Source organism: Oncorhynchus keta, chromosome 34 (genome assembly GCF_023373465.1).
Source record: "Oncorhynchus keta strain PuntledgeMale-10-30-2019 chromosome 34, Oket_V2, whole genome shotgun sequence".
Taxonomy (NCBI): Eukaryota; Metazoa; Chordata; class Actinopteri; order Salmoniformes; family Salmonidae; genus Oncorhynchus; species Oncorhynchus keta.
In genome coordinates this window covers 61,006,868-61,151,046 of record NC_068454.1, presented here as the reverse complement: position 1 = coordinate 61,151,046, position 144,179 = coordinate 61,006,868, and the positions used below count along the sequence as shown (strand labels likewise).

Below are 144,179 nucleotides of genomic sequence, written 5' to 3'. Positions count from 1 at the left end.
AAATAATGTACCCCCACCTTCCCACCAGAGCAGAAATGATCATGAACTATCTCATTCATGATATGCAATGAAGCAACTAATTGTTTAAATAGGGGGGGGCAACAGAATCCAGACCCGGATATGGTGGAGGTCCAGGGCAGGATTTCTGAATGACCTTTAAAAAAGACAAGCAAGAGTGCAAAACACAAGTTAAGTTACATTTAGGACAAACCAACCTGAAACTCAGCACTTCAAAACTCGAAAGCATATAATGCAGTCTTGGTGAACGATGCCTTCTTCAAGTTTTGTCAAGGGAAAGAAAACTTCAATGTCTGATGCTTTCTAGGTTTAAATGATAGGTCCTCTACAGAAATGTGTTCTTCTTTTGAGAGATGAAAGGTTGATATACAAAAGAGCAACCCACATCTATATAAAAGAAGACGTCGAGACAGACTGGGATACGATAACATTGGTAGTGAATTAAGTCTGTACAGTATAGCCTAAATAAATCGAATTATTTGTTCACTGGAAAAATAGTAATTCTTACGTCTTATTAGAAGTAGCGGAGGAAAATAACACCTGATACAATAAACTGGATAACTGTCTCGAGCATAGTCCATCGGTTACAAGTGCAACGAGTTAACACAACGTATCCACCACGATTATCAGTCAGTCGTGAATAGAACATCGGATAGTGTTAAGCTGTGATGAAATCTGTTATTTCTACCAGTCGCGAACAATCCTGATGTATAAACGCATACAAAAATAACGTGTATTCAATCAATTCGGCTTCTCTAGAATTTTTTTTATCGACAATGATCTGCTATCTCATGTAGAGACGATGGCGCAACGATATGCACACCCATGTTAAAAAGTGCGATTTACTTTCCAATGTCGAGTTAAGGCTTGCTATGGATGCATAACAGCTGCTTGCGATATGTGTTCTTTCTGTTGGTTTGATTTGCGTCCGGACGGGAGCTCTTCTTTCTTTCTCGCTTTCCCCTTCTGTGTCCCCATTAAATTATGAGTTGTATTGACTCATCACTCCCCTTGCTGGTGCTGCCTGTGCTTTCCCTTTCTCCTCCTCATTTCAAAAGAAAATACCCCTAAAACAAGACGATTTAACCCGCATGTCGAGTGTTGAAGGCAGCCACTCGCGACAGCCGATGTCCTGGCGGAGTGTAGAACCTAAAATAAAGTAAAAAGTGCAAAGAAAACAGAGGATGGTGCGATTTCCGGCTGTGCGCGCAGGAATTTTTAATCAGCTTGATTAGAGTGAGGCGGTTCTGCATTTATTACTGAATAACACACACACACACACACACACACACACACATGCACATACACACACACAGAGGCGCGCATAGGCTATACATATTCGAGATGCTATGCGAATGGACATTATATAGCCTACAGGAGGACCATGTGGAAATTGTTAAAATAGGCCGATATAAACCGGACATCACTGAAATGCTATCTGAGAGAGCACAATAGAATAACTCCCATGCCGTTTTGGCTATTGATCTACGTCAGTCCTGAGTAGCCTACTCGACCCGTAAACTATTCTTATTGTGCATACAAATAAATAAACAAACAAACAAAATTGGTATCCCGAATAATAATAGGCTGTTTGTTTATTACATGGTTACTATTATTTTCCTGAACTTTTCCCATAATAGAGATGAATAATAGCCTACAATAATAATGCCAGAATCTGATATTAGGATTATTGAAAAGAGATTCAATCTGTTAGGTGTGAACACAAGCCTGTTAACTGTGTTTGCATATCACTTAGAGGTGTCTCACAGGCTGAATATGTCTTATTGCTACAGCACACATCATAGAAGTAGAGAGTGGTGAGCAAAAGATGTTCTGGTGCCTTTCTAAAATAGGTTATGTACACAGTGCATTCATTGCACACATGCTACGGGCAGCCCTACACGGGTGACAACGCAATAGAGAGCATAGCCAAACCTCTACTACTAAAAAGATTGGATTACGGTACTGACTTTCCCTGACCACAAATATGACACTGTCCTAACCTTGCACGGGAGAGAGTGCGACCTTCCCAAGACCCTAGAGGCGCACCTCAAGGACATCACTGTCAAGGTAGGTGCCTTACAACTTCTGTTGAACAAAGTATTGTCTATAACGGAAAGCAATGTTGCTGTCTATTACTATATACATCACAACACAATTATTCTCGCTCAAATGGGAATGTGCACAGCACAGAACTGCTATAAAACATGTGTCTGTACAAACAACGTAGAGATAACATCAATTGTCACACAGAATCAAAGAATGTACATCATTACAGTTATCCTGCATACCCTGAGATAAAATACTATTCTACATGAAAAGATTGTCAGCAGGGGACAATAAACAAAAACAAATGTGGGTGCAAATACTTTCAGAGACAGACCAAGATATTAGGTACAGTATATCAGGCATGTTGTCAACACAACATGAAAACAAGGCATTCAGGACTCAGAAAAAAAAAGCTAAAAAGGAAACCAACCAAAACAGGATGCATTAATACCTTGCAAACCATAAACACAAACTCTAAATATGCAGTGATTGCCTACCTCTTTGGTAAAACACAGAGGAAATGCTGCATATAGAAACAAAATGTTGTGTATATATATTGTAGTATTTAGTCATAAACCATGGTATGGCCTATAGCTCCCAGAAATGTTAAGCCAAATCATAAATCTCCTCCCACACAAAAAAAACCTGTTGTTTTGTCAATAACACACATAGAGGCGAGCAGAAGGAGATATCTGAGGGGAAAAGATTTGTCATAAAAAGTCCAACTCTTCAAAAGAGGGTTTCTCTTAAATTTCTGAGAAATGATTCCTAGAGATGAGACATCTTGAGCTCAGGGAAACTCTTAGTTAATACCTGTTTACGGCATTTTAAGCCAAGAAGGTGTTACTTTATGGTGTTCAAGATTTGTAAGGATTGACCCAGCAGATAACCTCTTTATCGTATACAAATGTGAGTGTTTGATGTTTTTTGATAGAAAGAGCACCCGAGTCATTGTATTCAAAATGAATGTATTGCTGAAAAACTTTGGAGCCGGAAGTAAACAGAGCAAGGTAAGATTCAGCGGTATCAAGTTGAGGTAGAACACTGCCTTGAGTAAACAACAACACCTAACTGAATGTCAGTCACTTTCAAAGCAGTGAGTCTGTGCTGCCGATACGTGATGCTGTCCCATGTCTGTGGCCTGTCACTGGAAACCCATACTGTATACTCCAATGTTAAAACTTTACTGTCTGAGGTTCAAACTAGTCAGGTGTATGTCACAATTCAATAAACTTAGTAGCCTATCTATAAAATGTTGGGTTGTACAGAGATGTAAAAACGGTCTAAACTGCTAAATTCATACTGCATTCATCAACAGAGTACTGCAGTATTACTTTGTTTTAATCAAGTAAGGTGCATGATAATAGAGATGAAAAGGAAAAGGCGATATTCTGGGGCTATTACTATGTTATTACAGTGTTACTGCTGTTGATGTAGTAAAATGTACAAGAACAACTATCAATGTTTTTGGGTCAAATCCGTTGCTCATTTCACATGATATCACCTGTAATAGCAGGGTCAAGGTTTTATTTAACACATTGGGAATATTCAAAGCCAAATACATCAGATGTTTATTATCACAACACATGACACTTTCTGTACATTTGGTTGGGTGTACGTTTTCATATCTGTCAGAGTGGGCATGGAGATAGAAATAACAGCGAATGCGAGCTGTAGTCGGGCAAATTGTTATCTGCCGTGACGCAAGCAGCCGCTGTCATTTCCACTGTGATTGTGGGAGACCATCAGAGAGCATTGATAACCCTGCCAGCCAGGTTCTGGCACTGCCAACAGGTGCTGCCACTGCCAGCGACTTTGGCACAAACATGGCTGTGAAAACCCTCTGACATCCAGAAGGGCACAGATTTGCACTGACTGCACCACTGAATCAACAGTACTGATTATCAATTAACATATAGGTTTTTGTATCAGAGAGAAAAAAATATTTTTCACACTGAAAGGCCTCTATCAATACCAGCTGATTACAAACACACTATTGTGATAGATTTACCAGGGCCAAGGCATATCTGTTATTACATGTTTGTAAGAGATGGGTGATGTTATAGCTGAGCTCCTTATTATGAAGCAGTGGTTTGACATTCACATCTTCAATAAAATATACGATGTCAACTCAATGAATGTCTTTAAAGATATACCTCTGTTAAACAGTGTAATACTTGAGCCATATGATTTAGTTACAATATTTTACAACACCTACTCATGATCCCTTCTAGTGTGCTGTCAGCTTTGCCATCTTTTGCACCACCATATTATATAACCTTACAGTTATTGCCATATTGTAGCCCCTTCTTTGACCCTCACTATACCATCACATCAAATATTCATGAAGTCCCTTGTTAAATAATGGAGAGAAATGAAGTACGAGGTCAGTTTTAACAACCCGTTTATAATCTACTCTTTAACATCCTGCGAAAGAAAGTGGCATGAGCGAACGCTGCAATGTTGGCTTAGCGTCTCGGACGACGCGGCTTCTTTGTTGTCCCAGACGTCGAGCACGTCATCACACACAGTATGTAGGTGTTGTGATGTCTTCATGCTCACCACTTTAATGGGCATTAATATGATTATTTGGATTATCTAATACAATTGAGTCTGTCTGCTTCTTAGCAGTGTGTGAATACTCACAGCATGGGGTAATGCTGTCAGTGCAGACCTCAGTTTACTGTGTAGGATCTGGGAAATATGAAAGCACATACAATAAGAAGGCACTAATAAGCCAATGAGGAATTCAATCATATGTGTATTATTAATATTGGTGTGAATGTGTCAAAACATTATTATAGTACATGCACAAATTCCCTCTCCACTAATGAGGTATTGTTTATACAGTAGTAGGTATTTGCAAGAATGTGTTTGCATTGAGAGTGTGTAGACAGCAAACCAATGTCCGGTGCAAATTGTTTTAATTGAAGGGACATTTCCAGCAGTACTGCATGGCGTGCCACATATACAAATAAACTATTACTAAAAAGACATTAGTGAGAAACAGACAGATCCTTTGAGTACTCAGTCGTTAAGCAGTGAACCTGAATGTGCAAGATATTTCATATCAGCAATTTATTTTTATTTTTTATTTCACCTTTATTTAACCAGGTAGGCAAGTTGAGAACAAGTTCTCATTTACAATTGCGACCTGGATAGTGTTCTTTAAACTGAACGAGTTGTAGGCTCTCTATTAGACCCTCATAGTCAGTATGTTTTTGAATTAAAAGTGAAAGAAGGTTTCTGATTTGGCATTGTTGTGTCATCGTCGGAGAAGGAGAGTGAGATTCAAATGAACACCAATGTCCAAAGTAGAACCGGACGACGCCCCCGCCCACTTACTGGAAGACCTTTTCACTTTCCTCTGAACAGGCCTCACGGTATGCGTCAAGTCGTAGACGCCGGCATCAAAGAGTAACAGAAATGAGATGGTGGCGATTTTGAGAAGCCGCACGCTTTTGCAAAATATACTATTTTGCCTCACAGGAACGGACCTCTGACGCCCACCGCTAGGACGATGTGTGGTGTGCACTGTCCCCCCACACACGGAAACACAGGTTTCTCAGTATCCGAGAGTGAGCTGGTCTCGGCTCTGTGTCTGTCTGGGCCTATATGCATCATAAGGTCAAGAACACTGTCCCGAGCCACAGCAGCCGTAGCGACAGTGGTGCCACGACGACGACCGGGCCATGATTAACACAGGGCCAGAGCTGGCCCACAGGAATCTTTATTAATGATTCAAAACAAATGATTGTGTCCCCAAGGCTGGTGAGAGGACCCTGTATCGGCTTGTTGATCCCCCTTCACTTTTATTGAATTATAAAACAAATTAGTCATAGAACAATCAACTAGCATCAGTTTCAGGGCCTTGGAAATGACTTTTCTGTCACTGGTTGCAGGGCCAGTGCTCATCACATGACTGAATAATTAGAACTCTAATTTCTGCCTCGTGGATTGCAACACATCAACAATTAATAGCTAGAGAGACAGGGTTGTGTGTTTCGGAAAGCAACACTGAAGATGGCTTTGTCCACACTTTGTTGTTAAGCTACACAGTGAGGGGGAGGCTAAAGATGGTGCAAAGGATGCCATATACTCTGCTGTGGAGGATATACGAAAGGACAAAACTATTGTTGGTGCAGGAGAACTCTTAAGAGGGTTAAGTGAATGTGGGCAGGTGATACAAATGTTTACTATGCCCAGTACACAGACAGGCTACTGAGCAAACCATTCCATAGGCCTGGGTGGGAGCATTGGATAAGGAATGCAAACTTGTCAATGCAGTTTTATCTACATATTTTCCTCTGCACATTTAATCTGCAGTCAAAGGATTCATCATCCACCACTGTACAAAACATTTGACAAGGGGATGGTTGAGGTTGTGTTTGTGTGTACAAGAGAATACAGTATCGGTTGAAAATGTTTCATCGGAGTATGTGGGTGGGTATTAACAACCTGATCTTAGCAGGAGGCAAATTCCACCAAAGCACTCGGTTCCTTTTTTGTTGAATTATCTGAACAAAGGATTCAGGAAAACCTACACAGATCGGATAATGACAAGCATAAAAATAAAACACAATCGCATTTTTTTCAAGAAATCAAAACATATGTTGGGCCTGAAATAAGGTGCTTTGAATTATAAAAAGTTCAAGGTATCAGTCAACATGCATTTTAAAATGTGTTTGTTATGGTGCCGTGAAGCATGCAAACAATTCAATATTTTTTACAGAAATGTCATTTTGCCAAACCGTGACAGAAACGACATGACAGACTTTGGTTATTTATCTCTGTGGAAAGACAGGCTCCCCGTTTAACCGAACAGTGCTGATTGTGAGGACCAGAAACAATGCAAGCTTTTATCGTTAAGCCAAGGAATCTGGATCAACAGTATGCAAAGCATATGCCAAAGTAAATTGTTTTCAACATGCTGGGGCAACATATCCCCCTTTTAAAGGAGTCTCAGATCATGGCAAAATGTGCTGTAACTGCAGTTGCATACAAGCACGCATCCAGGGTGGTATGTCTGTAATTGTCAGGCCTTTTTACATTTTTGACACTGAGCCCTGGAATGTGTAAACAATCCCTATTAAGACAAAGACCTTTTACCAAAACTGGTTGCAGCATGTCATCAAAACGTCTCAGATTCATTGTTACCTTTGTTCTCTATTAGCAATCATAACAGACCTATTTCAGAGGAGGTGGAATCCCCAAAGAGCCACACATCAAAAAACGAGACAGGCCTCTTATTTACTGGCGACAGTCTAATAAATGCATTTGCTGGCAGCTAAACAGGTATTTACTCTGCTCCCTACCACAGGTATAATTTCACTGTTTGCTGAGCTGTTATTTCTACAGTGCTAATTATCGAGGGTGGTAAAGACGATTAATGGTTTTACCCTAGATATCAGTCTCAGCACACCGAGACACAACCCAACTCGAAACTCTCCAAGTACTTGGCTGTATGAATTGTAATAATGTAGAGATCTTCGTAGGAGGTATTTTGAACAAGCCCCAGACTCGGTTAGCTACACCCTAACCATTTAGAGTCCACATCTTTTTTTCTTCTTCAAAAACAAGCTACAACTGCAAGAAGCTTGAGTGAATCATTTCAAGTGTCAGTGTTGTTGAGTGTCATTGAGCCTTCATCATGTGTTCTTGAGGAGAAGTTCCACCTCAGTAGCAAAGAGGAAACCTCTATGATGTACTGTACTGCCTAATTGGTCTCTTAGGGTCAGGACATGAACTGAAGAGGTTGTTTCCTCTCGCCCACCTATTATGTACGTTAGTATCTATTACTATGTTCTTCCAACCCTATATCCCTTACCACAACTTCTGTTCAATGGCTGTGAGGACCTCTTCTGAAAGAGCACTATGAGTTGCACACCCTACTCCTGTCTTCTGTACTGTATGTTAAGAGCAGCAGCCAACTATCAGCTGAGCCTGCAAAGCCTCCGCTCCCTCAGAATCTTCTCCCGTATGCTGACAAATGAGGTGGCAATTATTGGCGATGTGAGGCAAAAGTGCCACCAAGATGAGTAGGGTGGAGAGGAGAGGGAGAGATCCCCTAGGTATGTGTCTAACCGTTCTCAAACAGTAGGTTGATTTCCTGCTATTACAGAGCAGTCAATAACAAAGACGTGCGCTACTTTCATTTTGGTGCACTGACAAATGTAACCCGACTTTTGATAACCTCAAAAACATCTATAGGCAAAGACAGGCAGTTAAATGTCTTGGTATTTCTTCTGCTTTTATTCTTGATAATTGATCGCCTTATGGTCATTATTACATGTCATAGGACTTTGCAAAAGGGTATGTGAACATGAAACAGTTACGGCACAATGATAGGCTTCTTCTGAGCATGACTATTGGATCTGTGTCCTGTTAGGTATCTGGACTGTTAGCACTGTGCTCGCCATCTGACTTGTGTCGTTCCTGTCAAATAAGGTTAAGTAACAGATTTGGGTAAAAGATCAAGGAGTGTGTGTGTGTGTGTGTGTGTGTGTGTGTGTGTGTGTGTGTGTGTGTGTGTGTGTGTGTGTGTGTGTGTGTGTGTGTGTGTGTGTGTGTGTGTGTGTGTGTGTGTGTGTGTGTGTGTGTGTGTGTGTGTGTGTGTGTGTGTGTGTGTGTGTGTGTTTGTGCCACTTTCACAACGGCTAGCTAAGTGTTAAGACTGGTTTTAGTAAGCAGAAAGTGAGACTGAGAGGGCTAACAGCAGCGCTCAACGTTCAACGTTCAGTCTTTCATCTTAAACAGGACTTACAAGAAGTGACACGGTCGCTCAAACAGGAAAAGGGCTGTGACATTGTTCTGTGAAATAGTGACCAGATTAACCACAACAGCTCCTCAAACAGTGAGAGATTTGACAAGATACAATCACCTCTATTAAAACCATAACCTGGTTTCCTCCAGCTTGTGCCACTTTGACATCTTAAAAAATGCATGAGCACTACTAATGGCAGGACTATCACACACTCAGCTTACAGGACTATCACACGCTCAGCATACAGGACTATCACACTCTCAGCATACAGGACTATCACACTCTCAGCATACAGGACTATCACACGCTCAGCTTACAGGACTATCACACGCTCAGCATACAGGACTATCACACTCTCAGCATACAGGACTATCACACTCTCAGCATACAGGACTATCACACTCTCAGCATACAGGACTATCACACTCTCAGCATACAGGACTATCACACTCTCAGCATACAGGACTATCACACTCTCAGCATACAGGACTATCACACTCTCAGCATACAGGACTATCACACGCTCAGCATACAGGACTATCACACTCTCAGCATACAGGACTACCACACTCTCAGCATACAGGACTATCACACTCTCAGCATACAGGACTATCACACTCTCAGCATACAGGACTATCACACTCTCAGCATACAGGACTATCACACTCTCAGCATACAGGACTATCACACTCTCAGCATACAGGACTATCACACTCTCAGCATACAGGACTATCACACTCTCAGCATACAGGACTATCACACTCTCTGCATACAGGACTACCACACTCTCAGCATACAGGACTATCACACGCTCAGCATACAGGACTATCACACTCTCAGCATACAGGACTATCACACTCTCAGCATACAGGACTATCACACTCTCTGCATACAGGACTACCACACTCTCAGCATACAGGACTATCACACTCTCAGCATACAGGACTATCACACTCTCAGCATACAGGACTATCACACTCTCAGCATACAGGACTATCACACTCTCAGCATACAGGACTATCACACTCTCAGCATACAGGACTATCACACTCTCAGCATAAAGGACTATCACACTCTCAGCATACAGGACTATCACACTCTCACCATACAGGACTATCACACTCTCAGCATACAGGACTATCACACTCTCAGCATACAGGACTATCACACTATCAGCATACAGGACTATCACACTCTCAGCATACAGGACTATCACACTCTCAGCATACAGGACTATCACACTCTCAGCATACAGGACTATCACACTCTCAGCATACAGGACTATCACACTCTCAGCATACAGGACTATCACACTCTCAGCATACAGGACTACCACACTATCAGCATACAGGACTATCACACTCTCAGCATACAGGACTATCACACTCTCAGCATACAGGACTATCACACTCTCAGCATACAGGACTATCACACTCTCAGCATACAGGACTATCAGACTCTCAGCATACAGGACTATCACACTCTCAGCATAAAGGACTATCACACTCTCAGCATACAGGACTATCACACTCTCAGCATACAGGACTACCACACTCTCAGCATACAGGACTATCACACTCTCAGCATACAGGACTATCACACTCTCAGCATACAGGACTATCACACTCTCAGCATAAAGGACTATCACACTCTCAGCTTACAGGACTATCACACTCTCAGCATAAAGGACTATCACACTCTCAGCATACAGGACTACCACACTCTCAGCATACAGGACTACCACACTATCAGCATACAGGACTATCACACTCTCAGCATACAGGACTATCACACTCTCAGCATAAAGGACTATCACACTCTCAGCATACAGGACTATCACACTCTCAGCATACAGGACTATCACACTCTCAGCATACAGGACTATCAGACTCTCAGCATACAGGACTATCACACTCTCAGCATACAGGACTATCACACTCTCAGCATACAGGACTATCACACTCTCAGCACTCAGCATACAGGACTATCAGACTCTCAGCGTACAGGACTATAACACAGTCAGCAGTGGAAAGCAAAATGTTTACGCTCTAGTTTAGTCTAATCAACTTCTTCTATAACATATTGCATAGGCTTAGTAGGCTAGTTAGAAATATTATATTATATTTGCTCCTTTAAAAGAATACTTACAACCTAACTATAAGATTACTTCAAATGTAACTATGGAATAATTGTTTTAATAAATACATGTTTTCCAATTAGCATTATTTTACTAATATTAGCTGATATAAAGACACGATAACATTTTTCAGGGCTGAGACAATAGACAGTTTGATTACCTATTGGTGATCAGTGAATTAGATCAGATTCATCTTTGTCAGCAGCAATGCTAGTGATTATGGCTTGTCAAGAATCCAAGCCGTACTGAGATATATGAAAGAGACTGTCGAACCTGAACAAAACCACAACACAACTATGCCCACACAATCTCACAATGGCACACTACAACTTCCCATAACTGCCCTTACACACACACTCACCTGGATCTTAATGGAAACACCTGATCAGCAAAATTACAAAAACCTCAATTAGACAAAAACTCAAGGCCATCATTACTACTTTTACCCAATATGCTCACTATCAGCTGCAATACATGTTGTCAACTCAACCATTGCAAAAGGGGATATTCAATATGTTCGCAATCCACTTGATTTCTTAATTTATTATTTGAGTTCCATTAGGCTACAAGGCATTTGATTATGAAGCAATTATAAAGCCATTCTCAATAAAGTGCAGCGTTAGATATATAAGTAGTACGGTATAATAACTATGTTCTCTGACTATTAAAACTCACCTATTGTTTGAATCCTGGAAAATATAAAGTTATCTGGATAACTATCTTAAACTATATGGATTAATTGGAATGTGTGAGTTCTGTCTTAAAATAAGCATAGACTCAAGTTTGAACGATTATCACTTGACTTCATAAAACACCTATTGGCAAAAAAAGGGGGGGGGGGGCAATCATGGCCTGTTGGTACAGGGTAACAGACTACTTAGCCTACTTGTTATTAACACGCGATGCATACTGTCACGTTCAGAATGTATATACTTAATCTAACAGCATGTCAAACAATTGGCGCGACAAAAAAAAAATATTTTGTCAAAGACACTGTTATCTATGCCTATATACAGTTGTATAACAATAAAGGTGACTATAATGTTTTTCTATTGTGGTTATTCCAAGACATCACTCAAAACAAATACTGGTCATGTAATGCATTTTTCTAGCCAAGTCTGCAGGTAGCCTATAGGCTACATCACGGAACTGAAAAGATAAAGAAGCACAGAGTTGGTGCGTTCCCTCAAGATGCGCAATATACATGAATCGGTTTAACCTCATTCATGGGTGGCTATTAAGTCTGGAATATGCCGAGTTATTATTTACAACTCAACTAAACGCGACACAAAAGTATAGACATTTACATATTATAGCCTATTCTAACATTACATCTATAGCCTATCATAAATCATGCACTCAGAACGTAGAGATTGTCTTCTCTAAATAGAAGACATAAATGTGCCTATATTCAGATGCATTTTGGCCTTTAGTCGGTTATCGAGAAGGGCCTGAAAACTGTTGGTCAACTGACGTAAATGCTTACTGTAAAGTCTACTTCCGTTCATTCAAGGATCACACCTAACGTTGCATTTTTAAAATAGGTGGACATTCCAGTCTGTCGGTAGCCTACAAAATAGCAAATAGCAAAAAATAAGCAGGTTCTGTTGAATTGAAAGAGAGAAAAAATGAATTCAGGAGAAAATGTCACAATACCTTCAAAGTTAGCAGTTACGGTGAAGACTCTTGTTTTCCATCAAAAGTTCAGAATTCTAATATAGTCTGCTCCACCTTGACGGATCCAAAACTGCTCAGGAAATTCCTACGGTTGAGAGGGACACACGAGCCGTCAAAACTGCACTCGCAAAGACTGCGCAAAGCTGAACTTCGGAGAGCCAGGATTGAGCGCAAATGCGAGCAACGTGTGCTGCGCGAGTGTGCTAGATTTGAGACTCGGCATGAGAGGAGGGTTTCTTTGAAAGGGTGGCAGGTAAACGAACCGCCCCTCCCCGTTTCTGATGCTCAAATCGATGATTTGCCAGCTGTGGCGCAGCTTGTCTCGTGCCCCACTTTGGTTTTTACAACGCTCTTCTCCTGGTGCGCTCTCCAAGGTCTCCAGGGAGCTCGACGCGGGAGTAGCAGATAGGAGCCGACTGCCAGGAGAGCGTTCACACTCATTCATTTTCATATCTATACGCCACATGTTTGGGTGTCAAGAAAAACGACTGATAATATAAAACATTGCATGTTCATAAGATACATTTGTTTGAGGGTGCGCATAGCCTATTTTTTCTAACAATGGTGCACGGCAAACGGATCATTATATTGTCCAAACTCTCAAATTGGTCCTGCCGGATAATATAAAACTATAGAGGCTTCCTAGGCAGTGGTTTGTAGTGTTGGTATCCAACCTGGTCTCAGAGCACAACATCAAGTATCAAATCAATTACAGCACCGGTTATCATAGCTTAACATTTCATCCATGGTTAACCAAACAAGCGATAAAATAACCACTTCATTGTTTCATTTCCATCAATGTCTGTTGAAAAGATAATAAAAACTGCTATACGAGACAAACTTGTTGAAAGGCTTTTGCATTGCAAAGATAACACACACACACACACACACACACACACACACACACACACACACACACACACACACACACACACACACACACACACACACACACACACACACACACACACACACACACACACACACACATTTAAAAATAACAGTAATTACATTTACAACGAATATAATGTAAAAAATAACAATAATAACATATAAATAATATAGCCTACTTTCTATGTAAGAAAAATGCCTTTGGTATTCTATACCTACCATTTAAATCACTTAAGGTAACAAGCTGTTGCTTCAGCCATACAGTAGCCGAAAATTGCGCATTGATGGCTGCTGTATGGCACAATCGAATTGAAAATCGTCTTGTGGTCGATAGAGTGCCACCTATAAGGCTTTATTAGTCCAAAGCTAATAAAATACTGAATTAGATTTTCTATCTAATTTTACTCTATTAGGTTATTGGATTATGCCTGTTTGAAAATGTGTTAACAATTTAACAAAATGCGGTTGGAGGGATAGGTGTTGAGAAAAAAAGAAAATGTACGTGTATTTAATTTGCTAAAAGTTCATTGCAGTCTATATGAGAGGTTTTCTCAAATTTATAGTAAAACAATTTAGATGAGTTTAGCTAAATCCTATAGTTTCACATGTATAAATATAGTAAGGGGTGGGTTGAAAATATAAATGCAGTGAGTTGAAAACATTTTGCCAATGTGAAAACGGGCGTAATACTTTGTAAAGCATAGGTAAATACATGTAGGTAACTTTGGTATGTTTCATAATGTGACTTAAAAATGAGTGATCGAAAGACTCGTCAATGATGGCCACGCACTGCAAACGGAATGCATTTGTAAACATTCAAAGGAACAGAGTGGTTGTATAACATGACCAAACTATGTAGCCTATGGGCAAGAAGATGTGGTCATTTCATTGTATAATTGCTTTTTCCTCAGAATCTGTTATCTAATACATTTTTGGAATAAGGCTAAAGGTACTTCTAGGATGATGTAATGAGGACTGTTTTTTAATCCTATATGATAGTCCTATATAGTCCTATATGATAGTTACAGAATGTTCTCTCTCTCTCTCGTGTGTGTCTGTGTGTGTGTGTGTGCGTGCGTGCGTGCGTGAGTGTAGAATACATTGTCTGGACTAAGTGATTGACAATTTGATCTTTGATTTATTATTTGAACGTGTACACAGAGCTACCAGTGGCTGCAGCTCAACATAAAGAACTAAACCAAAATCACAGAACGAGTTGTATCATAACAATGACTTTACTGGTAGGCCTACTACTTTGTAACAATTAAGATTGAGTGTAATGTTAACTATTTCAACTGGTTGCAGGATATATATATATATATGGATGCAGGTTTATTGTAAGGCACAGGAAGAAATACTTCTCAGAAAGGTGTTTTTGTTGTGGGTTTGTAAATCCACAAAAGCCATTTTGGTTTCATGATGAGTTATATCTGAAACCTACATTTAAAACATCAGTTTCTCCATATGATTCACGATTGCACGCACATTTACTGCACTCTCATGGGAGAATGAAGTGGGTTCCAAAGTTACAGTTAAAGGGATTCGGAGTTTACGTTTATGACTGTTATTTTATGTTTAAGTTTGTAATTTGCCTCAGTAGAATTTTAAGATATGGATAACAAACAATGTAAGTATTTACTCAAATGTAGGCTATCCTCAACTTGATTAGTTGCTGAAGCACTGATATGTTTTTCCCACTTTGGCCACAAGGGGGACTACTATGACGTTGGCATCAGACAGATGACAGAACTCAGAGGACGGAAGCAGAAAAGTGATGACCTTTTCTCCCCATAATCCTGATTTCTCACTGATCAGTTTGGGGACATTTTATACAATTATTTTGCTTTTCATCTCATTGACCAAAAACCACACATTAACTTTACAAAACTGCTAAATGTAATGGTAATATGTTTGAAACTGTAATAACTGTATAATAACTATCTCTATAGAGACATTACACTTTGATAGTTGTGAGTATTGGAGAAGTATTACGTATATTCCAAATAGCAATGATAATGCATATCATCAACTATTCTGCACTGAGCTATAGTAACATGGAGACCTCTCTTGCTACGAATATGGTTAAAAATAACAGAGATGTGAGAAGGGAAGTTAACACAAATCATGATCAAGCAACACCATGGGCTGGGTCCATGAAACATTTTAATTGTCTGTGTTTTTCTGAAGACGGTAAACAGTACTTTTAAGATTACAAGGGTTCAACACTCCAGAATTAATGTTTCCAACCAACTTAATAGCAAGACATCATTGCATTTCCACCAAGTGGGTCTATTTTAATTACAGACTATTTTCTACTGAATGTAATTTGTCTAAAAAATATGCCTTGAGCCACGAGTCAGACGTCTCGTCTAAATCTGGAATGTGTTTTATTGTTTTGATTTTGCGGTTACTGTTTACTGCTCGCTTGAGTTACTCTCTTTCATAATTAACTTCTCATCACCTTTTATGCTTAACATGAATTCCCGAGGAATCCAAACTAGCACTTGTCATCTACTTGTGTTTTCCAGCATTTCATGTTGTTTACTGATAACTTCACTATTTCAAAGGGCCGAACTCTATTTTCACCCCTTACAAATCAAAGAGGGAATGTGAACTCAATCCCCCAATACCCTCCCTTCTTTGTAGCCTCTACCTTTCCCCAATTCTGTATGTGGCAATGGGACCATAATGTCTAACTGGATGTGTTCTGCTGTGTTAAACATGCTCACAGCCCAGATGATGCTATTCATCCTCATTCATCTGCTCCCTCAAGATGCTGCTGTGCTCAGTCAGGGAGGACTCTGAAGAGGAGAACCAAGCAGAACAGTAAGCTGACCCACAGAGGCCCTATCCAAACTGCACATGCCTAATATGCCTACTGCACTAATGGTGTGTCAGTCAGTCAGGTTCGCAGTCCTAGGTTCTCAGTAAAAGTATTTATCACGTCTGTTTACCCACTGGTTGTTAATGGCTGCTAAATGTCAGTAAAGTGTATCAAATACAATTTATTGTCCATTAGTTACAGCGAACAACAGAAATGTGTCTTCCGCTCTGTTCTCCCCCCCACCCCCTAGATATCACGTATACAGGTGACATGAGCACAGCGTCAAGCTGCAGTGCAGAGCATGTTGTGGGGTTAACGATAGGGGAATGTCTTGAGGATGTGAACTCCTGTAACTCCTATAGTAGCTCAGTTGGTAGAGCATGGTGCTTGTAGCGCCAGGGTAGTGGGTTCGATTCCCGGGACCACCCATACGTAGAATGTATGCACACATGACTGTAAGTCGCTTTGGATAAAAGCGTCTGCTAAATGGCATATATTATTATATTATTATTATTATAACCCAGCAGCCCTTCAGTTGCCAGATCAATTCCGACCGTTTTTTTCCAGCGCCTGGACTGGGTTTCATACCTGCTACCTTTTGGCCACAGGTCCAACTCTGTAGCCGTTGGCTAACTTCCGCCACAAGTGTATGGCTACACACTCAGTCAGAGAGGTGTTGTAATAACAGAACATTCAACAGTGCATTTCATTCCCATGTCATTCAAATTAGTCATGTGAGACCATCCTTCCAAACCTCTTCTAGTTGAAGCCTGGGCTTCCAAGGCTAAATCTATACTTACTGTCACCTTTATGCTTCCTGTAAGTGAAAAACAAGACAAAACAATGATCTTTCAGTTGTTGCAATCCCATTTACATGTCAATACTCACTTGCTCAGTTATTGGTAGGCTACAAGCTGAGTTTACAGTATGCTGAAACATGCCATAGACAATGACAGTAAGTTCCGTTAATTAACTCTCCTAGTCGTTGAACTTTATCTAACCTGCGGCCCTTCACTCCGAGCTGCCTGGTCTGACATGTCTGCCAATACAAAACATTTGGAGTCCCCACAATGCCCCTGTCTGTGTGTTTGACATGCATCTCAGCACGGCGCTCCAGTCACAGCAAGACATCATATCTTCCAGGAGAGTCTATTAGCCGTGCTTAATTAAACTAATGTAATTAGACAGATCCAAACTCACACGACTGAATTGTTGATAAGGAAGCGGCCATGAGAGGAGTAGTGTTGCCACATCCCCTGGCTAGGCATTATTAATGGTAGTCCTACCTATTCCACAGTAATACGCTCCTCGCTGAGCTTGAGAGCTTGTGTGTTGATAATGTGTCTATTTGTGAATTAAATGCTTGGGATGTAGCCTACTGTATCTGAAGTTTTTCAGATTTTGTAAAACTAACGATGGATAAGGATTGATAGAACAAGCCATGTTCATATTGTTAACAAGAAAACTTGCGACTGGCAAATTACATTCATTTTGTCAAACATATGTTGGGTGGGCCCAAAGGATGCTGACAATCAATGACTGATGAACACCAAAGGAGATTTTCTCTCTGTCATGATTTTGATTTGTTTGGAGTCATTGTGTGTGAGTGAGTCATTGAGAGTGTGAGTGAGTCCTTGAGAGTGTGTGAGTCATTGAGTGTGAGTGAGTCATTGAAAGGGTGAGTGAGTCATTGAGAGTGTGAGTGAGTCCTTGAGAGTGTGTGAGTCATTGAGTGTGAGTGAGTCATTGAAAGGGTGAGTGAGTCATTGAGAGTGTGAGTGAGTCCTTGAGAGTGTGTGAGCCATTGAGTGTGAGTGAGTCAATGAGTGTGTGAGTGAGTCACTGAGTGTGTGAGTGAGTCATATTCTGTGAGTGAGTTACTGAGATTGTAAGTGAGTCATTGATATTGTGAGTGAGTCATTGAGAGTGTGTGAGTCATTGAGTGTGAGTGAGTCATTGAAAGGGTGAGTGAGTCATTGAAAGGGTGAGTGAGTCATTGAGAGTGTGAGTGAGTCCTTGAGAGTGTGTGAGCCATTGAGTGTGAGTGAGTCAATGAGTGTGTGAGTGAGTCACTGAGTGTGTGAGTGAGTCATATTCTGTGAGTGAGTTACTGAGATTGTAAGTGAGTCATTGAGAGTGTGAGTGAGTCATTGATATTGTGAGTGAGTCATTGAGAGTGTGTGAGTCATTGAGTGTGAGTGAGTCCTTGAGAGTGTGTGAGTCATTGAGTGTGAGTGAGTCATTGAAAGGGTGAGTGAGTCCTTGAGAGTGTGTGAGCCATTGAGTGTGAGTGAGTCAATGAGTGTGTGAGTGAGTCACTGAGTGTGTGAGTGAGTCATATTCTGTGAGTGAGTTACTGAGATTGTAAGTGAGTCATTGAGAGTGTGAGTGAGTCATTGATATTGTGAGTGAGTCATTGAGAGTGTGTGAGCCATTGAGTGTGAGGGAGTCAATGAGTGTGTGAGTGAGTCACTGAGTGTGTGAGTGAGTCATATTTTGTGAGTGAGTTACTGAGAGTGTGAGTGAGTCATTGAGAGTGTGTGAGCCATTGAGTGTGAGGGAGTCAATGAGTGTGTGAGTGAGTCACTGAGTGTGTGAGTGAGTCATATTTTGTGAGTGAGTTACTGAGAGTGTGAGTGAGTCATTGAGTGTAGGGTACTTTAAGCCTATGGCCAGGAGTTTTGCTTGACCATGTGACCTAATTTCCCTTGCTATTGAGGGGAAATGAGTCATCACTCAATTCAACTGACTCCCAATTACCAACACATACTGGACTGTGTTACTTACTGTAAAGAATAAAGATTTACAGTACAGTAGTAGTAGCAGTACAGTAGCAGTACAGTACAGTGCAATTGCATACAGTGTATTGAGAATGGCAGAAGTATCTCTGCAAATGAACAGAGTTCCAAAAAGTAACAGGGGAGCACATTGAGTTACAATTTGAACTTTCTCTGCTCCTGCATCTCAGGATATGGTTGTTGAAGTCGTTTAACAATGAACTCATTACTAAAGGGCCAGCTAAACTCAAGATATCAAGGGCATTGGATTTTTTCTGAACAATAGTCTTCCTATCCTATCTCAGAACAAAATGAGGACCTTGACTTCTGCCAGGGCATGAAGTAATATGCCCTCGTACGTTATTGGGTGACTCGCTATTCAAAGTAATGAGGTCGCCAATATGTCTTCCAATAGTTTACTCATGCAATTACCAAGAGTTACTTTCATACATGTCATTGTTTTTATTTTGTCAATATGTGAGACAGTAAGAGCGTCAATTAAGTGAAGTCACATCTGACTAAATATAAAGTAGCCTACACTCCAGATGACATGGATTGTATCACATCGCTCAAATTGTTTGAGAGAGAAGAGTAAGACGTCTGTGTGGGTAGAGATGTGAGGAGAGTGGAACGTACTGAGAGATATATTTACACTATTTGGTTATGTTGAGGAGCCACGTCAAGTTATTCCACATAATAATATAGGAGTGGAATGCATGATGTAACCATGGCAATGTCTGTAAGCATCAGGGCACACCTGAAGCCAATCAGAGGTGGGATGGTGTGATGGGGGGGAGGGGGGGGGGTGAACGTGTCGCAAGTGTCAGCTTCATTAAAGTCATCAAAACACTTCAGCCTAGCATTTAAGGCCTGATTCAATTAACATTTGTCCTAGAAGATAAATAATTGAGAGAATAAAAGGTATCCGTGTTAATCAATTCTTACTTTCCATACTTTCTTTGCTTTATCTTTGCTTCCATACTTTGCTCATTGCAATGATGGAACTGTAAAACACCTGTGTAAAACCTTTAAATGTCGCTGCATGTTCACGTAAGGCTTGTGCGATATAAATACTATGTGGCAGGTCATTTCTTCGCTTCCATACTTTGCCTTATTATACGTTATGCCAGACTGTTGTACTCTACAATCATACAGAACATGAAACATGAAATGCCAAAGTAGTATTAAATGATCCATAACATAGTATTTACAGAGCCTTCAGAAAGTATTTACACCCCTTGACTTTTTCCCTCATTTTGTTGTGTTACAGCCTGAATTTAAAATGTATTCAATTTGGATTTTTGGGTCACTGGCCTACACACAAAAGCTGAAATGTCTAGAGTCAATGATTATTCAACCCCTTTGTTATGGCAAGCCTAAATAAGTTCAGGAGTAAAAGATTGCTTTATAAGCCACATAATAAGTTGCATGGACTCACTTGTATGCAATAATAATGTTTACGCTAATTGTTTTGAATGACTACCTCAAAAAAATACAAAAGGCAGACATTGAATATCCATTTGAGCATGGTGAAGTTATTAATTACACTTTGGATGGTCTATCAATACTCCCAGTCACTTCAAAGATACAGGCGTCTGTAACGGTTTTCTAGGTGTGAAGGAGAGTCGGACCAAAATGCAGCGTGTAGATTGCGATCCATGTTTAATGAACAAACGTAACACGAATCTAAATACAAAAACTACAAAACAATAAATGTAATGAAAACCAAAACAGCCTAATACTGGTGCACATACACACAGAACAAGGAACAAAGACAAATGAAGATAAACACAAAATACTTTGACCAGGGCTGCTCCATGCAGACTGACAGCTCCTTGCAGACTGACAGCTCTGGCTGCTCCATGCAGACTGACAGCTCTGGCTGCTCTATGCAGACTGACAGCTCTGGCTGCTCCATGCAGGCTGGCAGCTCTGGCTGCTCCATGCAGGCTGGCAGCTCTGGCTGCGCTGAACAGGCAGGAGACTCCGGCAGCGCAGGAGAGGAGGAAGGCTCTGGCTGCGCTGAACAGGCGGGAGACTCTGGCAGCGCTGTAGAGGAGGAAGGCTCTGGCTGCGCTGAACAGGCAGGAGACTCCGGCAGCGCAGGAGAGGAGGAAGGCTCTGGCTGCGCTGAACAGGCGGAAGACTCTGGCAGCGCTGTAGAGGAGGAAGGCTCTGGCTGCGCTGAACAGGCGGGAGACTCCGGCAGCGCAGGAGAGGAGAAAGGCTCCGACAGCGCTGGAGAGGCGAGGCGCACTGTAGGCCTGATGTGTGGTGCTGGTACTGGACGGAGGACACGCACAGGAAGCCTGGTGCGGGGAGCTGCCACCGGAGGACTGGGGTGTGGAGGTGGTACTGAATAGACCGGACCGTGCAGGCGCACTGGAGCTCTTGAGCACCGAGCCTGCCCAACCTTACCTGGCTCGCCTGCCCGGTCTCTCTAGCCCCCCGGTAAGCACAGGGAGTATGCGCAGGTCTCCTACCTGGCATAGCCCTACTCCCTGTGAGCCCCCCCCAATACATTTTTGGGGCTGACTCTCGGGCTTCCGTCCGTTGGCGTGCTTGCGTCGCCAACCTCATTCTCCTGTAACCTTCCGCGCACTACTCCATCGAATCCCAGGCGGGCTCCGGTACTCTCCCTGGGTCGACCGCCCACCTGTCTATCTCCTCCCAAGAAGTATAGTCCATACTGTACTCCTCTTTGGGCTGCTCCTGTTGCCTCTTCTCCTGCTGCACCTTTGGGCGGCTACACTCCCCTGGTTTAGCCCAGGGTCCTCTCCCGTCGAGGATTTCCTCCCATGTCCAGAAATCCTTCTCACGCATCTCCTCTTTGGGCTGCTCCTGCCTGTTGACACGCTGCTTGGTCCGTTTGTGGTGGGTGATTCTGTCACGGTTTTCTAGGTGTGAAGGAGAGTCGGACCAAAATGCAGCGTGTAGATTGCGATCCATGTTTAATGAACAAACGTAACACGAATCTAAATACAAAAACTACAAAACAATAAACGTAATGAAAACCGAAACAGCCTAATACTGGTGCACATACACACAGAACAAGGAACAAAGACACTAAGGACAATCACCCACGAAACAATCAAAGAATATTGGCTGCCTAAATATGGTTCCCAATCAGAGACAACGATAAACACCTGCCTTTGATTGAGAACCACTTCAGACTGCCATAGACCTAACTAGAACACCCCACTAAGCTACAATCCCAATACATACACACCACATACAAAAACCTATGCCACACCCTGGCCTGACCAAATAAATGAAGATATTATCCCTAAGCGGATAAAACCGCTTAGGGATTTCACCATGAGGTTAATGGTGATTTTAAAACAGTTACAGAGTTGAATGGCTGTGATAAGAGAAAACTGAGGATGGATCAACAATATTGTAGTTACTCCACAATGCTAACTTAATTGAAAGAGCGAAAAGAAGGTAGCCTGTACAAAATACAAATATTCCAAAACATGCATCCTGTTTGCAACAAGGTACTAAAGTAATACTGCAAGAAATGTGGAAAAGCAGTATTACTTTTTGTCCCGAACACAAATCCAATAAAACACATTACTGAATACCACTCTACATATTCCCAAGCATCGTGGTGGCTGCATCATGTTATGGATATGCTTGCAATCATTAAGGACTGTGGATTTTTTCGGGATAAAAAAGAAATTGAATTGTGCTAAGCACAAGCAAAATCATCCACTGGTTCAGAAGAAAGGTCTTTTGTTTCTGGACATTTTGAGCCTGTAATCGAACCCACAAATTCTGATACTCCAGATACTCAAGTAGTCTTAAGAAGGAGTTTTGTTGCTTCTTTAATCAGGACAACAGTTTTCAGCTGTGCTAACATAATTTCAAAAGGGGTTTCTAATGATCAATTAGCCTTTTAAAATGATAAACTTCGATTAGCTATCACAATGTGACATTGGAACACAGGAGTGATGGTTGCTGATAATGGGCCTCTGTACGCCTATGTAGATATTCCATACAAAATCTGCCATTTCCAGCTACAATAGTAATTTACAACATTAACAATGTCTACACTGTATTTCTGATCAATTTGATATTATTTTAATGGATAAAAAATGTGCTTTTCTTTAATTAACAAGTACATTTCTAAGTGACCCCAAACTTTTGAACGGTAGTGCACCAAGAAGATATTTCTGTATTTCATCTTCAATACATTCACAAAAAGTGATTGTGGGGTATTTAGCTGGGTCAGAGAAAAAACAACAATTTTAATCAATTTTCAAAGCACTATATATCACATACGTGTTAAGTCAACATGCAAAGATGAAGGTTTTACACAGCAGTATCAAGCTGATCGTATTGTTACATCATTGCACTGGGTCCTGCTGAGTCCTTCAGTCCCACCATCTCCACATTAACACTATCCTGTTCTGGTTTACCCATACAGTAACCCTACATCCCTCTATGCTCCAAGTTGCTTCTGACAGCAGCTTAGCCTCCCTCCTCCCTCCTATTAAACCCAACCAGGGGGTGTGGAGGGCCTCAGGGCATCAGCACGCACCTCCCCCCGCTCCTGGTTGCCCCCGGTGACGGCGACAGAAGTCTGTAATTGCCACCTCGTCAGACGACTTCATTAAGGCCAGTATTGTCTGTGCAGCTGAACTGCAGAGGATGGAGGGAGACAGTGACAAGAGGAGAGAGCGAGAGGACCCACAATGCAATTACTGCAATGCTGTGACAGGTGGGGCCCACATCCACCATGTCTATTGGGCCATCGCGCATGCTGGGGAGTGCCGGTGTAGACGCGTCATTTTTCACCCCCCTGTCATTAGCTGGTAATGATTGGATTATTTTGCAGATGAATCGCGGTATACGTCTTACTCACAAACACTTCCTAGAGATATTAATCAAAACCATCAAGGCAAAGCAGTCGGAGAGAATTAAAATAACAACATGTCTAAATAAAAAACGACAGTAATCCCTCAATGTGTTTGTAACTCCTTGGATATATTCGTGTTGAAGTGGCGCAGTCTCGGTTGAATTATTTTGTTACTTGTGACAGTTCTTATGAAATGATATATGTCTCCAAGTAATTATCTATAAGAATATTAAGTCTCACAAAGGAGAAAGCCGTTGCTACTGCAATAGGCAGACAACGAAGAAAACTCAATGCTGATAACTACCTTTGATTCAGTGAGTGCATTTAGATTCAGAAATAACAGGTGCTTTTCATTGTACTTGGTAATGTGACTTTAACTGTCAACTAAGCCAGTTGCACTATAATCTGAACCAGGCCTCACTAATGACATGGGTACATTATACACTTCAATACCAAAATGGCAATTATTCTAGAGTTAAGTATGGGTCCATTTTAAGCCATCATTGACTGGAACCCTATGAGAGAGGGATGTGATGTGAAGGCAGGTGAACTCCCTCTCTCCAGCAGGCCAGCTCCACACATTCCCTTCATCCTTTCAAATGACACGTGACTGACATGGCCCTCGGTGAAAGGATAGTATTATAGTCATCCACTGCTCTGGGAAGGATCCGTGGGGTGGTTCAGCCCATGCCAAGCGCTTCAGTTGGCCGAGAGCCCCCTGGGAGGCTGGGGCTTAAGTCTCCATGGGCCAGTAAGCCCACAGGCCCCGTAGCCCAGGGAGATGCAGCAAATCACGAGAGCACCTTGGCAGTGGGTCCCCCCTTGCCTTAGAACTGCTGAAGCTAAAAGATGGCTAATGGTGGCCAAATACAGTGCGAGTGAGTTTGGGATATTGGGGAGCGTGTCTTTAGGTTCATCTGGATTGGCGTCGATAAGGAGCCTCAGTCATCCTCCTCTTGCTATCACTACCCTGCACGGGGTGAAAGCTGAGTGTGACGGTCAGTTTCTGTGTGTGTGTGTGTGTGTGTGTGTGTGTGTGTGTGTGTGTGTGTGTGTGTGTGTGTGTGTGTGTGTGTGTGTGTGTGTGTGTGTGTGTGTGTGTGTGTGTGTGTGTGTGTGTGTGTGTGTGTGTGTGTGTGTGTGTGTGTGTGTGTGTGTGTGAAGGTGGCATTTGATGGGGGAGTGGCAGCCCATTTCCTAGATGCCAGCAGTGAGCTGATGCCACACCAAACACATTCCTTTCACAGAGAACAGAGGCACGGTCAACACCATGCCAGCACTCAGGCCCTGAAGTCATCCCCCTTCTCCTCAACTAGAGACTGTCAGTGAAGGCATGACTGTCCTATGGAATATGTGGGATATGAGAAGATCACATGTTGAATTAAATCAACGGAATTATGCAAGTGGCAGGTTGACAAAAAGAGAGGGGTGTAAAAGGTTTGATAAATACATCAATGTGACTGCATTGAAACTTTTCTGTCCAATGTTTTGCCCAAACGTGTGCTATTAGTCCATAGAGAGGAGAATTCTGAGTACAGAAGTGGCCCTTAAAATCCACAGATTCAATGAGAAAGCCATGAGCATCGCATATTACTTTTTTGGGGGTGATTTTCTTTGTGAGGGTGTGTTGCTGGAAGGAACACTGAAAGAAAAAACAGAAGTCCATAAAAGCTATTCAAACAAACTTGTTAATCAGTCACTCAAACTTAAGTATTCCATATTTCAGATCATTTCAGAGGTTGCGGGGTTTCAGCCCTCAAGAGCCCCAATGCTCTACCAAGGCTTAAATGATGACATGGAATGATTATGGCACAGTTAAATAGCGGTGTAATGAGCTAATTAGCCCTATTGACACCCATGGCTGTCTCAGTGGTAGATCAGGTATCCTTTACACAGTCCTTAATCACAACAGATAATACTATTTAACCCTGACATACTAACGCTGGGCAATGGAGACCCACAGTGATTTCTGTATTCAGATATTGTAATTTTAAACTCTGATACATTTTAATAAAATGTGCTCTTCTTGTATCCTCCAAACATGTGTACATTCATTTTCAAATCAATATTTATTGTCGGGAAGAAAGATAGTACTGAAAACCTTTCACAAGCCCATGTTACTGTTGAGACCTCTATCTCATGTAAAACAAAAAATGCTAAAACAACTTCCCATCTCTTCTCATTTTGTGTTGCTTGATGTGATTTCATGGAATAAACCCATGCTATTTTACACAAAATGGCATGTGAGGAATAAACAGAAACGTTTTGGGCTGTTTCTCAGTTCACTTGTCTTTGTACCTTGAATTCTTTGTGGTCTAGAAAAGTACTGGAAAAATTGTGTTGAGGTACTTCAGGTAAATTGAGGGCGTTCTGAAAAGAATTACTGCCACAACAAAGCATGGGAAAGTTGAAAGTATTTGTTCAATTCATATGTTGAGTCATACCATAGGTACTGTAAGCGGTGGGGTGTCATTTTCAGAGTTCATTTTGACATTTGGATAGTATTAGTATTAATCTATCTACTGTCAAATTTGACATACCAATGGGGTGGCAGGTAGCCTAGTGGTTAAAGCTTTGGACAGGTAACTGAAATGCTGCTAGATCGAATCCCTGAGCTGACAAGGTAAAAATCTGTCATTCTACCCCTGAACAAGGCAGTTAACCCACTTTTCCTAGGCCGTCATTGTAAATAAGAATTTGTTATTAACTGACTTTCCTATTTAAATAAAGGTTCAAGTCAATACTAACCCTAATAAGACACTTTAGTCATCACCTCCGTGCACAAAACATCGATTGAATTGTTCAAATAATAGTCGCTGAGGCCTATTTTTGTTCTTCATAACTCACAGTTGAAGATATTCACATTTTATATTCATCCAAGGTCTGTCAGGTTTTTAGATGATGTGATGCTAGGGCTCATGTGATGTTGGTCAACCCACATATACATGGTCCATGAATCGGCATATGAGAACGTGAGTACATTGCTTTGAAAACAACAATTGGACATCTTGGATGCAGTCTCCAGTTCTTATTATACCTCAGTGATTGCAGCCTGCCTCAGCCTCACCACTGAGCGCCTCACCACTGAGCGCCACATCACTGTCTGTCTCAGTAGCCTACTGTAAAGAAAAGTCATTATTAGAACTTCGTATCCAATTTTTTGCTCCAGCTGAGGAAGGCCCCATTTAACGTTAACTTCTTACTTCATCCTTCTAGTTGGCTCAGTAATACGAGCCAACAGTGTGTTCAGAAAGTATTCACACACCTTTGCTTTTTCCACATTCTGTTGTGTTACAGCTTGAATTTCAAACATATTAAATTGCGATTTTGTGTCACTAATCTACAGACAATACGCAATAATGTCAAAGAGGAATTTTGTTTGTAGAATTTTTTTTATAATGAATAAAAAATGTAAAGCTGAAATGTCTTGAGTCAATAAGTATTCAAACCCTTTGTTTTGGCATGCCTAAATAAGTTCAGGAGTAAATATGTGCTTAACAAATCCCAAAGTATGTTGCATGGATTCATTCTGTGTTCAAGGATAGTAGTTAACATTATTTTAGTTATGTTAGTTAACACCATTAATGTTTCCCTTTGCTGTGACAATGGTGATTGAATCAATGCAATATTATCCACTTTAAATGCAACATACCGAAAACAAAATGAACTATGCAAGACTCCGAATGCAAAACTATGTAATTTTGTTGTAGGCAGAACACATTGGAGTAGGATTCTATTGCACAACTCAGCCCGACTCAGCCTGCACTCTACACAGACCAGTGCGGCATAACCAATCAGAGCTGCAGTAGGCCTATATTATTTTGTTCATATCCTTTTCTAGTTCGTGAGTTATTATCCCACTTATAGATCATTTGTAGTCAGCAATAGGGGAGTGATTGCTTCCTACAAGAGCACAAAACTTTGAAATGTGAGTCAGGTAAAGAGATTTTACATCATCATTTTGAAAAATCCTTGAATAAACTAAGTAGCCAATAGGCAGAGGGGAGCTAACATAATTTGTCTGATTCTCTGTCGTAATGGTATGGGAATAATAATGCATTTTGTTTTGTAAAGTGGTTCCTTGCATCAAACAACACAACAACATTTTGAGTCACCTCCTTGTCTGAAGGACAAGTGGATAAACATGTTAATGTCACGCCCCGCATGTTCTTTTCAAAAGTCTCATGGAATGTAGGGCTACATTGAAGACCACACATTGGCTGCTACTGTAGGCTGAATGATAGAACAGCTGTTTCCATGTTATTATGGGATGCATTTTCCCCATTGTTTTGATGTTAGGCCACTTTGGTTGGCCTACATTGTGATCAAATAGCCACAGTAGCCTACTTGGTCACTGGTGAAACTGTCATTTAAAGCGGGTACAGCCTCGTGCGCTGGAAGTTGCACAGAAGAAATGTACTCAGTGCGAAAACAATTTGAGGGAACATTGGTTGACACGAATCCAGATCTCAAAACAAACAAAAAACACAACAACGTAATATGAGCGCAACACTGGCAGAATCCAATAGTTGCAAGATGAAGTACATTTTGTATCAGCTGCTGTCCCACTGGACACGCGAGTGACTGCTAGACTGACTCTGTCTGTTTCTCCAAGTGGCCACCTGGGAAGACCAATTAGGCGTTCCCATGGAGAGCGATGTGGCCCTAATAACAAATGGAATATGAAGAAGCAGAATCAATTACACTGATGCTGACCCTCAGAAGGAATGTGACTACGGAAAGCAAGGTGGTACACAAAAGCATTTGTCTCAAGAAAACATTTGGGATGGAATATGCAACTTTTCAATGCAAGGCCTCTCTAAAGTCATGATGTGAACCATAAGAACAGGAGGAAATAGTCAGTGAGTTTATGTTGTACACAGGTGGTCCTGTAGCTCAGTTGGTAGAGCATGGCGCTTGTAACGCCAGGGTAGTGGGTTCAATCCCCGGGACCACCCATACGTAGAATGTATGCACACATGACTGTAAGTCGCTTTGGATAAAAGCGTCTGCTAAATGGCATATATTATTATATTACAATGCACAATGCACTGTAATGAGATTTCAATAATGCAGTTTTGGGTCCAAACCACTCTCAAACTTTGGCAGAATGCATTTTGTTATACCCTTGTAATCGTGATGGCTTAATCCTTACTTACCTAAATGGATTGCAAACCTAAATCATCTGGAATTTCAAATAGCCACTGATTCAAACACTTTAGTGACAGTTACCTTCTCTAGACTTAAACCTCCTTTGTAGTGATACAATGCAGGGCTACATTTTTTACAAGGAAATGAGATAAACAAGTTCTCACAACCCATTTCACTTCATGTTTTGGAAAAGGTATGGCAAAAAAACAAATTCATTGAAGAGATATGCAGTGCATTTTGGGTGATTTCCTCTCATTTATGTTTCGGGAGCCGTCAACAAGATGCAGAGAGGCGTCAGCGAAACAACAGATGTGTCACGAATTCCGCTTCCTGAGTCTGTGTTTGCCTGTGTTTCTGTCCTGGAGTGTGTTTCCGGTGTCCTGGAACGCACCCTGTCAGGTTGCCGGGCGAATTAGCTTGTTGGGAGATGATGTTCACCCGCACCTGTATCCCATCAGTAATCTGCACACCTGTCCTGATCATCACCTCTCCCCTTCAAAAGCTCTGACCTGACATCCATTCCCTGCCGGATCGTTAGCCATGAACAGTATGTTGTGCCCACGAACCAGCCTCCAGTTTATAGAGTTTGTTTTGTTTTATTGTTTTGTACGTCTTGCTTGGCTTTAATTTACCGCCGTTTGTTTTGTCTACAGCCATTCACCCGGAACCCATACCCCATCCCTGACATACCCCATCCCTGTCATACCCCATCCCTGTCATACCCCATCCCTGTCTGCTCGTCGCCAGTGTGTTGTTATCCATTGGATCAGCCTATCCACTCCCATCAACCCACCTCCGCTGCCCGCTCCTCCACCCGGAACTATCTACCTCCACGTTCTCATTGATTAATAAATACTCACCATCTTTATACTCACCTTGTCCTGGTCTGCTTCTGGGTCCAATTCTGGTAAATTCTGACAAGATGCACCTCGAGAGATGGGAAGGATAATGAAAAGTTTGATTATCTAAGTTGCACCCAGTTTTTTAGACAATCATTTATACAGAAATGTAATTCTGAATACAGTTCTCTTAATTTGACTTTAATTAAACAATGCTGGTACTTTCAATGACCAAATGTTCCCACACGGCTAAATGGAAGGCCCCAAACCATTAAGAAGAAAATAAAGTTGGTCCCAGGAGGCTGTGCTAGAATCTGATCTGCCGAAATGACAGCTGATGGCTTAAAAAAGATAATTAACTTTTCAATTAGTGCTGCATCTGACATTGCCGTGGTGTCTAGTCAAGCAACTAGACTGCTGTTTAGGGAGACTTGGGTAATAGATTGACACACTTTGCACTATTTAGGCATTTGAAAGATGTTTTTTTTTTAATTGTGAGCATTGTTGTGCTTTGAAACTTTGTCAGATATTGTATTTTTCCAAAATATGTTTGCTATTAGCTCTCATAATGACATAGAGTCTGGAAAATGATAGTTATACATCCAGTGAACACTAATAAAATCCTAAATCCAAGCACTGTTTTTTATTTAAAACACTACTTTTACCCTGTTTATCAAGTGTTGGAAAAACCTGTCAATAATCAACTGACTGGATTTCTTGATGTCTATAGGATTCTCTCAGGTATGCAATCTGGTTTCCGCTCAAGTTATGGATGTGTCACTGCAACCTCCTCAATGATGTCACCATTGTCCTTGATTCTAAGCAATGTTGTGTTGTTATTTTTATTGGCTTGGCCAAAGCTTTTGATACAGAAGACGATTCCATTCTCGTGGACTGGCTAAGGAGTATTGGTGTCTCTGAGGGGTCTTTGGCCTGCTTTGCTAACTACCTCTCTCAAAGAGTGCAGTGTATAAAGTCAGAAAATCTGCTGTCTCAGCCACTGCCTGTCACCAAGGGCAAGGGAGTAACCCAAAGCTCAATCCTAAGCCCCACACTCTTCTCAATTTAGATCAACAAAATAGCTCAGGCAGGAAGCTCTCTCATCCATTTACATGCAGATGATACAGTTTTATACTCAGCTGGCCCCTCCCTGAAATGTGTGTTAAATGCTCTACAACAAAGCTTTATTAATGTCCAAAAAGCTTTCTCTACCATTAACCTTGTTCTGAACACGTTCAAAACAAAAGTAAAGTGGTTTGGTAAAAAGAATGCCCCTCACCCCACAGGTGTGATTACTAACTCTGAGGGTTTAGAGCTTGAGGTAGTCACCTCATACAAGTACTTGGGAGTATGACCAGATGGTGCACTGTCCTTCTCTCAGCACATATAAAAGCTGCAGGCTAAAGTTAAATCTTGACTTGGTTTCCTCTATCGTAATTACTCCTCTTTCACCCCAGCTGCCAAATTAACCCTGATTCTGATGACCATGCTAGATTACGGAGACATTTATAGATCGGCAGGTAAGGGTGCTCTCGTGCAGCAAGATGTTATTTACTATTCAGCCAGATTTGCCACCAATGCTCCTTATAGGACACATCACTGCACTCTCTACTCCTCTGTAAACTGGTCATCTCTGTATACCCGTCGCAAGACTCACTGGTTGATGCTTATTTATTAAACCCTCTTAGGTCTCACTCCCCCCTATCTGAGACATCTACTGCAGCCTCCATCCTTCACATTGAAACACCCATTCTGATGGGCCTTCATTTCTCAGAACAAGAATAAACTGACAAGTTTCAGAAGAAAGTTCTTTGTTTCTAGCCATTTTGAGCCTGTAATTGAACCCACAAATTCTGATGCTCCAGATACTCCACTAGTCTACAGAAGGCCAGTTTTATTGCTTCTTTAATCAGGACAACAGTTTTTAGCTGTGCTAACATAATTGCAAAAGGGGTTTCTAATGATCAATTAGCCTTTTAAAATGATACGCTTCGATTAGCTAACACAAAGTGCCATTGGAACACAGGAGTGATGGTTGCTGATAATGAGCCTCTGTACACCTATGTAGATATTCCATAAAAAATCTGCCGATTCCAGCTACAACAGTCATTTCCAACATTAACAATGTCTACACTGTATTTCTGATCAATTTGATGTTATTTTAATGGACAAAAAATTTGCTTTTCTTTCAAAAACAAGGATATTTCTAAGTGACCCCAAACCTTTGAACGGTAGTGTATATATATATATATATATATTTATTTTTTAATCCCAGCCCCTGTCCCCGCAGGAGGCATTTTGCCTTTTGGTAGGCCGTCATTGTAAATAAGAATTTGTTCTTAAACTGACTTGCCTAGTTAAATAAAGGTTAAATAAAATACATCAATAAAATACATAATACTCATACATCCACTTGTTGTAACTATCACATACAATACATACCATCTTTCCATGTGTTACTGGTAAGGTATTTGAGCAATATTAGATGAAATATCCTACCTAGTCTTTTGTTCCGAAGCTACAGTATCTCTTGAATGTGTTGTTTTCAATTAGTTCATGATTCCTCATTTCCTCTTAATATTAAGGCCCACACTGTGTTTTAATTGAAGTGGCTATGTGGCTGTGTGCAGTGACGTGGGGACAATGTGCTAGCTCCGCACTACTCATTAGCCTGACTGTGGCATACACCTGGGGTTCATCCAAACCAGGGGTCAGAGGGTAGGGGAATTTGTACGATAATTATTGACAAGCAGATGTTATAAAGTCATTTATGGTAATGCAATCATAATAAATGGCTTTTGTTGCTGGGTGGGGAGTGGGGGGGGGGCTTGATGTGGGAAAGGGCGGGGAATGGGGAGGCAGTTTACATTTTTTAAAACAAAGCTGTCTAAGTGAATACTGCATATAGGCGAAAGTATGCGGTGAAAGATGTTACACACACACACACACACACACACACACACACACACACACACACACACACACATGAACACACACAAACACACACACAAACACACACACACACACACACACACACACACACACACACACACACACACACACACACACATGAACACACCACAAAAACACACACACACACACACACACACACACACACACACACACACACACACACACACACACACACATGAACACACCACAAAACACACACACACACACACACACACACACACACACAAAGGTATTTTGTTAATGCACCATACATGCTTAGGAGTACACATTTGTTTATATTCTGAGAACTCAGAGGATTTAAGGTGAACAGAACATGGCCTACATTTATTCTCCATAGAATCCTGCTGGGGTGTTACGCTGCAGGTAGCATTTCCCCTCGTGTGTCGAGACTAAAACGGCATATTTATTCTAACTGACAAGAGCATCTATGGCAACACCGTCACTTGTGTACAAAAATAACCCCTCGTGAGGTGATCTGCACAAATCAGATATAAGGACCTAGACGGGAGAAAGCGGCATGTGTCGTTGCTTTTACATATTGTCAGTAGCCATAAGACAACCCTATCTGTCTCTCGAAATGTGTCAGGAATTACCACCATTTGCGCCTCCTCTTCCAAAAACATGCATTAACCCCCTCCTTAGGTGCAATAGTTCTTTTTAGTGTGAGCAAATATCACAGCGAAGCAGCAACCTGGCAGCTGGCTGAGTATTGCCCTGCACAGGAAGAAAGCATCCATGTTATCATACACACACATGTGGCCTGGGTAAAGATTAAGCCATATTCATCCCTGGCTGCCTCCTTCTCCTGCCTCAGTCCATCACAGATATGGCACCGATTCAGCCGGAGAAGCAGGAGAGGTGCCACGGATTTCACGGCGTTCCCAAATCAGGCCGTCTGGAGACACGGAGTTGTGCGGCACTGCTCGCAACTCGCTTTGGCTTTCCCAGGATCAAAAGCCCCCCTATTCCGGAGTTTGGCATTTTTTAAGATGGAAGCTTCGACAGAGCTCCCCCCTCCCCTACACAGTCCCCTGTTGTGTGCCTGGGATTGGGAATTGTCTGCTGATTCATGCTTTCTGTGGACTATTGTTTGGGAACATGTTAATATTTGCTGTGAGTTTTAGGGGAATGGATTTAGTTAAATGAAAGAAAGAGGGGAAGAAAGAGAGTGATCATTTAGCATGGAGAAGTGCGGGATCATTGCATGTCCCCACTGACATGTACATTATCACTGAATAGGACTGGGGATCAGAGTGTGCATTATCACTGAATAGGACTGGGGATCAGAGTGTGCATGTTGGCCTTGACTTGGCTAAGAGATTTACACCCCTCAAGCTACTTAGAGGCCCTGTCAATGCTACGCCTTTAATAATTCCTGCAGGTCCCTTAAAAAAGAGATACACACAAAGGCGAGACAAAGTCATGAATGCTTGTATATGGTAATAGTAAGGCCATGCTGACAATGAACCCCAGGCCTTCACAAAGATCCCTCAGCTACTGGGAGTGGCTGCTAGGTCACATCAGTTCCCTCATAATATCGAACCTGCACTAAGTACCCTCTAGTTTTTTCCCTCAGAATCACTGGAAATGATTGGAACTAAATGTCACAACTGATTGGCTGTAGTGACAAGGTACAGCTACAAGGTGAGGAGATAAGAGAAAGAATTACTGGACCCTTCTGACGCTATCATATTTCACTGTCATGATCATCATGATGAATAGAAGAACAAACCTTTCAAGTGTGGGATACAAAGTTATACACGTCAGTTAACATTAGAAGAATCTCCCTGAGTAGAACAACAAATGTAGAACATCATTGTCATTTAATCATACAATAGTAATAATTGAAAGTACGTGGCGTTAGACTCGTTGAAACTTGATTTAACTGCTATTAAATGATAAAAAAGACCTTTCTCCTCTGACATTTAAAACACATACTTACTTAGGGGATTTATTTTTTGAAGGATAATAATGAGATCAATCTTAACCACACGTTCAAGACGTGTTTCATCACAATATGATTGAGGGTAAAATGTGATTTACTAGGAGCAACCCAAAACATAGAATTCATACATTCTATTTAATTACGTTTTCCTAGATATCTCAACAAATCAAAGTTACGCCAAACCAGGAGTCACTAATCACACTGGTGTACCCAGGCATAAACGATGCAGTAACCCGTCTGAATGTTCAAGGTGACGCAGTGTCATGTTGTGTTGTGTTTTCTAGGCACTCGCTTCACCAGTCACGGATTAGAAGGGCAGTTTTGCTGCGACGGTGACTCCAAAGTGTTTTCCCTGTGTCAGTAACATTTCATTTTTTCTAAAAACCACTGGTGCAGTATATTAGCCATAATTTATGTTTATCATCTCTTGTACCGTAGTTGACTTCAACAAACCGTTTAATACTTAAGCTGGTGCATATGGCTCCAGTAATATCTATTCTGCTTGGAGGAGCACTTTAAAGAGTTTAAATCATTTCTTTGGGCCAACACTAATGAATTATGTCACCATAACCGCAATCTAAAAGTGCTTGGGAACCAGTGGGGTAATTATCTAAAGACAGGAAAGGAGACATTTGGGGGGCTAGGGAGAGGAGTGAGGACGCCTTTGAAGTGTACAGTTGAAGCCGGAAGTTTACATGCACTTAGGTTGAAGTCATTAAAACTAGTTTTTCAACCACTTCACAAATTTCTTGTTAACAAAAGATCTACTTTGTACATGACACAAGTCATTTTTTCAACAACTGTTTACAGACAGATTATTTAACTTATAGTTCACTGTATCACAATTCCAGTTGGTCAGAAGTTTACATACATTAAGTTGACTATGCCTTTAATCAGCTTGGAAAATTCCAGAAAATTATGTCATGGATTTAGAAGCTTCTGATGGGCTAATTGACATAATTTGAGTCAATTGGAGGTGTACCTGTGGATGACCTACCTTCAAACTCAGTGCATCTTTGCTTGGGAAAATCAAAAGAAATCAGCTAAGACCTCCACAAGTCTGGTTCATCCTTGGGAGCAATTTCCAAACGCCTGAAGGTACCACGTTCATCTGTACAAACAATAGTATGCAAGTATAAACACCATGGGACCACGCAGCCGTCATACCGCTCAGGAAGGAGACGCGTTCTGTCTCCTAGAGATGAACGTACTTTGGTGCGAAAAGTGCAAATCAATCCCAGAACAACAGCAAAGGACCTTGTGAAGATGCTGGAGGAAACAGGTACCATATCTATATCCACAAGTCCTATATCGACATAACCTGAAAGGCCGCTCAGCAAGGAACAAGCCTCTGCCCCAAAACAGCCATAAAAAAGCCTGACTACGGTATGCAATTGCACATGGGGACAAAGATTGTACATTTTGGAGAAATGTCCTCTGGTCTGATGAAACAAAAATAGAACTGTTTGGTCATAATGACCATCATTATGTTTGGAGGAAAAAGGGGGATGCTTGCAAGGCAAAGAATACCATCCCAACCGTGAATCATGGGGGTGGCAGCATCATGGTGTGGGGGTGCTTCGCTGCAGGAGGTACTGGTGCACTTCACAATATAGATGGCATCATGAGGGAGGAAAATCATGTGCATACTGTATATTGAAGCAACATCTCAAGACATCAGTCAGGAAGTTAAAGCTCGGTCGCAAATGTGTCCTCTAAATGGACAATGACCCCAAGCATACTTCCAAAGTTGTGGCAAAATGGCGTAAGGACAACAATGTCAAGGTATTGGAGTGGCCATCACAAAGCCCTGACCTCAATCCTATGGACAATGTGTGGGCAGAGCTGAAAAAGCGTGAGCGAGCAAGGAGGCCTAAAAACCTGACTCACTTACACCAGCTCTGTCAGGAGGAATGGGCCAAAATTCACCCAAGTTATTGTGGGAAGCTTGTGGAAGGCTACCTTAAAAGTATGACCCAAGTAAAACAATTTAAAGGCAATGCTACAAAGTACTAATTGAGTGTATATAACTTCTGACCCACTGGGAATGTGATGAAATAAATAAAAGCTTAAATAAATCGTCCTCTCTACTATTATTCTGACATTTCACATTCTTAAAATCCTAACTGACCAAAAACAGGGAATTTTTACTTGGATTAAATGTCAGGAATTGTAAATAAACGGAATTTAAATGTATTTGGCTAAGGTGTATGTAAACTTCCGACTTCAACTGTACCTAACAAGATTCCTTGGGAATATTATGATGTATAAGGTGTACTTATTGAGTACTATGGCTTGTTGAAGGCCGAGGAGCTAGGATTTTATGAGGTAATTCAAACGGTCAGACAAATGTTCTGCTCTGAAATCAAATATATACTTGATGTTTCCAGGGTCCTACCATTACCTCAATGCCCTCTTTATCCATAAAGAAGTGTTTGTTTCGTCAGAGTGTAACTCTTCTGTATATACTACTGTTATGGTAGGTAGGCATGAATAGTATTCACAGAACACTTCTTATTCATAGCCCTCCTCCCATCTATAACCTACACGTACACAGTCAATTACACATCTACTGTAAACATGGCTTATTAGATTTTTAATTTGGCAAACACGATGACAGTTGGAATATAACCCCTCACCCCTGAACAATTCCAATATAATGGAAGTTACCATCTCTGTGGTTATATGAAAGGTAAATGCTCTAGGTTGTTGAGTAAGTATTCAGAGTAAGATGTATTACTCTGTCCTGGTTAAAAGTATGCTCGTCCTCCACTGGCTGGCTGGAAATGGCTGGAAATAGTCCCTCGTCTGTCACGAGAGTGGAGATTAGCACCAGATAAACATCACAGTTCTACTGGGTCATTACTGTTTTCATTCATATGTATGCTTCAATTATATTTCTGATTTGTTCTTTGTGATCTTCTTTCTGGTCATAACGACTGACTTCTTTGTTTTATATGTTTTAGGACTAAAGCCGTCTTTGAATGATCCTGTTACAGTAAAGCCTATATTTACAGCTTTATACATGTTCACAAATCAGTCAATTCAACCTAGCGGAAATATTATCTGAAATGGCAACATGCTGTAAAGTGTCACCCAAACCAGCAGCAGGTACATTATAGACCCAATATGAAAAATAAGAAATGTGCAAGGTGGCCTTGGCCGTCTTACAGAAGGTGGAGAGGTGGAATGCATTTAATTAAAGCTTCAAATATTCATTTGGCAAATATATCAAGGTTCCAAACACAAGCCCAGAAATGGCAAGCAGGGCTGGCAGGCTCTCACAATGGAGGATGTGAAATGACAGTAATCCATGAAAAAGAGCACAAATGTATAGAATGTATTTTGAACCCTCCATTCCCCATCTCTGATGTCTTTGGGTTTTATTTTTGGTAAGAGGTTCAATAGCCTTGTACATCCTCAAAAAAAATCACTCAAATGCCTTACTATGATTTTTAAACTTGACATTCATTTCGGGTTCATTGCGCTGCTTTTTGGATAAAAATGCAAAGATGAACAAAAATATTTAAAAATACATATATTTCTCATTTTGAGCAGTTATTATAATGTAATAAACATATTTGCACTTTAAAGTGTTATATTAATTTATGAAATATATTTATTTTAATTAATATATATACTATTATTGCATTATACAATATGTTACTTTTGGAATAGACATGTGCACAATACTTTACTTATATATAAGAAAAGTGATTAGATATTAAGTGGAAAATCATCTATACACAACAATATGTATTTTCCGTTAGATGTTGAGGCCTCGTATGACCATTCAAAAGGCAAACAATCCAGGACCCTTTTATGAAAGCTACCACATCCTGCACAAGAGCATCACAGTGAAGTGCGCCTGACTAGTACTGTAGCCTACATCACTGAGCTCAGAGACAGAGACAGAGACAGGCGAAGAAGGTGCACCGGTACACTTCCACTTCCTGTGACAACGAGGTGCTAAGGTGGCCTACTTTCTCTCTGTGTCACGTCTGCCAGTACACTGTTGATGTAATCAGCAGATGGGGGGCAGAGCACTTGTCTTGTCCCGAAACCGGGGGGGGGTTGACGCTCTCAGAAGACCACACCACACAGTGAATGAGAGCCCTGCTCGTGCCAACGGCTCCGACATGAGATTACATCAGACCTCCCCCAGTCTCTCACCCTCCGCACCCACTCACTCGCCCAACCTCTACCGTGTAGCTACGCAGCCAGAGCTCAGAGCTGACAACACACACTAAACAGAGAGACAATAGGCAGGTGTCAGTGCATTGGAGAAGCATGGGTGGTAATATCAAATGGAAGTAAAAACTAGGCAGAAGCAAACCACCACTATCCTACATTACGCGCACAAAAGCCACAGACGTCATTCTTCGGATTTGTATATGTATGCTATGAAGCCTTGTGCATTTATAACAAATGTTGACAGTCTGACAGTCAAATAAGTTGATTTACGTTAAAGAAAAAGGCCACAAATCTCACAGTGTGACTTACTTGAACCCGGGTCACCTGCATGACACAAGGCTGATGTAGCCCTCCGCACTATAGCCTAGATATTCATGTGGAGAGCCAACCTCAGGTAAGGTTATTCATCACATGAGGTGTTACCTCCGTTACACATGACAGCTGTGCTGTAGTTAAATAACCCTCACGGAGAAAAAGAAAATGAGGGCTTGTGCAAGGTGGCACACATTACAAACACATGCAGATTCATTCGACATTACATTTCTCTAATCTGGCTGTCCATCATCAGTATCACCCTGGCAACCTACAGTAAGTGATCCATTATCTTCATGACACATCAGTCTGTCTTTAGGTCACAGAGACCCTTGTTTATGGAGCTGCAGCCTCCATTCTTCAGCTCTAATGATGGGGATGGGTCGTGTGTGTGGAGGTATGGGAGAGACTGGGGAGGGAAGGGGAGATTGTAGTGTGTGTGTCTGGGGGAGTGGGGGTTCTTATCATCCTGCTTGGGGAAAAGAGGGAGTGAGAGAAGGATGGAGATGGAGGAGGAGGGGAAATGGGGTGAGGGGGGCTGATAATGCCTGATCTGTGCCACGGGGCATTTATTGCTGGGAGAGAAGCCGGGATGGAGGGGGGACTGGTGGGAGGGGGCATTGTCTGCTGTGTCCGTGTGTTATAGGATTGAGCTCAAGTTTCTTTTGTGTTGGCATTTTGTTGAGGGATTATGTTCTTTGAGAGAGTTGTGCAAGCAGGCAGGCACACAGCGTGGAGGCGGAGAGAGCGCTGGGAGAGGGGGGAAGGACGTCTTTGTTCAGTGCAATGATCATGAACAAGACAGATAGCAGAGTGTGTGTGTGTGTGTGTGTGTGTGTGTGTGTGTGTGTGTGTGTGTGTGTGTGTGTGTGTGTGTGTGTGTGTGTGTGTGTGTGTGTGTGTGTGTGTGTGTGTGTGTGTGTGTGTGTGTGTGTGTGTGTGTGTGTGTGTGTGTGTGTGTGTGATATATATAGAGAGCGTGATAGATAGAGAAAGAGAGAAAGAGAGAGAGGGGGGAGAGAGAGAGGGAGAGAGAGAGGGAGAGAGAGAGGGAGAAAGAGGGAGAGGGAGAGAGAGAGAGAGAGAGAGAGAGAGAGAGAGAGAGAGAGAGAGAGAGAGAGAGAGAGAGAGAGAGAGAGAGAGAGAGAGAGAGAGAGAGAGAGCAAAGCAAGATGTCAGGACATGTAACCAGCCATGTAACAATTTTAAATCAATTTGGCTCCTGAGAGGGAGTTGCTCTCCGCAAAGGAATTTCCCAAGAAGCAGTAAAGGACTTTTATTCTATCTAAATAGATATCAATTACATAATCACTTTTTTCTCCCCTCAGTGCAGACTGCCACAGGGAAGTTAGTCACCCTGTGCAGAGTAATTGAGCTCATACATTATGTTGCAGGCCTACTATTGGTTGTGACATTTTCTTTAACATTGATCAAATATAGTATAATATTCATGGCCCCTTTATTTTCTCTAGCATGATCTCCCCTGATTGGCAATTAACAGTTTTAATGTTACTCAATGCCCAATTTAGCCCTCGAAAACAGAAAACTGTTTATGCTGCTGCTCCAGTTTCAACTGTTCTGCCTTGTTATTATTCGACCATGCTGGTCATTTATGAACATTTGAACATCTTGGCCATGTTCTGTTATAATCTCCACCCGGCACAGCCAGAAGAGGACTGGCCACCCCACATAGCCTGGTTCCTCTCTAGGTTTCTTCCTAGGTTTTGGCCTTTCTAGGGAGTTTTTCCTAGCCACCGTGCTTCTACACCTGCATTGCTTGCTGTTTGGGGTTTTAGGCTGGGTTTCTGTACAGCACTTTGAGATATCAGCTGATGTACGAAGGGCTATATAAATACATTTGATTTGATTTGATTTGATATATCCAACTGTTACGCGAGTTTGTCCATCTCTGAAAGTGATGTTACTTTTCTCATTGATCAGATACAATATGATAGTGATGTGCACAGGTGATGTTTTATAAGCTTCAATATAAGAGGCCTGATCTATCTCCTCAACATTCAGTTGACTGCTTTCTTGACAAGTATCTTTGGTAAATTCATCCTAAAACATACAGCACCTAGAATGTCCATTCATAATAATGAATTTTTGTTACTCCCTCTTGGTTTCCCTTCATATTTCCTAACTTGTTAAAGCACCACATGGTACATTTGCATAGGATAACCAACATATAGCAAATCATTTGCATGCCTGAAAGTATACTTGAGTAACCGTAATTACACGTGACACCAATTACTCTGTTACTTTGTATTAAATTATAATGGAAAATTCCACTAGAGAATTGGAGCCTAATTGCATCTTAATTTACATAATTTTGCATATTAATCACATCTCAGATGAATAATAAATTTCAGCGGATTTTTTAATTTATGCATAGATACAGAATCGAGTTGGAAAAAAACAATTTGTGATGGAAAAAAAATCAGGAACTATTACTTAGAGCATTTGCACTCATTTCTCTCATTAACCTGCACCAAAGTTAAGGAGACATCTTTGCTCAGAATCTTAATCAACAAGCTCTAAATTATTTTAAGATATATTTTGGGAAGGAAAAATAAAATAAATATATTATTTCTTTTCCTGAATCGATGTTGTGCTTTTCACTTTGAGCTTCTTCTTACAGGTGACTGTCACTCTAATTTCAATTTTTAAATGTGGATTTTCTATTTCTCCTTCATCAACACACCTTGGCCGAGGATTATGCAAGTGGTCACTTACCAATAGACAGATATTACATGCCAAACCTGTAGTGTACATGGCATAAAAGTTATTGCAAGAAAGTTGTGTTAAACAGTAAAAGCAGGCTGTTCGGTTATATAAGCAAAACCAGCGTCGGCGTGCTGCTAACAGTATAAGTTCCTCCACTGTCCCTGTCCCATGCCAGGCTCGAACTAGTAATCCTCTGCTCACAAAAGCACATGAACACCCTCCTTGACGACGTACTAACAACGGCCACAGGTCTTGAGGAGAGGACGCACATTTAAGGGGAGAGGACGCACATTGAACACGCACTCAGAAGCCCTCATGTTTCATTCAATCATTACAGTTAAGCCTAGGCCAGGCGTTTTCAAACCTCTCCTCGGGGACCGCAGCCATTCAATATATTTGAACTATTCCACAGCTATAGTAGCACACCTAATTCCACTAGTCAACTAATCATTAAGCCCTTGAATAGGTGAATTCAGTGAGCTAGTTCAGGGCCACAACAAAAATGTGAAATGTCTGCAGGTCCAAGTATGCTTGGACAATTTGTAGAAGAAGTATGTTTTTCGATTGTTTATCCAAATCTTTAATAAAGACAGATAGCAGTTATGTGTTTCAACAACAGTGATTTGTAGTTCACTATCAACCTATGGCATTCATCAAATAAAATCAAATCAAATGTATTTATATAGCCCTTCGTACATCAGCTGATATCTCAAAGTGCTGTACAGAAACCCAGCCTAAAACCCCAAACAGCAAGCAATGCAGGTGTAGAAGCTCGGTGGCTAGGAAAAACTCCCTAGAAAGGCCAAAACCTAGGAAGAAACCTAGAGAGGAACCAGGCTATGTGGGGTGGCCAGTCCTCTTCTGGCTGTGCCGGGTGGAGATTATAACAGAATATGGCCAAGATGTTCAAATGTTCATAAATTACCAGCATGGTCCAATAATAATAAGGCAGAACAGTTGAAACTGGAGCAGCAGCACGGCCAGGTGGACTGGGGACAGCAAGGAGTCATCATGTCAGGTAGTCCTAGGGCTCAGGTCCTCCGAGAGAGAGAAAGAGATAGAGAAAGAGAGAATTAGAGAGAGCACACTTAAATTCACACAGGACACCGAATAGGACAGGATAAGTACTCTAGATATAACAAACTGACCCTAGCCCCCCGACACATAAACTACTGCAGCATAAATACCTGAGGCTGAGACAGGAGTTAATTTGTGGACAACAGTGCCTTTCAGTGGCATGACATGGGAAAGACTTGACTAACAAACAGAGTGCTGATGAGGCAGATAAGGCCTCAGCTTCTTATAACCACAATAGGATGATAATGACTGTCTTAAAGAGCAATTCTACCACTTGTCAACCTCGTTTTCATTATCTCGAGCACAATATTAGTGTCTATGAAAATAGCGCATTTCATTCTTTCAGGAGAAAAATTCTAAAGTTAAAAGGTTCTACCCAATGACATCATCAAAAGTAAAAACATTTTAAAAACAGTCATTTTCAAACACTATGCGATTCACTGTGATGTGGGGAGCAAGAATATACAAAACCTCGTTGCAGGTTTTGAAAATCACTGTTTTTCTGACTTTGAATCCTATCCTTGTGATGTCACAGATTTTTTTTTGGGGGGGTGGGATCTTTCTTCTTATCTTTTTAAGTACAGATCATAGAAACACGCTGTTATCACATATGTAGACTGGTATGGTGCTCGAGATAATGAATATGAGGTTGAAAAGTGGCTGAATTGCTCTTTAAATTTAATCCATTGGATTTGCATCTAAAATGTGGATATTGCATTGATCTTTCTTTCTTTCTTTCTTTAATCCCCATATGTAAAAAAACACATTCATTTTACATGAACATATGAAGTGTTTCAAAAACATGTTTTCATGCTATCACATGTGATTTTATGTGAAGTTAATGATAACATGTGACAACATGTGATAACATGAAACTGTACACTTACTAAAAAAGAGGTGCTATCTAGAACCTAAAAGGGTTCTTCCGCTGTCCCCATCGGAGAATCGTTTGTAGAACCCTTTTGGTTCCAATTAAAAACGTGTTGAGTTCCTTGTAGACCAAAAAGTACCTGGAACCAAAAATGGTTATCCTATGGGGACAGTTGAAGAACACTTTTGGAACCCATTTTTCTAAGTGCACATGAGAAGCGTTCAAAAGACACTTTGTGATTTTCCACATGTGAAATCATGTGGTTTTTCTGTAAGGGATTATTTGAACTACCCATCAAGGCCTACAGGGAGTTCACCCGACCTCAATCACCCAACCTCAACCCAATTGAGATGGTTAAGGATGAGTTGGACTGCAGAGTGAAGGACAAGCAGCCAACAAGTGCTCAGCATATGTGGGAACTATTTCAAGACTGTTGGAAAAGCATTCCTCATTAATCTTGTTGAAATAATGCCAAGAGTATGCAATGCCGTCATCAAGGCAAAGGGTGGCTACTTTGAAGAATCTCAAATATAAAATAGATTTGGATTTGTTTAACACTTTTTTCTTACTACATGATTCCATATGTGTTATTTCATAGTTTTGATGTCTTAAATATTATTCTACAATGTAGAAAATAGTAAAAATAAAGAAAAATCTTTGAATGTGTGTGTCCAAACGTTTTAATGGTACTGTATATATATATATATATGTGTACATTTTTATATAAAAAACAAGCATAACATCTCAGAAAACTCTTGACGAAAATCCAAATACTTCTTTAAAAAAGCATGGTCAGAAAATGGCTGCTCTCACACAAATACACTGTAGACTGGTAGGGCCAACAGCAACGAAGCAGTAGCCTAATGACTCCACACAGTACCTTCGGCACAAAAGCTCTCATCTGGACACTAAGAGACTAAGAGAGATTAAGACGAACTGGGCCTGATGGGACAGCTCAGATTTTCTGCTCTTTTCTGTCCATAATAGTTCTCTTGGATGGGAGAAAGACGTGAGGCAGGCAAGGATCAAGGAAGGAGTGCGTGGTTAGATCAAGGCATTTCTCTACTTTAACGTGGATTTCAATGTTTTAAATGTATTTTATTTGCTGGCTTGTTAATAGGGATGTTTTATTGACAACGTTGCAGAAAAAAGTGGCAAAAGAGATTATGGCTTTACCAACTACAATTCAATTCCAAACTGTTGCCTGCACATGAAGGAGGCATCATTGTCATATAGAAATAGTTTGGCAATTGTGTGTAATCAGAGCAGCAATAGATTGTATTATTTTTGCTCCATTCAACCCACAGATGTAAAAGCATTTTAAACTGACATGGATAATCACTATAATACTCTCAGAAAGGTTTCCATATCTGAACGCAATTTCAATAATCAAGTGCTGCGCTAGCAATTATTTATCAATAAAATGACTTGCAGAACTTAAAGGGGTGTGGACACACGCAGGCGTCTCTCCGCTTGTTTTCATGCGTGGGAATATTATCTCAAACTAGAATATATTATCCGATTAATTCGCCTGAATACTAAAAGGAAATTGAAATATCAAGCAAACACAAATGTTCGTGACCTGTAATCACCAAGAACAGCGGGAATTTAATTATGTTTTGGTCTACTGATCAAATTTCAGCTTTTGAGACAATGATTTTGTGCACCTGTGCACAAACATCCGACTGAAAACAAAGCTATTTGAACACAGTTGTATGTTTACTCAACCGTTGCAGTGTTTTTTTTCTCTCTCTTTCTCTCGCTCTCTCTCACACACACAATGTAGGCCTAAGCATTTGTGGGCCCCACAATTGTGCTCCTCCTGTACTCCCTGTTACCCATGACTGCGTGGCCATGCACGCCTCCAACTCAATCATCAAGTTTGCAGACGACACAACAGTGGTAGGCCAGATTACCAACAAAGACAAGACAGCATACAGGGAAGAGGTGAGGGCCTGGCAGAGTGGTGCCAGGAAAATAACCTCTCCCTTAACATCAACAAAACGAAGGAGCTGATTGTGGACTTCAGGAGACAGCAGAGGGAGCACGCCTCCATCCACATCGATGGGGCCACAGTGGAGAAGGTGAAAAGCTTCAAGTTCCTCGGTGTACATAGCACTGGTGATGTAAAATGGTCCACCCACACAGACAGTGTGGTGAAGAAGACGCAACAGTAACTTTTCAACCTCAGGAGGCTGAAGAAATTTGGCTTGGCCCCTAAGACCCTCACAAACTTTTACAGATGCACCATTGAGAGCATCCTGTCAGGCCATGTCACAGCCTGGCATGGCAACCGCACTGGTCAGCCTAACGCATCACCGGGAGCACACTGCCTGCCCTTCAGGACATCTACAGCACCTGGTGTCAAAGGAAGGTCAAGAAGATCAACAAGGACCTCAGCCACCTGAGCCACGGCTTGTTCACCCAGCTGCCATCCAGAAGGCGAGGTCAGTACAGGTGCATCAAAGCTGGGACCGAGACACTGAAAAACAGATTCTATCTCAAGGCCATCAGACTGTTAAATAGCCATCACTAGCCGGCCTCCACCCAGTACCTTGCCCCTAACTTAGTCACTGTCACGAGCCGGCTACCACCCGATTACTCATCCCTGAACCTTAGAGGCTGCTGCCCTATGTACATAGACATGGAACACTGGTCACTAATAATGTTTACATACTGTTTTACCCATTTCACATGTTTATACTGTATTCTAGTCAAGTCCAACCTATTCAACTATTGCTGTATATACACTATTCTATCCACATTTCCTGAATGCTCCAATTCTAATAGTTCACCTAATTTCAGTTTATGTAAAAACAAAACAAGCAAGTATAATGTAGAGAAACATTGTACCATCGAAACCACTATGAAATATGTTTTCCACAACCAAAAATACTGTATTTTAAGATGTTTGAAGCTGGTGTACAAAACTGAAAGTAAAAGATGCAGAAACGACACTTAACAATGGAAAGACTAAAAATAGCACATAGAACAGATCTACTGCTTCTTAGACATGCTTTCAATAAGGATGACAGATCTTTAACTCAAATTTCTATGTGCATTTGGTCGTCACCCAAAAAGTTACATATCGCAGCTTTAAAGGCATGGTTCTGGAATGCAACGTTTTAGAAATAAGACCTTACAGAACTTCTGCAATTCAAGGTTCCATTGGGAATATTTTACGCTCATAAATTTGCATATTTTCTCCCGACAATTTTAGTTGTGAAACTATCCATGTACAAGACAGAATTATAGACATTTAGTTCCCTCTACTGGATATTGTAGGTACAGTAAATGTTATGTATTTTCCATAAGGATTATGGGTACAGCATCGGACAGTTACATAAGTTTGCCGGAAGAACCACACAGGAGAATGCATATTGCTTTCTATCAAAATCCAGAATGAAAATTATACTATATCGTTTTGCTTTCGCAGGTGCGTTGGCATGATGCAGCGGTTTACATGTATCGCCACGTGCGGTGAGCTCCGCGGGTTAGTAAAGCGCTCATACGTGTCATCGCTGGCCTCCCCCTTGAATAGGACCTATTCCACAATGCCAAAACAGCCCCAATGCCGTTCATCGACGTCTATCTATACGTGCACCGCGGGTCCGCTTGGAGAACCGACCGCACGATGTAGCTTGCATAACGTGCGGCGACAAAGTGGGGTTTTCTCCCATGAGAAATACAGACACTACTGCACAGAGAGCGAGAATGAACGGAAGCGCCTTGGCGGCCATGGTCATCATGGCATCACAGTTGTCGGCATCCCTGATCCACTCACGTGGATTCGGAATAAAGTCCACATCTACCTGATAGAACTCTATTTTCAATTGGGCATTAACAATGTGGAATTTGACAATGGAGTCAAGCAGGTATGGTTTCTCAGGTGTTATATATAGGCTTCTCTTTGGTATATCATTATATCCCTTATTGGATAAGGGTTATGTCACTGTAACTCACTGTATTCATCATATATGTTTGGGATATTAGAAACTACACATTGGCAAATATGAACTAGACACTTGACTGACCTGGTCTTTGCAATAGGCACTGGTCCATGTCTCCACCATGATGTCCAATGGCAACTTTGAGGAGCTGAGAGGGTTGGTATCAACAGAGGTAGCCTACCGGTACTCATACCATCTCCAAAGTCCTATTTTATATTCATCTAAACTATAGTCTATTGTAAAGACAAAGTGTTGTGTCCTGTTTTAGATTCCTTTATCAGTTTTCTGACGAATCAATGGCCCCAATTATAGCCATGTCCCAATAACTGTGTCTTATCTGGTTTCATTTCAGATGGTGGTCTATGCGCAACAGAGGTGTAGGGCTCTCTCAGAAACCCAAAGAAGACATCTAGCTATCTCATTGGACGATATTATATTTGTGTGTGTGTGTGTGTGTGTGTGTGTGTGTGTGTGTGTGTGTGTGTGTGTGTGTGTGTGTGTGTGTGTGTGTGTGTGTGTGTGTGTGTGTGTGTGTGTGTGTGCGCGCGCGCGCGCGCGAGTGTGTGTGTGTGTGTGTGAGTTAGTGTGATGCATAACTTTGTCCTACTTCACTGTTTCAGTATATTTGTCTTTTGTTAACTCTCTGTTTTCCTGCTTCCTCTGTTATTCTCAGGTAGGAAGTTTTGCTTCATTGTGATGAGGTTCTGGCATATGTCCACTGCTGATGTTCCTGAGGACCCGGAGAGTACAAAGATATTCAAAATGGCCGCCACTGAAGAAGAAGGCCCACAGAAGAAGATAGTGACAGCTGTCTATGAGTAAGCATGGCATCCAACTAATCAATATTCATTTCACGCATCCAAATGTTTGGATTATAATTATTAACTCTCCCTAAATTTTAATTAAATATGTTTAAATATGAATTAAATACTTTTTAGTGCTGTGTCTCCACCAATTCTTAATCTCTTAATCTATCTTGATGGATAAACGAAGAGGATTGATATGCGAGAGTTTGTCAATATTTTCTTTACTTTCTCCATGTCTGTGAACCCACAATAAGTAATGGAAACATTTAACCAAGAGACTTAATTTTCTGCATCTCATAGAGAAAGGTTGGGGGAAGTATGGAGGCATACAAACCTCTACGTGAGATAGTTAGTTATATTGTGTATAAAGAAAGCACATTGTAGTTGCTCTTGATTCTTTAATATTTTGTTTGTATTACGTCTCATAGTATTGTAGTGTGTTATGACAGCCATGTTGACAGTGTAATTAATGTGTTATATCACTTCCTACGTGCTATAAAAAGTATGCCTATGGATAACCAATTGAAGAGAAAGTTTCAGTGCTGTAACTTCTGATTTGGTCTGAATCACTTACGCGATTTACTCCAAGCACAATGACAGGAATTAAATCCACCTCCTATCCACGGAGTAGGATCAAGCTTCTTCTCCCATTCCTGATCAGAAATCCCGTTAGGAATTGGACCACACGGTTTGGTTGTCATTCCTAATACCCACCTATCTAGTTGGCCAGAATCTCACTCTCATTGTTTCAGGTCTTAAACTCTTTTCTAAAAGCCTGTCATACTTCCTATGTTTACCCTTTCATTGCTGAGACACAGTTTGGCAGGATAAGAGAGCTCTGTTAAGATGCTTCACCTTATTTTCAAGGTGATGGTGGGAAGATTAGTTTGGTTGTTTGTCAGCATTGGTTTCAATGGTCTTCCCTCAGCTGTTTGGAAACAACTTTTCTCATCTTCAAAAGTATACTCTATAAACAATATTTGTCGTCACACTCTCTTGCTCTCTCTCTGTCTCATTCACTCTACTTCTCTTGTCCCTTTGCAGAGGTGCTAAAACACCATAGAACAATCAAAAGCAATTCCTATTAAATCTAATTTTAATGTGTTTCTCTCCCTCTCCCCCCTTTCTCTCTCCCCCTCCCTCCCTCCCTCCCTCTCTCTCCCTCCCTCCCCCTCCCTCCCTCCCTCCCCCTCCCCCTCCCTCCCTCCCCTCCCTCCCCTCCCTCCCTCCCTCCCCCTCCCTCCCTCCCCCTCCCTCCCTCCCTCCCCCTCCCTCCCTCCCTCCCTCTCTCCTCTCAGATTTCACCGGGAGCTGACCAGGGGAGCTGAACCTGATTGGACAGTCACTAACATCTGGCACTGGCACTGGAAACAGATTGGGTGATTGGACAAGACCCATGAACACCTCTGTCACCAGGATACAGCATCAGACCAAGCATACACAGCACCGTTGACCTAATTCAGTTCCGACAACATTCAACTCAACAAAACATTATTAACCAACAGGACTTCAATCAGCAGGACCATTGTACTCAGCCAAGCGCACCCAAACTCAACTGAACCATTACAAGTCAACAGAAGAGTCACCTTGAGTCCTAGCTGCTTTGTAGGGTGGACTGGATGGAACCAGAGCCCTACACACTGAAATACAGATGTATTATTTCTCCCTAAGTTCTCCAATCTGAGGTTTGTTGGGAACAATAGACTTTATCTGAATCTCCTCAGCATGAACAATTAGTGCCTACAATATCCCTGCTGTTACAGTTTGTCCCAGAACAAAATAAACTGATTCATGGTTCAAACTGTTGTTCTGTATTGTCCAGAAACAACTTAGTTGTCTGATTATTCAGCATTGAAATTGATGCCGCATAGCATCTATAAAGGTAGGACACAATTAATAAACACAACAATCCTCAGCAGAAGGGGGCGATAGATAATGTTACACAAATCACAATATGAATGAGTGTTTATTGAAAGCTGTTGGATAATAACTGGCAAGTCCCTTTATCCTCGTATAGGTGTTTATATGATACACATTTTACACGAGTGACTTCGGTTTAGTTTGGGAAAAAACAAGGATAGGATAGTATACACATACCGGTCCCACTTTAAAGGAAGTACAACTTGTAAAGGCTTTATGTAGCATAAATGCTTCACAAATAATCTATGAGCACATGTCATACAAAGTTTGTTATGTCACATTTGGCAATTCACCCTACAGTGGTAATGGTTATGTCACCTTTTATGCATCAGTTATAGAGTACGACAGATGCTTAGATGATTTGTGAAGCCTTTATGTAGTGCTAGTCCTTTTTAAGTTGTACTTTGTTTCAAGTGGGACCCAAATATCTGACATTGTGATTAAATATCTCAAAGGAATCACAGATGTCGGTGTACTAAAATGTATGATACCAGTGCCAAAATCAGACATCCTCGATTAGGCCGTCATTGTAAATAAGAATTTGTCCTTAACTGACTTGTCTAGTTAAATAAAGGTTCAATAAAATACAATCTAAAAAAATAACACTGACAGGCTATTGAACACTGTGTTTCATCCAATTCTCTCATCTCTTAAATCACACTATTAATGATGCATCAAATAGAGAGACGATTCCTTCATTAGTAAGCATTCATTCATGCATAATGAAATATGGGTGTGGATTATCATAATTTCCAGGCGTGGTAATATGGGCAGGTGCGTAGGGGGTTCTGGTTAGAGATGCTTCCTGGTTATTCCTAATGTGATTATGAGTGTGGATCGCTTTACTTATGTTAAAATGCTAGTGAATATGTTTATAGCATATTAGCCAATTCACCACGCCAGGGTGTCAGATTGTTAAATGGTAATTTACAGTAGTAGAATCATTCTTGTGATAAACCACAGACAAAAGCTAATGTGTTGTGTTTATTAACACATATTTCTGTGTTGTTGGGATTTGACATGGATTAGTGTATGCACACTGTACCTTTTATTCATCTGGTTATTCAAGTTGATATTGTCCTCCAAACAATTACTTCAATATGCCGTCAGTACAGTAGGTGGGTGTTTTCGCACGCCTGTGTGCATGTACACACACCTGTGTGTTTGCGTGTCTAAGGCTGTGGCCACATATTTAATTAGGATTGACATTATAAACACTGACTAATAAAAGAGTAAATGTGTGTGTAAATCTAATCAAAGAGTGCGACAGAATAAATAGGACTTCAAATGATAAGACTCCGATGGCATGATGGTACTCATAATTCTCAATATTTACTTAGGTTTCAGGAGTAGATACTGTGTATTATCACATGCAGGAAGGGTAAGCATTCAGTTAGCAGTAGTTAGAAGCAGAAAAAATGTATTACTTATTCTAGCAACAGCTTATTGCTCTCAACATAAGAAAATACATTATAGTCCACAATCAAAAATAATTTTAATGACAGTTAATATGACAATTAATAGTTAGTCTCACAGGAAAAAAACAAGTATAACACTTATGTAGTATACAGTGCAGTGCGAAAGTATTCGGCCCCCTTGAACTTTGTGACCTTTTGCCACATTTCAGGCTTCAAACATAAAGATATAAAACTGTATTTTTTTGTGAAGAATCAACAACAAGTGGGACACAATCATGAAGTGGAACGACATTTATTGGATATTTAAAACTTTTTTAACAAATCAAAAACTGAAAAATTGGGCATGCAAAATTATTCAGCCCCTTTACTTTCAGTGCAGCAAACTCTCTCCAGAAGTTCAGTGAGGATCTCGGAATGATCCAATGTTGACCTAAATGACCAATGATGATAAATACAATCCACCTGTGTGTAATCAAGTCTCCGTATAAATGCACCTGCACTGTGATAGTCTCAGAGGTCCGTTAAAAGCGCAGAGAGCATCATGAAGAACAAGGAACACACCAGGCAGGTCCGAGATACTGTTGTGAAGAAGTTTAAAGCCGGATTTGGATACAAAAAGATTTCCCAAGCTTTAAACATCCCAAGGAGCACTGTGCAAACGATAATATTGAAATGGAAGGAGTATCAGACCACTGCAAATCTACCAAGACCTGGCCGTCCCTCTGAACTTTCAGCTCATACAAGGAGAAGACTGATCAGAGATGCAGCCAAGAGGCCCATGATCACTCTGGATGAACTGCAGAGATCTACAGCTGAGGTGGGACACTCTTTCCATAGGACAACAATCAGTCAGTCGTATATTGCACAAATTTGGCCTTTATGGAAGAGTGGCAAGAAGAAAGCCATTTCTTAAAGATATCCATAACAAGTGTCGTTTAAAGTTTGCCACAAGCCACCTGGGAGACACACCAAACATGTGGAAGAAGGTGCTCTGGTCAGATGAAACCAAAATTGAACTTTTTGGCAACAATGCAAAACGTTATGTTTGGCGTAAAAGCAACACCCTGAACACACCATCCCCACTGTCAAACATGGTGGTGGCAGCATCATGGTTTGGGACTGCTTTTCTTCAGCAGGGACAGGGAAGATGGTTAAAATTGATGGGAAGATGGATGAAGCCAAATACAGGACCATTCTGGAAGAAAACCTGATGGAGTCTGCAAAAGACCTGAGACTGGGACGGAGATTTGTCTTCCAACAAGACAATGATCCAAAACATAAAGCAAAATCTACAATGGAATGGTTCAAAAATAAACATATCCAGGTGTTAGAATGGCCAAGTCAAAGTCCAGACCTGAATCCAATCAAGAATCTGTGGAAAGAACTGAAAACTGCTGTTCACAAATGCTCTCCATCCAACCTCACTGAGCTCGAGCTGTTTTGCAAGGAGGAATGGGAAAAAATGTCAGTCTCTCGATGTGCAAAACTGATAGACATACCCCAAGCGACTTACAGCTGTAATCGCAGCAAAAGGTGGCGCTACAAAGTATTAACTTAAGGGGGCTGAATAATTTTGCACGCCCAATTTTTCCGTTTTTGATTTGTTTAAAAAGTTTGAAATATCCAATAAATTTTTTTTTATTTCACCTTTATTTAACCAGGTAGGCTAGTTGAGAACAAGTTCTCATTTGCAACTGCGACCTGGCCAAGATAAAGCATAGCAGTGTGAACAGACAACACAGAGTTACACATGGAGTAAACAATTTAGCAAGTCAATAACACAGTAGAAAAAATGGGCAGTCTATATACAATGTGTGCAAAAGGCATGAGGAGGTAGGCGAATAATACAATTTTGCAGATTAACACTGGTGATAAATGATCAGATGGGCATGTACAGGTAGAGATATTGGTGTGCAAAAGAGCAGAAAAGTAAATAAATAAAAACAGTATAAAAACAGTATGGGAATGAGGTAGGTGAAAAGGGTGAGCTATTTACCAATAGACTATGTACAGCTGCAGCGATCGGTTAGCTGCTCGGATAGCTGATGTTTGAAGTTGGTGAGGGAGATAAAAGTCTCCAACTTCAGCGATTTTTGCAATTGCTCCAGTCACAGGCAGCAGAGTACTGGAACGAAAGGCGGCCAAATGAGGTGTTGGCTTTAGGGATGATCAGTGAGATACACCTGCTGGAGCGCGTGCTACGGATGGGTGTTGCCATCGTGACCAGTGAACTGAGATAAGGCGGAGCTTTACCTAGCATGGACTTGTAGATGACCTGAGCCAGTGGGTCTGGCGACGAATATGTAGTGAGGGCCAGCCGACTAGAGCATACAAGTCGCAGTGGTGGGTGGTATAAGGTGCTTTAGTGACAAAACGGATGGCACTGTGATAGACTGCATCCAGTTTGCTGAGTAGAGTGTTGGAAGCCATTTTGTAGATGACATCGCCGAAGTCGAGGATCGGTAGGATAGTCAGTTTTACTAGGGTAAGCTTGGCAGCGTGAGTGAAGGAGGCTTTGTTGCGGAATAGAAAGCCGACTCTGGATTTGATTTTTGATTGGAGATGTTTGATGTGAGTCTGGAAGGAGAGTTTGCAGTCTAGCCAGACACCTAGGTACTTATAGATGTCCACATATTCAAGGTTGGAACCATCCAGGGTGGTGATGCTAGTCGGGCATGCGGGTGCAGGCAGCGATCGGTTGAAAAGCATGCATTTGGTTTTACTCGCGTTTAGGAGCAGTTGAGGCCACGGAAGGAGTGCTGTATGGCATTGAAGCTCGTTTGGAGGTTGGATAGCACAGTGTCCAATGACGGGCCGAAAGTATATAGAATGGTGTCGTTGCGAGAGGTGGATCAGGGAATCGCCCGCAGCAAGAGCAACATCATTGATATATACAGAGAAAAGAGTCGGCCCGAGAATTGAACCCTGTGGCACCCCATAGAGACTGCCAGAGGACCGGACAGCATGCCCTCCGATTTGACACACTGAACTCTGTCTGCAAAGTAATTGGTGAACCAGGCAAGGCAGTCATCCGAAAAACCGAGGCTGTTGAGTCTGCCGATAAGAATTTGGTGATTGACAGAGTCGAAAGCCTTGGCGAGGTCGATGAAGACGGCTGCACAGTACTGTCTTTTATCGATGGCGGTTATGATATCATTTAGTACCTTGAGTGTGGCTGAGGTGCACCCGTGACCGGCTCGGAAACCAGATTGCACAGCGGAGAAGGTACGGTGGGATTCGAGATGGTCAGTGACCTGTTTGTTGACTTGGCTTTCAAAGACCTTAGATAGGCAGGGCAGGATGGATATAGGTCTATAGCAGTTTGGGTCCAGGGTGTCTCCCTTTGAAGAGGGGGATGACTGCGGCAGCTTTCCAATCCTTGGGGATCTCAGACGATATGAAAGAGAGGTTGAACAGGCTGGTAATAGGGGTTGCGACAATGGCGGCAGATAGTTTCAGAAATAGCGGGTCCAGATTATCAAGCCCAGCTGATTTGTACGGGTCCAGGTTTTGCAGCTCTTTCAGAACATCTGCTATCTGGATTTGGGTAAAGGAGAACCTGGAGAGGCTTGGGTGAGGAACTACGGGGGGGCGGAGCTGTTGGCCGAGGTTGGAGTAGCCAGGCGGAAGGCATGGCCAGCCGTTGAGAAGTGCTTATTGAAGTTTTCGATAATCATGGATTTATCGGTGGAGACCGTGTTTCCTAGCCTCAGTGCAGTGGGCAGCTGGGAGGAGGTGCTCTTGTTCTCCATGGACTTCACAGTGTCCCAGAACTTTTGGAGTTGGAGTTACAGGATGCAAACTTCTGCCTGAAGAAGCTGGCCTTAGCTTTCCTGACTGACTGCGTGTATTGGTTCCTGACTTCCCTGAACAGTTGCATATCACGGGGCTATTCGATGCTATTGCAGTCCGCCACAGGATGTTTTTGTGCTGGTCGAGGGCAGTCAGGTCTGGAGTGAACCAAGGGCTGTATCTGTTCTTGGTTCTGCATTTTTTGAACGGAGCATGCTTATCTAAAATGGTGAGGAAGTTACTTTTAAAGAATGACCAGGCATCCTCAACTGACGGGATGAGGTCAATGTCCTTCCAGGATACACGGGCCAGGTCGATTAGAAAGGCCTGCTCACAGAAGTGTTTTAGGGAGCGTTTGACAGTGATGAGGGGTGGTCGTTTGACTGCGGCTCCGTGGCGGATACAGGCGATGAGGCAGTGATCGCTGAGATCCTGGTTGAAGACAGCGGAGGTATATTTGGAGGGCCAGTTGGTCAGGATGACGTCTATGAGGGTGCCCTTGTTTACAGAGTTAGGGTTGTACCTGGTGGGTTCCTTGATGATTTGAGTGAGATTGAGGGCATCTAGCTTAGATTGTAGGACTGCCGGGTGTTAAGCATATCCCAGTTTAGGTCACCTAACAGAACAAACTCTGAAGCTAGATGAGGGGCGATCAATTCACAAATGGTGTCCAGGGCGCAGCTGGGAGCTGACGGGGGTCGGTAGCAGGCGGCAACAGTGATAGACTTGTTTCTGGAGAGAGTAATTTTCAAAATTAGTAGTTCAAACTGTTTGGGTATGGACCTGGAAAGTATGACATTACTTTGCAGGCTATCTCTGCAGTAGACTGCGACCCGCCCTTTGGCAGTTCTATCTTGACGGAAGATGTTATAGTTGGGTATGGAAATCTCTGAATTTTTGGTGGCCTTCCTGAGCCAGGATTCAGACACGGCAAGGACATCAGGGTTAGCAGAGTGTGCTAAAGCAGTGAGTAAAACAAACTTAGGGAGGAGGCTTCTGATGTTGACATGCATAAAACCAAGACTTTTTCGATCACAGAAGTCAACAAATGAGGGTACCTGGGGGCATGCAGGGCCTGGGTTTACCTCCACATCACCCGCGGAACAGAGAAGGAGTAGTATGAGGGTGCGGCTAAAGGCTATCAAAACTGGTCGCCTAGAGCGTTGGGGGCAGAGGATAAGAGGAGCAGGTTTCTGGGCATGGTAGAATATATTCAGGGCATAATGCGCAGACAGGGGTATGGTGGGGTGCGGGTACAGCGGAGGTAAGCCCAGGCACTGGGTGATGATGAGAGAGGTTGTATCTCTGGACATGCTGGTTGTAATGGGTGAGGTCACCGCATGTGTGGGGGTGGGACAAAGGAGGTAACAGGGGTATGCAGAGTGGATCTAGGGGCTCCATTGTGAACTAAAACAATGATAACTAACCTGAACAACAGTATACAAGGCATATTGACATTTGGGAGAGACATACAGCGAGGCATACAGTAATCACAGGTGTTGAATTGGGAAAGCTAGCTAAAAACAGTAGGCGAGGCTAATCAGCTAGCACAACAAACAGCAGGTAAAATGGCGTTGACTAGGCAACTGGGCCGACAGATAAACAAACAAGCAGAATGGGGTACCGTGATTAATGGACAGTCCAGCGTGCGTCAGCTATGTAGCCAAGAAATCAGTGTCCAGGGGGCAGCGGTGGATGGGCAGGGAAGCTGGGCTGGCGAGTGTTATCCAGGTTTTTTTTTTTTTTTTTTTTTTTTTTTAAACTAACAATGACTAAATAGCTTGTAGCTAGTTAGCTGGTTAGCGTCTGGAGGTTCTTGAGTGTGTCATAAAAATAAATCAAAATTAAAAGTGATAGCGAATCCGTATCACAGTGGGTGAGGCAGGTTTCCGGAAGGTATAAACAAATAAAAATCAAAGAGAGAGAGAAAGTAAATGGGTTCAGAAGTGTTTGGGATGAGGTGAGTCAGATGGTTAGCAGGCCTGTGCTAACAAGCTAACAGTTCAGTAGGCCCGGGCTAGACAAGCTAGCCGTTAGCAGGCCGAATAGCAAGTAGGGAGATAGCGAGGGCTAGAGAGCTAACCTTTGGGGGACGTCGCGATGGGGTGAGTCTGTTTATTCCTCTTCTTGCGGTGGCATTGACAGACCGGTCGTGGGCCCGGGTAATTGTAGCCCAGGATTATGCTACAGGAGCTCTGGTGAGCTGGAGACACAGCGTTTCAGAAAGCTCTTGGCCAGCAGATGGGTCTTTGGCGATGTCGCAACGAAAAAGCCTGTTGAAACCACCTCGGTGATTAGTCGGCGGACCAGTCGTGATGGATCGGCGGCGCTCCGTGTCGGCAGTAAAGGGTCCAGGCCAATTGGCAAAAGAGGTATCGTTGGGCCTCTTCGGCTAGTCGGGAGATGGGCTTAGCTCAAGGCTAACTGTAGCTTGTTTTGGGCCAGAGACGTTGGCCAGGAGTAGCCACTGGAATTGCAGCTAGCTAGTTGCGATGATCCGGTGTAAAGGTTCAGAGCTTGCGGTAGGAATCCGGAGATGTGGTAGAGAAAGAGCAGTCTGATATGCTCTGGGTTGATGTCGTGTTCTAGTTAGCTTAGAAGACCGCTAGCAATGGCTAACTGAGTACGAGCTAGTAGCTAGTTGCTGGCTAGCTTCTGATGGTGGCTCGGATCTAATGTAAAGTATAGAAAAGGCGGATCCGTACCACATTGGGTGATGCGGGTTGCAGGAGAGTTATTCAGCTCTAGTTTGAGAGTGAGATTAAAATATGTACGAAATATATACAGAAAAATAAACGAAGAAAACTATATTTACACTAGACAGGACGGGACAAGACAAAACATACGTACGACTGCTACGCCATCTTGTCAATGTCGTTCCACTTCATGATTGTGTCCCACTTGTTGTTGATTCTTCATAAAAAAATACAGTTTTATATCTTTATGTTTGAAGCCTGAAATGTGGCAAAAGGTCACAAAGTTCAAGGGGGCCGAATACTTTCGCAAGGCACTGTATGTAATACTTGAAGTACATTCTTTCACGGAATAGATACTGAGGTGGTAAAAGATACTATTCAGATTTAATTAGCTTGAATTTCCTTTAGAACGTCCCGGAAAATCTCCACACACACGTCCCCAGTGGGGTGTCTCATGGATGCCAGTTTCCACACCTCCTCAAATGTCTCCGCGGAAATACTCACGCCCACATTTCGGAATATGTCAGCAATCTGAAAAGGAAATTGAGGAGGAAATAAGAATCAGAAGATGTCTTTCACAAATGATTTGCTTATTGCTCCGTCCTATTTCAATAACATTTTGTGTCAATCACTTCTCCAATGGCAGAATTGTTCATACCAATTATATTTTTTTAAACAACGTTTTTTCCCCTACATTTTGAATGCTGTAACAAAATCCCACAAAACCTCCACATGGTACTGTGTGTCCCAATGCTATTCTATAAAATCTACTAGACCATATGTTTCTTTCTCTCCCTTGATTCTTCAGTGGGTTTATTGGTATTCTGTACCTCCTCTTTGGTGCGGGGGCAGAAGAAGTGCTCCTTGTGGACTCCCCTTAGGGAGTGCAGCGTAGGATACAGGAGGTCAAAGGCTGTGGTCTGGTCACCGTAGTTAGTGCTGTCGCTGACGCGCTTGATCCGCGGGGCCGCCAGGTCGGTGCGCACTGTGGGAGTCCCGTACATACGATAGTCTATGTGGAAAGATGTCAGAATTATACAGTGAGAATGTGATTCACACAATGTAGAGAAGCAGGGGGAAAAGGACTACCAGTCCATTGTAATGCAAAGATACAAATGTCAGAAATCGTGTGCTGAATCTCAGAGAAATGTCCGTCCCTGAATTTTTTTTGGAGAAGTATGGGAATTACACTACCATTCAAACGTTTGGAGTCGCTTAGAAATGTCCTTGTTTTTGAAAGAAAAGTGGATATTTTTGACCATTAAAATAACATCAAATTGATCAGAAATACAGTGTAGACATTGTTAATGTTGTAAATTACTATTGTAGTTGGAAACGGCTGATTTTTATGGAATATCTACATAGGTGCACAGAGGACAATTATCAGCAACCAACCCTCAAAACACCAGTCTCAACGTCAACAGTGAAGAGGCGACTTCGGGATGCTGGCCTTCTAGGCAGAGTTGCAAAGAAAAAGCCATATCTCAGACTGGCCAATAAAAAGAAAATATTAAGATGGGCAAAAGAACACAAACACTGGACAGAGGAACTCTGCCAAGAAGGCCAGCATCCCGGAGTCACCTCTTCACTGGTTGACGTTGAGACTGGGGTTTTGCGGGTATTATTTAATGAAGCTGCCAATTGAGGACTTGTGAGGCGTCTGTTTCTCAAACTAGACACTCTAATGTACTTGTCCTTTTGCTCAGTTGTGCACCGGGGCTTCCCACTCCTCTTTCTCTTCTGGTTAGAGACAGTTTGCAATGTTCTGTGAAGGGAGTAGTACACAGTGTTGTACCAGATAGTCAGTTTCTTGGCAATTTCTCACATGGATTAGCCTTCATTTCTCAGAACAAGAATAGACTAATGAGTTTCAGAAGAGAAGTCTTTGTTTCTGGCCATTTTGAGCCTGTAGTTGAACCCACAAATGCTGATGCTCCAGATACTCAACTAGTCTAAAGAAGGCCAGTTTTATTGCTTCTTTGAAATCAGCAAAACCGTTTTCATCTGTGCTAACAATTGCAAAAGGGTTTTCTAATGATCAATTAGCCTTTTAAAATGATCAACTTGGATTAGCTAACACAACTTGCCATTGTGATGGTTGCTGATAATGGGCCTCTGTATGCCTATGTAGATATTCCATTAAAGAAATCTGCTGTTTCCAGCTACACAAGTCATTTACAACATTAACAATGGCTACACTGTATTTCTGATCAATCTGATGTTATTTTCAAATGGACAAAAGAAATGTGCTTTTCTTTAAAAAACAGGAAATATCTTAGTTACACCAAACTTTTGAACGGTAGTGTATATCAAATTCTTCATGCATCTTTCACCTAAATATCTATTTACTGTAATTTGAGGTAAACCTAGACAGTGAAGTGTTACAAGACAACACAACCACAACTGACCAGTTGTAGGGAGACCACCCACGACAGCCCGGATGAGAGAGGACGAGGTGATGAAGCGGTCCTGGATGGTCCTGGGTCTGTTGAGGGTCTTGGGGGTCTTCAGCATGCTGCCCACCTCTGCAGGCTCCAGGTCCTCTGGTCTGGCCAAAGCCTCTGAGGCTACACGTCTCACAGGGAGAGTCTCTCTCTGCATGTTATCTGGGGCTGTGCTGGTCTTACACTCTGACGTAGAGTTGTCAATCAAAAGGGAATAGAATTACTGCCAGTCCACCAATCACAGAACATTGACTTGAATGGGAATGAGCCTTCTAGTAATTATATGTATATGCTTAGACACTGTAACTAACCACTGGTCAGAATGCGCTGCTCCACTTTACTGATGGGCATTTTGTCCTTCCAGTTGAGGAAGTTGGCAAACTCCAGAAAGTTGATGAGTCCGTCTTTGTCCACGTCACAGTACTCCATCAAGTCATCCAGCGTCGGCCCACTCAGGTCCAGGTTAAACTGACGACACACGTCCTGCAGGTCCTCCTTGTCGATCACACCCTGACCCTTCTGTGGAGTCGCGCACACACACACACACACACACACAAACGCACGCACGCACGTAGCACACACACAGACAGACTGAACAGAGGTTGTGTCTATCTCAAACCAACATAATATTATCAAAGACAGTACAGTATGAAGATATCTAGAAATGGATTCTCCAATAGAAATCCCAGATCATGCTTGTAGGCGATGTCATGGCGACGTTGGTTAGCTAAGCTCATGCGCAGTAACATCTCATCAGGTCTAATGGTAGTCTCACGCCAAACTGCGCATGTGCAGGCAATCAAATCAGTGGCACTCTTTCGATATTAAGTAGTTTTTTATGAAAATGTGTCAGCCACTTTCACAAAGTTGGAGTACTAACATGGTCAGCTACTTTCGACATTGGCTTGAATCTAGGTTGTTCCTTTAGATTCCAGGAAAATCAACAACTAAGGAATCATTTTTCACTTCTCCCATTGACTTGCAGACCCCAAACCCATGTCTGGTCGGTCGAGTCTGCTTCGCAAAGCTTTCCCAGAAGTATTGTGATGTTGTGCCTTGGGTTAGGAGATTCTGTGATATTATCAAGTTAATACAGTATATACAGTGCATTCAGACACCTTTGCTTTTCCCACATTGTTACGATACAGCCTTATTCTAAATTGTATTAAATCGTTTATTCCCCCTCATCAATCTACACACAATACCCCATAATGACAAAGCAAAAACAGGTTTTTAGACATTTTTGCAAATGTATTACAATGTTTTTTAAAATCTACATTTACATAAGTATTCAGACCCTTTACTCAGTCATTTGTTGAAGCACCTTTGGCAGGGATAACAGCCTCGAGTCTTCTTGGGTATGATGCTACAAGCTTGGCACACCTGTATTTGGGGAGTTTCTGCCATTCTTCTCTGCAGATCCTCTCAAGCTCTGTCAGGTTGCGTGTGGAGCGTCTCAGCACAGCTGGTCTTTCCAGAGATGATAGATCGGGTTCAAGTCCGGGCTCTGGCTGAGCCACTCAAGGACATTCAGAGACGTATCTCAAAGCCACTTCTGTGTTGTCTTGGCTGTGTGCTTAGAGTTATTGTCCTGTTGGAAGGTGAACCTTCGCCCCAGTCTGAGGTCCTCAGCACTCTGGAGCAGGATTTCATCAAGGATCACTCTGTACTTTTCTCCATTCATCTTTCTCTCTATCCTGAATAGTCCCACAGTCCCTGCCGCTGAAAAACCTCCCCACAGCATGATGCTGCCACCACCACCATAGGGATGATGCCAGGTGTTCTCCAGACGTGACGCTTAGCATTCAGGTCAAAGAGTTCAATCTTGGTTTCATCAGACCAAATAATCTTGTTTTTCATGGTCTGAGAGTCCTTTAGGTGCATTTTGGCAAACTCCAAGCGGGCTGTCATGTGCCTTTTACTGAAGAATGGCTTCCGCCTGGTTACTACCATAAAGGCCTGATTAGTGAAATGCTGCAGAGATTGTTGTCCTTCTGAGAGGTTCTCCCATCTCCACAGAAGAACTCTGAAAATCTGTCAGAGTGACAATCAGGTTCTTGGTCACCTCCCTGGCTTAGACCCTTCTCCCCCAATTCCTCAGTTTGGCCAGGCGGCCAGCTCTAGGAAGAGTCTTGGCGGTTCCAAACTTCTTCCATTTAAGAATGATGGAGGCCACTGTGTTCATGGGGATCTCCAATGCTGCAGACATTTTTTGGTACCCTTCCCCAGATCTGTGCCTCGACACAATCCTGTCTTGGATCTCTAGAGAAAATTCCTTCGACCTCATGGCTTGGTTTTTGCTCTGACATGCACTGTCAACTGTGGGACCTTATATAGGCAGGTGTGTGCCTTTACAAATCATGTCCAATTAATTAAATTTACCATAGGTGGACTCCAATCAAGTTGTAGACAAATCTCAAGGATGATCAATGGAAACAGCATGCACCTGAGCTCAATTTCGAGTCTCATAGCAAAGGGTCTGAATACTTATGTAAATAAGGTATTTGTTTTTTATTTGTAATACATTTGCAAAGATTTCTAAAAACATGTTTTTGCTTTTTCATTATGGGGTATTGTGTGTAGATTGATGAGGATTTATTTATTTATTTAATCAATTTTAGAATAAGGCTGTAACGTAACAAAATGTGGAAAAAGGGGTACCTTCCGAATGCACTGTATGTTACCTTGTCGTAGTGCCTGAAGGCCTGCAGCAGGGAGTTAAAGTGGTGGAAGTTGACCTTCTTGAGGTGCTGGCGTACAGCACTGACCAGGGTGCGCCGTCTGTCTGTGCCTTTCTGGTACTCTGCTGGAGGGGTTGAGTGGAGAAGGTCACCTGCACCTGTGGAGAAAGTTAAACCAAATTCTTAATCTTCAAACAATAACAAAAGGCTTACATTTTGGTCACCCCTCTAGACTAAATTATAGCTTGACCCATTTTTACCAATTTCATACTGGCATTGTAATAGAAAACTCAATATGTGTCCTTTTATGAATATGTGTCCTTTTATTAATTCAAATTTGACTCACCAAAGTCATCTGGCCGCATCAAGATTCCAAATGTGTGACCTGCTGGCACTTTCAATGTGTCTGCTATGCTGTAAAAGGCCGGGAACAGAGGAATTAAAGCTGCTGTAGTAGCTTGGCATGAGTTGTGCAATACACAGGACTGGAACGTACACTGAACAGGCATTTAGCTAGATCTGCATTAAAGAGTTAATGTGATTGACTTACGGGTCATGCACTTTGCCAATCTGTGGCTGTGTCCTTTCCCTGAAGTCATCACATCTCAGAGAAACAAACTTTGCACTGTTATGCCTATTGGAAAAATAGCAGTACACAAATCAACATTTGATGTCATGACTATTGGCAATGCATTGTGTGACACTGAATGGCGATGAGCGATAAGAAGTCAAGTGTTTTGAATAAACATAAGCTAGGATAAGTGCTTACTTCTGAGTATCACACAACCAGTGGAGAGATTTGGAGACACTGCGTCCATCGTTGTGGTGGGGAGTAGGCACTCCGAACCTGCCATCCTTTCCATAATGGCTCCACTTGTATTTCCTATCAACCTGTTCACCTGGGACACAACACAGTTATGATGGATTTACCCAGGCTAAAATCAAACAGAGAAATATCGACTTGTGTGTTTAACCACTGGCTATGGTGTTTCTTCAGAAATGTGTCTTAAAATTCTGGGTGTTAAATCAATGTGTTAATAAACAACATGTTGAATAGCATATAAATGACTTTCAAGCCAAAATGAAGTCCCCATTTGAACACTGTCAGAACCAAAGAGAGACAAATGTCCACAATACTCACCGACAAAGTAGGCATTGTGGGAGCGGATATAAGACTGGTGTCCCTCCTGAGCCTCTGTCGCCACCTGCTCCGCACTTTTAGGTGGGTTGATAATCACACCTGCAGCTGCACCTGGATCAGAAGGAACACACTTGTACATGAAGGCTTGTGGATATGTCTTTCAGTCATAATATGAATGTTCATCGTGGCACATTGTAGCTTCTAGGGTCTTTCTTTATTGTCTGACTCACTTTTGGGGGATTTCACACCAAATGTGGCGTTGCCAATGTCGAGACAATTTGGAAGCCCAGGGCTTTGATCATGTGACCTGCCCAGGGGGGCTTTTTGATTGGTGGAATACCCAGCTTCACTGAGCTGATGTAACCTTTGTTGATAGATGGTCTTAGGTGGTGGGTTGATCACTAATCCACCCTGTAGGAAATACAGGAACAAATGCGACTATACCAATTCCATGAATGAATGTGTGGATGATCTCTACCATGTTAAATGCATCTACAGATGTAGGATCTTCATTTTAGCCAGTTTGCTACAGCAGGAAAACAATCCTGCAACAACAGGAAATTTGAATTATTATGTGGATTATAATTAATGGACATTTTCTGTAGCGTTTGATACATTTTTTGTGAGGGCAAATCAAGTCTGGAAATTAGAAACTTTAGAAGCATTTTTAAACCATGAAAACACTACACGTTTGCATTTCCTGTCATGCAGTAAAAATTCTCAGCAACAAAATAGTGATCAAATTAAGATCCTACATCTGTAACATGAAAACCTGAGGCTAGTTATCTTAAAACTCACTATACATGTCTGTTTATTTAGGCCTCTACTCACAGAAATAGAAGCTTGGCTGCTCACTCCATGAACTAGAGTACTGGCAATATCAGGGTCGTTGGCTTTCCCATGGAACACTCGGATAGCCCCTGCACCTGGGCGTGTTGTGTTGAGAAACTTCCTCACTACTGGTGGGGTTTGGGGCTTTAAAAGGAAGGTGTGAGACAGTGAATATACACCCACACAAACAGACACATGCACTTGTGCACAACCCCCCCCCCCCTAAACATGCTGCTGAGGCAAAAGGAGAATGACAAAGGACTGCACTGTATATCCCAGGCACGTCAGATCCTATTGTATATTGCCATTCAGGACAATTTGGTAGTGATGTTAATTCAGTTAGTGTGTTGATCTAGCTATATCATAATTATGTTTATTATTTGGCAGCACGATCTCAACTTACCTTGGGTGATATTTCTTGTAAGCAAGTCTTAGCTCTGTCACCTACAGGAATACGTTTCCCAGCCTAGGTGACATGGGGATATCATAGACATACAGTATGGTAGCATGCATTTACAGTAGACCGCATCATATACGCACATCTTGCGAGATAAAATAGTTACCAGATGAATCAGTCAAACACAAAGAAATAACTAGGCTACCAAGCCTATTTGCTTGTTACCCTTCGAATATTCGGTAAACTTTCGGTGTATTTCCAGGCGTTGGTTGCATTCCTTTCTATCATATTCATAAAGTTAGCGTATCAACAAGTTGCTATAAAAAATATGTAGCCTACTCAACACGGGTTTACATGTCTAGTTGCTAGTTATAATGTTTAATTCTGAAGAGAGAAGCTTAAGATGGCTACTTTGTTTCGAATTCCAGGACATTCTGATAGAATGTTTATCTCGAGTCACATGGCAACCGCAACTAGGAAACCGAGGCTTGATCTGATTGGCGCTATAATTATAGGCTTACTGTGCAAGTGTTCTAGAATAAACACACCAAAATTCTACCTTGTTATAATTACTATGGCAATAAAAATAAATAAATAATAAATAAAAATGTTTTAAAAAAACATTTTTTAAATGTATTTTTTACTATGCGGGGAAAATATGACTCCAGCGTAAAGAGGTCAATCGAACTCGATCAAAACAATGGAATTGACATGGAAATGCGTGGGGAAAAGATCCGTGAGGGAAATATCCCAATCTTCCCATTGCCTCCCAGCAAAATGTGCCTACATTTAGGCTATTGTTTGTGTATTTCACACTATGTTGAGGTAAAAATTGGAGTATAATGCTTGTATAGATGTCAACCCCAGCACATGTTCATGTCATTGTCACCAATCAACGACTTCTGCATGCTAGTTATGCTAACCAGTTTATCTGAAAGGGAGTTAGCATTTAGCAGACACTTATTCTAAACCTGAAAAGGGACAACTTCTAAAGCAAAAACAGCTAAATATATCCTAATCGGACTCAAGTAACCAGATTGTGGGCCTTCTACAATGCATACATCATGACGGATTTGTTGGATGTGCGCCAATCTGGGCAATGGAAGCTCTGCGTTCCATTTACCGCATCTATGCTGATTTATGTTATGGTGATTTAGAATGTATTGAATAATTAAAGTTTTTGTAAAAAAAAAATATATATATAATGTAATGACTTGTCTTTGAAACTGATAAATGGAAACAATTTTTTCAGACCCAAACTAATAAATGTTAAAGAAACAATGGTTAAATCCCAACCAACCCCAATTAAGAACCTGTATGATTATGAACATTGCAAATGCATGCCCATGTTTGCCTTTAGCCTACACTTTGGCAGTATGGCATGTTATGACATAAAGTTGCATACGTCATATGTTACAAAGGTTTTTTTTTGTGAATTAGCACACTTGTGTAACATTTCCTCTTTGCCTTATAAAACGATTAGTTTCCCTGATCCTTTCATTAAAGAGCCAATCTGCAGTTGCTACATTGATTTTTGGACTTGTAAATTAATTTATATGTACCAATTATTTCTTTAAAAATATAACTTATAAATGCCTATTGAACTTAGTTCAACTGTCGGACCCCATCAGAACCCTAAATATACGTTTGTTTTACTCCAACAAAGTACATGTAAACAAACGTTGTATAACCTCAAAACATAGTTCAAACTATAATGTTGATACCATGGATGGCCAGTCCTTGTATCCATAGATCTGTCTATTAATTTGAGAGCTGTTACATTTCTCCAGTCCCATCCCTCAGATTTTACCGAAACAGTGGCGGGGTGCGATGAACGCGTTGTTGTTTCAAGTGCAGATTGCCCCTTTAACACGTTCACAAATTGGAACACGAGTGTGTGATTGGTTTATTCTCAGTGCTACGTAGCCATTCGATCTATCATCATACACTGTGCCATGCAAAACAAACGGGAAGTTGGAAGAAGTGGGAAAGGGACAAGTTTTATGAAATTTCTCGCTCTGTGAATATATTTCAATGCCCGAAAATATTATTTTTTGAAAATCCATTCAGCTACCTAGCTAGTTAGTTAACTCGGATAGGGTAAGTAGATATCATTCTCGCTAGCTGATTTACCGGCAGAACTAGCTTTTGCTAGGCCGAAAGCTATGTTTTGTTAGCTAGCTCACATCAAATAATAAACAAACAGAGTGACCCGTTCATAATATACCGTTGTGAGTTTGTCATTGCAATGTATATGTATATGTGTGGCTAGCTTCCTAGTTACTACGTATTTGCGTGTGTGAAGCAGGGTGAGGTGTGGTTCAACCTTATGTAGTTTACGAACAGTAAGACCGATAGCTTTCGTGTACGAGCTAGCTTAGCGAACTAGCTAAATTATTCAATATACTGTGTGTAGTTAGCTAGCTATAGTAAACTAGCTAGCAGCTAACAGTATACGTCATGCCACCTAATCTAAATAAAGCTAGTTATCTAGCTGTAATTGGCTGGTTTTCTAGCGTGAACTAGCTAACCAATTTGTCTAAAACAAGATTGGTCCAATGGGTGGGACTGAGAAAGCAAATCATTATTTTTCGACGGACACAGTGCTTGTTGATAGCAAGTTTGAGCCGCCATCCTAACTAGCTAGCTAGTCAACACTGGTTATTAGTGGGCAAGACTGACGCAACACGAGTTCGAACCACATGTCTTCACTGCAATTATTTTTGGCTAGACATGGGCTTGTTATGTTTACTTGTTGGGTCAGTTAAGAAATAAGTGTAATATAGTCTTTGTAAACAAGTCTATAGTTACTAGCTAATAGCCAAGTGAAAGTCACATTTCCAAAGATTGTCTAGTTTTAAGTAGCTACATCCTGTCATTCAATGATATTACAATGATGATCAGAGACAAAGCTAATTGAATCATTTCTATCCAATTAAACGTCAAAGTTGATAATTATGTATTTTGTATTTGTTTTCCCCACACTACTTTATTCACTGTTGATCTGTTGACAATTTAAGTAATGTGACATCTCATTTTGGCAGTTCTAGGAGTGACCATTCAAGCAGTACTTCTGCATCCAGAGCAAGAGACTGGGGTGTAAGGACATGGCAAGTAGGGGTGGCGCAACACGACCCAATGGGCCGAACACAGGCAACAAGATCTCCCAGTTCAAATTAGTACTCTTAGGGGAGTCCGCTGTGGGAAAGTCCAGTCTGGTACTTCGTTTTGTCAAGGGCCAGTTTCATGAATTCCAAGAGAGCACAATTGGAGGTAGGCTGATCTGACATCTTCTATTCATGTGTTAGTGGAATGGACATAACCCAAAACCACTATATTTTTGTCCTTTCTCACTACATTCTGTAGGTTATGCAATCTCCCATGATATATATTAGTCCATTGTTGGAAACTGGACAGCCAGCTGTTTTTCTTGTAGCCTACTGCAAACAAAATTCTAAATGCTGCAATGACTGTTATTCCCCTCTCAGCTGCCTTCCTGACTCAGACAGTATGTTTGGATGACACAACAGTCAAGTTTGAGATCTGGGACACAGCTGGTCAGGAGCGCTACCACAGCCTAGCACCCATGTACTACAGAGGTGCCCAGGCTGCCATCGTGGTCTACGACATAACTAACAAAGTGAGTCAGCAGCCGGGTTTATGCACTCTGTCACACATTATAAGACACTTATAAATTATGTACAGTGCATTTGGAAAGTATTCAGACCCTTTCCCTCAATCTACACACAATGTCCCATAATGACAAAGCGAAAACAGGGTTTTAGACATTAACATGTATTAAAAATAAAAAACAGATACCATAATGACAAAGTGATTAAAAACAGAAATACCATATTTACATACATTTGAAGTCGGGGGTTTACATACACCTTAGCCAACTACATTTAAACTCAGTTTTTCACAATTCCTGACATTTAATCCTAGTAACAATTCCCTGTCTTATGTCAGTTAGGATCACCACTTTATTTTAAGAATGTGAAATGTTAGAATAATAGTAGAGATTTATTTCAACATTCCCAGTGGGTCAGAAGTTTACATACACTCAATTAGTATTTGGTAGAATTGCCTTTAAATAGTTTAACTTGGGTCAAACTTTTCGGGTAGCCTTCCATAAGCTTCTCACAATAGTTTGGGTGAATTTTGGCTCATTCCTCCTGACATAGATGGTGTAACTGAGTCAGGTTTGTAGGCCTCCTAGCGCACACACGCTTTTTCAGTTCTGCCCACACATTTTCTATCGGATTGAGGTCAGGGCTTTGTGATGGCCACTCCAATACCTTGACTTTGTTGTCCTTAGGCCATTTTGCCACAACTTTGGAAGTATGCTTGGGGTCATTGTCCATTTGGAAGAACCATTTGCGACCAAGCTTTATCTTCCTGACTGATGTCTTGAGATGTTGCTTCAATATATCCCCATATTTTTCCTCCCTCATATGATGCCATCTATTTTGTGAATTGCACCAGTCCCTCCTGCAGCAAAGCACCCCCACAACATGATGCTGCCACCCCCGTGCTTCACGGTTGGGATGGTGTTGTTTGACTTGCAAGCCTCCCCCTTTTTCCTCCAAACATAATGATGGTCATTATGGCCAAACAGTTCTATTTTTTTTCATCAGACGAGAGTAAATCTATCCCAAAAGTACAATCTTTGTCCCCATGTGCAGTTGCAAACCTTAGTCTTGCTTTTTTATGGCTGTTTTGGAGCAGTGGCTTCTTCCTTGCTGAGCGTCCTTTCAGGTTATGTCGATTATATGACTAGTTTTACTGTGGATATAGATACTTTTGTACCTGTTTCCTCCAGCATCTTCACAGGGTCCTTTGCTGTTGTTCTGGGATTGATTTTCACTTTTCGCACCAAAGTACGTTAATCTCTAGGATACAGAACGCGTCTCCTTCCTGAGCGGTATGATGGCTGCGTGGTCCCATGGTGTTTATACTTGTGTACTATTGTTTGTACAGATGAACGTGGTGCCTTCATGCGTTTGGAAATTGCTCCCAAGGATGAACCAGACTTGGAGGCCTACCATTTTGGGGTCTTGGCTGATTTCTTTTGATTTTCCCATGATGTCAAGCAAAGAGGAACTGAGTTTGAATGTAGGCCATGAAATACATCCACAGGTACATCCCCAATTGACTCAAATGATGTCAATTAGCATATCAGAAGCTTCTAAATCCATGACATCATTTTCTGGAATTTTCCAAGCTATTTAAAGGCACAGTCAACTTAGTGTATGTAAACTTCTGACCCACTGGATTTGGGATACAGTGAATTATTAGTGAAATAATCTCTGTCAACAATTGTTGGAAAAATGACTTGTCATGCACAAAGTAGATGTTTTAACCAACTTGCCAAAACTATAGTTTGTTAACAAGAAATTTGTGGAGTGGTTGAAAAACAAGTTTTAATGACTCCAACCTAATTATATAAACTTCTGACTTCAACTGTAAGTATTCAGACCCTTTGCAATGACTCGAAATTGAGCTCCAATGCATCCTGTTTCCATTGATCATCGTTGAGATGTTTCTACAACCTGATTGGAGTCCACCTGTGGTAAATTAAATTGATTGAACATGATTTGGAAAGGCGCACACCTGTCTGTAAATGATGGTGGAGTGGCCAGATGGAAGCCCCTCTTCAGTAAACGGCACATGACAGCTCGCTAAAGGAATATCCGACCATGAAAAACAAGATTCTCCTGTCTGATGAAACCAAGATTAAACTCTTTGGCCTGAAGGCCAAGTGTCACGTCTTGAGGAAACCTGGCACTATCCCTATGGTTGTGGCAGCATCATGCTGTGGGGATGTTTTTCAGCTGCAGGGACTGGGAGACTAGTCAGGATCAATGGAAATATGAACAGAGAAAAGTACAGTGAGATCATTGATGAAAACCTGCTCCAGGGGACTCAGGAACTCAGACTGGGGTGAAGGTTCACCTTCCAACAGGACAATGATCCTAAGCACACATCCAAGACAACACAGGAGTGGCTTTGAGACAAGTCTCTGGATGTCCTTGAGTGGCCCATTCAGAGCCCGGACTTGAACTCGATTGAACTTCTCTGGAGAGACCTGAAAATAGCTCCCCATCAAACTTGACAGGGTTCAAGTCAAGTGTGCCAAGCTTGTAGCGTCATACCTAAGAACACTTGAGGCTGTAATCTTTGCCAATGGTGCTTCAACAAAGTACTGAGTAAAGGATCTGAGTACTTATGTAAATGTGATATTTTTTGTTTAATAATACATTTGCAAAAATGTCTATGCCTGTTTTTGCTTTGTCATTATGGGGTATTGTTTGTAGATTTTATGAGGGGGAACAAACAATTGAATCCATATTAGTATAAGACTGTAACGTAACAATATGTGGAAACAGTCAAGGTCCGAATACTTTCCGAATGAATCAAATCAAAATGTATTTGTCACATACACATGGTTAGCAGATGTTAATTCGAGTGTAGCGAAATGCTTGTGCTTCTAGTTCCGACATTGCAGTAATAACCAACAAGTGATCTAGCTAACAATTCCAAAACTACTACCTTATAGACACAATTGTAAGGGGATAAGAATATGTACATAAAGATATATGAGTGAGTGACGGTACAGAGCGGCATAGGCAAGATACAGTAGATGGTATTGAGTGCAGTATATACATATGAGATGAGTATGTAAACAAATTGGCATAGTTAAAGTGTCTAGTGATACATGTATTACATAAAGATGCAGTAGATGATATAGAGTACAGTATATACATATGAGATGAATAATGTAGGGTATGTAAACATTATATTAGGTAGCATTGTTTAAAGTGGCTAGTGATATATATTTTACATTTCCCATCAATTCCCATTATTAAAGTGGCTAGAGTTGAGTCAGTGTGTTGGCAGCAGCCACTCAATGTTAGTGGTGGCTGTTTAACAGTCTGATGGCCTTGAGATAGAAGCTGTTTTTCAGTCTCTCGGTCCCAGCTTTGATGCACCTGTACTGACCTCGCCTTCTGGATGATAGCGGGGTGAACAGGCAGTGGCTCAGGTGGTTGTTGTTCTTGATGATCTTTATGGCCTTCCTGTGACATCGGGTGGTGTAGGTGTCCTGGAGGGCAGGTAGTTTGCCCCCCGGTGATGCGTTGTGCAGACCTCACTACCCTCTGGAGAGCCTTACGGTTGTGGGCGGAGCAGTTGCCGTACCAGGCGATACAGTATTAGGTACAGCTGAAGACATTTTGTGAAAATTTAGCGGGAGTTTGAAGATTATGCCCTATATAATAGGCCTAGTTGAGAATCTGAAGAAAAGATTGAGAAAAAGGCTAGCCTCGTTTTGCAGACATGTTTTCAAGCACTTTTCTGTAGTTCTTAGATTTGACAAGTCTAAAATATCCATATTCATTTAATTTTGTCCTAACAAACCTGTCACATCTAGGGTACTTTTGTTTTAACAACTTAATTGAGGGGCTGTCAATGTTTTGACCCCTAGTTGCACCACACTTTCCCAAACCATCTTTCTGTTCAATGTGTAAATGTATATGTTATGTTGTAAATGTTTCTGATACCCTGTGCTGCTATCTTGGCCAGGTCTCTCTTGTAAAAGAGATTAACAAACCTGGTTAAAAAAATAAAAGAGCAACTCCAATGAGGAATTCTATTTTGATCCCCATGTCTGATTTTGCTCTATTTGCTGAGACGTTTGCTGGGAAGTTGTTAGAACATTGACATCTTATTTCCATGAAATACAAAAGAGCTTGGTTTTCTAACTCAAAAGTTTTGTACACAAATCTTAAGCCAATGTTTGGAGCAGAGCATGACTTCAACTCAACAATATGATACATCTCGTTGACGAACTCCCCATACATGTAAGCTGGGGAACATTATATCTAATTGTCATATTTTATAGAAGTTCTCCTTTAACGAGGCCACGTCTTGGATATCCTGCAAAGTCAATCGCATAACCAGGGAATGAAGGGAGTGGTTGTGTTGTCATTCTTCCGCAAGGACCTTGTTATTTTCTGACTTAATCTCTCGTCCTCTGATGTTTGCCAGGAGTCCTTTGCACGAGCAAAGAACTGGGTTAAGGAGCTTCAGAGACAAGCCAGTCCAAATATTGTAATAGCGTTGGCTGGGAACAAAGCTGACCTTGCAAACAAACGAGCATTGGATTTTCAGGTTTGTGCCAGTGAATTTGCTATTGAACATTACACTGTGCTAGTTTTATTCTCATTGGAGTCATCATACAATTTGACCTATAAGGCAGTTAAACACAACATTTGTTGCATATTGACTGATTTTGGTGGTTTTCTTCCAGGATGCCCAGTCATACGCAGAGGATAACAGTTTACTGTTCATGGAAACATCAGCAAAGACCTCTATGAACGTTAATGAGATGTTCATGGCTATTGGTACGTGTTTTATGTTCCATGTTCATTACACTTAGTTTGAAAATGTTAAAGATTCTATCAATCTGATAATAGATACATATGTAATAAAAAAAATTCCCTATTCCTTCACAGCAAAGAAATTACCCAAGAACGAGCCTCAAGCTGCCGGAGCGAACAGTGGACGGAACCGGGGAGTGGATCTTACGGAGACAGCTCAGCCAGCCAGCCGCTCCTGCTGCAGTACCTAAACCTGGCCCACTCTTCCTAACTCTGAATCACATCTGGACATGGTGTTCCCCTTCCTGACATCAGACCTTCCACCTCTCGTCCTTTCTCCTGGGAATAGCTGAAGACTCTGTATAGCTGCATTTCTAATACTTTGTTTGGTTTTACTTTTCATTTTAATGTATGCATGTATCACTACAAGGCCTAAAACTTTTTTATTTTTATTTTTTTACTTCAGTTGGAAGACTAGCCCCTATGAGAGAGAGTAAGCAGTGTGTGTGACTGATTCCCTGAAGAGGAAGTGTAACCTAGGTCATAGGGTTATTGGACTGGGGGTAAAAGTGAGTTGTGTCCTTCCAACCAGAACAAATCAAATTCCCCCATTGTGAAATGCCTGGAGGCTATGACAGTTTGTACTGGGTATAATACCATTATTAAAGCAGTGTCAGGTAAGGACTATCAAATCAAGCATTCCCCCTTGCACCTGCTGCCGAGACGACGACATCTCCGTCTGCAGAGAAGTTTGGCAAGAACATCCAACGCCCGTTACACCACTGGCCCACTGCAACCGGTTGAATAGGATAAAAGGGTGGTTTTGTGATTGGATGGCTGGTGACTCTGCAAGTTTGTCACATCTATGATGACTGCCTTGTGCATCATGGGAAGTCTTTCTTCAAACCACAATATTCTCTGGTTGATACATTGATTTAAGGAAGAACACTGAGACAGTTGGACATGCTCAGACAAGTTTTGTAAAATGTCTAGTCCTTTGTTTCCCCAAACTGTTATTGTTCAGTTATCAACTTGTCAGAATTAGTGGTGTTTAAAAGTATGTCTCAAACCATGCACCAACATAAGTCTTGACTATTACCTATCATCAGTCTGTGGAATATTACTCTGTTATATAGGGTGTTGCAATGTTGTCTTCAACCAATACAGCTTGGAGGGCATAAGCTTGTCAGGAAAGTATCTAGAGATTCTGAACAATTTTACAGTATGTAGGTCTAGGTCTGCTATGGGTTTGTTACCTTGTCACAAACAAACTGGTTAAATGCTAATCAATGGTGTTCTTTTTAAATATGTAGTGTTATTAACAATTCAATTGTATCTCCTGTGTCTTGTTACTTTTCTCAATGGTCTGTTCATATTTGAGAGGACTATTGCATTGCACAATTGTTGGTTATAATTTTAATTAATGACTGGCCATTACAATTTATAAAACTGATGCACTGTGTCGGACTTGTTAAACCTATTGCCTCAAAAAAACGGAAGTGGTACTGACTGGTAGTCTTTCTGAAGCCAGGTGGATTTAACCATGTCAAACATGACTAGTGAAGGATCAGTTTGATTGTCAGGGTACATGTCAATAAATTAGGTATATTGTATGCCTTTATGTTTTTGATATCACAAGAAATGCCAGAGCTATTCATTCTCTGCAAAACTTTAAAAATTGGTCTGAAGTTATAATTACGTGGTATTTGTTTGGTTTGTCAACTCCTTTGATTGAGTGTTTTCTCTGAGCACATCCAACCCCTGAATAAGTATGACCATGACTGAAATGTTTTCCTTTGAACCTGAGACCAACACTGTCCACTAGCTCTCTACAAATGTCAGCTGCAAGGCACTCGTAGTTCAAGGTGAGATTCTTCAGACTGTCAGCCATAGTTTCCTTCACATTGACCTCACACCTGCTGCAGGACTGAGGAATGATGTCTCTGTTTCCTCTGCATTTGCATATCTCAAGCTAACCCCCATAGTCTCTGGCATGTCCAACTCTGGTGGGTTGTCCTGATCCTTGACACTGGAAGGTTCTTCAGTATCAAAAGTAGATGACCCTGGTCTTGACTGAATCTGAAACGGACAAATCCTCAACAATTTGCATGAGGCACAGGGTCTTCAATATTAATTTCTGTTGAGTCAACTCAATGACAGTCAGCTCTCTCAGCCACTGCATGATCATCCAATACTTCCCAGAGGCCACTGGACGCTAGGACCAGCAGCTGGTAGGATGGGTCTGTGGGCAGCGACACAGTAAGGCACAGGGATGACTGACTTATGCTTGTGATCGCCATAATGACTAAGCACTCGGGTGGCCTTGGTCAGCCCCTCCACCAGACCGTGCTGTTTGTTGATGCTGATTGTCCCACCAGACCAGAGGATGTGTTTGCGCTCCTCAGGGTTCAAATTTATTTATAAAGCCCTTCTTATATCAGCTGATATCTCAAAGTGCTGTACAGAAACCCAGCCTAAAACCCCAAACAGCAAGAAATGCAGGTGTAGAAGCACAGTGGCTAGAAAAGAAAAAAAAACTCACTAGAAAGGCCAGAACCTAGGAAGAAAACTAGAGAGGAACCAGGCTATGAGGGGTGGCCAGTCCTCTTCGATTATAACAACATGGCCAAGATGTTCAAATGTTCATAGATGACCAGCAGGGTCAAATAACAATAATCACAGTGGTTGTCGAGGGTGCAACAGGTCAGCACTTCAGGAGTAAATGTCAGTTGGCTTTTCATAGCCGATCATTCAGAGTATCTCTACCTCTCCTGCTGTCTCTAGTGAGTTGAAACAGCAGGTCTAGGGCAGGTAGCGCATCCGGTGAACAGGTCAGGGTTCCAAAGCAGCAGGCAGAACAGTTGAAACTGGAGCAGCAGCATGGCCAGGTGGACTGGGACAGCAAGGAGTCAATTAGAGAGGATACTTAAATTCACACAGGACACCGGATAAGACAGGAGAAATACTCCAGATATAACAGACTGACCCTAGCCCCCCGACACATAAACTACTGCAACATTAATACTGGCGGCTGAGACAGGAGGGGTCAGAAGACACTGTGGCCTCATCCGACGATACCGCCGGAGAGGGTCAAACAGGCAGGATATAACCCCACCCACTTTGCCAACGCACAGCCCCCACACCACCAGAGGGATATCTTCAACCACCAACTTACCATCCTGAGACAAGGCTGAGTATAGCCCACAAAGATCTCCGCCACTGCACAACCCAGGGGGGGGGGCGCCAACCCAGACAGGAAGATCACGTCAGTGACTCAACCCACTCAAGTGACGCACCCCTCCTTGCGACGGCATGGAAGACCACCAGTAAGCCAATGACTCAGCCCCTGTAATAGGGTTAGAGGCAGAGAATCCCAGTGGAGAGAGGGGAACCGACCAGGCAGAGGCAGCAAGGGTGGTTCTTCACCTTCACACTCCTGGAACAGACTACACTCAATCGTAGGACCTACTGAAGAGATGAGTCTTCAATAAAGACTTGAAGGTTGAGACCGAATCTGCGTCTCTCACATGGGTAGGCAGACCAATTCCATAAAAATGGAGCTCTATAGGAGAAAGCCCTGCCTCCAGCTGTTTGCTTAGAAATTCTAGGGACAGTTAGGAGGCGTGCGTGGACCGTAGCGTACATGTAGGTATGTACGGCAGGACCAAATCGGAAAGATAGGTAGGAGCAAGCTCATGTAACGCTTTGTAGGTTAGCAGTAAAACCTTGAAATCAGCCCTTGCCTTAACAGGAAGCTAGTGTAGAGAGGCTAGCACTGGAGTAATATAATCATTTTTTTTGGTTCTGGTCAAGATTCTAGCAGGGCTGATTTTAGTGTTTAGCACTAACTGAAGTGTATTTAGTGCCTTAGCCGGGTAGCCGGAATGTAGAGCATTGCAGTAGTCTAACCTAGAAGTGACAAAAGCAATTTTTCTGCATCATTTTTGGACAGAAAGTTTCTGATTTTTGCAATGTTACGTAGATGGAAAAAAGCTGTCCTTGAAACAGTCTTGATATGTTCGTCAAAAGAGAGATCAAGGTCCAGAGGTCCTTCACAGGTCCTTCACAGTTTTTTTTGAGACGACTGTACAACCATCAAGATTAAATGTCAGATTCAACAGAAGATCTCTTTGTGTCTTGGGACCTAGAACAAGCACCTCTGTTTTGTCCGAGTTTAAAAGTAGAACATTTGCAGCCATCCACTTCCTTATGTCTGAAACACAGGCTTCCAGCGATGGCAATTTTGGGGCTTCGCCATGTTTCATCAAAATGTACAGCTGAGGGGCCTCCCGGGTGGCGCAGTGGTTAAGGGCGCTGTACTGCAGCGCCAGCTGTGCCATCAGAGATTCTCGGTTCGCGCCCAGGTTCTGTCGTAACCGGCAGCGCCTGGGAGGTCCGTGGGGCGACGCACAATTGGCCTAGCGTTGTCCGGGTTAAGGAGGGCTTGGCCGGTAGGGATGTCCTTGTCTCATCGCGGACCAGCGACTCCTGTGGCGGGCCGGGCGCAGTGCGCGCTAACCAAGGTTGCACAGTGTTTCCTCCGACACACTGGTGTGGCTGGCTTCCGGGTTGGATGCACGCTGTGTTAAGAAGCAGCTTGGTTGGGTTGTGTATCGGAGGACGCATGACTTTCAACCTTCGTCTCTCCCGAGCCCGTACGGCAGTTGTAGCGATGAGACAAGATAGTAGCTACTAAAACAATTGGATACCACGAAATTGGGGAGAAAAGGGGTAAAATTCAACAACAACAAAAATGTACAGCAGTGTCTCACCCACATAGCAGTGAAAGTTAACATTTCCCGGATGACCCGGATGACATCACCAAGAGGTAAAATAGTATAATATATATAGTATATAATATATAGTGAAAACAATAGTGGTCCTAAAACTGAACCTTGAGGAACACTGAAATTTACAGTTGATTTGTCAGAGGACAAGCCATTCACAGAGACAAACTGATATATTTCCGACAGATAAGATCTAAACCAGGCCAGAACTTGTCCGTGTAGACCAATTTGGGTTTCCAATCTCTCCAAAAGAATGTGGTGATCGATGGTATCAAAAGCAGCACTAAGGTCTAGGACAGATGCAGAGCCTTGGTCTGATGCCATTAAAAGGTCATTTACCACCTTCACAAGTGCAGTCTCAGTGCTATGATGGGGTCTAAAACCAGACTGAAGCTTTTTGTATACATTGTTTGTCTTCAGGAAGGCAGTGAGTTGCCGTGCAACAGCTTTTTCAAAAATAATTGAGAGGAATGGGAGATTCGATATAGGCCGTTAGTTGTTTATATTTTCAAGAGAGGCTTTATTACTGCCACTTTTAGGGAGTTTGGTACACATCCGGTGGATAGAGAACCTTTTATTATGTTCAACATAGGAGGGCCAAGCACAGGATTCAGCACAGGAAGCAGCTCTTTCAGTAGTTTAGTTGGAATAGGGTCCAGTATGCAGCTTGAAGGTTTAGAGGCCATGATTATTTCCATCATTGTGTCAAGAGATATAGTACTAAAACACTTGAGTGTTTCCCTTGATCCTAGGTCCTGGCAGAGTTGTGCAGACTCGGGACAACTGAGCTTTGGAGGAATACGCAGATTTAAAGAGGAGTTATTAATGATAAGGATCTTTTCCTCAAAGAAGTTAATGAATTTATCACTGGGTTGGAGGTGCTTTGGTCAGACGGAAGCCACTGCCTTGTTTGTACAGCACCGCATGGACTTTACCTGTGAAATCGGAATCAACAAGTGACGTTAATTGGAAATGTATAGTATTCAATGAATAAGACCTGTTCTGTATCATATTTGCTAGTATCAGTATGCTAGTAAAATACTGACCACAGTCAGCAATGAGAATTCTTCCACCCTGTAACTCCTGTGAGGGGGTTGGTATATTACTCTCCTGTCCTGTACCCTGCTCCTTCTCGTCTGAGGAGGGCAGCCCACTGTCATTAAGGCAGAGTAGCGCTGTGCAGCCACTCCAGCGGATCTTGGAGGTCTCGTCCTTGCCAAGCCCCAGGACCCGATCCATCTTCCAGAAGGCTGTGGTGAAGGCTAGGCTCACCTGTTCCACTTTGGTCAGATTCTCCAGCTGCTTAGTGCCTAGGCCTAGTGCAATGTTCTGGGCTTGGCCTGCGTAAGGTCTGTTGTAGTATTCCTGGAACAGGGCCTCAAAGCATGACAGTAGCTTCACCTGGTCCTTCTCCAAGGAGAGCAAGGGGTCCTGTTTGGCGAGTTGCTCCAGGACTAAAACAAGCATCTCCCTGGCTGCCGTAACTGCAGAAATTTGTCCGTGGAACCCGTCAAGACCCCGAAAAAGCTGGTCCCCTCTTTGCCTCCATACCCCTCATGGAAAAACGGTCACATCCTCCATGTTCTTTTTCCATGTGGAGTTTTTCCTCCTCACACGCTGCCACAGCACGGATGAACGGGTTGCTCCCTTTGTGCTTGGTGACGCTGTATTCTGTCATGCGCTGACAAAGTCCACACACTGGACCCTGACGCTGAAGCGGCTCTTACCTTTCTCCAGATTGGAAGATGGGATTCCATGTATATTGCTCCCACTGTGGTGGAGGGCATGGTGTTGGGAAGGATAGGGGCTTTCCTGTGTCAGGACTGGAGTCAAAGGATTCCCCAGGGAGCTCATCTATGGGAATACTGGAGTGAGAATTATTCAAAGAATGGGAATACAAACACAAACAAATCAGGGCTGAAATGTGTCGCCCTTTCATTTTCCATTTCACAAGTTGCATTATATTAGTAACAAAGACTTACTTATTTATCAAACTAGCCTAGTGAATATTTCCAGATGTAATGTGAAGAGGTGTACCATGAGTCCATTTATGCTCGCCTCAAGTAATGGCAGTACTTTATATTGGGTTCAGCTGTTTACTGGCCTTTCCACGGAAACAGTTTCCTTGGCAACTAAAGGCACTATGACAAAATGTTGCAGCTTGTGCAAGAGGGGGGATAAAATGAAGAAAGATGTTTGGTAGGCTTTAGGTCATTATGAACATTTAGAGTAAAGTAGTAGTTTTATTAATAGTGTTGAGGGGAAGGGGACAACAACAAAACAACAAAAATAGTATAGGCTTGTCAATTTACTTAAAGTACTTCTTAAGAGCTGGCTTTGTGCACCTGTATGCCCCTCGTTTATCCAACAGATGGCAGCAGTAGTACACTATCTCCAAGGGGACCATAAACCAATAAGAGTCACTGTGAGCCAGCCTACCTTATACTCTTGAAATGTTGACCAAATCTATAATTTCGTACTTGGAGTTTAATGAAATAATCCTTAAACAATTAGAATGAGAATTTCACATCCATACCATCGCTAAAGGCACCTCAAACACACTACATGACCAAAAGTATGTGGACACCTGCTCGTTGAACATCTTAATCCAAAATTATGGGCATTAATATAGATTTGGTCCCACCTTAGGGGCTATCTTCTACTCTTCTGGGAAGGATTTCCACTAGATTGTGGAACATTGCGGTGGGGACTTGCTTCCATTCAGCAACAAGAGCATTAGTGAGGTCGGGCACTGATGTTGGGAAATTAAGCCTGGTTAACATTCGGCGTTCCAATTCATCCCAAAGGTGTTAGATGGGGTTGAGGTCAGGGCTCTGTGCAGGCCAGTCAAGTTCTTCCACACTGATCTCGACAAACCATTTCTGTTCAGACCTCGCTTTGTGCACAGGGGGCAATGTCATGCTGAAACATGAAAGGGCCTTCCCCAAACTGTTGCCACAAAGTTGGGAGCACAGAATCATCTAGAATGTCATTGTATGCTGTAATGTTAAGATTTTTCTTCACTGGAACTAAGGGCCCTAGCCCAAACAATGAAAAACAACCCCAGACCATTATTCCTCCTCCACCAAACTTGACAGTTGACACTATGCATTGGGGCAGGTAGAGTTTTCCTAGGATCCGCCAAACCCAGATTTGTCTGTCGGACTGACAGATTGGGAAACGTGATTCATCACTCTAGAGAACGCGTTTCCACTGCTCCAGAGTCGAATGGCGGCGAGCGTTACACCACTCCAGCCGTCGCTTGGCATTGCGCATGGTGATCTTAGGTTTTTGTGGGTGTGCTCGGCCATAGAAAGCCATTTCATGAAGCTCCCGACTAGCAGTTCTTGTGCTGACGATTTTTACACGCTGCACGCTTCAGCACTTGGCGATCCCGTTCTGTGAGCTTGTGTGGCCAACCACTTCACGGTTGAGCCGTTGTTGCTCCTAGACGTTTCCACTTCACAATAACAGCACTTACAATTGACCGGGGCACCTCTAGCAGGGCAGAAATGTTACGAACTGACTTGTTGGAAAGGTGGCATCCTATGACGGTGCCATGTTGAAAGTCACTTCAGGAAGGCCATTCTACTAACAATGTTTGTCTATGCAGATTGCATGGCTGTGTGCTTGGTTATTAAACACCTGTCAGCAACGGGTGTGGCTGAAATAGCCGAATCCACTAATTTGAAGTGATGTCCACATACTTTTGTAATTATAGTGTACCTTACAGAACATTTGTGAAAATGTTGCTATAACACACTGCTGCAATGTACAGACATTACTGCATGACACACCCTCGATAGATCATTAGGGAAGCAGTGGGATGCAAGAATGTGTTCACTTCCTTCTTACCTTTAGGGGCTCCTGAGTGGCACAGCGGTCTAAGGCAGTGCATCTCAGTGCTAAAGGTGTCATTACAGACCCTGGTTTGATACCAGGTTGTATCACAACCGGCTGTTATTGGGAGTCCCATAGGGCAGTGCACAATTGGCCGGGGTAGTCCATCATTATAAATAACAATTTGTTCTTAACTGACTTGCCTAGTTAAATTACATTTTTAAAAACTGCAGTTGAAATTAAACACAAGGTGACACTTCCTGAAAGTCACAGCTGCTACCTGGCGTGATCTTCTTAGTTGGCGGCATGCATCACCTGTCCTAGATGTCATCACCATAGCCCTGAGATGTCACCTCCCTGACAGTTCTATAACCATGGTAACTCTCCTGGCCCTGCATACATTAGTGCTACATTTCTATGTCAGCGTTCAGGTGATGCAAATTTGACAGCAACACTGGAACTAACACAAATACCCAACGATCAGAATCAGGCAGTTGCCTGCAAAGATATGTCATCTATAGTAAGTTGTTTTTAAAAAATGACTAAGCAAAATGTGTCATTGGTAAACAGTTTACATTATCTCCATCTCCACTTTTAATAATAGCTTGAATATAACCTGTCCACTAAATCTTAATAGGCACTTGACATTGATAGAGAACACTGAACACACACACACACACACACACACACACACACACACACACACACACACACACACACACACACACACACACACACACACACACACACACACACACACACACACACACACACACACACACACACACACACACACACACACACACACACACACACACACACTTATACAAGCTTTCTGCAGACCTTAAACAACCTTACACTCAGCCCAGGGGCACTTTAATTTTCTTAAGCACTCTATAAAGTGCATAACCTTGCCTTCTATATCATACCCAACTTGGTTCTTTGGACATTTGGTTCTTTGGAAGTTGTGGGAACGTACATTTTTGGTTTCCCATTGGTTCTGGGAATTAAGGCATACGTTTTCTGGCCGGTAAAACTAAACTTTTTTAAAACATTCTGAGAACAGAAGTGGGCAGCATACCACCCTGCATCCCACTGCTGGCTTGCCTCAGAAACTAACCAGGGTTGACCATGGTCGGTCCCTAGATTGGAGACCAGATGCTGCTGGAAGTGGTGTTGGAGGGCCAGTAGGAGGCACTCTTTCCTCTGGTCTGAAAAAAAAGCAAATATCCCAGGGCAGTGATTAAGGATTGCCCTGTATAGGGTGATGTCTTTCGGATGGGACGTTGTGGTCACTAAAGCTCCCATTGCACTTATCATAAGAGTAGGGGTGTTAATCCAAGTGTCCTGGCTAAATTCAAAATCATAGACATGTAATTATCCCCAGCTTCCAATTGGCTCATTCATCCTCTCCTCTGTAACTATTCCCCAGGTTGTTGCTCTACATGAGAATTTGTTCTCAGTCAACGTAATGGTTAAAATATTTTTTTTTCCTGTTTACCCATAAAACGTTTTACATTTTTGTCTATTCTATACCCCATTTCAAAGGAAACATGCACTCATTAAGATCAGGTGTGGCCAATTAGTGGGCACATCTGAACACACTTAACACGACAGAGGATAGAGAGAGTTTTGTTGACCCAGAGAACGGAATGTATATTCTTAATACATTCTTTGAACGTTACTTGTGTTTTTTATGGAAAGTTTTCTTAATGTTCTGAGAACATGACATCAAATAGAACCACGAGGAAACCTGCAGAAAACATTATGCTGAAGTACTGAAATTCCCACAGAAGAACGTTGTTTCTTAACGTTTTGAGTACATTATTTTGAATAGAACCACGAGGAAACCTTTAAGAAATGTTATGCTGAAGTACTGAAATTGCCTCCTAAGAAGCATATGGTTCTCAGAATATTTCCCTCTAGCTGGGTATCCTGCACCTTTCCTAGAATGTTGTATGCAAAATAATCATAAGACAACCACGCTCTCACCAAGCTCAAAGAAACATATGGTTCTCAGAACGTTATGTGCTAGCTGGGTAGTTACTGCACACCCAGTGCCCTTTTATAGGTAGGCTACTACTCCTCCCATATTGCCTCAGCTGTATTAATATGTTCTATTGGAACACTTACTTGGTTCCTAGAGGAGACACGGAGCAGTATAAGCATTTATAACATCATACTGGCTGATATATCGGCCAGTCACTGACATGGAACCCTTTTACTAGTTCTCTGTCCTTGTAATTTACAGCACCTCTCAGATCCGTTCAGTCCGGTCCAACACGTCCTCTGTGTGTTTATGTGCAGCAGGTTATTCATTAAGGTCACAGTCTCCGTCTCACTTGAGTGACATCTGTTTGAGCCAATAATGAATGGCTCAATAATTGATGTGGCCAAGGAGGGCAAGGCAAGGGCGGGTCATATAACTGAATATACTAATTTAGTATGAGGGGTCAGCCAGTAGTAATCTGAGCTAACAGAGTAAGGGTTTCTGTATGCATGCAATGAATCCATTACAACATTAGTAATCATGTAGACTAGTATTATTTATTTGTTTACTAATTGAGCCAATTTGATATTGGACACGACAAAGCCTCGGAATGAAGGTGGATTTGGCGCCAATGGGAGATGTCAACAATAGCTATCCTGTACAATGTGGAGAGCAGAGAACTTAGGTGGACTATTCGTTTGCCTCTGTGTTGCTTGTAAATGCTTTCCTTAAATTATGTTTGGATCTCAGTTCCATTCAAACAAACTAATTCCAACTAATTCTAACACATTTGGGGAAAGATGTTTGTAATGTTGTTGTGTCTTGGTCAATCTGAACTGCATGGTAACCATAGCCGAAGCTTGTTGGCTTTGTTCTCATTTTTAAGACTAACATTATTGTCAAGGTCAAAGGTACTGTATAGCAGGAAAACAAAAGGTAAACTGTCTGTGGCATTTCGAAAACAAACCTCAAAACCCCTATCAGTGTTCTGACCTATGTTTGACATTAGGGTCGGGAGGTATACATTTTAATGGATTGCAATTGTTGTTTTGAGCACTCCAACATTTCTACCTTCTCACAAAAGTATTTGACTGGGACTTCTAATCAAATCCCTATCCTAACTTGAACCATGAAAGGCAATGAAAGCAGTCTGCTGAAACACGAAGAGACTGTAAAAACCAATTGGCATGTGATGCAGGTGTTCAGTCTAAGATAACAGCAACAGGTTTCAAAACTGTATAAAACCTGATGGAAGAAATATATCAACGTTCTCATGGACGTGGAATGTTAATTGAGGCATTTATCATAATGTGGAATCCGAGGTGAACACGGACAGACACGCTGTCTGAATCTGCCCTTGTGTCCCAAGGGTATCCGACTTCAGATCCTGTTCCTACTCTGTTACTACACATCTCCCTGCCTGTACAGTAGTCCTCCAGCACGGCATCGCTTTCTACAGCCTACAAGACAGAAAGGGAAAACAACTCAATACAAGCGATAGTGCAATGAACTTCTGTCTTTTTTTAAGATGACAGAAAACTACCAGCTATTCGTTCAGCAGTGTGTGCTACTGCGTATAAACATGCCTGCTGTTACCAATCCACAGCCCACCAGATCAATTCTTCGTAATCCCCTCTTTCAATCACAAAAGGAATGTTTTCTGTCGTCTGAGAAAAAGACAGGTTAAATAAAACCCCTCTAAATGAAGGGCAAAAGATATCTAAAGTTTGGTTGGCATCAAGTATGAAGCAATCAATCCAATATGTGGTTTTCTCAGGAGATCTAGTGAACGGGTGATAAATGTAAGGTGATGATATTTTGGAAATAAGTCCCTCTGTATGGTACTGTGTGGTACCAAGGAACCTCAATACCCATTTGTCACACACTCAATGGGCTCAGGCACATCAACTCACCTGTACCCCCTGCACACTGACTCGGTACCCGGTGCCCCCTGTATATAGCCTTCTTATTGTTATTCTTATTGTGTTATGTTTTATTTTAGTCTACTTGGTAAACACTTTCTTAACTCTTCTTGAACTGCACTGTTGGTTAAGGGCTTGTAAGTAAGCATTTCATGGTAAAGTTTACACTTGTTGTATTCGGAGCATGTGACAAATAAAGTTTGATTTGATTTGAGTGGAGCGGCGGTCTAAGGCACTGCATCTCAGTGCAAGAAGTGACACTACAGTCTCTGGTTCGAATCCAGGCTGAATCACATCTGGCCGTGATTGGGAGTCCCATAGGGCGGGGCACAATTGACCTATTTAAATACATTTAAAAAAATGTCTTGCTCTCTGGTCATCAGGCAGCCTGCTGTATTGTTTTTGGAGTTGGATTAGGGTTGGAAGTAAGCTCTCTCTGGCTGGAGAGGGGAGTTGTGTCAGGAATGTTGTCAGGAGTCATTTGGGCAGATATACTACAGACTGGGGATTGACGCACAGCCTTATGGGTTCATGGAAAGGACCACAGACAGACTGAACAACTGGCTACAATGTACCTGATGTCTTATAATGTTTTGGTGATATCAATTTATTTTTTATTTAACCTTTACTTAACTAGGCAACTCAGTTAAGAACAAATTCTTATTTTCAATGACAGCCTAGGAACAGTGGGTTAACTGCCTGTTCAGGGGCAGAACAACAGATTTGTACCTTGTCAGCTCAGGGGTTTGAACTTGCAACCTTCCGGTTACAAGTCCAACTCTCTAACCACTAGGCTACCCTGCCGCCCCGAAATTGCTAGCGCCGAAACCTGTTCCTAAGGGGAAGCAAGCTGCAGGTTGACTTTTATTGTCATGAGTCTTGTCCTGGAGGCAGAACAGGATGATTTCCCCTTAGATAGTCCAGCTGCAATGTCCGAATTGGCTATATTGTAAAAAAAAGCATGTTTTTTTATCTTTATTTTTGTTGTTGTTGCTTTTAGGTCTTCATTTAACATTAGGGTTAGGTAAAACAATCTGATTATATTACTTTGTGGCTGTGCCAGCTAGTGATCACTCTGCAGAGCTGCCTCCAGAACAAGATTCATGACAAAAAACTCAGCAAGCAAGCTGAGAGCTTTCAATTGTGGTGTATGTCTCTATGACATGTAGGAGAGTGTGCATTTGACATTTGAGTCATTTAGCAGACGCCCTTATCCAGAGTGACTCACGGTAGTGCATACACTCTTCTACATGCATGTGCAACTGTACAGTCCCATTGGTGAATTGTAGGATCAACAAAGTCAACAAAGTAAGACTCTTTTATTTGAAATTGTTCATCTTTTACACATTAACAGATATTATACACAAGCCTTAGTGGTCCCTTGAGCCCATGACGTGGTCATTCAGAATGGTTATTGGGTGTCAGCTGGGATGGCTTTAAGGTGGAGGGCAAGGTCACACACAAACACCCATATACACTCACACACATACGCGCACACACACAAAGAAACAAAACACTTACACACTAACAGACACATACACGTAATGCAATAGAAACTACAACACATACTCTAGCCATCTAATGCACTGTAGACATCAACAGAGAGGGGACTTAAAGTGCAAACAGCAAAAGAGGAGATCCTTACCAGTCTTTTTTACAAACATGAGTGATAGCTACCTCCACTGAAGCAATGATCTTAGTGTGCCACTATCTTTACAAATATGATATCCCTATAGCACAATTATAGCTCAAACGGTGCCTTGTATTAGACAGAAATGACACTGCATAGTTCACCGGTTTGTCTTATACATTATTGCAGTACAATATAACTCCAAGTCCTGTTCTTGGGTATGATTCATGGGTAAGAGAATGGCACAGGAACGTGGGTGGCTGTGTGGGTACTACTAAGTATTAGCTACTATAGGAGGGAATTGTGATAAGTCAATGACTCAGTGAAGATGGGCGAGTAGATTCGACAGGGTGGTCCTACAGTAATGATGAGACCGGCCTGTAGTCCAGTTAAACAGGAGATGCAGGGTTAATGCTGTAGAGCAGTAGTAATCCAAATGGAATAGAGTGGGCAGTAGTCCAGATGTAATGCTTCAGGTTGTCTGTAGTCCACATGTTTTGGTGAAGATGGTAGTCCTCAGAGGATACACACCAGGACGACGAACAGTTAAAAGCCGTGGGTGGCCGTCCTATCGCCTCTGACCAGAACATCGGCTATTATTTCCCCACGATTCTACATGTTGGATCGTTCACACCCAGCAGGTGATCGCTAACACACCGCGGCCATCTGTTTATTTGAGCCGGTGTGGTTCTTCTCTGAATGTAGGGGGAACAGCAGAGGGAAGGGGGACGCTGATCAATTCTGGGTCATTGATGGGTTCTTTGGGAAATCCATAACGGGAGGTCTGGTCAGCCCAGTAGGGTTTATCTGGCAGTATGGGTTAAACTATTCCTCTGTGCCTATTATCCCCATATTCTGGTGAAGGTGGCCTGTGGTCCAAATGTATAGAGGGATAAGCAGAGGGAAGGGGACTCTGGTTCATAACAACTTCCGTGGCACGGCCGTCATGGGAAGTCCATAGAGTCTATAGGGTGGGGTTGTGAGTCAGTAGGGGGCAAACAGTAACTGTGTATGGGAGGTCCTGACAGGCCCGGGGGCGGGGCGGAGCAGGGCAGCAGGGAGGGTCTGTGTCTGAAAAAGGGTGGGGCCATGGGAGGGAGCGTGGGTGGAGCGGAGGCCGGGGAAGGCCGAGCCCATAGCTGCTGCTGCTGATGCCAATGCTGCCAGGTGAGCGGGCATTATCTGGGTTATCTGAGGTTGGCACAACTCCTTCCCCACTGTCAGCTTCACCTGGAGATTGAGAGTGAGAGAGAGAGAGAGAGAGAGAGAGAGAGAGAGAGAGAGAGAGAGAGAGAGAGAGAGAGAGAGAGAGAGAGAGAGAGAGAGAGAGAGAGAGAGAGAGCGAGAGAGAGACAGAGAGAGAGAGAGAGACAGAGAGAGACAGAGAGACAGAGAGACAGAGAGAGACAGAGAGACAGAGAGACAGAGAGACAGAGAGACAGAGAGAGAGAGAGAGATACAGAGAGAGACAGAGAGACAGAGAGAGTGAGAGAGTGAGTGAGTGAGTGAGTGAGTGAGTGAGAAGGAAAGCGAGAGAGAGAGAACAAAAACTAAATCAGTGTCTGAGAGTATGGGTTTGAAGGTCAATGGAGCCCTTTGAAATCCACTTCTGTATTAGTGATAGGGTAATGGAGCTTCCTCTGAACACCAAGATGGAAATTGTTATGTGCTGTCAATCAACTGACTCATGTATTCTAACCTACTGGGAGGAATCTTTGCTCTTTCCATATAAAAGTGTCTCCTCTGGGTTAATACAGTTGAGGATGGGATTTAGAGGAGTCATTTCCCACAGATTGTCAACCCCTGGGCCTGGTCGCAAGTTATCTCTGTCTGCCACTTTATGAGACCCATGATGGAAACTTGACTTTTCCCTCACTTTTTTCTGCCATTTGGCCCCAGATGAATCCCCAATAGATTCCACCTTTAGCATGCTGGTCTCAGACCTTCATTTTTACTAGGCCTGTAAAGTCACAAACCGTATCAACTTCATATCCAGGGGCTATTGAATAAACAAATCATGAAGAACACTGTTTTAGATGACAAAACAAGAGAAAGAGATACCCTCAATCTTGTCTCTCACATCTTGGTGACATAGATTTGCGGAGTAGAGACTTTCTGATTGTTTAGGTGGTTCCTATGATTCTGTATTTTGTCAGTATTGAGACAAGGAGGGACTTACTGGTTGTGTGGCCTGGCCTTTCGGGAGTTTACTGTAGGGACTGTATTTGGGTTTGGCCGGTTTGCCTGCCGCTCGGTCTTTGTGACGTCTGCTGCTGATGTGCTGGAGGAGAGATGGAGAGGACAGTAAGGTTATATAGTAAGAAAGAGAGTGACTACAAGTGATTGGTCCTAGATTTATTTAAACCTCTATAGAATTGGTGGGTCCCCTGCGGGACGGTTGAGCTAACATAGGCTAATGTGATTAGCATTGGTTATAAGTAACAAGAACATTTCCCAGGACATAGACATATCTGATATTGTTAGAAAGCTTAAATTATTATTAATCTAACTGCACTGTCCAATTTACAGTAGCTATTACAGTGAAAGAATACAATGCTGTTGTTTGAGGAGAGTGCACAGTTATGAACTTGAAAATGTATTAATAAACCAATTATGCACATTTGGGCAGTCCTGATACAACATTTTGAAAAGAAATGCAGACATATTCTCCTACATTAATTTCCTTTCAAATGGTCGCAAGAATATGCATACCCTTACTTCACATCCCGAGCTACAGGCAGTTAGATTTGGGTATGTAATTTTAGGTGAAATTTGAAAAAAAAAGGCCAGATCCTTAAGAGTTAAGGGGGCTCTAAATGACCAAGGAGGACAGAACACCACTAATTGATTTGGAAGGGTTGTCAGCCGTAGAGGTACAAGAAAATTGCCAGTAAATGCAATATGTCAAAATTGCATGATCAATACGGCACTCTAAACGTCCAAATATATATATAAAAAAAACTTGAAGACATGTTCCATTCATCCAGATTTGAAAGCCTACCTACTAATTTGTTTCTATTAATTTAGTGTAATCATTGCTTGAAAACTGTTTTCTGTCATTTCAAGATTAAATTACGTAGGCTTTGTAATCATTTCCAATTAGACACTACTTCAAATCAAATCAAATTTTATTTGTCACATACACATGGTTAGCAGATGTTAATGCGAGTGTAGCGAAAAGCTTGTGCTTCTAGTTCTGACAATGCAGTAATAACCAACAAGTAATCTAGCTAACAATTCCAAAACTACTACCTTATAGACACAAGTGTAAGAGGATAAAGAATATGTACATAAAGATATATGAATGAGTGATGGTACAGAGCAGCATTGGCAAGATACAGTAGATGGTATTGAGTACAGTATATACATATGAGATGAGTATGTAAACAAAGTGGCATAGTTAAAGTGGCTAGTGATTCATGTATTACATAAAGATGCAGTAGATGATATAGAGTACAGTATATATGTATACATATGAGATGAATAATGTAGGGTATGTAAACATTATATTAGGTAGCATTGTTTAAAGTGGCTAGTGATATATTTTACATCATTTCCAATCAATTCCCATTATTAAAGTGGCTGGAGTTGAGTCAGTGTGTTGGCAGCAGCCACTCAATGTTAGTGGTGGCTGTTTAACAGTCTGATGGCCTTGAGATAGAAGCAGTTTTTCAGTCTCTCGGTCCCAGCTTTGATGCATCTGTACTGACCTCACCTTCTGGATGATAGCGGGGTGAACAGGCAGTGGCTCAGGTGGTTGTTGTTCTTGATGATCTTTATGGCCTTCCTGTGACATCGGGTGGTGTAGGTGTCCTGGAGGGCAGGTAGTTTGCCCCCGGTGATGCGTTGTGCAGACCTCACTACCCTCTGGAGAGCCTTACGGTTGTGGGCGGAGCAGTTGCCGTACCAGGCGGTGATACAGCCCGACAGGATGCTCTCGATTGTGCATCTGTAGAAGTTTGTGAGTGCTTTTGGAGAGGGTAGTAAGTTTTAAGTTCCTCGGCGTACACATCACAGACAAACTGAATTGGTCCACCCACACAGACAGCATCTTGAAGAAGGCGCAGCAGCGCCTCTTCAACCTCAGGAGGCTGACGAAATTTGGCTTGTGTGTGTTCCCTCTGCTGTTTCCTGAAGTCCACAATCATCTCCTTAGTTTTGTTGACGTTGAGTGTGAGGTTATTTTCCTGACACCACACTCTGAGAGCCCTCACCTCCTCCCTGTAGGCCGTCTCATCGATTTTGGTAATCAAGCCTACCACTGTTGTGTCGTCCGCAAACTTGATGATTGAGTTGGAGGCGTGCGTGGCCACACAGTCGTGGGTGAACAGGGAGTACAGGAGAGGGCTCAGAATGCACCCTTGTGGGGCCCCAGTGTTGAGGATCAGCGGGGTGGAGATGTTGTTGCCTTCCCTCACCACCTGGGGACGGCCCGTCAGGAAGTCCAGTACCCAGTTGCACAGGGCGGGGTTGAGACCCAGGGTCTGGAGCTTGATGACGAGCTTGGAGGGCACTATGGTGTTAAATGCCGAGCTGTAGTCGATGAACAGCATTCTCACATAGGTATTCCTCTTGTCCAGATGGGTTAGGGCAGTGTGCAGTGTGGTTGAGATTGCATCGTCTGTGGACCTATTTGGGCGGTAAGCAAATTGGAGTGGGTCTAAGGTGTCAGGTAGGGTGGAGGTAATATGGTCCTTGACTAGTCTCTCAAAGCACTTCATGATGACGGAAGTGAGTGCTACGGGGCGGGGCGGTAGTCGTTTAGCTCAGTTACCGTAGCTTTCTTGGAAACAGGAACAATGGTGGCACTCTTGAAGCATGTGGGAACAACAGACTGGGATAGGGATTGATTGAATATGTCCGTAAACACACCAGCCAGCTGGTTTGCGCATGCTCTGAGGGCGCGGCTGGAGATGCCGTCTGGGCCTGCAGCCTTGCGAGGGTTAACATGTTTAAATGTTTTCCTCACATCGGTTGCAGTGAAGGAGAGTCCACATGTTTTGGTTGCGGGCCGTGTCAGTGGCACTGTATTGTCCTCAAAGCGGGCAAAAAAGTTATTTAGTCTGCCTGGGAGCAAGACATCCTGGTCCGTGACGGGGCTGGTTTTCTTTTTGTAATCCGTGATTGACTGTAGACCCTGCCACATACCTCTTGTGTCTGAGCCGTTGAATTGAGATTCTACTTTGTCTCTATACTGACGCTTAGCTTGTTTGATTGCCTTGCGGAGGGAATAGCTACACTGTTTGTATTCGGTCATGTTTCCGGTCACCTTGCCCTGATTAAAAGCAGTGGTTCGGCTTTCAGTTTCACGCGAATGCTGCCATCAATCCACGGTTTCTGGTTTGGGAATGTTTTAATCGTTGCTATGGGAACGACATCTTCAACGCACATTCTAATGAACTCGCTCACCGAATCAGCGTATTCGTCAATGTTGTTGTTTGATGCAATACGAAACATATCCCAGTCCACGTGATGGAAGCAGTCTTGGAGTGTGGAATCAGATTGGTCGGACCAGCGTTGAACAGACCTCAGCGCGGGAGCTTCTTGTTTTAGTTTCTGTCTGTAGGCAGGGATCAACAAAATGGAGTCGTGGTCAGCTTTTCCGAAAGGAGAGCGGGGCACGGCATAATATTGTTGTCAATAGACTGGACATTGGCGAGTAGAATGCTAGGGAGTGGCGCGTGATGTGCCCGTCTCCGGAGCCTGACCAGAAGACCGCTTTGTTTCCCCCTTTCACGAAGTCGTTTTTTTGGGTCGCCGGCTGGGATCCATTCCGTTGTCCTGGGTTAAAGGCAGAACACAGGATCCGCTTCGAGAAAGTCAAATTCTTGGTCGTACTGATGGTGAGTTGACGCTGCTCTTATATTCAGTAGTTCTTCTCGACTGTATGTAATGAAACCTAAGATGACCTGGGGTACCAATGTAAGAAATAACACGTAAAAAAACAAAAAACTGCATAGTTTCCTAGGAACGCGAAGCGAGGCGGCCATCTCTGTCGGCGCCGGAAGTAAGAGAGACAGATACAGCTATACCACTGATAAGAAACATGACATTTTAAATATAGTGAATTCACAATTTCCATGAACCAAATTCACAATGTTCACTCATGGAACTGTGGTAATATACAATGGCTAATGTTCATGTAACACCCTGGTGTATCCCACCTGTTTTAGCTGTGTCTCAGAGTTGACGTGGACATCGCAGATCTCACAGTGAAATGTTTTGTTCTGCAGGCCCGTGGCTGCCTTGGTGGGCGGAGCTAGATTACTCTTGACCCCTGGCCGGGGGAAGGACTTGATGGAGCCCACACCACTCCTGGCCTCTAGCATGGTCTTGTGCTTCGTACCTGGATGATAAAATAGGAAAAAGTGAGCCACAATAAGGTCTTTCAAGCATTTGCATCCACAGTCCTTTGCCAATATTATGAAACAGCATTGAGAGGCACTGACATTATTTGCCAATGAATAGACCCTACCAATCAACTGATGGACATGATTGGCTGTGTTATTCACATTGACAGAAGAGTGAACACTATTTAAGAGCTGCTATACAGGATTAGCGATCGAGCCCCTCAGGGACAAGAGACCCTGAGAGGAGGGCAGATCTCTCACCACTGTTATGAGCCTCCAGTTGGGATGCCGAGTTGACGGCCATCTTGCAGAGCGAGCAGTAGAGCAGACGCCTGGCTTTCTCTTCCTCCGTCTCCGGGTCTGTCTCAGCCTCTTGCTCCTCCTCCATGTCTGGTTCTATAGGTGAGCTGGGTTTGGGCGAGGCCCTGTCGTCCCATCCTGTAGCTGAGGTAGTCTCTGTCCCTGTGGATGAGTTGGGACTCGATGCCAGCGTAGGTGCCAGGGGTGGTAACATTGATGTCATGGGTGCCAGGGTTGATGCCAGGGATCCCAGGGTTGGAGCCAGTGTGAGCACAGGAGATAGTGGTAGCGGCGATGCACCTGGAAAGCCATCTGCAGAGGGCGATAGATATGCTATTTCAGCAGGGAAGGTAAATTAACATGTTACAAGACGACTACTGCACCAAAAATAATTGTCTCATGTAGAGAGATCAAAGTCATCTATGGATCAATAAGATCTGATGAGAGAAACAACACAAGTCGTTATAAAAAATACAGTGAACTGGCTCCTCATTTACCAAAATGACATTTTAGTCTTGGCAGCATCCCATGATCGATGTCAATTCCTCTCAGTTCTCTCTACTGCAATGACACAGAGTGAAGATCGGCAGCCAAGGGAGCAAATCAATAGTGAATTATGTCGTGCTATTTTAGCGAACCACTATGTATGGCTCTTATTTATCCCAGTAGACGTGTCAGAGAAGCACAATACTGATGGGAGTTACAACATCACTAGACATACATTTATCACAGTCCAAGAACAAGCAATTCATTCACTTTCTGCTATTAAGGTGATTTTGAGAGCAGCTGTTAGTTTTGGTATGTAATTACAAACACAAAAATGCTTTCATTTATTAGTGTTGATGAACGTAAAAGAATGAATGTGATTTGTGACAATTTAATGTCGTTGAGTATTGATCAATCTTCCAGTGCATGAATTGTAATTGCTTATTCCATAAGATCTCAATTAAATTATTCGAAGACTTTACATGAAGTTTCACATGACCCCAAACCATTTAATTCATAATACTCTACAATATCCACATTACAATGCACACCATTAACTCTAGTTGACACTTTTGATACTTGATATTTTTGTTATATCATGATGCCGCTGTCATGACGTTGCCCTCTTTGGGTATAGCAAACCCATCCCCCTCTTGCCTTCAAGTAGGCTGCTGTGGTCAGAGAGACGTCGTAAATTCCTGAGGATCTCCTCATGGACAAACAGTATAGAGAGAGTACATTTTCATAGAGAACAAAATAATTCCTTCCACCTCACAGAACTTGAGGTACGAACAAATATCATGTTCCGGAGAAAGTATAAAAGATCGGTGAAGAATCCAGCTACGAACTGGTCCTCAGATATGAGGTTTACATCTAATTGTTGTATAAGATGAATGAGTGAGTATGATACTGTTTACACAATTTTACAATGTGATTTTGGACCGTTTAATGAAGGAAAACTCAAAAAGGGGATTGGAGTTAACTAAATCAGAGGACAGCCCCTGAGCCCAGTTAGGGTCAGACCCTGAGCCCAGTGAGGGTCAGACCCTGAGCCCAGTGAGGGTCAGACATCCTGGACCGCCCCTGAGCCCAGTGAGGGTCAGGCGTCCTGGGACAGGCCCTTTTCTGCCATTCTGAATAAAACCCAACTTTGAGAAATTATCACCAGACCATGTTTTTCTCCATTAGGAGGAGACAAAGGTTGAAGACCATTGCTGAATCTTTTAACCATGCCACGTGGTTAAACTCTTAGACTATCGATACCGACAGAATAAGAACAAGACTTTGATATTAATTACTAGTCCGCAGCTAGGAATTCGGTGTCATTGAACGCGAAGAACGACAACCACCGAAACATCTATTCTATAACGAAACTAATGAATGTCACTCTGAACAATCCACTCTAACCACAACCGAGAGAGAGAGAGAGAGGGAGAGAGACGGACAATTCTACAAAAGAAACAAACTTTTTACCAGAGATCAAAACGACACACTGAGCGTAAATATATATATTGATTGCAATTGTTCCCGAATGAGTGAGCAGGGATTAGCATTTAAATTGTTATAATTATCACTCTGTAGTGACTTCATAAGTCGACCCCCACTTCCCTTTTGTCTAACAAGCCGCAATGCCGGTTTAGCCCACTAGGACTCATTCTTCTATCATTTCTTGTAACCACATTTACCTTGTTTGTTTGTTTGTATATGCATTTCTGTGAATTACTTAGTTAGTAATAAATACATTATTTAAGACAATTGATGTATGGATGACTCATAGTGAAGACTGGGTTTGTGCAGATAACCAACAATTTACGACGTTTGGAATGTGACTATAGTGAGGTAAAGTAAATAATTATTTAATTCGAAGACTAATTGAACAGATAAAATATCTGAAAAGTTATTTTAGGAAATTATAACTTTGTAATCTGAATATTTTTCCTTGGTGCCTAGTTAATTACATTTACATGATTAATCAGTTGATTGCGTAATACTAATTACAGAGAATCTTTGATAAAAACTATGTCTTCAATTTAATGATAGTAAAGACACGACACCACCATAATTAGCATTTGGGTGAATCTTTAATTGGATGGTAATTGATGGTGGGCTTCACATTGTCACCGTTGAATACTGTTTATGCTAAGAGGAAAACAATAACAGTGCCCTCACCCCCCTGCAATTATCATCCAGCTACTCCCAGCCTTCTCTTGAGTGCCAGGTATGAAAACACCCCGCAGACACTAAGCCAATCCCTCAATCAAAGCCAAGTCACTAGAGACCAAGAGCTGTCAACCTACCTCCTTCTGTGGGCAGGCTTTCAGCACAAGATAATGATTTGATTTGTCCTTGAAAAGCAGGGTTAAATGTGTTTTTGTAGTTTGTCTGTCAACATGCATGTATTGCGCTTGCATGCGCACATGTGTGTCTCTATACATGTGCTTTTGAGTATGTACTCTCTCTATGTACACTGTGTTTTTGTGGTGAGTATACGCAGTATGTTATATTTACAGTATGTGTGTGGTTGTGTACTGTTCACACACAAGCACGGATGTGACTCTTCGTTGCTTCATCTTTTAAACAGGAAATCCCATTTCAGTGGCACACCTCCATTTCAATCAAGGGCGGCCTGTTCAAAAGGCAATGTAGACACATGCATGTGCCTGTTCTTGCATTGCAGGGCACTCATGTTCCATAACGCCATTAAAAGCGCCATTCGCCTTTCACGAGCAGGTGATTATAGTGTACTTGGCTGGCCTAAAACGCCCTCTACTCTGGGAAGGCTCCAGTAATCCATATCCCCACTCGCTGTGACCTAACTGGCTCTGTTAAGAACTCAATCACCTCTCGTTAATGAAGGTAATGACTGTGATCAATCTAGAGAGGCGGCGGGTGGGGACTGACAGCTATGGGCTGAGAGAGGGAGGGGGGTAGTGAGGGAGAGAAAGAGAGAAAAGGGAAGATAAAGGGTAATAGAGTAAATAAGGAAAGGAGTAAGGAGATGGAACGAGAGCGTGAAGAGGGAAAGAGAGATTGGAGAGGAAGCAACAGTGAGAGAGAAGGAGGGAATGAAAAATATGTGATAAATATGTGAAAGAAAGGAAGAGGAGGGAGTGCAAGGGCCCCAGAAGGAAAGGGGGAGGAGAGGAGATCAAATCAAAAGAGGGACACAATTAAAGAGAGAGAGAGGGAAAGAAACAAAGAAAGAGGGAGTTTGATTGGGGAAAAGAGACAGCTATCATGACCCTCTTGGAGAGCTCCTCATCTTTTTCCTCATCTGTTTCTGTTTACTCCCCCAATTTTGATCTTGTCTCATCGCTGCAACTCCCCAACGGGTTTGGGAGAGGCGAAGGTGGAGTCATGCGTCCTCCAAACATGACCCGCCTAACCGCGCTCCTTAACATCTGCACCAATGTGTCAGAGGAAACACCGTTCAACTGGCGACCGGGGTCAGCCTGCAGGCACTCGGCCCACCACAAGGAATCGCTAGGGCGCGATGAGCCAAGTAAGCCCCCTCGGCCAAACCCTCCCCTAACCTGGATGACGCTGTGCACCGTCCTATGTGACTCCTGGCCACGGCCAGTTGTGGAACAGCCCGGGAACGAACCAGGGTCTGTAGTAATGCCTCTATCACTGCGATGCAGTGCCTTAGACCAATGTGCCACTCGGGAGGCCCACGTCACCTGTTTCTATACCTCTATAGCTCTCAGTTTGCCAAGGAGATTTCCTTTGGCGATAGAGCAGAAATGCTCTTCTCAAATCCTTCCACTCTCGTTAGGCTTCCAGGCAATCACAGAGCGCCCCATGAGATCTGATTACCTTTCTCAATGATGCTGGATTAAGCGCTTTAATTAAAATGATTGAGCCCCATTATATGCCACCATGACTTAAAGGACAGAAACCCCTCAAGGCCCTGCAGTTGTGAGGCATTCTTTCCTTTGGTACAGAAGTGTATTTATAATGTTAGTGATTATCATTTGGATAACAGAGCAAAATTATCTTTGAGATATTTCACAGCAAGGGTCAAAGATCTTCCGTTGACTCGTTCAGCGCCTCCTTCCTCATTGGAATTCATTCTCCAGACAAAATCCTTTTGAAAAGTTTCTACAGCTTTAAACCTCCTCAGAACTTCTCACAAATGAGGGTATTTACAGTAAATCATAGTTCCACGCAAGTGAAAAGCAGGTTTCATGCACAGAGTCATCAGCTTTGCCACTTTGTGATGCAGGTCTGTGTGTAAGGGCATTTTCCAACTCAGTGAGTACAGATTTGGATCTTTGAATTCCTTGTTGGTTAGGAGACGTGCATGGGGAGCTTTAGTGGTTAACTGATGGCTGAACAAGCCTAAGCTAGCCCCCATGTCCCATGCCTTTTCTATTGTGCAGCTGCTGTCAGTGCAGGCATGGCTCCCCTGACAATCTGCTCCTTAATAGCTAATATCAGGGTACATTTCCTCAGGCACTGGACTGGAACAGAGAGATGGTGACTGCGTTATGGGCAACTCTTCTCTTTCTTAGCCACGTGCATGCGCACACACATGCACACATACACAGACAAGACACCCCCACACACATGACATGTAGTGGCTAAGTCATTGGCTAATCTATACAATATCACTGTGGCCAGCTGTCAATTCGAAGCCACACTCAAGTTCACAAGTCGAAAACACACACACACACATCCTAAAAATGCATACAGAAAATACATGAACTCACATGTACACAGAATGTGTGTTATAATGGCTCTTTGGCAGAAGTTTTGCATCAACACTGAGATCCCACTATCAAGAGAGGCTGCAGTTCCTCTCCCCATTCCTCATATCTGCTCTCCGTAGCCATTTCTCTTCCCTGACCTCTGCTTTTCATTAGAGGAGCTCAAGGGCACTGATATACCGCTAAATACTTCAGCCCTAAAGATAATGTGGCGTTTACCCGCCTCGCCAATTAATTTCCCTGACATCTGAGCACATTAATATTCATTACCCAACGCCACTTTTGACAAACGGATGCTCCCACGCTTTGTAGACACGACAGTGAGGTGGAGGAGAAACCTGCTTGTTTTGTTTTGGGAGGTCAGTGATGAAAATGATTTATGGCTATTTGTTCCCTTCCCGGTACGTGTTTAATGGTCTGTCTTTGAGGCCTTTCAGGGTCTTATTTTTAAACATTATTTTGTGAACAATATTTTCCACAAAGTGAGATGTGGGCTTGCTCTTGAAACACACCTATGAGTGAGCTCTGGACTGCATTTCTTTAACAAATGCATAAATATTAAAATATATACTGGCTGAATAAACTAAAGCTTGTTTTGGAATTCACTAGGTGTGTACCAGACTGAAGGGTGATATCACTATCGCTCTCGCTAAAGGGGGTTTCAATTAAGAAAACATGAGGAGAACCAACACATACATTCACGAAATCCCCCAGTGTGGAGCAAACGTTATATTAAAAAGTTACCTGGTATACTCTACCTTCACAACTCCAATCAAACTTTATTTGTCACATGCGCCGATTACAACCGGTGCAGACCTTAGTGTGAAATGCTTACTTACAAGCCCGTAAACATATATGCCCCTAACACAGATATTCCTGCTTTCATGCCAAAAATGATAACCCTGTTCAATGAGTATTGTGTTTCCTTTGGCGTGGTGGCCGGAGATTTTAATTGCACCCTTAACCCAACCCTAGACAAATCATCTCAAGTCCCCATCACAAATCCTAGATCTGCAAAGATGTTGAACTTCTCTTACTAAAGAGATGGGACTGATGGGACTGGAGAGTGAGTAATAGCTCATCTATGGACTATACATACTACTCTAATGTCCATAACACCTACTCCCGTATAGATTACATTTTTATCCCAAACAGTATCATAAATTCAGCCACTTGTACAAACGGACCCATAGCACTTTTAGATCACGCCTTTGTCCACCTCCGCTTTGACCTCTGCAAAAACATCCCGAGGTCAAAGAGCTGGAAATTCAACACCTCCATGCTATCAAACGAAGCGCTCCATACATTGGTAACTACATGAATAGACGACTACACACAAGACAACAAAGATTCTCCTGTTTCTCCGGCCACAATGTGGGACGCTGCCAAAGCCACACTAAGAGGTCATCTAATTGAATATGCTTCCTTTAAGAAAAAAGCAATGGAAGCACACAGGCTAGATCTTGAGAGGGAGCTGGAATGCTGTGAAAGAATACATAAACAATCCCTAGACAGCACCTCCTGGAGTCAACTTAAAGCAGCCAAACCCAAACTGAATTTGGACTATACTTGGGAGATTTAAAATACGTTTTCTTTACTAAACAGAAATACCATGAGTATAGCAATAGGCCGAGTAGATTGCTTGCTTACCGATTTAAAAAAGAGCAGTCAGAGCGTACAATCACGGCTATCCGAACAGCAGAAGACGAGGTCACATATGACCCAAAAAATATCAATTGAATTTTTCATGATTTTTACTGCAAACTATATACCTCTGAGAGAAAACACACAGAGGCAGAACTCCACTCCTTCCTAGAGGGACTCTCGCTACCTAAACTATCAGATACCGACCAAGAAGATCTCAACTCCCCCTTCACTCCTGAGGAGATCCTGGAGGCAATTACCTCCATGCCACCTAACAAGTCCCCAGGCCCAGATGGATTCCCCAGAGAGTTCACCAAACTTTTTGGCCCCAGCTTAGCCCTATTTTCATGCCAATGCTGGATGATTTTTGCAAAAACTGAGTTCTTCCAGACTCATTGCACACAGCTCGCATCACAGTGTTGCTCAAAAAATACAAAGACCCTCTATCCTGCTCGTCCTTCTAGCCCATACGCGTGTTGGATTTCGACAACAAAATAATTACCAAATTGCTCGCCAAAAGACTAAACACTCTTCTTCCCAAAATAATAAAAGCAGATCAAACTGGATTTATTAGAGACAGATACTCTTCTGGTAACATTTGCCATCTTTTTGATATTATTGATCAAGTAAACGCACAGAAGACCCCTGTCCTGCTGGCTTCACTGGATGCTGAGAAGGAGTTCGACAGGATGGAGTGGAGCTTTCTGTTCTCAGTCTTAGAAAAGTTCAATATGGGCCCAGACTTTATTAAATGGATCAAATCACTATACTCTCATCCAAATGTCATGGTGACTACTAACGGACTGAATTCTGACAGATTCCCTTTGGGACAGGGCACAAGACAAGGGTACTCGCTGTCCCCCCTGATATACTTGTTGGGAGCGGAGCCGCTAGCAGAGTTGATAAGGAGCAATTCAAGAATTACGGGTGTTTCTGCAGGCGGCCTGCAGCACAAGATTTCGCTTTACGCGGATGATGTCTTTGCTCTACATATCCAACCCTGAGAAATCCCTCCCATTTTAGACACATTTGCTCAGTATGGCAAGTTTTCAGGTTATAAGATACATTTGAACAAATCCACTGTCTGCCCTCTCAATATTACACTCACCATCTCTATGAAGACACTATGTCCTTTCCAATGTAAAACAGCGGTTTCATAACCCCAGATCTGAATAGGATCTGGAAAATTTAAGGAAAATTATCTTCCACTCCTGGATCGAATCAAGATCTCCAAACCTGGATCTCCTCCAATTAGCTTAGTAGGAAGAATTAATGTCATCCGTATGAACATCCTCCCTAGACTGAACTATTTATTTCAGATGCTCCCATGCTATCTCCCAGTTTCCTTTTTCAAAACAACTAACCAAAGCATCACCAAATTTATATGGGGCAATAAAAAACCTAGGATCAAGTTCTCCACTCTATCGAAACCTGAATCTAAGGGTGGTCTTGCCCTTCTCTCCAAATCCGCAAGATACTAACATGGATCACAAACAGACAAGAGTCAGCGTGGATTCAGATAGAAGCCCAATCCTGTGGTTCATTGCCACTAAGCTCAATTATATTCATTAATAACTTTAGTGAAGTGGGCAACATAGCCAAAACCTTTGTGATTCATAGCACCCTACTAGCGTGGAGGGACTGTAAAAAATACCTGGGCATTTCCTCCCAAATATGTTCTCACTCGCCCATAGTAGGCAACCCAGACTTGTAAAAAGTCCTGAAGGATGCCAACTTTAATCTTTGGCATACTCTCGGAATCAGAACCTTTTCAGACCTATTTCATCAGAAAACCACTACACTGAAATCTTTTCAAGAGCTCTGCAGTGAATTCAATGTGCCAAGATCCCATTTAAAAAAAATATATATCTTCAAATTAGACATGTCATTTCCTCATTTACTTCCAAGAGGAGGTTTAGAACTTGAATGAAGTTGAATGAAGTTGAAACCCTTCTTGTCACAGCACAATCCATTAAATGCTAAATCTCTTATATCTATAGACTCCTTTCTGAGAAAGCAGGCTCCTCCTTTACTCCTTTGAAAATAATCTGGGAAAAGGACCTTGGTCTGACTATCAGTGATGAGTTATGGGCGGAGGTTTGCGACAGGGTATACTGCTCCTCTACTAATGTAAAAATGAAAGAATCTAATTACACATTTTTGTACAAATTTTATTACACTCCTTTGAGACTCCATAGAATGAAAACGGACATCTCTCCTAACTGTAAAATATGTACCTCTGAAAGTGGAACCTATATGCATGTATTTTGGAACTGTAGAGAGATTGCCAGATTTTGGCAATCTATACATACTGCTGCACAGAAAATACTAGATGTACCGTTTGAAATGACCCTGTGTATCTATCTTAATGCCCAGCAGGACTTTGTTCTTGATCCTGACAGAGAAAATTTGCTTATGACTATTACATACTTTGCTAAGAAATGTATACTTCTATTGTGGGCCTCTAATACCCCTCCTACATTTAAAATGCGGAATGACCAGATTGTTGACCAGTTTGTTGACTAAATATGTTGATACCCTCTCTGTAAATTGTGAATGATCCTATTCTGCAGGTGTGAGCATGCGGGACCAGAGGGTTCACAATGCAGTGTAAAGAGGAATCGCAGAACCTGAGCTCAATTATTGGGCGGCAGGTAGCCTAGTGGTTAGAGCGTCGGACTAGTAACGGAAAGATCGAATCCCTGAGCTAACAAGGTAAAAATCTGTCGTACTGCCCCTGAACAAGGCAGTTAACCCACTGTTCCTAGGCCATCATTGAAAATAAGATTTTGTTCTTAACTGACTTGCCTAGTTAAATAAAGGTAAAATAAAATACAAAAATATGGATGCTTATATGTGCTCCAGAAATGTGCTCCTGGTTTAAAATCGTTTACTCATGGAACATTGGATTGTAGGCCCTATACTGAGGCACTCAGACCTAATCCTGGAGAGCCATGGTCCAAGGTTTCATTGGTGCTGTTTTATTAGGCAATTAAAGATGGATACAGGAAGACTTCACGAGTGGACAGAGGTTACCCAGAGAGCACTCTGGTTCTCCAGGTCCAATGGGTTTAGCTGTAAGACTAATGGAATTGACAGAAGGTCACCCTCCACTGACTACATTTTAGGAAGATTAAAAGACAGTGAAGCTTATCTGGTCCTGGTGCCTGTCTCCTGTAGTAAATATACATCATCAAGACGTCTCCTGTATCTACTTCCTCCTGCTCCCAACTTCCTCTATTGTGACACCATGATCAGATATACAACATGTACAGTAATGTTATCCAGGTGAAAACAAATGGATGTGGAGAAAGAGAACTATCAGCACACTGTTTCTGTACTGTTTTCATTTGCAACACGAAAGGGACCTGGTCAGGTATTTCGTCAGACTCGGCACCTTTTGAAATTTGTTGGATGGGTGTGACAAAGGAAAGAGTGACAGACAGAGAGAGTGGATGGGGATTGGAAAAAACAGTGGATACGGAAGGAAAGTAAAGGAAATTGACCAACCTTTCCTGTCAGTGCCGTAGCACATTGCTGGAGGGTTGATGCTCTTAGGGGTTTCATGGTTGGTGGTTTCCTTGGTGACCACTGAACCTCGGAGCTTACATTTGGTAGTGTCCAGAGATTTCAGCTTCTTGGCGTGTTTTGTTCCTTTGTAGTGGGCTAAGGCTTGGCTCTGTGAGAAGAACAAATAGCAGGCTCAATTTAAACCTGGCCAAACTGTGACCAAAAACGAACTCAAATCAGTGGCTCATGAAATATACATAACACAGTGAGCAGGTATTACAAAGCTTTGCCTTTTATAGTGCTGAGTAGACACAAACTTTAAAGGGGTTCAGCATCAAAATAACATTAATGACATTAACAAGGACAATGCGCTGCAGAGTTTGTCCCAGGTTAATTTACAATGTTATCCATGCTCCTTTGCAGTATAGTATCAGGGGCCATGTGATAGTGAATCTGTGATAGTCTGATGTTTCATTAATGTAGCTGTTTGAGTTTAGAGTCCAGACACGATTCTTCCAAGATTCACCTTCACAACGGATTTACCCAGACGCATGGACTGGGCCACATGCAAGAACTTTCAGTCGTCCTTGTTTACCTCCATCTACTTTCTGGCTAACTTGGCCCGTGACAAGAATTCTTACTTGCTGTTTGCAATTTTTAGGAGAAAATTTCTCCATGCCATTACAGCAAATCAACTAAATGGAAATTTCCAGAATAAAACCTTTTCTCTACACTCAACCTAAATTGATTTAGTCTGTGGAGGACAATGACAATTATTGGCATTGGAAAATGCATTAAATACTAAATCCTCTAATGCAAGGAACCAAAATACATTTCTGGCCTTGGCACGTGCCTTCTAACCAACATCTCGCAGATACAGTGCGGGAAGATACCTACATGATAAGAGCAAGATCATTTAGATTTTTCTGAATGGCAGCCAAGCCTCGATAATCATGTCATCAGAATAAGACCCTAGATATTTATCGGAAAGGAGTATCAAGCTCATCAACTTGCACTTTCACCACCCTGTGAAGTTCATAACTTATTTCATCTGTAGCCTAACATACAGCCTGCTAAACGAGTCGTAGTGGAAGGGCCACACAATATCATCGCGTGTCTTCAAATTTACTTCGATATGATGATTGTCATTCTATCAATATTTGCTCATAAAGGCATTTCCCCCTCCATTTCCTGCATCATTCATTTTACAGAGACAAAAAGATCCCACCTTGTCTAGCGTATTTTGTTTGGTTGAAATTTGGAACGTTTTCTGACAAATGTGCTGGTTCCATCAGGCCTGTCACGCCATTTTTTATCCGACATATTCTTTACACCCATAAAAAGGTTGGATGGAAACCTGGTTAATGTCTATGTTATCTTTCCTCCAATATATTGCTTCCTTATGTCATGCTCCAGTTATCCAAGCCATCGGTGGATTTTTGCCAGAAGACAAGTGATATGGATGAGTGTTTAGTGTAATCAAGACCATAATTCATCTTTCATTAGAGCAATGATGTGGAAGAATTGCCTTAACCATACTTGAGATTTGACACAGACCAGATTAAGGTGGGGAAGGAGGCAATCCGTTTTTGGATGGTCTATAAGTGAGAAAGACATCTTATCAAATAAGACTGTCAATTAGCCATTTAGTCAGTCAATCATCGCACAAAAAGATTTAAGTGGATTCCCACGTGTGATATTTCATGTTCTGTGCATTCTTTAAGTCATTCGTAAAATATACTCGAAACATATAGATCAGCCAAACCGGTGACATTTTCTGGTTGGGTTATAGTCACTATACAGTATATGGGTGGCTGTATGGAAATATATTGCTGGTGGTGTAATTAGATCAATAAAACCACATGTCTGTTACTTGAACTCTGTGAAGCATTTATTTGGGCTGCAATTTCTGAGGCTGGTAACTCTATTGAACTTATCCTCTGCAGCAGAGGTAACTCTGGGTCTTCCTTTCCTGTGGCGGTCCTCATGAGAGCCAGTTTCATCATAGCGCTTGATGGTTTTTGCGACTGCACTTCAAGAAACGTTCATCTTTAACTTCAGGATTGACTAACGTTCATGTCTTAAAGTAATGATGGACTGTGGTTTCTCTTTGCTTATGGTAGCTGTTCTTGCCATAATATGGACTTTATCTTTGACCAAATAGGGCTATCTTCCGTATACCACCCCTACCTTGTAACAATAGCTCCAACACAACCCAGGAAGCCAAATACCATGATGACTCCAATGACCAAGTGCAGTTTTAGAGCTGGGACTGCTACATCTGCAATACTGCTTCCATCCATATTCACTTTGGTAGATGGAGACACCCATAAGGATGCATCCATCAATCCAGGGCAGCAAGTTGAAGAAGAGAAGCAGATACTTCAGGCCCTTTTTATAGACTGACATTGTCTGTCAACAGCCAAGCAAGAGATGGAAAGAATCAGCGTGAAGTTCTCCACAGTGTGAGACTGGTTTGGTGGTAGTGAGTGTGTTTGTCTGGTTTGGTGGTAGTGAGTGTGTTTGTGGCTTGTGTTTTACCGGTCACCAATCAGAACATCAGTAGTTCTCTCCTCAGGTTGAAATGTGAAGAGACATCCTCCTCGAAAAAATAGTTATACTGTTTCAGCAAGATATTTGAGAGCGGTGTCAGCTTATTGAGGCATTTTTTACTTAGCGCAGAGGAAAACTGGGTGGGAAAATCCCAATTATATGGTACAATGGAAAGACTGCTTTAATTCAATCATATTGTATGTATTTTAGTTTTTTTCACCACTCAAAAGTTCAGGTACTCTGTTCTTCACCAAAGTAAGCTAAGCTACACACACCATCCACCACCCAAACAACCTCCAAGTCCACCAGGTTTCTCCATCCAATTTAAACTCCTATATAGACAATCTGCAAAGATGATAAAAGTATTTTTGATGCCCAAGTGACATCAAACTGAAATGTATTCTCCCTATCTCGGCACCACGGAGATTTGATAGGTAAACACCATCTTTATCTGTTTGCTCAGGAGTTGTGATTGATGGCTGGGATGGATGATGATTATCCTGAGCTAGACCTCAATGCTGAAGAAATAATAACCGTCGCATTGAGTAATCACTAGCACATTGGGGCCCTGAATAGATAGCTAGCTTCCTTAGAGGAGGAAGTATGACGATGCCATTTTGTAATGCTACTGAATTAACTACCCTTGGCTCAAAAACGTGTTTTCAATTGTAGGAAAATGCGTATTGATGGTAAGAATAAGGAAATTGTACATTCAGCTTCCAAGCATTTTAGTAATGAGGGTTATATCAGAATGACTTTGTTTATTATTAAACACAACTGCTGTAATGTATTGCAAGATAACAGTTGCATACTCCAACTTTAAAGCCGTTACAAGAAAGTTGCCCTAGATTACAGAGATGGCATGTTGTGCTGGATATATTATTCAGGACACATCCTCATTTGAGACGAGTGACATCATGTGCTATTTCACAACTGACTTAAGGATGCAATGTGTCCTCTTTTATAACAAATTACATATACTTTTCAAGATTCATGAGCCCATTATGTCTTATGTTTCAAGCAAGACTTTGCTTGAAGTGTGACCTCATCCACATCTTCTGCGATCCTGTAAATATGGGTCGAACACGTAGGAGTGGACCGTCGTGCTTTGTTATTCAGGTCAGTACGACTCAACACAACGCAGGATTCATCGAGGGCATTTGGTACCCCGTGTGATCTCCAGAAGCTCCCTCACCTGTGAGTTGAATCTCAGTTGGCACACGCTGCACGAGACGTGTCTTCTCTTCGTCAAGGGAGGAACTCCAAAAGTGTGATGCATAACAGCCTTCTGAACTGGGTCCATCTGGGGGGAGAGAGGAGAGTATAGAATCTAAGTGAGATACAGTGTTAGAGCGGACCACTAAATCAACCACCTTACATCCCTTGGTGTGGTGGAAAGAGGAAATGATTTGCTTTAGAGCAGGGTTCCCTAACTTGCGGCAGGTGATTTATTTTTATTGTTATTTATTTTTCTATTGCTGGACACAAAAGACTGTAAAAACACCAGCAAATCAGCTACAAGTTATTTTAATTTTGGAAATCTGTTCCATAGGAGAGAGATAATATGTGATCGTATGTTTGAAATTATTCTGTTTTAGTCAAATATTATATATGTTTGGGCTTCTTGCGGTCAATTTGCAGTCTACAAATTATTTGTAATTATGTTCCGGCCCCCTGACCATCCGCTCAAGAAAAGATTGGCCCGCGGCTGAATATAGTTGATGAGCCCTGCTTTTGAGCTTCTTTGGGGGTTAGACATTTAATATTAGCTACTGCAGCTGTCTTCCAACTCAGACACAGACATATTGCACATTAATCTTAGTCAGTAGACACAATAAAATGTAATTGTTCACTCTCTCTTTGGTCTTTCATTGTTCAAATCAAGTTCAATAGTCATCAGCCAACAATGCATGATCAATTCAAATAACGTCGTGCTGTACCCCAAAACAAAAGTCTATCGATCAAATTCTGTAAGTTTAGGGCAGGAAGAAGGTGTAAAAGATACTTCTGTTGAAGCATTTGCTTCCTTTATCATGTGTTGCTGCACCCTCTTCCTCTCTGTTTGATATTGTTTGCACCTCAATCTGTCTAATGACCGAGCTTAAAGGAGTGAACAGCAATCTAACAGAGAAAAGTTCCATTGTTAGACCTGGATTAGGGGAGCTACCTGCTGTTGGCTTTCTATACCAAATACATTAAACACTTCATACATATTTTTTTTAATGTGCATTAGATCAGTAAACTCAAATTAATTGGGTAAAATTTGATTGAAACCTTGAATTTTGAATTAAAATGACAGTAATCAGGCGGGGTAGCAATGGCTTTGAATATGTCCGTGTAAAAAAAAGAGGTTAGATATACACTACTGTTCACAAGTTTGGGGTCACTTAGAAATGTCATTGTTTTTGAAAGAAAAGCAATTTTTTTTGTCCATTAAAATAACATCAAATGTATCAAAAATACAGTGTAGACATTGTTAATGTTGGCTAATTGATCATTAGAAAACCCTTTTGCAATTATGTTAGCACAGCTGAAAACTGTTGTTCTGATTAAAGAAGCAATAAAACTGGCCTTCTTTAGACTAGTTGAGTATCTGGAGCATCAGCATTTATGGGTTCGATTACAGGCTCAAAATGGCCAGAAACAAAGAACTTTCTTCTGAAACTCGTCAATCGAGAAATTGCCAAGAAACTAAAGATCTCGTACAACGCTGTGTACTACTCCCTTCACAGAACAGAGCAAAATGGCTCTAACCAGAATAGAAAAAGGAGTGGGAGGCCCCGGTGCACAACTGAGCAAGAGCACAAGTACATTAGAGTGTCTAGTTTGAGAAACAGATGCCTCACAAATCCTCAACTGGCAGCTTCATTAAATAGTACCTGCAAAACACCAGTCTCAATGTCAACAGTGAAGAGGCGACTCTGGGATGCTGGCCTTCTATGCAGAGTTGCAAAGAAAAAGCCATATCACAGACTGGCCAATAAATAGAAAAGATTAAGATGGGCAAAAGAACACAGACACTGGACAGAGGAACTAAATTTGGATTAGCTAACAGAATGTGCCATTGGAACACAGGAGTGATGATTGCTGATAATGGGCCTCTGTACGCCAATGTTGATATCGTTTCCAGCTACAATAGTCATTTACAACATTAACAATGTCTACACTGTATTTCTGATCAATTTGATGCTATTTTAAATGGACAAAAACATTGCTTTTCTTTCAAAAACAAGCACATTTCTCAGTGACCTCAAACTTTTGAACAGTAGTGTATATAGACGGGTTAGATGACAATATCACAAAACGATGCACGAGCATCCACAGCAGGAGTCTGTGTGCTGGTTTGATTCCGGACCGTCAAATCGCTATAGCAACAATGACAAGAAGCTGCCATGTGGGGAATCATAGGTGGATCGTTTCAGCTTGTTGCATCTTGTTATTGATAACTTGGTTTTGAGGTGTTTTTGACTCTTGCCACGTCTATGCTAATGTGACAAACATTTGCTAGCTAGCTAACCAACTACAGTAACAATGTATTTGAGAGACAATAAGTGCTCATTGTGCTAATGTATTTATGTTTCCAATAAAGATTTGGAGAGGAAATATCATTGACATGTCAACAATCCTTTGATTTTAAGCCAACCCTGCCTGTTGTGCTCCACAGTTAAGCACGCATCGGTTTATTGCTAAATAACCCACCTGTCCATAGATCTAGATCTATAGGGCTATAACTATACTATTAAAAGGGAACATTCTACAAGAACATAACTGGATTAACACAATCATAAAATGTCGACACAAGTTCGTGAGTAGTGCTATACTGTGGGCAAATTGCCGAAACGTGTGTTACGCAACATTCTTCCATTGTAAATCTCACCCAGGTTTTGGAGAGAGGATGACATGAATCTGGCACAGGTCCCTGGCAGGGAGAGCTTTAGTACCGATACATTAGCTACAGCCTGCTGGGAAATAGGCTAATATGGAGGGCTGGAAACGTATCGAGTGTGAGAAACATCTGTGCCACGGAAAAAAGGATGACCTTCGACTTAAAACACGCACTGGGCTCGAGTGTCAGAAATACCATCACAATCAGTGTCAAATTAATGTTGGGACAGGGCTATGTAGACTTAGAATAATAAACACACAATACACCAAAGTTACTAGGGAAGCACTTCACACAAGTAACCTTGGTGTTTTTCGGTGTATATTCAGTGTGTGTTCACATAGCGTCATCACATAACGTTCACAGAACTCTCTTCTAGATCTACTGTATAAAATCTGTCCATTACACAGTCCTCCACCATAAAGCTGCGGTCTAAGGCCCCGTACACACTCTGGTTGTACAACTGATGTACAACGTATTTGACACAATGGTGATACAACCTGATAGAGCTTGTCTGCGAAACATTTTTTTTGCAGTATCTCTACAGCACTTGTGTAATTATTTTGGAAAAACTCTGTTGTATCACAACCGTTTAAACAAATGTGTTGTAAATCAGTTCACACTTGAGTGTGAACAGTGCCTTAGCCAGCACAGCTGCATTCCAAGCGACACATTATGCCTCCACCATACTCTCCCATCAGCCACCCACTGCGCCACATACTCCACAGAGAACCTCCTGCTGGGAGCCGGCTTCAATTGAGATATCTCCCCATCCACACTCACATCTTTATGCTAAGTCACACGCCTGTTATCAAAGCCCACGTACATGTAGTTTTCCCTATTTTATTCTCTCTTTCCGTGCGAGTGTCTCCTTTCATTCACGTGTCCTCTGTGATTCATGCTGATGTGCTGGGGAGATGTCAGGGGACCATGACGATAGAGAAATAACCATGCTGTTTAATGGATACTATCCGACAGCCGACAGCAGCATGTCTGTCGGACAGCTCAGCGCGTAGGCTGTGAGACTGGTTCACTCAGAGCAGGTGATAAGATGCAGTGGCAGTGTGTGTGTGGGTGATGTTCCCTTCCTAACTGTGATAAATTTGGCAAACAAAACACTGAGCACTATGTTTGTTCATTTATCAACATTATATTTTCTTTATGCCCATATATCACTGAATAAAACATTAGGTCAAATGAATCCATAGATCAGCCTTTTTGCATATTGTCATAATTATTTTCAAAATAATAGTATTTTGTGTTCTTATACATTTAGTAAAATACTGTGGCCATACTTATGCTTTATGTGTCCTCGTAGTCTACTGTTTAGGATTCCACCACTGCAGTAATGTGATGGCATCAGAGAGAGAGAGAGAATGAGAATGAGAGAGAGAGGGAGAATGAGAATGAGAGAGAGAGGGAGAATGAGAATGAGAGAGAGAGGGAGAATGAGAATGAGAGAGAGAGGGAGAATGAGAATGAGAGAGAGAGGGAGAATGAGAATGAGAGAGAGAGGGAGAATGAGAATGAGAGAGAGAGGGAGAATGAGAATGAGAGAGAGAGGGAGAATGAGAATGAGAGAGAGAGGGAGAATGAGAATGAGAGAGAGAGGGAGAATGACTGGTCAACAAACTGAGCCAGCCCCAACCGTGAGGTCTGAATGTTCCATTCACGGCCGCCAGGCACGCTTACCATTAACTAAAGTGGGATGAATGACCTGTCAAAAGTAATCCTCCGTCCTATGCGTTTCCCAATTACCTCGCTGCCTAGGCCAGTCAGTTAGTTATCATCAGCCATGCCGCTATAGATTGTTGCCACACCAAAACATTTGCAAGTCAAATGCGGGGGAAGCTCATAACTTATGAGAAACAACAAGCTTCCCAGGTGTTAATAAAAACGCACACCCTTATCACATGAGAGGAAGTTGAGAGGGGAAGAGAGGAAGCAATGAGGTCTGGGGGGTGAAGAGAAGAGAGTCTGCTGTAAACTGAGTGCACAGACTAGTGGATTTATCCCCTGAAGATGTTGAAAGACAGAGGTAGAGAAAGATCAATCCATTTTCCCCCACTGTCTTAGTACAACTGTTAAACTTTTGAGTACTTTTTCGTAATCATGTACTGTGAGAAGTGAATATGTTTGGTGTAGTATGGATTTGTTTGCAACAGGAGGAGAGATAGGGAGAAGAGAGAGAGAGAGAGAGATGAGAAGGAATTTCCCCATAGTGTACTCGAGTGGGATAGAAACACGGGATAGGAACATTCACAGTGACCGTGAGTAGAATGAAACTCATAGAATCTTGATTCAATTTAATATTCTAATAGCAATATTATTCCGTTAGTGCAGATCAATTTGATCTTCTTCAAAGTGTTAACTTGGCTCAAAAAGCCCCAGGGAACAGTCTGTTTTCTTTCTATTGTTGCACTTGTTTATCTCTCCTCCTTAGAGTTGAAGCATCTCAAATTGAAAATGATTCAAGTGTGTTTCTTCATCATGTGTAGACGGAAATAGGTCTAGTGGATCTCAGTGGAATTTGTGTGTGTGTGTGTCTATCATTACTATGCAAAGGGGCAGTAGCACTGTTGAGCTCTTCAATTGGGCTTCTTATTCAATATGCCGCACAGAAGGCTGGGGTGGGGGGTTCATTATGCATATTGCTCCTGTGCATATTACTGCTTTTTAAGGGGTTTTAAGAGGTTTTGGATTCTATAAAAGGATGTAAGTTTTATGCTGTTGTTCCCCTTGATACAGGCACTTACTGTCAGTAACGCTAAATAAGAGTGTTATATGATTCAAATGTAAGTAGAGAGCGAGAGAAAGAGAGAGAGAGAGAGAGAGAACCTGAATGGACTACTTTTGATGAACACAGAGCAAGCATAATGATAATTCTCTCTCTCCCTCTCTATTTCTCCAATCTCTCCTTATAACCCATCCTTTCTCTCTCTGCTCTTTTTCTCCGTTGCGCCTCTCGTTCCACGTATCTATACCTCGGTTTTCTGCTTCTTGTCTCAGATTGTATTTTCTCCAGAAGGAGCGGTACTTTAGCACTTTCCCATCGGTCTTCACCGCTGACCCCTCTCACCGCCATCAAGATCAGTCAGGATGAAATATTCAACTAGGGTGTCTCCTCTGCTCCCCAGAGCCACCTGGCTGTCTCACACTGTCCCTCGACCTGCTCAGATGAAAATATAACACCTTAACCCCTGCCCCACCCACCCCTTGCCTCAGAACAAAGCACATCTGAGCTCCATCAAATTGTCTTTATCCATAGACCTGTCACGCATGACATGATATAAAAACCCTAACTAACACCTAAAACAAATCAACTTAATTCAATGCATCATCAGCAATACAATATCTTCCCAGGTCTTGAGCCAAACTCACCACAATAAAAAAGTGATTTCATCTTTCGCATATTCATCACAATTCATTGGTGTACCATAGATCAAGTTGATGTGGTTCGGTAGTGTTTTGCTAATTGCCTTCATAACCGAATTTTTATTCTATCAATCTATCAAACCTCTCTGGCAACACCCCGCTGGATCGAGGGGAGTTATTCTCTCGTGACATGGCTCAATGAAATCTAAGATGAAACAATTTATCTTCTCATAATATTCCCCATGAATATCAAACAAGGCCAATATTCACGATGAAAGAAATGTAATGGAAGAAAAACCTACATTGCTGTTCAATTCCTCTTTTCCAAATCAATGCCTTGAAATAGAGAAATGCATGGCTTACCTGCAAACACAGAATATAATAATGGTGAACACTTTAATATCAATGAATTCAAGGGTTTTACACACATGCCTACACTGCTTGAACCAGGGCCATGCCCTTGGTATACTCTAAGCTATGTAGGTGGTCACCTAAGCAATGGTTTTCCAAACTTGGTCCTGGGGCCCGTCTGGATGCACGTTTTGGTTTTTGCCCTAGTAAGTTTGCTAACAGTGGTAGGCCTGATCACCAACAACGATGAGACAGCCTATAAGGAGGTCAGAGAACTGGCAGTGTGGTGCCAGGACAACAACCTCTCCCTCAATGTGAGCAATACAAAGGAGCTGATCATGGATTACATTGACGGGGCTGTAGTGGAGCGTGTCGATAGTTTCAAGTTCCTTGGTGTCCACATCACCAACAAACTATCATGGTCCAAACATATCAAGACAGTCGTGAAGAGGGCACGACAAAACCTTTTCCCCCGCAGGAGACTGAAAAGATTTGGCATGGGTCACCAGATCCTCAAAAGGTTCTACAGCTGCACCATCGAGAGCATCCTGACCAGTTGCATCACCGCCTGGTATGGCAACTGCTCGGCATCTGACCGTAAGGCGCTACAGAGGGTAGTGTGTAAGGCCCAGTACATCACTGGGGCCAAGCTTCCTGCCATCCAGTGTCAGAGGAAAGCCCATAAAATTGTCAAAGACTCCAGTCACCCAAGTTATAGACTGTTTTCTCTGCTACCACACGGCAACCGGTACCGGAGCGCCAAGTCTAGGACCAAAAGGCTCCTCAACAGCTTCTACCCCCAAGCCATTAGACTGCTGAACAATTAATGAAATCGCCACCGGACAATTTACATTGACCCCCCCCCCTTTTGTACATTGCTGCTACTCACTGTTTGTTTGTTACCTATGCATAATCACTTCACCCCCACCTAGATGTACAGATGACCTCAACTAGCCTGTACCCCCTGCACACTGACTCGGTACTGGTGCCCCCTGTATATAGCCTTGTTATTGTTATTCTTATTGTGTTTCTTTTTATTTTAGCCTTCTTGGTAAATATTGTCTTATTCTTGAACTGCACTGTTGGTTAAGGGCTTGCATTTCATAAGCATTTCACGGTAAAGTCGACACTTGTTGTATTCGGCGCATGTGACAAATAAAGTTTGACTTGACTAGTACTATACATCTAATTCAAATAATCCAAGCTTGATGATGAGTTGGTTATTTTAATCAGCTGTATAGAGCTAGGACAAAAACCTAAACGTGCACCCAGATGGGGCCCCAGGACCGATTTTGGAAAATTCTTTCCTAGGCCCCGACCAACATTTTCTAAATGTTTTTTTGTTGATGTGAACTTACTGTTGAGAATAGTAGAATACACCATTTCTACATTTGGTGGTGCAGCAGCAGTTTCCCTTTTCTTACTGACAGTCAAATCAAATCAAATGTATTGGTTACATACACATGGTAAGCAGATGTTGTAGTGAATGTAGCGAAATGCTTGTGCTTCTAGTTCTGACAGTGCAGCAATATCTAACAAGTAATATCTAACAATTCCACAACAAAAACCTAATACACACACATCTAAGTAAGGAATGGAATAAGAATGTATAACTATATGGATGAGCAATGTCAGAGCGACATAAGTTAAGATGCAATAGATAGTATAGAATACAGTATATACATATATGAGATGAGTAATGCAAGATATGTAAACATTATTAAAGTGGCATTATGAAAGTGACTAGTGTTCCATTTATTAAAGTGGCCAATGATTTCAAGTCTGTATATAAGCATCAGCCTCTCTGTGCTAGTAATGGCTGTTTAACAGTCTGATGGCCTTGAGACAGAGGCTGTTTTCAGTCTCTCGGTCCCAGCTTTGATGCACCTGTACTTGCCTTATGGATGATAACGGGGTGAGCACTCAGTGGTTCGGGTGGTTGTTGTCCTTGATGATCTTTTTGGCCTTCCTGAGACATCGGGTGCTATAGGTGTCCTGGAGGGCAGGTAGTTTGCCCCAGGTGATGCGTTGTGCAGACCGCACAACCCTCTGGAGAGCCCTGCGGTTGTGGGTGGTACAGTTGCCGTACCAGGCGGTGATACAGCCCGACAGGACGGTCTCAATTCTGCATAAAAAGTTTGTGAGGGTTTTAGGCAACAAGCCACATTTCTTCTGCCTCCTGAGGTTGAAGAGGCATTGTTGCGTGTGGACCGTTTCAGTTTGTTAGTGATGTGTATGCAGAGGAACTTAAAACGTTTCACTTTCTCCACTGCTGTTGATGGGGGGTGCTCCCTCTGCTGTTTCCTGAAGTCAATGATCATCTCCTTTGTTTTGTTGACTTTGAGTGAGAGGTCATTTTCCTGACACCACACTCTCCGAGAGCCCTCATCTCCTCCCTGTAGGCTGTCTCATCGTTGTTGGTAATCAAGCCTACTACTGTTGTGTCATCTGCAAACTTGATGATTGAGTTGTGCATGGCCACACAGTCATGGTTGAACAGGGAGTACAGGAGGGGGCTGAGCACGCACCTTTGTGGGGCCCCAGTGTTGATGATCAGCGAAGTGGAGATGTTGTTTCCTACCTTCACCATCTGGGGGCGGCCCATCAGGAAGTCCAGGACCCAATTGCACAGGGCGGGTTTGAGACCCAGGGCCTCAAGCTTAATGATGAGAATGAAGGGTCCTATGGTGTGGAATGCTGAGCTGTAGTCAATGAACAGCATTCTTACATAGGTATTCCTCTTGTCCAGATGGGATAGGGCAGTGTGCAGTGTGATGGCGATTACATCGTCTGTGGACCTATTGGGGAGGTGTGCAAATTGAAGTGTCTCTAGAGTGACGGGTAAGGTGGAGATACTATGTTCCTTGACTAGTCTCTCAAAGAATTTCATGTTGACAGAAGTGAGTGCTACGGGGCGGGGCGATAGTAATTTAGTTCAGTTACCCCTTTGCATTCTTGGGTACAGGAATAAACATGGCCATCTTGAAGCATGTGGGGACAGCAGACTGGGATAGGGAGAGATTGAATATGTCCGTAAACACACCAGCCAGCTGGTCTGCGCATGCCCTGAGAATGTGACTAGGGATGCCGTCTGGATCGGCAGCCTTGCGAGGGTTAACACGTTTAAATGTTTTCCTCACATCAGCCACGGAGAAGGAGAGCCCACATTCCTTGGTAGCTGGCCGCATCAGTGGCACTGTGTTATCCTCAAAGCGGGCAAAGAACGTGTTTAGCTTGTCTGGCAGCAAGACATCGTTGTCCACGACGTGGCTGGTTTTCCTTTTGTAGTCCGTGATTGTCTGTAAACCCTGCCACTTACGTCTTGTGTCTGAGCCGTTGAATTGCGACTCCACTTTGTCTCGATATTGACATTTTGCCTGTTTGATTGCCTTGCGGAGGGAACGACTCCTCTGTTTGTATTCTGCCTTATTCCCCGTCACTTTGCCATGGTTAAATACAGTGTTTCGTGCTTTCAGTTTTATGCGAATGCTGCAATCTATCCACAGTTTCTGGTTAGGGTAGGTTTGAATAGTCACAGTGGGTACAACATCTCCTATCCACTTCTTGATAAACTCAGTGACCTTTTTGTTTGCCCATGTCAGCTAATATTTTTTAGATTGGTCAATTAGCTGGGAAGAGTATCTAAATTTATAGTAATCCTGGCCAAATTACCAATTTATCTTTCCAACCAGGCAAAATACTATGAAGGCAGCACTGATCTCGACAAGAGAAGCACGTTTTGTAGGGGGCAGAGAAATTCACAATTTCATAATTCAGGGTAATGTTAAGCAGTTTACTTCTGTTAGATAACCATTGTTCAACAATCATGCTCCGTCTCGCTAGTTGGTCATCTACTGTACATGTTGCAAGCAATACATGTAGTTATATATCTGTCATATTGAGGTATCTAGCTATAATTAACCCGGATCAATCGAATAGATAGGTGTGAGCAATTATGATAATTCCCTGGCGTTAACTGCTCTACCAACTGAGCTAAGAAGGACCACATAGATAGGTGTCAATTATGATAATTCCAACTGCACTTAACTAGACAGACATACACAGTACTTACAGACAGACAGACAGACAGACAGACAGACAGGGGGAACATTTTAGAGAAAGGATGAAAGTGAGAGAGGGAAAGAGAGTTGGGAAGAGAGTGGAAGACAGAGAGAGAGAGAGAGATGGAGAGAGAAACGGAGAAAGACAGCACTGCAAATTGACTTAGACATCACTATTTCAACAACTCTTCTCTTCCAACTTGTTAGGCAATCCCATGTACCTACGAGGGAAGGATGGCCAGCCACACAGGAGGGTGCTTTTTTATTAAGGAGGCTGTGCTGACCGAAAGCATTTGGCCAATTCAGAATGAAGAGCATGATTGCCAAAATAAGCCTACGCTTCTTCTGGCGTGGGCTTGTCAAGGATGTGGACAGCTTGGCAAGTGAAATAACCTTTTGTTTATCAATCACATTCTATTATATCTGAAATGATTAGGATTTCAATGTCATATCAGAGAGCACACGGTGTTTCAATGTGACTTTGTGCTAAAAGGTCAGTACTTGTCCAGCCTGCCAGAAGTTTGAGGGTGAAGACTGTTGCGCCAGAGTTGAAGCCCATCAAAGTTGTTTCACCATGATCGGTAAGTGTAACAATACCATTTTTGCCCTGATAAGTTGTTTTGTAATGGTTGCTTTATTTATTATAGAATGTGTGTGTGTGTGTGTGTGTGTGTGTGTGTGTGCATGTGTGTTAGTATCCTTACAAATATGAAAATCTGCATACTGCATGACACAGATACGGGTAAGAATAAAGTAATCTTCTCTCTAACACTATAAATGTTAGGGGTGGACTTCATCGGACCCTTCACTAAATCCAGGAAAGGCAACCGCTAGTTTCTGACCAATCACTTTACCAAGTGGGTGGAAGCAATATCCATTAAGGTCAGTAAAGGAAGAGAATGTGCTTTAAATTCTCAATTCTCTTCTGTAACCTAATAAAAAGGGAGCTTGGAACCAAAAATGTATTTTTGTTTTGTATGATGCCAATCAAGGACAAGACTGGCGAGGCCACCACCCAAGGTGATGGACATCTTCAACACCCACAGTTCTCCTGAGGCCATCTTGAGTAAAACAAGGTACGGATGTAATTGGTTATATTCTGTTTTTTATTTATTTGATTTTATGGTACATAAGACATATTTCAATATTTGACATTGTCAATAGATATCCTTTTCCTACCCCCTCCTTCAGGTTTTGGATGAACGGACCAACCAGACCCTCAAGACTACCATGGGCAAGTCCCTGGACAGGTACCAGGAACGGTGAGAGGACAACCTAATTCTCTTTGCTCACAACAGCAGCGTCCAGGCCTCCACAGAGTACTCGCCGATCGCCTGATATGCAGACGAGAGCGGCAGCAGACGGAAGTAAACAATGCAAATGTACCTGTATATACAATAATTTCATATACTGTAGTCGTTCAAATGTGTGATTGACTTAGTGTTGTTTGCATATTGATATTGTTGTATAACGTCCTTTCAGATCACAGAAACCCCACCTGATGTGGTGGAAGTTGTCGAACCAGATCAGAAAGCTTTCGAGGACCACCTTCAGGCACGGGCTGAGAAGGATGTGGTGGTTTTTGACCAGGTAAAAATGATTGTCCTCTATTATGTAAGAAATGTATTTGTAATAATATGAAATATAATTGCATTTATTTCTATTATCAATCAAGGCCGGACTGAACATCGACAAAGTGCAGGAGAAACAGAAGGAGAGCAACTGGAGGAGATTCAAGAAGGGGACCAAGTGCTTCGACATCCGGGTAAATGACTTGGTTTGGTAGAAGGACGAAAGGAAGGCGAGACCTGGGAAACCTCGCTGCTCTTTCGCTCCTAGCTGGGGTCACCATCTGTTAAGGTGAATATAAACATCTCAGATAATAACTATTTGCATTTGCACACAAAATAACCTGAAGTTGTAGTTTCCACAACAGTGATCTTTTTGTCTTCGTCTTCCTAGGGTTAACTCGGCGGAAGCCAGCAATCTTCTCCAGTTGGAGCGGATGGACGGTCGACCACTGAAAGCCCTGACGCCCTACACTTCGGCGAAGCTCATGAGACAAAACATGTTAAGCTTTGCTTGACATTTGAGAAAGCTTATAAAAATGTCACTCCTTAATATACCTCTCCAAATGACTTTAGGGCAATCGATTATCAATACCCAGGAGGTATCTCAACCAACAGAGCCATTTAGTTTGTATCAGTCTGATTCTCTGTGCTCTGAGTAGGCGGGGAACCAGCTTGAGGTAGGATATACCTTCGAAAAGGGTTCAAGATTACACATCTTCCATTTGTAACACTGCACTAATCCATGACATTAAATGTAACCTGTGTGTTTGCTTGTTTATGTCTCTGTCTCCTACTCTGTTCCTTTAACTCTGCTCCTGTTCTCCAGGACCTAGGGGTTCTGCCTAACAACCAGACGTAGATCCACCTGATATGCTTCATTATCAACCACTCTACAACTTTTCATTACATCTACAGCGACCGTTGTCATTGCCTGCTAAGAAAGTTTTCTTGCTCCATCATACTGGGCACATAATATGTGAGATACACAGATTAACTCAAAACACTAGCACTGCAAACACTCAGTGCCTGGACTTTGTAGTCTCCCTCTTCAAGTCCCCCTTCTGAGACTGGATGCCTGTTGAGAACAAGAGACAGGCAGAACCTCCCACCCACACAGCACCCACCCTCCTCTCTATTCCACACACCAGAATTCACTATTTCAGTCTATGACTGCCATGTGAGTGTTCCAAAAAAATGTGGTGAAAATAAATGAATGACAGCTGTACCCCAAAAATATCAGCATTTATATATTTAAATCTTAAAAATGGCCAGGTTGGTTTTCGCAGCTGTTTCACAAGGTGTTTGTTGTTATAAATTGTAAGGTATCCCTTGATGGTATTTGTTAGTTCAACATGATTCATTGTTGTATCCTAGGACCTACAATAGCTACATATATATATTCAACCACAAGGGTGTACTAATGAACTATGCGAGATAGATGTATATCTATATTTTATCATAGTAGAGGACTACTGAAATGATATTATTTCAGTGTGGATAAGGGACGGGCAGGTTAAAATGAAAACATGACAGCCAGACCAGCCAGTGTATGAATCAAACGGATTTGCATATGAATGGAGTGGAAATTAGCTGACTTTGTATCTGTAAGAGAAGTAACTTTAATGTGTCAAGCAGATTACAAGATTTTTTTGCTATTTCAGAAACTTGGCAATGTTAAAGACATGGATTTCATGTTGAAATGTTAACAAGGTACACAAAAGTAGCTAGAAGTAATGTTTTCATCTTATTGGCTAAACAAAACAAGTTTAAACGGCGATTGTCTTGTGGAAAACAACTTTGTTTGTATAGCCGAAAATAAAGCCATTTAGGCTGTAATGATCTAAAAACAAAATTAAGCATTAGGTCATCATACCATTGATATAGCAACGGACGCTAATAGTTTATCGAATCCCATTGTGATGCAGGGGACGACGACACTTTTTTGTCTGGGGGACATTGTTTAGCATGACAGGCCCCAATTGATTTTGTTAGTCACTCTCACTCAGAAATCATATCAACATGGCATAAGTCATGGTAAAATATGTAGAACTGCAGGAAATGATCTGTAAAACTGCACATTTGTCTGTCCACCTGATGGCAAAACGAGTAGAATTGCATGAAATGTGCTATAACTGCAAAATATTCTCTCAGCTCCATGGCATAGGCCCCCAAAAGGTTAGGGCCGGCCCTGGCCCGAAGTGATATGATACTTTTTTTAAAATGTGAATGCAAGGAATTATATCTTTTGAAGTTTGTAATACTACTGAGCTCTAGAAATGGTAGTTTGTGTACAAATCAGAGGATGTTTCAGGGGTCTCAGGTGGACAAGCGTGGAGGAAGACTTATATACATATCATAAACCTTTCACAAGCACAGCGGAAGGGAAGTATACATGTTCACAGAATCCTAGCTCAGAGTAGGGTGTGGCAAAACACCACAAAAGATCTTCTACGTTAGGAACGTTCAGCCCTCTAGCCGCTCTAGGCTAACAATCTAAACAATGATGTAGTCTTGAAAGTTTGTCAGTCTCGTAAATCCACTGAGTCAACCTTGTCTCGGTGCGAAGATCTTTCTTCCACTAAATCTTTCCCCGGGGACCGAACATGGCAAGTGTGCTTTTCATTAGGGAACAATCGGTGCTGCAGGTGCAAACTGCTCGGGTTGACTCGCCAGCTGTTTCTGGTTTAGCAGTGAAACATGGAACCGTGCAGACCTGAACCTCACACACACATCCCCACAATGGACAGATGCCTCTACCAGGGGTGTGAGAAAGAGCAGTTGGGTAATATACAGAAAACAGGTGAACATCTTCAAATTGCCAGATGAACAGTTTAAGGTTAATACATTGTCACTTTTTCTTATTAATCTTGGCCCACTTTGAGAGCAACTAATAATGCAACAGAATCATGTTTCCTTCTTATGAAAGATTTTAAACTCAAGGGTTCATTGGATGATCCAGTATAAATCAATCTGTATATCATAGACTTTGGGGCTACATAGACCCTTGAATGCACTGTAACACATCTAGTACAGTATGATTTATTGTCTTACTTTTCACACAACATTTTACAACATATATAACTGTCCCATCTAAATCAATTTTGTAAATATTCTACTTTGGAGAGGGCTTACTGCAAATCTTGAGACGAGAGAAAGCACTATAAAATATACGTGCACAAGAATTGACAATACTTTGCCAGGCAAGCTGCTGGCACATAGCATCCCCATAAAAAAATGGCTTTAGCTCCACAGTTTATCTCTGCATTCCTACTGAGAGAGCTCTGCAGGCCACTACCCAGGAGAGTGAAATGTTATCGTGGGAGAAACCATTAAGAGAGTGCTGGCCACGTAAAGCAACTGTTAGGGGAAGAGTTTAAAAAGTACAGAGTGCTAACTGATTGCAACCATTGCATTAATCATATAGTCTCTATTGCGTTTTTACATCAAGTGTAATTTGCAAGGGCGCACCACAAGGGTGGTCCTTATCCCCACTGTGTTCTCCTCTTTGGTGGTTCAGCTGCTATCCTTCTGGGAATACAATTTATAGAATCCATTAGCTGTTACGAGACTTGCGTAAATCAAATCAAAAATCTGCAAATAGTCTCTGGCCCTTTGTTCTTTTTTTCAAATCACGCAGCGCTCCTCCGCTATCATTTATCATCCAAAGAAAAAACAGACAAAGCTGTATGCTTATACGCAAGTGCATTTGAAACCTACATTTCCATTACTGGTATTGATAGAATAACTGACTTTTAGAGGGGGGGTTGAAATGGGTTGTGATGCTTGAGGGACTCCGGGCTGAAACCAATGTGTCATTCTCAGTCCGGAACTACAAAGCAATTTTCCAGCGTACAGACCGGTGAGAAGGAATCAATAACTCACATTCCTGATTACTCTACAGAGGAAATAGAGTTTGTATTGTTTCTTGAAGACAAATGTAGGCCCCTAGAAAGATAAATGGTATTTTCAGCGGTGAAGAAAGCCTTCCTTAACTGAAAACTACTTTTCCCATTCACTCCTTTCATTACAGCCCCAAACCAACACCTGCCTGTGCTGAGTGTTGAGCTCTCATTCTTTTTATTAGGTTTTGTTTCTGTTCTTTCACTCTGGTCATCTCAATATCACTACTGCAGTTGCTGTAATCTAAAGTTTGACACCTATTTCACGGTTGGTTTCACCGTAGCCGTCAACGGCCTTCCTGCACTGTTGTTCCTTTGTCTACAAAAACTTTCTTTCTCATCCTGACAAATAAACCTAATGTTTTCCAGGAAATGTGAAGAGGAGATTCTACAAACAAATTCCTTCCAACATGAAATACTGCAGCATAATGCCCAGAATGTAATATGCAAAGAATTGCACAGCTTTTATAGAGCAAATGAGTAAAAAAAATGTTTATTACATTATATATTATATATACACATTTACATAAGGACACATTTCTATTTTATAAGAAGTATCGCACCCCTGGGAAGAAGGAATAGCAACCAAGGGGGAGTGCAACAAAACATTGAGAAAAGTTTCCTGCTACCCTTTCTGGCGAAACATATCCAGTCACATTCTGTATTACAAAACATCATTGGCTGAGAGCTGCAAGGAGACTTGGAATCTATCTCGTCAGATGCAGGTGTGGTCATGCAAGTAACTCCCCGGCTCTGGAAAGAAGGTGGGAAACGTGTCTGCTGAATATCACGCCAGAACTCTGACACTTTATTACACCGGAGTAGGTTAACGGAAAACTGTAGTCATCATCGTAGTCTATATAATTCTTTTGTATATTGCGAATCAGAGTGCATAAATGTTTATTGTGCCTTAGAGGCGCATTAGCAAAACTGACCTCATATCTGATAGAACGGCGACCTTTCCAATAGCTCATGATGGTAAGAAGCTTTAGCTAAACCTTGTATGGTACATTTAATAATACCTAATACCTCTGTATCTACACTGGAAAATAATGCAGGATTACCACACATGTTATTGACCCACTTCATCAATCATTTGATGGAATTGATCCCTTCTTTCTGATGAAGGGCATTGACGGTTGAAACGTCACGCTTTGAACTCAAATTAAATCAACAAGGCATTGAGTTTCCAATTGAGTTTGAGTTTTCGAATTCAAAACATTGAATTGATCCCACTCACAACAATGCTGTGAAATCTCTTCACACAAAACGAACCATGGGTCCTTTCAAATGGACAAACACACATAACAAAAGCGCTCCATCCCACATGCAAGAAACAGACCTCACCACTTTGTTATGTCCCTGAAACCAAACCAATACAAAGATACGCAAGTGTAAGCAGCATAACCAAACATGGAACAATAACTCGCGCATAAACACTTTTATAGCACTGTTGATCGTTCCAACGCTAGCTTTTACAATCACCTCATTCATTCTGCCAGTGATTAAACGTGAACGGCACAGAGAAAGGAGAGAGAGAGAGAGAGAGAGAGAGAGAGAGAGAGAGAGAGAGAGAGAGAGAGAGAGAGAGAGAGAGAGAGAGAGAGAGAGAGAGAGAGAGAGAGAGAGAGAGAGAAAATAGCGTATGGGAGAGGTAATTACCCCATGTTAATCCAGTATCAGCTTCCCGTGATTTGGAGGCTTCCCAAATCACGGCAAGTGAACTCATTATTTGCCGAAAGGTCTGTTAAATGCAGATTAGAAGGTGAGAAGAGGAATGGAGGCAAGACTTGAACTTTCTCATGAAATCCATTCCTGATACTATCTGGCTTTCAACTGGACTATCCAAGCCTTGTTCCGTGATGATGTCCCCACTTGTCTCCTGTGTTTTCCTGCAGCTGTGCTCCATATGTATGGTTCTGTTTGAAGCAGGCTTTAAATTGAACTATCCCCTGTAATTCAAACGCAAAAGCTCAAGCCGTAGACTTTTTATCTGTCACATGATTTTGCTGAATTCAAACCTGATGAGGCCACATACAGTATTTGCCTATCATTTATATCTGCGTACAAAGAAAACAGTACAAGATAATACAGCCAACTTCTACAATAAGTGCACATTGGATATGTGGGAAGTCTCTTCACGTGCAACGTATTTAACTTTAACCAATATATTCTTTTAAATGACCTCGGTTGACTGCCTGCTCTGGTTTAGTGCACACATTTACGACTGTCCTAAATCATTGTTTACATCAGCAGCTGAAAGTATTGGAAATGTATGGTCAAATGTTTGAAAGAGGCTCACACTTCAACAGACAAATTGCATGCCCTCTGACATGAATGGCATCATACGAAATCGAAACCATTACACCAACGATATCAGATACCATACTTTATGCCCTGAGCTGACCCTTATCACATGACCCGGGACTTACCGTGCCGAAGCCGGGGAAAAGGCTGACTGCTGAGGCCGTATCCAGGGGAAACGGGAGCTGGAACTGCTTCATGCCCAGAGACTGCTGGATGGTGGGCAGAGCAGGACGTATCAGCGTCGGCAGGAGGCCATTTTGACATGCATTACCTGTAGAGGAGAAGAAAGAGAATAAGCCATGTTGGATGGTCTGTGCTGTGGTGGTTCTCGGTTAAAAAGGATTATGATATTATGAGCAAACTGTAAAACGTCTCATAGACCAAACCACCAAAGAAATTCTGATTCAAATGAGATGAAATATGAGGGCACTTGTATCTGGGGGGCTCCCGGGTGTATTTTGGCCCAGCGGTCTAAGGCACTGCATCTTAGTGCAAGAGGTGTCACTACAGTCCCTGGTTCGAATCCAGGCTGTATCACATCTGGCCGTAATTGGGAGTCCCACAGGGTGCTGCACAGTTGTCCGGGGTTTGGCTGGGGTAAGACGTCGTTTTAAATAAGAATTTGTTCTTAACTGACTTGGCTAGTTATATAAAGGTTTTAAAAATCTGATATTGTTCTGCCTTCAATGACTATGATGACCTCTCTGCTAATGAAAACAAGGCCTCTAGACTGAGTCTGAACAAGTTGTAGATAAATTAAGACAATTGAGACATAGCCTACGGAGACAAATACAGTATGATGTTAATTGGATCATGGGAATGCCATGTCAGTGTTAGCCAGTTGTATTTGACTATTTAACCATCCTTCTCATAAGCACTGTTTAAAGCTGCAATCAATATATGTAACTTTTTGGGTGACCCGACCAAATTCACATAGAAATGTAAGTTATAAATCTGTCATTCTTATTGAAACCAAGCCTAAGAAGTGGCAGATATGTTCTGTGTGCTATTTCTATGAATTCTAAGATTTGTTTTTGCATCTTCTACTTTCGGTTTTGTACACCAGCTTCAAACAGATGAAAATACTATATTTTCGGGTATTGAAACTATATTTCACAGCGGTTAAGATGGTACAATAATTCTCTCCGCTATAGTTCCTTGTTTTGTCAGATAAACTGAAATTAGGCAAACTTTCAGAATTTTAGCAACCAGGAAATAGTGGAGAGATTTCTGCATAGTGCATCTTTAAGACAGAAATGTCCTAATGCTGAAACCATCCTCTAAATTACAAATGTGAAATGAGGGAACCATGCCAGACAGACCCATAAACTAAGAAGATTCAATAGCAAGGGGTGCAAAACTCCCTGGAAAAACCGATGTAAATAATTGTATTGTCGTCTACATAAGACGAGCCAGAGCGGGCTTTATAAGCCAACAATTACAACCAGCAGAGCCTTTCTTCAACACCGGAGGATTAGATAGCAGCTTTCCAAAACATTAGGAATTAAAGAAAGCCATTCCGTACCCATTAATTAGAACCAGGGATGACTTGTATAACACAGCACATTTAACAACATGACGAACTCGGAGCCAGCATGACTAAAAGCGCAGATACCATATCAAAACACCGGCTTGAGGCAAATAAAAACTATGTTTGCCACATCAAGTCCCCAGGCGATGGTAAGGCTGAATAAAAAGAAGCAGTTGTAAAAAAGAAAGAGGGAGGGAGAGAGAGGGAGGGAAACCAAACGTCTTTTTTTCCCTCCGCTCGAAGGAGCGCTGCCATCTGTTGGAAAGCAGCAAATGCCGATGCTCATGTGGAGACACGTCCCAGTTCTCCTTTAACAAAGCATGTCCTTCTGCAGCCATCATCCCTGCAGGATCTTCCACTGACATGTTGCCTGACGTCACCCTGGAAACACGCTGCCGACAAGCCAGATTGCCGACCAGAAATGCAACGTGCAGTCAAAACAGCCAATTCAAACAACCAGAACTGTACTCTGGTTGAGGAGTGAGGAGTGAGCGACAGTATCCATTGGGTGTTTTTTCAAATATAAACGTGTCCATAGAAAAAAAGAGGGAATGTAATCTGGTTGTGATGGAATTGTTATACAGTACATGTTTGCATTTACCAGAAGGCACATAGGAGTCCAGCATCTCAACTCTACTGAATGACAAAAAGCGAACGAAATACATACAGTTGAAGTCGGAAGTTTACATACACTTAGGTTGGAGTCATTAAAAATAGTTTTTCAACCACTCCACAAATTTCTTGTTAACAAATTATAGTTTTTGCAAGTCAGTTAGGACATCTACTTTTTGCGTGAATCAAGTCATTTTTCCAACAATTGTTTACAGACAGATTACTTCACTGTATCACAATTCCAGTGGGTCAGACGTTTACACTAAGTTGACTGTGCCTTTAAACAGCTTGGAAAATTCCAGAAAATGATGTTATAATTTGAGTAAATTGGAGGTGTACCTGTGGATGTATTTCAAGGCCTACCTTCAAACTCAGAGCCTCTTTGCTTGACATCATAGGAAAATAAAAATAAATCAGCCAAGACCTCAGAAAAAACATTGTAGAACTCCACAAGTCTGGTTCATCCTTGGGAGCAATTTCCAAACGCCTGAAGGTACCATGTTCATTTGTAAAAACAATAGTACGCAAGTGTAAACACCATGGAACCACGCAGCTGACATACCGCTCAGGAAGGAGACGCGTTCTGTCTTCTAGAGATGAACATACTTTGGCGCGAAAAGAGCAAATCAATCTCAGGACAACAGCAAAGGACATTGTGAAGATGCTGGAGGAAACAGGTACAACAATTTCTATATCCACAGTAAAACGAGTCATATCGACATAACTTGAAAGGACGCTCAGCAAGGAAGAAACCACTGCTCCAAAACTGCCATAAAAAAGCCAGACTACAGTCTGCACATGGGGACAAATGATCATACTTTTTGGATAAATGTCCTCTGGTCTGATGAAACAAAAACAGAACTGTTTGGCCATAATGACCATCGTTATGTTTGGAGGAAAGAAGGGGAGGCTTGCATGCCGAACAACAATGTGATGGAATGTGATGAAAGAAATAAAAGCTGAAATAAATCATTCTCTCTTCTATTATTCTGACATTTCACATTCTTAAAATAAAGTGGTGATCCTACTGACCTAAGACATGGAATTTTTTACTAGGCTTACATGTCAGGAATTGTGAAAAACTGAGTTCAAATGTATTTGGGTAAGCTGTATGTAAACCTCCGAATTGAACTGTAGGTCAACATTTTAGACAATCTTTTAGTCTCCGCTAACAGAGTGCAGTAACTCAAAAAACAATTTCCCCATTTCAGGATGGAGTACTGAGACAAGACTCTTTAACCTCATGCGTTCATTTTCGCATTTTCCTTCGTTCCGAAGGATAACAAAGCAACACTGATCTCCCAACATCCACGAACACACAAGGAGACGTTCCATCTTTTAACATTGCCTCGTGTAAGGCTAGTGTTTCAACTCCCTCACTTGAGTGTTATATTGGCTCATGGCTCATTGTAGTATTAAGAGTGGAGCTTGTAGACTTGAGTAAGTCCTGTCTCTAGGTATGAGACTCCCTAGCTGTGGATAGTACACTCTTAGAAAAAAGGGTTCTACAGCTGTCCCCATTGGAGAACCATTTTTGGTTCAAGGTAGAACTCTTTCTGAAAAGGGTCCTACATTGAACCCCAAAATGGGTTCTACCTGGAACCAAAGGGTTCTCCTATGGGGAGTGGGCAAGGGTGTTTTTTGAAACACATGTAAAATAGATATGTGTGCTTGCTCGTAAATGCATGTAAGCGTGTCCTCGTAAGTTTGTTTAATGTGTACCTGTCATTGTCTTGTGCGTCACGCGTCTTTTCATGCATGTCTGTGCGTGTGGGCGCCTTGCATATCGGCCCTCTTAAAAATGTCTTTATCTGGGACTAAAATCCTGCGGCAGTGTGTCGAGTGAGAGTTAAGATGTCTGAAGGACACAGACTAACGTGAATAATTAATCGTCTTCCACTGCTCTCTCCCACCTCCGCCTCTCCTGGTCTTGATCCCGACTGCTCTCCGATAAGATCTGTCCAATTGGCCCGAGATTCCACACAGCCATAAAACTGCTGTCATGGAATATAGGCTCTACGAAGCAACAGTCTACTGTTTCACGGAGCAAATATAAATCCAATTATTGGGAAATATGAGTTCAACTACGTGTCAAAAACATTCATATCCCGTGATGTCTATTCAGATGTGTTTCTCAGCATTGTGTTCTCAGGGGCTGTCTGATTGTATTCCATGACCCTAAAATGACACTCAGGATCAATCACTGTAATTAAGATGTCGGGGTTACAGTGGTTTCACCCCATTTACAAAAGCAACAAAGCACGTAGAAACATAACAAATCTCTTATTAATCAATAACATTTGAAGATTGATCAGTTAGAAAACAGATTTATGCCAATGTACCCCTAGGCTACATGTTTGTATCCATTTCACTATGCTCTCCGCTGCATTGCTAACGGTTAGCATTTAGCTCCGGGCTCAGACTCGAGTAGCCTGGCTAACACCAGAACCCCACCCTCCCAACGTAACCCGCTCTGTTGTCATGACTCTCGCGGTGTAACCTCTAATAAACACAGCTGTCTCGGAGTTTGATCCAACAATTACTTCCCCTGTGCTCTGTAATCTGAGGTTAACCAAAGAGACTTTGACGTGCTCTTAAACTCCAACCGCCAGGCCAGACACACCACATACGTCCAATTCAACACTAATCCCTCGTATGATTACAGCTCACACATTACTCCTGCTGAGTTACTGTCCTTCCACTGGCCTTCTTCATCCATTTGCTTCACGAAGAGGGTTATTTGTGTAGGGGACAGGGTTATTTTCCCCCTGGATTTTTGTTAATTTTTTTCCCCATCGGAAATTGTAAGGGATCAAATTCCTGGGAATTTGTAGAAGTACTATGTGACATGAGAATTTATATTATTCAAAATGCGTATTTAAAAAAGTTTTAAAGCAAAAACGTCTTTGAGGAAAACCACAAACTCCAAGTATTCTATCACTGACACAACAGCAAATTTAGCTTGTTTATAGTCTAACATATTATGCAAACTATATTAATATCTTCATCCACAAATGCTTAAGCAACGCACGTTCTCCCCAACCAAAACCTAACCAGATTCCTTCCTCCCATTTCCTCCATTATGCAATGACGGCATTAGACATTGGTACAAAAACAAAATATTCCCATTATTTTATTCACAATGCACTTCTCGTACATTTGACAAAAGTGACAACATAGAGTTTCACCACCTTATCATCACTAGGGCTACCCGTCACCAGGTGGGTCTGTGTGTTGGCTAAAGCTGATGAGTCATGAGGCTGAGCCAGAACCAGGAAGGTGACTCCACAGACCAAGGACACTAGACCAGTCACGTCCCCACTACATCAACACTCCTTGCCCTTCAATGTACACAGAGGGCTAATGTCAACAGTATTCATATCAGTACAGGAGAGATTGACTGCATCAATTCTTGTTTTTGTGAAATATTATTGTGTAGAAAATTCCAAATGGTCAATATAATCAACTTACATACAGCTCTGACAGAAATACTTACCCCACCAGACATGCCACCAGGGGTCTCTTCACAGTCCCCAAATCCAGAATGAATTCAAGGCAACACACAGTATTATATAGAGCCATAAACTCCCTTCAATCAAATTATTCAAGCAAGCAAATAAAACAACACGCACAACATTTAGGCTTTTAGGCATATGTATATGTACTGATGTGTGTGTAACTGTCAGTAATGTGTGTACCTGTCAGTAATGTGTGTAACTGTTAACTGTCAGTAGGACCTTTCTTTGGGTCTGTTCTTTTCATTATCAAAGTGTGTAGCTCAGTTCTTGAGCTGTTCTTTTCTATTGATATTCTGTTATATGTCAGGTTTCATGTTTTGTGTGGACCCCAGCAAGAGTAGCTGCTGCTTTCAGCAACAGCTAATGGGGATCTGAATAAAATACAACAACACAAATAGTCCTGTGGATGAACACCTGCCAGGCAACCAACAGTCACAGGTCTCTGAGAGCTAATACATGAACACCTGCCAGGCAACCAACAGTCACAGGTCTCTGAGAGCTAATACATGAACACCTGCCAGGCAACCAACAGTCACAGGTCTCTGAGAGCTAATACATGAACACCTGCCAGGCAACCAACAGTCACAGGTCTCTGAGAGCTAATACATGAACACCTGCCAGGCAACCAACAGTCACAGGTCTCTGAGAGCTAATACATGAACACCTGCCAGGCAACCAACAGTCACAGGTCTCTGAGAGCTAATACATGAACACCTGCCAGGCAACCAACAGTCACAGGTCTCTGAGAGCTAATACATGAACACCTGCCAGGCAACCAACAGTCACAGGTCTCTGAGAGCTAATACATGAACACCTGCCAGGCAACCAACAGTCACAGGTCTCTGAGAGCTAGTATATCAACACCTGCCAGGCAACCAACAGTCACAGGTCTCTGAGAGCTAATACATGAACACCTGCCAGGCAACCAACAGTCACAGGTCTCTGAGAGCTAATACATGAACACCTGCCAGGCAACCAACAGTCACAGGTTTTTGAGAGCTAGTATATCACACCTGACACACATCCTACATCATAACCTCTTTCCTAAAGGACACATTAACAGTCTACTCACAATGTCACCTGGCTCCAAAACAAAACCTCTCTGTGACACTTTACTTAAAGCCTGCAGGTGTAATGCATTATAATGCAGTTATAATGCATTACAAGTCTTGTCATGAGCATGATCTATAATGAACACCGTATAATGTCAGAATCTCACTCTATAAGGCTGCAGTGTAATTTGAGATGATTTTAATTCCACAAAAAAGACAGGGCCCTTTTCCGAAGCTTTGCTTGCGGAAGAATCAGTGTAATTAACGTGAGAATGTAAGCCATCGATGTGAAGAGCACTTGAAAGGAAAGCACTCCTGCTTTAAGTCTGTCTAAGCCTCTCATCAAACACAAATCTAATGGAACAAGTCAAATTCTTTCATTTCTCAAACTATACTACACAGTGGTCCTTCTGTAGCTCAGTTGGTAGAGCATGGTGCTTGTAACGCCAGGGTAGTGGGTTCAATTCCCGGGACCACCCATACGTAGAATGTATGCACACATGACTGTAAGTCGCTTTGGATAAAAGCGTCCGCTAAATGGCATATATTATTATATATTATTAAGTGGCTCTCAAAGCTGACCGTGAGCTAATTTTGTCCTTTGAATTCCTTCGCTATAAACACATCGGAGAAACTCTATAAAACATGTGAGATGAAATCCGAACCTTGGACTTTCAACCCCACACATGGATCTAGTCTGGCAGGATGGATAATGGCTAGGGGGGATAGACACAGTGCCTAGGGCTTATGTGAACCTCACACTTTCCTTCCTTTCACGTTAACCAAACCATCCGCTCCATCTCTGAGGATGATGTATGTACTGCTAATACCACACAAACACACAAACACACGCACACACATCAACTCACCGAAAAACATGCTGCTCTCCATGACTCCTTAGACATAGGGGTCTGTATGTCCTCTCGGATGCCCTGCCAGGTTGTGTGTGTGTGTGTCCATGGGCAGCAGCCTGGGCATGTCTCACACACTCTTTATGCGTGTTTGTGTGTGTGTGTGTGCAGCGCTGGAGTCCGTCTCTCTATCGCCGTGTCTTGTCTGCAGCCGTTACTGTTCACAGCCGGCACCCTCCTCTAACAGTGGTCTGTGTCCCCCTCCTTCGTCTCTCACTCTCTTTCTCTCGACACACTGCTCTCTCTCTCTTTCTCTCCACACACGTCTCTCTCTCTCTCTCTCTCTCTCTCTCTCTCTCTCTCTCTGTCTCTCTCTCTCTCTCTCTCTCTCTCTCTCGCGCTCTCTCTCTCTCTCTCGCGCTCTCTCTCTCTCTACACACTTTGCTCTCTCCCACTCTCTCTTGCTCTCTCTCTTTCTCTCCACACACGTCTCTCTCTCTCGCTCTCTCGCTCTCTCTCTCCCACTCTCTCTTGCTCCCTCTCTCTCGACACACTGCTCTCTCTACACACTGTTCTCTCTCTCTCTCCACACACTTCTCTCTCTCTCTTTCTCTCCACACACCACACTCTCTCTCTCCACACTTCTCTCTCTCTCTTTCTCTCCACACACCACACTCTCTCTCTCCACACTTCTCTCTCTCTCCCTCCCTCCTTGCTGGTTCTGTCGGTCTCTCCTCCCCTCTTTTCTCCTCCCCTCCTCCTGTACACTCTCCTCTCTACTCTACTTGAGTGCTGGTCCCTCTGCGCGCTTCTCTTCTCTCCAAGGTGTCAATCTACATTTTCCAGCTACAGCTTCTCTTCTGATCTTTTGCTCCTCTCTCTCTCTCTCTGGGTTTCTTCTCTGTCCGTCTCTTCTTTGTTAAATGTGTAAAACTCTCCCCGTCGCCTCGCACTTTCTATATATCTTTCCCTCTTTTTCTCTCCTTTGAATATCTTTCATTCTTTACTTATTTCTTTAACTACCTATCTTCCTCTGTTCTCTCTTTCTCTGTCTGTTTTCTTACTCCCTTTATTCTTCCCTTGTTACTCGCTTTTAATCTGCCTCTCCATCTCTCTCTACCTCTCTCTCATGCTCTCTCAACCTCTCTCTCATGCTCTCTCTACCTCTCTCGCCATGCTCTCTCTACCTCTCTCTCATGCTCTCTCTACCTCTCTCCATCTCTCTCTACCTCTCTCTCATGCTCTCTCAACCTCTCTCTCATGCTCTCTCTCCATCTCTCTCATGCTCTCTCCATCTCTCTCATGCTCTCTCTCCATCTCTCTCTACCTCTCTCTCCATCTCTCTCTACCACTCTCTCCATCTCTCTCTACCACTCTCTCCATCTACCTCTCTCTCCATCTCTATCTACCTCTCTCTCATGCTCTCTCTCCCTCTCTCTCATGCTCTCTCGCTACCTCTCTCTACCTCTCTCTCCATCTCTCTCTACCTCTCTCTCCATCTCTCTCTCCATCTATCTCATGCTCTCTCTCTACCTCTCTCTCATGCTCTCTCTCCATCTCTCTCTACCTCTCTCTCCATCTCTCTCTCCCTCTCACTCCATCTTTCTCCATCTCTCTCGCTCTCCATCTCTCTCTACCTCTCTCTCATGCTCTCTTTACCTCTCACTCCATCTCTCTCTACCTCTCTCTCATGCTCTCTTTACCTCTCACTCCATCTCTCTCTACCTCTCTCTCCATCTCTCTCTCCATGCTCTCTCTCCCTCTCTATTTCTCTCTCTCTCTCACTGTCTGTAATCTGTCTCCTGGAGCTGGGCTGATATCAGTGCTGTGCTGTTGGTGTGAGCGCCACTGCTCTTCTCTGTCTCTTTCTGGTGGCTCCTCAGGCACAACACAACACACCACAACACACCACAACACAACACAACACACCACACCACAACACAACACAGAACAGAACAGCACCATGTACAAGGGACAGCCACCGGCCACGCAGAGACGGCTGGTCGCTGATACCCATAAATATCAACTATCTTTTGTGATGCACAACAAGGGTTCGCCTGTATATATATATAAAATATATATATATATATACATGTGTGTGTGTGTGTGTGTGTGTGTGTGTGTGTGTGTGTGTGTGTGTGTGTGTGTGTGTGTGTGTGTGTGTGTGTGTGTGTGTGTGTGTGTGTGTGTGTGTGTGTGTGTGTGTGTGTGTGTGTGTGTGTGTGTGTGTGTGTGTGTGTCAGCATCCACCCACTTAACCTCCACCGCCCTTGGCTCTGTTTTCACACAATCACTTTGATTGGTTCACTGTAATGCCTCTGAAGGTCAGACAGCAGCATTGACCACTCCAAAGCCTGGCCACAGCTATCGACTACAAATGAGACAGTCCTGAGTAGAGTGATGTCTGTCCACACACACCGCGAGATAGCCAGCCCAGCCATTAGTGACATCATAACTGTCTCCTTAAGACCGCCAAAAGAAATCAATGTTCTGAAGTGTTGCGATTCCTCTCCTCCTATCCCCTCAGGCTCAGCTATGGCGGCCATCTCGCGCCGCACAGATGTTTTCAATTAATCCTGAATTCCCATTCTGTTTCGCCCAACCCCCGAGCCCACTTCCAGTAAATACGTTTATTCCATATCTGAAACGGCAGCCGCTCCTTCTCTCCCTCCTCTCTTGGTCATTCTCTCTCTCTTTCTTTCACTGGCAGTGGCTGTGGTGGCTGGGCGAATGTGTTTTTAACCTTGACTCGCAGGTGTCAGTGGCGGGATGGTGCATTATTTGTCACCATGAATAGCGGTTAAAGCAGCGATGCAGCCCATAGGAGCACCACTGCACCACATGCAAGTGCAGCCTGGGCTACTTCATTAATCTGGCTGTCACTTTCATGACGCTTTCCATGAGTTATACGGCTATCTGATCAACAGGCAGACTCCCCGGCTTTTCAAAGCCTGTCTGGGAAAGAGCCAGGAGAGAGAGAGAGAGAGATACACATGAACAAATACTACAGTTTACTATAGAATACTACAGTACTTACTATAGAATTCTATAGTAAACTGTAGTAAGTATACTGTAGAATACTATACTTCACACTGTAGTATCCCTCAATCCTGTGTAATACTTACTATAGAATGTTGTAGTACACAGTAGAAACCTACAGTAATGTCTGCAAAAACACTACAGTCCACAGAAACACTACACTTTAACCATAGTAAATACTAAAGTATTTCATTTGCATATACCCTGCTCATTCTTCTCCTACATGCCAAGTATACAACATTGTTGTGTTCCCTACAGGTTATAGAAAAGAGCAGAAGCTCTGAACTATCCATTCAGACCCCAGTCCTACCTACCTACAGGTTATAGAAAAGAGCAGAAGCTCTGAGCTATCCGTTCAGACCCCAGTCCTACCTACCTACAGGTTATAGACAGAGCAGAAGCTCTGAACTATCCGTTCAGACCCCAGTCCTACCTACCTACAGGTTATAGACAGAGCAGAAGCTCTGAGCTATCCGTTCAGACCCCAGTCCTACCTACCTACAGGTTATAGAAAAGAGCTCTGAACTCCGTTCAGACCCCAGTCCTACCTACCTACAGGTTATAGACAGAGCAGAAGCTCTGAACTATCCGTTCAGACCCCAGTCCTACCTACCTACAGGTTATAGAAAAGAGCAGAAGCTCTGAACTATCCATTCAGACCCCAGTCCTACCTACCTACAGGTTATAGAAAAGAGCAGAAGCTCTGAACTATCCGTTCAGACCCCAGTCCTACCTACCTACAGGTTATAGACAGAGCAGAAGCTCTGAACTATCCGTTCAGACCCCAGTCCTACCTACCTACAGGTTATAGAAAAGATCAGAAGCTCTGAACTATCCGTTCAGACCCCAGTCCTACCTACCTACAGGTTATAGACAGAGCAGAAGCTCTGAACTATCCGTTCAGACCCCAGTCCTACCTACCTACAGGTTATAGAAAAGATCAGAAGCTCTGAACTATCCGTTCAGACCCCAGTCCTACCTACCTACAGGTTATAGAAAAGAGCAGAAGCTCTGAACTATCCGTTCAGACCCCAGTCCTACCTACCTACAGGTTATAGAAAAGAGCAGAAGCTCTGAACTAGCCGTTCAGACCCCAGTCCTACCTACCTACAGGTTATAGAAAAGAGCAGAAGCTCTGAACTATCCGTTCAGACCCCAGTCCTACCTACCTACAGGTTATAGAAAGAGCAGAACTATCCGCTCAGACCCCAGTCCTACCTACCTACAGGTTATAGACAGAGCAGAAGCTCTGAACTATCCATTCAGACCCCAGTCCTACCTACCTACAGGTTATAGAAAAGATCAGAAGCTCTGAACTATCCGTTCAGACCCCAGTCCTACCTACCTACAGGTTATAGAAAATTAGCTCTCTTAGTATTTCTCCACTGGTTTCCTGAAGGAGAAAGCCTCCACTTCTATGTCAAAGATAATAAAGCAAAAACACCATAGTAAATACTACAGTAATGTCCGCAAAAACACTACAGTAAATACTACTGTAAAGTACAGTCTGCAAAAACACTACAGTACATTTAAAAAAAGTAATTTAGCAGACACTCTTATCCAGAGCACATCGACAGTTTTTTTCGGCAAAAACACTACAGTGAATGCTATAGTATTTATACCATATTATAAACTGGGTGGGTTGTGCTCTGAATTGGCTGAAAGCCGTGGTATATCAGACCATATACCACGGGTATGGCAAAAACATACTTTTTACTGGTCTAATTACGTTGGTAACCAATTTATAATAGCAATAAAGTATCTTGGGTGTTTGTGATTTATGGCCAATATACCACACCTCCTCGGGGCTTATTGCTTAAGCACACTATTGTGGATGTTCTCTTGATAAGTGCATGAATTAGACCATTTTCCTGCCCTGCTAAGAATTCAAAATGTAATGAGTACTTTTGGGTGTCAGGGAAAATGATTTTCTTAAGAATGTAGTGAAGTAAAAGTTATCAAAAATACAAATTGTAAAGTAAAGTACAGATACCCCCACAAAAATATTCAAGTAGTACTCTAAAGTATTTTTACTTAAGTTCTTTACTGTCACGCCGTGTCTCTTTTTCACCTGTTCCTGTGATTGTCTCCACCCCCTCCAGGTGTCGCTTATTTTCCCCAGTGTATCTCTGTGTTTCCTGTCTTTCTGTGTCAGTTCATCTTGTATGTTGCCAAGTCAACCATCGTTTTTCCCGTTCTCCTGCTTTTTGCATTCTCCTTTTTCTAGTCCTCCCGGTTTTGACCCTTGCCTGTTTCTGGACTTTGTACCCCTCTGCCTGACCATTCTGCCTGCCTTGACCACGAGCCTGTCTGCCACTCTGAACCTCCTGGACTCTGATCTGGTTTTGACCTTTGACCTGTCCACGACCATTCTCTTGCCCTCCCCTTTGGATTAATAAACACTGTAAGACTCCAACCATCTGCCTCCTGTGTCTGCATCTGGGTCTCGCCTTGTGCCTTGATACTTTACGCCACTGCATTTTGATAAACAAATTGAATAAGTGAATAAACCCACCAGAGAGAAATGCCCTTCAGGCATGTCATTCTGGTTGTGTCCTTTATTAGGCCATACTGTTTGGTACTCAAGCCCTCGTCTCAGCGTTAGTCAAACCCCACAATTCTCTGAAAACAATGTATGAAAGGCATCGTGTGAATGTTCATAGATGCTGTCTATACTGACAAACTGGGTGCAATGCAAGATTTTGTAATATACTGTTGGAACTGTGTTGTGGGTACAGAGTCAAACTGTCATGACAACCGCAGAAGATGTAGAAACAGTACTAGGTCAAACTCTTTCAAGAACATGAGTCATTTAAAGACAGAAAATATCACAACCACAGCACTGGAAACGTAACACCATTGGCCATGTTAACTTAACCACAGGCTCGGTAGGTAAACTGCATATTACGCTGATGTTGGTTGACAGTAACAGATCATTTATGAAATGAAACATCACATTCAAACAGGACCACAAGTTGTGTGTAATCCCTCCATGTGTGAGGACGGCAATTTGGCCCACTTCCCTCCTGCAGTGCCTTCTGGGTGTAAAACTTGGGTTCCCACCATTTCCTCAGCATGTGTTTTACATCATCAGGTCAATAGTGTACAGCAGGGAGATACCATTCATATACCTAGAGGGTGGAATGCTCGCAAAGTAGCATTTCAAACCACCTACAAAAATATGCAGAAGCACCTTTTACATGATAGAGATGGTTTGGGCCCTATATGCTCTATATTTTCTATTTGAGTCTCAGCCAAGCCCAACAGCAGTAGGAGGCCATTTAAACAAAACTGGCGCACAATATATTTCAACAATTTTTCTAATCATATTTTAGCAATCTGCTTCAGTTATCAATCAATGACGTTATCATCCAGTAATTTATTTTCTCAGCAGTGAAGAACAAAGCAACCACATCACGGTCCCATCATCTGCACCACGTGTGTGCACATCTCATCCTCTGCATCAGGTGTGTGCACTATAGCTCTGTACCCAGTTGGGTGATTTGAAGCACATCACTTTGCTGGGATAAAGTACCCCGATGGACATAGTTAGATAGAGTTTGGGGAAAGTTCCCACATCCACCCACTCCTCACTTTATCACTGAACATCACAGAGCCAAACGAATAGAGGCAAGACAGGCTCCGGCATTCAAAACAATTCCATATTCTTTAATGTACTTGTTCTCTCTCCCTATCTCCGTCCCCCTCTTTTTCTCTCTCTCTTTTTCCTTTCTTCTCTCCTTTATCTGCTTTTACAGCTTGTAAAGAGGAGCAGTTGGAAGGAAAGGAGGGAAGTATTGATCTCCAGAGGACAGAGAATTACTGCAGTCTAACACACATTGGTGTCAAGAGCTTATCACGCCACTAAAAACAACATCCCCCTCAGACAAATGTTTCCCACTACAAATAGATCTGACTGGTTTGAATCAAAGGAAAATAAATAGAGAGAGAAATGGAAATGAATAGACGGTGGGGGTGATGTTGTCAAGGGAATACACAAAGGGGAAAGGCATGATTATGTGTGCAGAAAAGAATGAGACGCAGTGCATTTGGAAAGTATTCCCCTTTTCCAGATTTTGTTACGTTACAGCTTTATTATAAATTGATTAAATAAAAACATTTGCACAATCTACACACAATACCCCATAATGACAAAGTGAAAACAGGTTTTCAGAAATGTTTGCAAATTAATTCAAGTATTCAGACCCTTTGCTATGAGCCTTGAAATTGAACTCAGGTGCATCTTGTTTCCATTGATCATCCTAGAGATGATTGGAGTCCACCTGTGGTACATTCAATTGATTGGACATGATTTGGAAATACACACACCTGTCTATATAAGGTCCAACAGGTGACAGTGCACGCCAGAGCAAAAACCAAGCCATGAGGTCGATGAAATTGTCTGTAGAGCTCCGAGACAGGATTGTGTCGAGGCTCAGAATATTTCTGCAGCATAGAAGGTCCCCAAGAACACAGTGGCCTCCATCATTCTTAAATAGAAGAAGGTTGGAACCACAAAGACTATTCTTAAAGCTGGCCGCCCGGGCCAAACCAAGCAATTGGGGGAGAAAGGCATTGGCCAGGGAGGTGACCAAGAACCTGATGGTCACTTTGACAGAATTCCACTGTGGGGATGGCAGAACCTTCCAGAAGGACAACCATCTCTGCAGCACTCCACCAATCAGGCCTTTAAGGTGGAGTGGCCAGACAGAAGCCACTCCTCAGTAAAAAGCACATGACGATCAACTTTGCCAAAAGGCTCCTAAAGGACTCTCAGACCATGAGAAACAAGATTATCTGGTCTGATGAAACCAACATTAAAGTCTTTAGCCTCAATGCCAAGCATCATTTCTGGAGGAAACCTGGCACCATCTCTACGGTGAAGCATGGTGGTGGCAGCATCATTTTGTGGGAATGTTTTTCAGCGGCAGGGACTGGAAGACTAGTCAGGATTGAGGGTAAGATGAACGGAGCAAAGTACAGAGAGATCCTTGATGAAAACCTGCTCCAGAGCGTTCAGGACCTCGGACTGGGGTGAAGGTTCACCTTCTAACAGGACAAAGACCCTAAGCACACACCCAAGACAACGCAAGAGTGGCTCTGAATGTCCTTGAGTGGCCCAGCCAGAGCCCAGACCTGAACCTGATCTAACATTTCTGGAGAGACCTGAAAATAGATGTGCAGCGATGCTCCCCATCCAACCTGATAGAGCTTGAGAGGATATGCAGAGAAGAATGGTGGAAACTCCCCAATTACGGGTGTGCCAAGCTTGTAGCGTCATTCCCAAGACGACTCAAGGCTGTAACCACTGCCAAAGGTGCTTCAACAAAGTACTGAGTAAAGGGTCTGAATACTTATGTCAATGTGATATTTCAGTTGTTTCTTTATATACATTTGAAAAAATGTCTAAAAGCCTGTATTTACTTCATCATTGTGGGGTATTGTGTGTAGACTGATGAGGGAAAAACATTTTAAAATCACTTCTAGAATAAAGGCTGTAGCGTAACAAAATGTGTGAATAGTCAAGGGGTCTGAATACTTTCCGAATGCACTGTATGTTCAAATGGCTCTGGCTAAATCTATTATACATATGTAGCCTTAGACCATTTTGTGTATTGCTCTATTCAAATACCTGCGATTGCATATACTGTACATACAGTGTCGTGAAAAAGTATTCGCCCCCCTTTCTAATTTTCTCTACTTTTGCATATTTTTGATACGGAATGTTATCAGATCTTCTACCAAAACCTAATATTAGATAAAGAGAATCCGAGTGAACAAACAACACCACCACGACATACTTATTTCCTTTATTTCATAAACCAAGTTACGCAACATCCAATGCCCCACAGTGAAAAAGTATTG

At 42.3% G+C, this 144,179-nt stretch overlaps 5 protein-coding genes across 21 annotated transcripts in view; 2 read left to right on the top strand and 3 right to left on the bottom strand.

The window, feature by feature from the left end:
- The window catches only part of LOC118367597 (DNA-binding protein SATB1), a 59,555-nt gene extending 46,542 nt beyond the window's left edge, over positions 1–13,013 (bottom strand). For 4 of the 14 annotated variants that reach the window (XM_052494239.1, XM_052494244.1, XM_052494249.1 and 1 more), the window contains exon 1: positions 12,624–13,008. The gene's annotated coding sequence lies outside the window, so the exon portion shown is untranslated. Of the gene's footprint in view, positions 1–215; positions 1,252–12,623 lie in introns of those variants that run through there. The other 10 variants (XM_052494243.1, XM_052494248.1, XM_052494251.1 and 7 more) reach the window with 5 other exon arrangements.
- A 34,374-nt stretch (positions 13,014–47,387) lies between these two features.
- Positions 47,388–50,643, top strand: LOC118367441 (uncharacterized). 2 transcript variants are annotated; one of them, XR_008090393.1, is made up of 5 exons: positions 47,389–47,961; positions 48,137–48,208; positions 48,389–48,475; positions 48,710–48,854; positions 50,141–50,643. XR_008090393.1 is itself a non-coding variant. In XM_035750926.2 (3 exons), the coding sequence occupies exons 1-3, from the start codon at positions 47,533–47,535 to the stop codon at positions 48,447–48,449; spliced, it is 546 nt and encodes a 181-aa protein (XP_035606819.1). In that variant the 5' UTR covers positions 47,388–47,532; the 3' UTR covers positions 48,450–48,585. The 2 variants fall into 2 exon arrangements, 1 of the variants encoding a protein (XP_035606819.1); XM_035750926.2 differs by lacking the exons at positions 48,710–48,854; positions 50,141–50,643 and having other exon boundaries at positions 47,388–47,961; positions 48,137–48,192; positions 48,389–48,585.
- Positions 50,644–58,876: 8,233 nt separating this feature from the next.
- efhb (EF-hand domain family, member B) lies at positions 58,877–66,617 on the bottom strand. The gene is made up of 13 exons (XM_035750924.2): positions 66,388–66,617; positions 66,169–66,231; positions 65,766–65,909; positions 65,165–65,345; positions 64,935–65,045; positions 64,563–64,692; positions 64,344–64,427; positions 64,140–64,207; positions 63,797–63,951; positions 61,424–61,631; positions 61,077–61,298; positions 59,499–59,680; positions 58,877–59,199 (listed from the first exon to the last, which is right to left on the bottom strand). The coding sequence occupies exons 1-13, from the start codon at positions 66,454–66,456 to the stop codon at positions 59,053–59,055; spliced, it is 1,764 nt and encodes a 587-aa protein (XP_035606817.1). The 5' UTR covers positions 66,457–66,617; the 3' UTR covers positions 58,877–59,052.
- A 1,469-nt stretch (positions 66,618–68,086) lies between these two features.
- Positions 68,087–76,156, top strand: LOC118367439 (ras-related protein Rab-5A). The gene is made up of 6 exons (XM_052494237.1): positions 68,087–68,262; positions 69,207–69,435; positions 69,651–69,802; positions 74,212–74,334; positions 74,474–74,567; positions 74,679–76,156. Exons 2-6 carry the CDS (start codon positions 69,270–69,272, stop codon positions 74,792–74,794), a joined length of 651 nt encoding a protein of 216 aa, XP_052350197.1. The 5' UTR covers positions 68,087–68,262; positions 69,207–69,269; the 3' UTR covers positions 74,795–76,156.
- A 12,228-nt stretch (positions 76,157–88,384) lies between these two features.
- Positions 88,385–135,941, bottom strand: znf385d (zinc finger protein 385D). 3 transcript variants are annotated; one of them, XM_035750919.2, is made up of 8 exons: positions 135,294–135,939; positions 127,837–127,982; positions 109,460–109,567; positions 105,712–105,880; positions 95,324–95,674; positions 94,877–95,058; positions 90,892–90,993; positions 88,385–89,942 (listed from the first exon to the last, which is right to left on the bottom strand). In XM_035750919.2, exons 1-8 carry the CDS (start codon positions 135,313–135,315, stop codon positions 89,697–89,699), a joined length of 1,326 nt encoding a protein of 441 aa, XP_035606812.2. In that variant the 5' UTR covers positions 135,316–135,939; the 3' UTR covers positions 88,385–89,696. The 3 variants fall into 3 exon arrangements, with proteins under 3 accessions (XP_035606812.2, XP_035606813.2, XP_035606814.2); XM_035750920.2 differs by lacking the exon at positions 135,294–135,939 and adding an exon at positions 129,237–129,689; XM_035750921.2 differs by lacking the exon at positions 109,460–109,567 and having other exon boundaries at positions 135,294–135,941.
- Between the last annotated feature and the right edge of the window lie 8,238 nt (positions 135,942–144,179).

Bases quoted from the DNA above. Each gene is read 5' to 3' on its own strand.
- LOC118367441 (XM_035750926.2), top strand. From the start codon at position 47,533: ATGATGCAGCGGTTTACATGTATCGCCACGTGCGGTGAGCTCCGCGGG. The intron at 47,962-48,136 runs GTATGGTTTCTC...TCTTTGCAATAG, and splicing joins TTGACAATGGAGTCAAGCAG to GCACTGGTCCATGTCTCCAC. The intron at 48,193-48,388 runs GTTGGTATCAAC...GTTTCATTTCAG, and splicing joins AACTTTGAGGAGCTGAGAGG to ATGGTGGTCTATGCGCAACA.
- efhb (XM_035750924.2), bottom strand. From the start codon at position 66,456: ATGAATATGATAGAAAGGAATGCAACCAACGCCTGGAAATACACCGAA. The intron at 66,232-66,387 runs GTAACAAGCAAA...CATGTCACCTAG, and splicing joins GTTTACCGAATATTCGAAGG to GCTGGGAAACGTATTCCTGT. The intron at 64,693-64,934 runs GTGAGTATTGTG...GTTGTGTCCCAG, and splicing joins CCACAATGCCTACTTTGTCG to GTGAACAGGTTGATAGGAAA.
- LOC118367439 (XM_052494237.1), top strand. From the start codon at position 69,270: ATGGCAAGTAGGGGTGGCGCAACACGACCCAATGGGCCGAACACAGGC. The intron at 69,803-74,211 runs GTGAGTCAGCAG...GATGTTTGCCAG, and splicing joins TCTACGACATAACTAACAAA to GAGTCCTTTGCACGAGCAAA. The intron at 74,568-74,678 runs GTACGTGTTTTA...ATTCCTTCACAG, and splicing joins TGAGATGTTCATGGCTATTG to CAAAGAAATTACCCAAGAAC.
- znf385d (XM_035750919.2), bottom strand. From the start codon at position 135,315: ATGGAGAGCAGCATGTTTTTCG. The intron at 95,675-105,711 runs GTTGGTCAATTT...CGCCCTCTGCAG, and splicing joins CTACGGCACTGACAGGAAAG to ATGGCTTTCCAGGTGCATCG. The intron at 95,059-95,323 runs GTGAGAGATCTG...TTTATCATCCAG, and splicing joins ACTGGAGGCTCATAACAGTG to GTACGAAGCACAAGACCATG.